The 132,643-nt window shown below is 40.7% G+C and overlaps 1 protein-coding gene across 1 annotated transcript; it reads left to right on the top strand.

Annotated features, from left to right (window-relative positions):
* Positions 1-6,468: 6,468 nt before the first annotated feature.
* On the top strand, positions 6,469-105,456 carry LOC307251537 (complement C3-like; the record flags this gene model as incomplete). The annotated part of the gene is made up of 39 exons (XM_080028905.1): positions 6,469-6,545; positions 9,893-10,097; positions 10,247-10,409; positions 15,290-15,377; positions 24,096-24,198; positions 24,551-24,671; positions 44,013-44,128; positions 45,068-45,214; positions 45,816-45,821; positions 46,909-47,100; positions 47,939-48,094; positions 49,749-49,878; positions 50,520-50,588; positions 54,536-54,733; positions 61,661-61,778; positions 61,891-61,979; positions 62,076-62,215; positions 62,587-62,799; positions 63,773-63,836; positions 63,941-64,030; positions 64,119-64,325; positions 64,623-64,698; positions 64,842-65,001; positions 65,128-65,223; positions 70,410-70,560; positions 77,712-77,797; positions 78,182-78,259; positions 78,386-78,541; positions 83,622-83,684; positions 83,833-83,914; positions 84,250-84,298; positions 84,682-84,772; positions 84,901-84,990; positions 85,081-85,183; positions 99,229-99,321; positions 103,198-103,290; positions 103,518-103,601; positions 104,960-105,098; positions 105,315-105,456. The coding sequence occupies 39 exons, from the start codon at positions 6,469-6,471 to the stop codon at positions 105,454-105,456; spliced, it is 4,524 nt and encodes a 1,507-aa protein (XP_079885031.1).
* Positions 105,457-132,643: the final 27,187 nt, after the last annotated feature.

Genomic DNA, 132,643 nt, shown 5'->3' on the forward strand with positions numbered 1-132,643 from the left:
GGCTTTGGTCACCCCCTGGCTCCCTCACCCACTACCTGCTTCCCCACACCATATATAAATAAACCTTTTTTATATAAAACCTACTTCGTCTCTGTCTGCTCTTGGGTCCAGCATCGTAACCTTAACAGAACGATCTGGCCAAGATGGACCCAGCGGACATCGGAAACATTCGTGGAGCTCTCGCCGCCCAAGGCACTCAGGTGGCGGAGCACAGCCAAGCTCTCCGGGACGCTATGGAGGCTTTTAAGAATCTCGCTACCCGAGTCACTCAGATGGGTGACCAATTGGACTTACTGGTACCTCCCACCACAGCGCCTCCACTACCAGCGGCACCCCCGCCTGCTCTCACTTCCCCGTTACACCTGCCACGAGCTCGTGAGCCATTTATTCCGGCGCCAGAGCGCTATGCTGGGGACATGGGTACGTGCAGAGACTTTTTGATTCAGTGTTTTTTAGTGTTCAGTCAGCAGCCTCTCACCTATCCCACAGAAAAGGCTAAGATCGCTTACATTATGGGGTCACTTAAGGGTAATGCACTAGCGTGGGCTTCAGCATTATGGGACAGTGATTCCCCAGCTAATGACAAGTTTGACCTTTTTGTAGCAGAGATGAGGAAAGTGTTTGACCATCCAGTAGAGGGAGGGGACGCCGCCAAGCGGCTTATTTCCTTACGTCAGGGCTCCCGCAGTGTAGCTGAGTTCTCCGTTAAGTTCAGGACCTATGCAGCCAGGTCAGGCTGGAACGACAAGTCACTACGTGGGCTTTTTCTTTCCGGTCTCAGTGAGACAATCAAGGATGAGCTGGCTACTAGGGAGGAAGCTGACACTCTCGATGAAATAATTTCCCTCTCTATCCGGCTGGATAATCGCCTACGCGAGCGGCGTAGGGAGAAGGCGGGCAGCTCCGTGCCTCCGGGTTTCGCTGCTTCCTGTTCCCCACTCTTTCCTAAGCCTACCCTCTCTGCCCCCGTGACGCATGGTGTCACTGAAGAGGAGCCCATGCAGCTGGGCCGCACACGTCTCACCCAGGCAGAGCGGCTTCATCGGATTAGGACCGGAGTGTGTCTGTACTGTGCGCTGCCCGGGCATCTCATCTCCACCTGTCCATCACTGCCAAAAGACAGGGCTCGGCAGTGAGGCTCGGGGCCCTGCTGAGCCACGCCCCCTCCGTCCCCGATTCTCACTGTTCTCGCTCACTGCTGGATGCCACTCTCCTGTCCCTCGGGCATTCCTTTCCTGTGTCAGCTCTGGTGGATTCTGGAGCGGATGAGAACTTCATTGATGCGGGCTTCGCGTCTCAGGTTGGCATTAAATTGGAACAATTACCCTCTCCCTTAAATGCTAACGCCTTAGACGGCCGTCACCTGGCCCTTATTACCCACCGTACTAAGCCCCTTGAGTTAATTGTTTCTGGTAATCACCACGAGATACTGCAGTTTCATGTCATCCTGTCTCCCCTCACTCCCCTGGTGCTGGGGTACCCCTGGCTCAAGCTTCACAATCCCCAATTTGACTGGTCTTCTGGCAAGGTGGTGAGTTGGAGCACGTTTTGTCATTCCACCTGCTTACAGTCTGCCCTGTCTCCGGCAGTGGGAGATGTTCCCTTGCCCAAGGAACCTCCCGACCTCTCCTTGGTTCCCCAAATTTATCATGACCTGGGAGAGGTATTTAGTAAGTGTCGTGCGCTCACCCTGCCTCCTCATCGCCCCTATGACTGTGCCATTGATCTCCTCCCCGGCGCTCCTTTGCCCAGTAGTCGCCTTTTCAACTTGTCCCGTCCTGAGAGGGAGGCCATGGAGAAGTACATTAAAGATTCTCTTTCGGCTGGTCTCATGAGACCCTCCTCTTCTCCTGTTGGTGCAGGTTTCTTTTTTGTGGCCAAAAAGGACAAGTCACTTCGCCCATGCATTGATTTCAGGGGTCTTAATAACATTACAGTGAAGAACAAGTATGCGTTGCCCCTCATCAGTTCCGCATTCGAGCCACTGCAGGGCGCCACAGTCTTCTCCAAATTGGACCTACGTAATGCCTATCATCTGGTGCGCATCCGTGAAGGCGATGAGTGGAAGACGGCCTTTAACACCCCCCCTCGGCCATTTTGAGTATCTCGTCATGCCTTTCGGCCTAACTAATGCCCCTGCTGTGTTCCAGAACCTGGTTAACGACGTCCTCCGGGACTTTCTCAACCGCTCAGTTTTTGTCTATTTAGACGACATCCTGATTTTTTCCCGCAATCAGAAGGAACACGTCCAGCATGTCCGACAAGTTCTTCAACGGCTGTTGGAGAACAAGCTATATGTGAAGGCCGAGAAGTGTGAGTTCAGCGTCGCCTCTGTTTCCTTCCTGGGGTTCATCATTGAGAGCGGGAAAGTGGGGACCTGCCCCGAGAAAGTCATTGCAGTGACTGACTGGCCCATCCCCGATTCCCGCAAGAAACTGCAGCAGTTTCTGGGGTTTGCCAATTTTTACCGGAGGTTCATCCGTGACTACAGCAGGGTGGCAGCCCCTCTCACTCATCTCACCTCCCCTGCCCGCCCTTTTGCCTGGACGCCTGAAGCGGAGGCTGCCTTCTCTAGGCTTAAGGAGCTTTTTTCGTCTGCCCCCATTCTCATCCAACCGGATCCCTCCAGGCAGTTCATTGTGGAGGTTGATGCATCTGACACTGGGGTGGGGGCGGTCCTGTCCCAGCGCTCGGCCTCTGATGAGAAGATTCACCCCTGCGCTTTTTTCTCTCGCCGGCTGGTTCCTGCTGAGCGGAATTATGATGTGGGTAACAGAGAGCTGCTGGCGGTGAAACTGGCATTGGAGGAATGGAGGCACTGGCTTGAGGGGTCAGAACAGTTCTTGGTATGGACTGACCACAAGAATTTGTCTTACATCCAGACAGCCAAGCGATTGAATTCCCGCCAAGCCCGGTGGTCCCTATTTTTTGGGCGTTTCAATTTCTCCCTCACCTACCGGCCCGGTTCCCGTAACGTCAAACCAGACGCCCTCTCCCGCCAGTTTGGCACTGTGGACACACCGGGTCCCCCTGACACCATCCTCTCTCCTTCCTGTCTCAGGGTGGCTGCTGTTACCTGGGAGATAGAGTCCCTCATCCGGGAGGCCCAAATCACTGAACCAGACCCGGGCAACGGCCCTCCTAACCGCCTCTTTGTCCCCAGTTCGGTGCGCTCCCAGGTTCTGGTGTGGGGTCACACATCGCGTTTTGCCTGTCACCCTGCCGTGGGTCGCACCCCGTCACTCCTCAAGAGGTACTTTTGGTGGCCAGCGATGGACGCTGACACCCGGGCTTTCGTGCTGGCCTGCACGGTGTGTGCTCGGGCCAAGTCCTCCCATCAACCCCCTGCTGGTCTGCTTCGCCCGCTTCCTGTTCCTGGTCGGCCCTGGTCTCACATTGGCCTGGATTTCGTCACTGGTCTTCCCCCCTCTAATGGCCATACAGTCATCCTCACAGTTGTGGATAGGTTCTCTAAGGCGGTTCATTTCATTGCCCTCCCAAAGCTCCCCTCTGCCTCCGAGACTGCCCAGCTGCTCGTACAGCATGTGTTCCGCCTCCACGGGATTCCCGCGGACCTCGTCTCCGACCGCGGACCCCAATTCATCTCCCAGGTGTGGAAAGCCTTCTGCCGTGCGCTGGGGGCCTCTGTCAGCCTGTCATCAGGGTACCAGCCGCAGACTAATGGGCAGGCGGAGAGAGCGAATCAGGACCTTGGAACCGCGCTGCGTTGTGTGGCTGCCCGCAACCCCTCTGCCTGGAGCGACCATCTCTCTTGGATCGAGTATGCCCACAACTCCATGTCCTGTGCAGCCACCGGCATGTCCCCGTTTGAATGTTCCCTGGGGTACCAACCGCCCTTGTTTCCTGCTCAGGAGGACGACATCTCCGTTCCCTCAGTACAGCACCATCTCCGCCGCTGCCGCAGGGTGTGGAAGGGCGCGCGCACCGCTCTGCTGCGCTCCGCTGAGCAGAACCGGCGCACGGCGGATCGCCACCGGGCTCCCGCTCCTGCCTATCGGGTGGGTCAGCAGGTGTGGTTGTCCTCCAAAGACCTGCCCTTACAGACGGGCTCTAAGAAGTTAACCCCTCGTTTTGTGGGGCCCTTCCCTATTGTCTCTGTCATCAACCCCTCTGCGGTCACACTCAAGCTGCCCTCAGCCATGCACGTCCACCCAACCTTCCATGTCTCTCGTTTAAAGCCAGTCTCCACCAGCCCTCTCTCCCCCCCGGCCGTTGCCCCCCCTCCTCCCCGGGTGATTGACAACCACCCAGCTTACACCGTCCGGCGGTTGATGGACATTCGGCGTCGGGGCAGAGGGCATCAGTACCTCGTGGATTGGGAGGGTTACGGTCCTGAGGAAAGGAGCTGGGTTTCGCGGGGTCTCATTCTCGACCCCTCCCTCATCCGGGATTTCCATCTGGCTCATCCAGAGAAGCCTAGGCCGCCTGGAGGCGTCCATTGAGGGGAGGGTACTGTTGTGGTCACAGCAGCCCGCTGTGTTTTCCTCGTCTGTATCTGCCACTACCCCTGTCTGTCTCACTTCGCACCTGGTCCTCATCTGCAATCACGCTCACCTGGTCTTCACCTCCAATCAACTCCCCTTCATAACCCGTGGATTCCTTGCTGTTGGCGCCAGATCGTCCTATGCGCTACCGTGGTAACTCAGTGTTTCCCCTACCATTATACAGGCCTGGCGGGCCCGCCAGGCCAACGGGACCCCCCGCCAGGCCAACAGCTGCCCAAAAAAAAAAGTAAAAAAAAAGTAAAAAAAAAAAAAAAAAAAAAAAATTAGTATTCTTTTTTTTTTTTTTTTTGTCTCCGCTACGCCGCGCGATGCACGTGTGCATTCGGAGCGCACATGTCAAACAGGGAAACTGACGAGAAAGAACCTTCCTTTATAGGTCCATGGCATAGGCTACACTGGAGATATTTAGGACTCAGTAACAGGGAGTTGAACAGGAAAAAGTGATGAGCAAAACTTAGAAAGTTAAAGTTGCTACGTCGCCATGGCAACCAATCTGTATCAACAGCTGAGACAGCGCAGCAAGTTATCTTGAAAACAGCAGGCTATAGTAGCCCTACAAGCTTTATTTTTTGGTATTTTCAATGCTACTTTATTTTTATGTTTTAAATTGAGAACTAGGCTACATGAAATATAATGGGTCAGAATACAAAATGTTGCTTATTTGGCTTGTGTCTCCAAATTATTCCATAAAATTATTTTAGGCAGGACATATGACAGCTGTTTACAGAGCAAAAAAAATAAAATCAGATTTGGCTTCTCAAAGTGCACCAGTTTGATGCATTTAACTTTAAAAAGGTAAAGGTTTTCTTCCGCAGGGGCATGCCCCAAGACCCCACTAGAAGGTCCATTCTCCCCCAGCAGTCTCAAAAAATCCTGAGGGAAACACAAAATGTACAAACGTACCGAATGTGAAGGCATAACCCTATGCCCTGATTTGTAGCGGGCTGTCAAAAGAGGCTCATCCATAATACAGTTAGTTTTGGTCAATTTCTACTACAAATTTGGTACGCACGCCGCGCACATACTCTTTATCAGCTTTTACCACCGGGCCTAAAAACAATTCTAGGGGAAACATTACGTACCTGGCTCCAGTTTACTGTTCCCTCGCTCTCGCTTACTCATCTCTTGTTTCCTGTTGCCTGTAGCTGTTGACCACAACCTAACTTTTGTTTTTCCTCTGCCTGCAGTATCCGGATCACTCTCTCCAGCTTCCCGGCTTTGGTCACCCCCTGGCTCCCTCACCCACTACCTGCTTCCCCACACCATATATAAATAAACCTTTTTTATATAAAACCTACTTCGTCTCTGTCTGCTCTTGGGTCCAGCATCGTAACCTTAACAAAATTGATTGTGATATTGTGTCTTTGAACTCAATTTAAATGGATGGAATGCCAGTGGGGTGCAAGTTATAAAACACTCATGGTTTAAAAAAAGTTACGTACATTTCACCTCTTGGGCTCTGTAGATTTTAATATATTTGCAGCATCATTTCCAAAATTACATTCCATTAAGCCATAGACTGCTCTAAAATTCTTCCCAAAAATGAAAATGATTTATTTAATGAAACATTAAAATGACAGGATTAAGTTACTTGAATCTGATTGTCATTAGAGGAAATTCTCTGCCAACTAAACTCCAACATGTCTCGCCAGAATTACTCAAACTGACTTTCACCCGAAAAATGTGTGTTTGTGCACGGTCAATATGCTTGATTTTCGGACAAAGTTCATCAGAATGAAACAGTTTCTCAACCACTGCTGGGAAATGATGAAGATGTGTCTGTGTGTTGTGTACATAAGTATATAGATAGACACATTGGGGGTGGGGATGGGAGCAGATAAATGCTCTGAAGTGAATAGGAGCAGCAGGGGGATGGAGGACAGTGTATAAAAGCACACAGCAGAGCAAGAGCCCACAATAACTGTGGAGCAGGATCAGGAGAATGCGTAGGACTGTGCTGTGGCTGTTGGCCTCTCTGGCCACTGCCTCCCTGATTTCTCTGGCTAATGGAAGTCCACTGTAAGTAGACCAGCCTTACTTTTACAATTGATTCCACTGAGCTGAAATTCATTTAAGGAAACACATGTAAACTACTACTACAGTCTGTCAACTCTTGACATTCAAATGCTTTTGGCTAAACTGTAATGGGAGCTTGTCTTACATAATGGGAAGCTGTAGTCCAGTAACAGTTTGTGTCTCAAAAGTCAAGGTACTGTGGTCCTTCAAATTATGCCAGTTAATTAACTTACATTTGGTTCTGAGATGGCACAGTGATGCATTACGCCGTACACGCCAAGCAGTCTAACGTCAAGCTAAAATGTTGTATTGATCCATTCCTGGATCTCAATCAAGATAATCAATGGATCACTCATTGAATGCAAAGTCCATGCTTGAGCTTATCTTTATCTGAGAACGTAGGTAGTGGTTCTTAACCAAGAGATTAAAGGGATAATTAAAGGGGGGGGGGGCCTGTTTCCAAAAATATTCAGGATTTTCTGTTGTTTTTTTTTTTTTCATGTGAAATACCGTACTTTTCGGCCTACAAGCCGCGACTTTTTCCCCGTTTTTCGACCCTGTTATTACACAGCACAGTATATATTCTGTAGCTACTGGGGATGGGCGTTAGTAATCGAGTAGGCTACTCGAGTACTCCTCGTTTCAAATGATCTCGATTGGTGGATGAGGAAAATCGTTTTTTGTTTTTTTTAGTGTTTGTAGCCTTTAGGCGGGCCGCCCCTATTTTAAAATGTTATATACGTGTACAAAACGGCACAAAACGGATATAAAGTTTAACAAAATTAAATATTTTGATCCAAGTTAAATAAACTAAGCGTTGTGTCAAACAGAAACCGCAAATAACTGCCACCTCCGTGCAGCGCAGCCAGTGTGTGGTCTCCACAGCACCGCGGAGCTGAATGCGGTGCTGGAAAACTTGGAAAGACACGTAAAGAAGCCAGGCTGACTTCGGGCACATTCGAGCAAACGACATTTAAGAAGCCTTTATTATGGAATATAGGATTGAGATTCAAAAGCCGACGGTGTAACGTTCCGTTAACGAGGAATTAGTCGCGGTAATTAGTCACGGACAGGAGTGAGCATTAGCCTACTAGCCTTGGATATACTAGCCTACTACTTCTACTGCTTTGGTGAGTTATTTAGCCTATCTATGTGTTTAAATTGTAGGACAATAATTTTATTGTATTTGCTGCCCTTCTTATTTTAAATGCCTATTTTGAATGTTAGCCAACTACAGCCCATGCTTTTTTTCTCTCTCTCTTTTTACCGCAGACCTACTCGATCGGTTTAAATTGTGGCCCGCTTATTTAATTACTTTCAGTTAGGAAAATGTGTTTTAAACTTGTGGAAAATTAATCCTTAATATCATATGGCAACTGTGACTGTTTGACATAAGCATTGAGCGCTTTATTGCGGTCAACCGTTATTCTGTAGACAGATGCGTTGCGTCCTAAAAATCGAAAAAAGTTTAACGAGGAATCGATTGTTCCTCGAGGAATGCAAGCGATCACACGAGTAGCGAAAACACTCGTGCCCATCCCTAATGGCTACTATTGCACAAAATGGTAACACTTACGTACGTTATGCAAATATGCAACTTGTTTGTTGAAATGTGGGAGCTTCCTCAAGCAGCCATCTCTTTCCCGACAATCCCCTCTGTGCACGAACTCTTACATATGGTAATTAAACATTATAACACCTGAGGCTTATTGTCCAGTGCGGCATATAGTACGGAAAGTACGGTACATGACATTTTCCCTTCTACTGACTATCATTCAAATGATCAAGATTTAGTGGAAAGAGCTGAAGGGTTGAGCCCAATACCTTTGACATTCGGTTACGAGCACATTCCTTTTTTTTTTTTTTTAACCTTTATTTATACAGGTAAATCCCATTGAGACCAAAGACTCTTTTGCAAGGGAGACCTGTTTTCCTTTCCCACGTTACCATTCACACAGACATTCATACACCGATAGCAGGTTAACTATCGACACTCACACGAGGCAAGGTGGGTGAAGTGTCTTGCCCAAGGACACAACAACTATGACACAGGTGGCAGGGCGGGGATCGAACCTCCAACCCAGGGGTGTCAAACTCATTTTGGTTCGAGGGCCACATACAGCCTCTCTGATCTCAAGTGGGCCGGACCAGTAAAATAATGGCAACATAACGTACATATGTCAACTCCAAATCTCTAGCTTTGTTTTTCAGTAATATGCTTTATCACTCAGCCTACATTTGTAACCTACATTATCATGGATCACAAGGGATCTCTGTACCCCCAGGAAATGTCTTAGTAAAGGTTGCTGCTGGCCATGGGAATAGCAAAAATTTTGGGGGTATTTTGCTCAAAGATGCCAATATACGCACTAATGAAATAAACAACTGTTTATTTGAATACACAAATACAACAGGCACTGACCTTACAGTTGTCCAATTTTGTTTACTTTATGTACAGGGACACATTTTGTGCAAACATGCAGACAGTACAAAATACAATTAAATAAAAGTGCAACTTCTACTGTTTTGATTTATTTTTAAATACAGATGTTTTGGAATTCGTTTTTCCCAATTTAAAACATAAAAATAAAGCAGCATGGAAAATTAGGAAATAAATCTTGTAGGCCTACACTAGCATGCTCCTGCTCGTTTCGCGCGTGCAGAGCCGCGGACACATCGCGCTTGCTAGTACATTAATTGTTCAGCACTAAAAATATATATATATATTTTTTTTTTGGTTTTTACTTTGCCATAAAGCACTGGAGGAAACATTAATAGCGGTGAAGCAAGATTGCCATTTACCATTTCCCACGTTGCTAAAATGTGCTTTTTTAAATTTTGGCTGCCCCCTAGCGACTGGAGTGAGCATTTTGGTTATTTCTTTAAAAATTCATATCTCCTCACAGGAATGGGCTAGAGACTTACTTTTTTTTTTGAAATGCTCATAAATGTGTGCTCTACAAGTCGCGGGCCAGATTAAATCATCTTGCGGGCCGGATCCGGCCCGCGGGCCGTATGTTTGACACCACTGCTCCAACCCTTTGATCATCAGCCGACCCGCTCTACCAACTGAGCCACAGTCGCTTTTGATTTTAAGGGGTCACATGCAAAAAAGTTTGGGAACCACTTCTCCAAAAGACCAACTCATAAATCCTTAATACGAAAAGGCAAAACACACATCAGTATGTAATCTCTATAAACAGTGACAAGCCCCCACTTTAATATTTGTGCTTTATATTATATATAATAAAATAATAAGGTTTTTAAGTGCATTTTGCTCCTCATGTAGTCCTTTCTGCACTGTGACTACAGAATATTCCCTTTCTCTCTCTTTCTCCACTGCTGTGCAGGAAGGTGATGTCTGCCCCCAACTTGTTGCGTGTAGGAACAGCAGAAACCATCTTTGTGGAGTGTCAAGACTGCACAGGAGAAGTTGAAATTCGTGTTGAAATCAATGTGATGAACCATCCAACTAAAGCCAGAACGCTACTTAATGCTCCCACATATGTGACCCTCACTGAGGCAAACAACTTTCAAGAGTTTGGACAAATAACGGTAAATTAAAAACTGTTACTGTATGTTGCTGTTACATTGCTTCATTTTCTTTCATGACCACAAACAAGATTTACAGAATCTGGAAATAGACATTTAAATACCCTGTCCAGTTCCTCATGCATTGCTCTTCTTTCTTTATACTGGTTCAGATCCCCCCCGGACAATTCAGTAAGGATCCTAGCGTAAAACAGTTTGTGTACCTGCAAGCTAAGTTTCCTGATGCAGTTCTGGAGAAAGTGGTCTTAGTGTCCTTCCAGTCTGGGTACATCTTCATCCAGACTGACAAAACCCTATACACCCCCGACAGCACAGGTGAGTTAAATTCTACCTCAGTGCTGAAAAACACACCTACCTCTGTGAGTATGCTACATATTATCATAGAAAATACATGTTTGACTAGAGGATTTATCAGTTTTCAAATTTCAAAATTGTACAGTATATTACATTTAAGTTAAATCTTTTGACATGAAAAAGATAAGTCACATAATACTTTCCTTCAGCAGCTAAATTAACCCTTTTCTCTGTCAGTTAATTTTAGGATTTTTGCTCTGACGCCCCGTATGAAGCCTGTAGAGAGGGATGATCCTACCCAAACTGATTCTTCTATTACCATTGAGATTGTGGTATTGTATTTCATCTTTTATAAGCACAATTTAATGCATTATTACTATTAGATATTCTGCTTAAACTGTGAGGACAGACATCTTGATGAATTGATCACAGATTCTAAACAGTAGATCATTTCTTGACAAATTATTAAAATAACACGTCCACTGACTGAACCTTGTCTCTTTGTTAGGTTTTGTGTCTACATCTAGTAAGGTTTTGTGTCTATATCTAGTAACACATGTCCTACCACCACTTAAAGTGAAAATAAATGCATACTCCCCTCTAGTGGTTGAGCTGGACCTTGAAGCAGCCTTTCCCAGGGGAAGACAGACAATGTATGCAATAGCTAAAAAAAGAAAAACAATCTATACTGTACATTGGCCAGGATTGATTGCAGACAAAATACATTTTTAAACACAGGAAAATATACCATGCATTTACTACACTAATTTTTAAACTTGTTCTGCTCACTGTTAATGGCTGTTCAATACTGTTTACTTTTAGACCCCTGATGGCATCATTTTACAAAAACCTACTGTGAATATAAAAGGGATCCACTCTGGAAATTTTCAACTGGGGGAAATTGTTAGGTGAGTATTTTATTTAAATTTAAATTAACTTTCCACCATACATTGTATTTCCAAAGGCCTACATTTTGTTACAAAGCGATTCATTGACATTAAAAGGTGGATAACGGGGGAATTTAACTCAAAACATTAATATCTCAAATGATTTAAGTTAATGCAAAGTATATTAATTTTATATATTCTATTAAACAACTAACATATCCTGGTATACATTGCATAAAGTGTGCCACTCTGAATCTTTAGTACACAAACCAGACTGACACTTTTCAATTGTGCAAATACAACTGATAAATTCATGAATACATACAGCATAAGTAGTAGTAGTAGCAATAGTTGTTCAGTACTCATAAGATAATCATAAACATATCACCGTGTAAACATTCAACAGTTAAAAGTGATTTAAAAAGCTTAGCTGAAGCAACAGTGTATATGCCTATAGCACCTATTCCTGTTAAGCACATCTGAACAGGAAAGGAGAGGAAGAGTCGTGTGAGTGTAATGCTATATGCTAACGCTATAAGAGAAGTTCAATGGTCCAGCGGACTAATATTTCCTTTCGGCTATCTTCTACTTGGCCGGAACACTGATTCCTGGGTTCTTAAACCCCTTACGCGCCCCACACACATCCTGCGTCTACCTCTGGAGCGCGTCGCCTTACCTTACTGCTGCGTCTCTCGGACTTTTCTCGGGCACACATGCAACGTCTCAGCAGCTGCTGCAGCGCTGCTTCTAAAAGCCCTATCTTTCTACATAGAGTTTTCATCGATAATTCCCATCAAAAATGAAGTTCTTTCATGTCATCTATGATGCATATGATTTATATTGAGTCTGGACAGTAATCCGTGCGCCCCATTGCCATTTTTTTTCTTTTTTTTTGCCATATGTTCGCTTGTTGGAAGTTTTATTTTGAAGGGGACACACCAGGAAATGGTTAAACTACAGCGAAAGCTGCCAGTATGAAGTCAATATGACTCAGCAGAGTATTTCAAAAATCACTTTACTGATTTATACGGGAGAGAGAGAGGGGGGTGTGGTCGGGGAAGAAGAAGGCCGTAGACACAGAGCAACGGAAAACTGTTGCGCTCATCATGATCTTTTTTATTTCACTATATTGGATCTCTATATGTGTCATTTATCCAAAAATGAAATGCCAGAACTAATTGAAAATTAGGTTTTAAATCCCTCGGATTTTGATTGCACAATTAAATCGTGAAATAAAGGGATTATTCGCGTATACGACTGAGGGATGTTTTATTTTGAAATAAACACACCGGGTAAACGTGTAACTAGAGTGAATGCTGCTGGTATGACTGTCAGCAGAGTATTTCTCTATCAGTTAAAGCACAGAGACGCGAGAGAGACGCGCTGCTCTCAGAAAAAAAATAGGCGAGCCTCCTGAGGTGAAGGGGAGCGTCGCTGCAGACGTGCCTCCGACGCGCCTCAGCAGTGCGTCTGAGGTTGGATGTGTGCTCGCTCTACGTTGATTTCACGGTCTGTGACAAAAAGTCAGACGCAGACGCGAGGTAGACGCGCAGTAGAGGTAGGATGTGTGTGGGGGCCGTTAGTCTCAATAACACCAGTGGGCTCACAGTATATTTAGTAAAATCAGTTTTTGGTCCTTGTTTCTCTAAGCTTAAGCTTTTTCCACCCAGCAGCATTTTTGATCTATGATTTAAAGGTTCAGTAAGCGGAATGGTCAGTTTAGCTAACTTCCTGTCACTGGCTGCAGTTAGCAGATCCCCTCCCTCGTCACCACATTAATGCACTGCGGTCTTCAAGAAGCGAGTTATCTAGCACCATCTCAGATAAATAAGAGTGATAAAACATGATAAAAACCATCAAAACAGACATTGGGAAGGATTTTTACCTGCTCCACCATTGTAGGCGCATAAACATTCCCCCATCTGTCGCTATGCGCGTGCACCGGCAGTGAGACGGGTGCCGGTTTGTAGCGTTCTCTCTTCTGATTGGATATCAGATTCGGGATCCCGAAACGTTTATTTGCAGATTACATGCAGCGCAGGTGACTGAGAGATCGGCTTTATGAAACGTGCACACTATCACAATTTAGATGTTGGAAGTCAATTATGACCCAGCAAAGAAATTGTATTTACCCTGGGTTGCACAAACTTGGCATGAACAAACTGTTGGAATGGACTGATAATAATTCTCTTTAGATCAACACAAAGAAGACAGAAGGGATTGTTTTTGGCTCACCATCTGACTCTCATAAAGTTTCTCTTGTGAAAAAACATCAAGCAGGTATCTTCGTTACAATACTTTGGAGTAAAGATAGACCATCAGTCAGAGCCGGCCCAAGCCTTCAGGGGGCCCTAAGCGAAATATGATTAGGGGGCCCCTCTCCAATGTTAGCGCTGCTGAAACTATAGATCTTTGTTAAATATCATTCACACAACCAGTGTTTTCCGCTAGTGCCTCCACTGTGCAGCTGTGCGAAAATATTAGACAGCCGAGATTCAGACCCTCCTAGGGTGGTCCGGGGGTATGGCCCCCCGGGAGATTTTTTTAACCTTTTTAAAGTGAAATGCATGAATCTGGTGCACTTTGAGAGGTAAATTAAGAGGCTAAATCTGAGAAATTTTGTGTGAACAAATAATTTGGAGACACTGGGTCAGATGAATTAGAAGCTATTGAAGAAGGACGACACATGGATTTTCCATAAAAATATTAATATAAAATAAAATATTATGGAGCTCTTTTTCTTTTACGGGACATATTTCTCTGTAAAATAATGAATGCATTTAAATGCAGTGAGAGGAACGAAGCAGAAGAACTCTGTTGTCCAGCTACTGTATCTTTTTATCCACAGACGAGGCTGAAATAGGCTATAGACTATACACAGTGCATGGGCAACTGAGGGCAGCCCCATTTCCAATTGTTTTTAAATAAACTCAATACACACTGTGCATGGATGTGAACGTGACATGATCAGATAATTTTGGATCCCAGATGAACTGATTACATTTTTTGGCTATTAATTATCTAGACCAAGACATTGTATTCCTTTTATTGTATGATAACTCACATTTGCATAATATGATGTTAATATCAAACACTTTTTTTTTTTTTTAGGGGGCCCCCCCTGGCGGTCGGGGGCCCTAAGCGACCGCTTAGTTCGCTTATGCCTCGGGCCGGCTCTGCCATCAGTTATCATGATATGGCCACACTGACAAGATTTGCAATAAGACAAAACAAAGAATCTGGTTTCTCCGCCGACTTAGATCTTTCGGAGCAAGTAGGCAATTCCTTTGATTATTTTTTAACGCTGTGATAATGAGTGTTTTAAAGGACTCTCACACTACATGGCACAAGAGTTTGTCTGCTACTTCAAAGTCAAAAATGCTCCACAAATGGAAAATATGCACATGAATAGTAGCTCAACCGCTTCAGAAATGGAATAAATCATCATAAAACATACTAAAAATGGCCAACAAACTTTTTTCTGACCCCAACCATGTTCTGAACACAGTACAATTTGTTACCATCAAACAAGAGATATAGGGTCCCAAAATAGAATAAGGTTAGACCGAAGCACTGTTATGGTGCACCATTCAATCCTCAAAATGAATATGGCGCTTGGTCCAAGATTAAATTAATGGGCCTTAAATGCTGTCTTGAAATTGGAAAGTTGTGTGTGTGTGTGTGTGTGTGTGTGTGTGTGTGTGTGTGTGTGTGTGTGTGTGTGTGTGTGTGTGTGTGTGTGTGTGTGTGTGTGTGTGTGTGTGTGTGTGTGTGTGTGTGTGTGTGTGTGTGTGTGTGTGTGTGTGTGTGTGTGTGTGTGTGTGTGTGTGTAGTCCCGGATTTTGGAAGGTGGTAGCAAAGTTCCAGAGCAGCCCACAGCATAACTTTTCTGCAGAATTTCAGGTCAAAGAATATGGTAAGTCTGTCATTACCTGAACTGTTATTTAAAACCTAAAATCACTATCACTGACTTTTTCTGATTGAACATACAAACAATACCATCAAATGTTTCAGTGCTGCCAAGTTTTGAGGTGAAGCTGACGTCTGAGAGCCCCTTCTTTCACGTGGACAGTGAAGAGCTCACCATCAACATCAAAGCCACGTATGTGAATGTTTTTGTTTTGTGGCTTTAATCGAATCAAATCAAATCTGTTATGCTGCCCAAAATCACAAATAGCCTTTTGCCTCAGTGGGCTACACAGTCTGTACACAATATATGACACCCTCTACCCTTAGACCCTAAGCTCGACAGGAATAACTCCCTGCAAAAAACCCTTTAACGGGGGAAAACATTTTTAGAAACCTCAGGGAGAGTGACTGAGTAAGGGATCCCTCCCGTTTAGAGGCAGTTTGATTGGCAGATTGACTGAAGGAGAAAGTACCCCAAAAAATATATTTAAGTAGATTTTCTTTTTGTAATTAGTATTTTATTGAGTTTTTATACACCACTGTTACAATGTAATCAAAATTGTAATCAACATTACAATCGACATCTTACTATTTATCCCTTAGTGATGTTACACTTTTAAAAAATAAAATAAAGATCAAGCCAAACGAGGTAATGGAAATCAGGTAGAAATAGTTAAATAAAAGATAAAATTAAAAATTAAATTAAATTAAATTAAAAATTAAATTAAATATATATATACACAAACGGATCAGTTACAGTAAGCACCACAATCTCATCTGGTAGCAATATACTGCACGCACTTTCCCCATTTCGCCACATATTGTTCAGTCCTGTCATTGATGTTGAAAGAGATTTTTTCGTAGGATGCCACTTTTGCCAACTCCATGCTCCACTCCTGGAAAGAGGGCTCACCTGGGTTCTTCCACTTTCTCATGATAATTTGTTTTCCAACCATTATACTGGTCTGAATAAAGTCCGCTGCTCCATAGTTGGATGTTATTTGTGGGTCATTTAAAACATAAAGCCTAGGGCAGAACTCCAAGGTAGTCCGAGTAATGTTTTCAATGCGATCATGAATCTTTAGCCAGTAGTTCAGAATCATGGGACATTCCCAGAGCAGATGAAGAAGAGTCCCTTCTGAGCTGCAGCACTATCAGCAGTCTGCATTATCCCTCAGCTTCAGCCTGAACAGTCAGCTTGGAGTCCAAGCCACAGCTGCCCAGGGCACCACCGGTATGACTGTGTGTGAACGAATTGAACCAGGAACCCTGTAAAGCGTCTTTGAGTGCCTAGGCAATAAAGCGCTATATAAAACCTATCAATTATTATTATTATTATAAAAGCGGTTAAGAATCGTAAACTGGATTAATCTAATTTTAATGTCTCTTGACACCCTCTTGATGTTTTCACTAATACGATCCCACTCTTTATGTGTAACATCAATGTTCAAATCTGCCGACCAAGTTAACATTGTTGCATAAGATATGGTAACAGTCTGTTGGAATAACATTGTATAAAATATGGAAGCCTCATGCCCCAAACCCATTATTTGGGGCATGAGGGAGAAGGTTTGACTGTTCAGGTTCTATTCCTCTCCCTATGACAGTAAGTAACAAGTGACGCATTTGCAAGTACTTCCAGAAATGATTTCTGGGCAGATTGTATTCACCAGCCAACATCTCAAATGACTTTATATTGTCCCTCTCATATAGGTTTGCTAGTGTAATAATAATTCCTTTTTCTACCCAATCTTTCCATAAAAGAGAATGTTTATTAATACGCAACTTTGGGTTATTCCAAATACAAGATTCAGAATTAAGATAGACATTGATATTAAAAGCTTTAGACAACTTCTTCCACACATTAAAGAGGTTGGATATGATTGGGTGAGATTTTAATTTGGAGGGTATAGTGCTAGACAGAGCATTTATAGGGGCAAGTGGGGAAAACAATCTCTGTTCAATCTCAAACCAGGGAGGGGCTCTCTCAGGTGGCAGTGTCCACTGATCTATATGTCTCAGACAGAAGGCATAATGATACAGGGCTAGCTTGGCGAGGCCCATGCCACCCTTATTGATTGGAACCTGAAGCCTTTCTAACTTTATCCTTGCACGTTTACCATTCCATAAAAACTTTTTGCAAATTTGGTCAAACCTTTTAAAGTACTTCTGGGGTATTGCAATAGGAAGACATTGAAGCAAATAATTCAACCTTGGGATACAGTTCATCTTCAGGACGTTGACCTTTCCCCATAATAATAAGAAAAGTGGTGACCATCTATCTGTATCTAATGACATTTTAAAAAGTGGGTCCAAATTTTTTTTCGATTATTTTATCAATTTGACGAGGGAAGAGAATACCAAGATATTTTATGCTTTCAGTAGGCCACTGAAATAGCCCCGCCTGAAATAAAGTTTTTGGGCAGTATGAGGTCAGTGGAAGGGCCTCTGACTTAGTCCAGTGGACTTTATACCCTGATATTTTGGAGAATGACTCAATAACGTCCAATAATGCTGGGACAGATCTGGCTGGGTCCGAGGTAAGCCAAAAAATGTTGTCCGCGTAAAGCAGAAGCTTATGTGTACACACATTTATTTTAACCCCCTGAATATTCTGATTCTTCCGAATATCTGCCGCAAGAGGCTCAAGAGCTAGACAAAACAGCCCTGGCGATAATGCAGGTGTGAAATAAGAGGAAATCAGACCATTTGTTCTCAAAATGTTCTCTGTGGGTCTTTGTAAAGAATATCTATCCATCTGAGGAATGTTTGACCAAATCCAAAAGCTTTAAGAGTATTTTCTAAAGCACATTTCGGACACAAGGCCACAAGTATGAAACATATACCTCCACTCCAGCCTATCAAACGCTTTCTCAGCGTCAAGTGAGATAGCTGCTGTTGGATCGTTGGAGTCCCGCACCGACCACATAAAACGTCTCACATTATCAGAGGAATTTCTTTGTCTAATAAAGCCCACTTGGTCCGGATGGATAAGTGACCTAAGTGTTTTATCCAATCTATTTGCAAGTATTTTAGATAAAAGTCTACAATCAAATTGGACGATAGCTTTTACAATCAGTCGGGTCCTTTTCTTTTTTAAGTATAAATGTGATAATTGCCTGGTTTAAGGAGGGAGGTAATTTGCCAAATTCAAATGCTTCTGTATGCATGTTTTCAAATAATGGTAATAGATCTTCTGCGTAACATTTAAAGAATTCTGCCGTAAACCCGTCTTGGCCTGGGGATTTACCTGCTGGTAGGGCCTTAATTGCATTAAGTATCTCCTGGGAACTAATAGGTGAATCCAAGTCTTCCTGTTGTGAGCTACTCAGCTTCGGAAGATTTAATTTATCCAAAAATTACATTATCTCTTCGTCCGTGGCAGTGCTTTCATATGTATAAAGATTTATATAAAATCTCTTGAATGCATAATTTATTTCCCTAGATTTAGTTGCCAGGCTTCCTTCCCCAGTCGTCACTGCTGTTACAGAAGATTTGGACTCTTTTTGTTTAATGTACCTGGCCAAAAATTTCCCTGCCTTGTCCCCCGATTCAAAAATAGTCTGCCTGGACCTAAACAAAAGATATTCAGTTTTTTTGGATATTAATATATTATATTCATATTTAAGGTGAGTCAATTCTTTTAAAATAGATTCAGATATATTCCTTTTCAATTTAGCTTCAGTGTTCTTAATTCTCTTTTCTAGATCTATGAGTTTAGCAGCATTGACCTTCTTCTTATGAGAACAATATTGAATAATAAATCCCCTTAGAAAGGCCTTCATGGCCTCCCAGGCCACTATGGCAGAGGGAGATGTGGGGACATTGGTCTCCAAATACAGCCTAAACTGGGCTCGAAGATCTTCCTAAATAGATTTTTTTTTAAAGAGGACCTATGATACTTTTCGACTTTTATGACCTATAAACGTTGTTATAATGATTTATAGTCATGTTTAACCATACTAGAATATCAAATAATTACGTACATGCATTTCGACGTATTCCCTGCTGACCGTCTGGGGTGGCTATGCAGAGCACTAAAAACTATGGCAGCCGGTCGAGCCGAACTTGTTCAAATTTCCGGGTTTTCTCTGTCACGCTCGGGTCGTTTCTGTCATGTTTCCATGTACGGTAATGCTGCCGCTCAGGCAAGCTCCGGCTGCATGCCCCCACCTTTCTGGAAATTTCCTGAAATTTCCCGCTACTGGAAGGACGGTAACCAATCACAACGGAGTGGGGTTTGCAGCAGGGGGGGGAGGGGCGGAGAAGCTCAAAGCAGTGTGTAGAGAGAGACTGCTGTGCTGGCTAGGGTAAGAGGAAGAGTGTCCCGAAAATCTACATAGTTTTTTGTGATGTGATTCGTGTCAGGTTACTCTATAGCAGTTTTTAACAAGAAATTTAGACCAGAAAAGTAGTATAATAGGATCTCTTTAAAGTAAACTCAATATATTAAAGTGTGTTTATGAGCAATGTGAGCTGTGTTAAATTGAAACAATTAAGTTATACTTAAGCACCGCTTCAACATAATTTAAGTGTATTTCTTACCTCATTTGCATACCAAAATAGTACAACTTATTTTGTACTTAAGTATACTATTTAGGGGGCGCCCTTAGCTCAGTTGGTAGGGCATCTATTACATACTATTGAACCTATACTACAATATACTTCAGTAAAGGGTTTTATTAATTAAAAGTATACTAATAGTTTACTATTAGCATTTTACAAATATACTTCAGTAAAGGCTTTTTATTCATCAATAGCATACTATAGTATTTATACAGGTATGTCCCATTTTTCAAGGGAGATCTGAGGGGTATACTACGAAGCAAACTCAACAGAGCCCGGCTCTCTTTTCTCTTTCCCTATGACAATGCCACGTTATGTGGCTTGTAGCCTACGATGTGAAACATAATTTTTACTGTTTTTTGCTGCTGGACGTGCGGCTCGCGAGAAGAATAGGCTCAAGCTGACACTCAGCTGATTTAGCTGTGTATCAGCTGGGTGTCAGTTCGGCGCAGTTCAGCTCCAAACTGACACGGGGATAGTATTGACGGTTCCGTACATGGGAAGCAAAATAAAAAAACACACTAATTGCGCAGCGTAAACCTGTTGGCACTGTGCCGGAGACGCTCCCCTCTCCTTCATCTGATCGCTGAACACATTCAGCATTTTTACGCGCCCTCTTGATCAAATGCTATATATTGTTCTGTGCTCCCAGTCAAACCACAACTTATCGTCCTAACAATGGGGACTACAACACTTTACCATAATGTAAAGCTGACGGCGATTTATTAAAAAAAAAAAAAAAGGCACAATGCTTCCTGCATTTGGGTCGGATCGAGTCCGGCCAAATTCACACCACAAACGAACTGCAGCAGAGTTTGTTTGGAAGCACACCGAGACCACCTCTTCAGCTGGGTCTCGGAGCGCTTGTTTGGTCCGCCCCCGAGTGGGATTGCTGTATTCACACCTGCCTGAAAGATGCGCACCGAAGGCAGAAGTGCACCTGAGTTTGTTTCAACCGAACTAAACACGGCAGGTGTGAATACACCCTAACACTCTACCCACTTCACGACAGCCGCTGAATAGTTTTCACTGATAAATATAGTACCGTATACATTTAGCATTCTGTCATTACATTAAAAAATAAATAAATACAATTGACATATTTTTAATACCCTCATAGCATTATAAAATGTGGCCTATGTTAATGTTATACATGTAAATGGTGCAATAAAATGTGCAGTACTCTTACATATTTTCAGATAATTCCTTTTATTGCACAGGTTTTGTTATATAAATAGAGAAAATAAAAATTATCCTTTTAGGAGGAATACTTTTAATCAGGGGTTAGCAGAGTTAAAAACCACAATACGGAATTAAAAGGTACCAACATTTATTACAATAAAAAAAATCCTAAAAGAGCAATTGTGTAGCTGAAATGTATAATACAAAATTATAAAAAAAAATTGTTTACTATGCCCTATCTGGTTGCAAAGAGAGGGTGTATATCAGGAGGTGTGAATCATGTAGAAAAATGTGTACTTTTCTTAATATAAAAAAAAGTGAATCTTTGGGGGGTAAAACATTCATTGGTGAGTTATCCTTATATTATGGTTACATTTTAGGAATGTATATGATTGCACTCTTATGAAACTAGCTATAAATGCTTTTTCTCAATTTCAATGTTTTTATTCTCAAGATATTTCGTGATAAAATTATAATACTTAAGGTAACTTTAACACAAAATACACTCAAACATAACACACTTTTTATAATTATACTCAAGCACATTAGAAATACACTGAAACATAGCACACTGTTTATACCTATACTTAAATGCAATTTAAGTGAAGCAAACATTAAAGTATACTTTTTAAAACTATATTTATACAACACTTAAATATACTAATAAAAATCATACTTTAACTGTACTTTAGAATAGTGCATTGAAGCACATATGAACACACAGCAAAAGTGGTGAAGAATTTAGGGGACAAACACATTAACGTTTTACAGTGGCCCAGCCAGAGTCCTGACTTGAATCCAATTGAGAATCTGTGAAGGGATCTAAAGATCAGGGTGATGGCAGTGAGACCCTCCAAACTGAAAGAGTTGAAGCTCATTGCTAAAGATGAATGGGCAAAAATACTAGTGGAGACATGCAAAAAGCTGGTCAGCAATGATAGGAAGCGTTTGATTGCTGTAATAGCCAATAAGGGCTTTTTCTATTAATTATTGAGAAGGGTATGCATAAGTTTGGACATGCCACTTTTTGTTCAAATGTAAATATAAGCTGAAAAATATTTATTTCCACAATGATGCCTCTTGAACATCATCTTATTATCTTCTGGGAGAAGCCTGTGTCATTTACAATCAAGAAAAAACGTGCTGGTTGATTAAAAGTAACTTTAAAGAGATCCTATTATACTACTTTTCTGGTCTTAATTTCTTGTTAAAAACTGCTATAGAGCAACCTGACACGAATCACATCACAAAAAACTATGTAGATTTTCGGGAAGCTCTTTCTCTTATTTTGGCGATCCAGCAGGCCCTGTAAACACTTTGCTTCTGCCATCTCCGCCCCCTCCCCCCCCCTTCCTGCAAACCCAACTCCGTTGTGATTGGTTACCTTGCGAAGGGAAGTCGGGCTGGTAGGAACCTGTAGGCCTACTTTGATAAAATATAGTGAAAAAATTCTAAATGTCTAGTCTGCAAAGAAACAGCCCAGGCGGGACGCGAACTCGGGTCTATTGTTTCATCAACTAACTCCCTACCGGCTGAGCTAAGCGAGCACTGAGATAATAATGTCACCCCTGCTATATATAGCAACCTGGGAGCTTGCCTGAGTAGCAGGCTGCAGCATTACCATATATGGAAACATGACAGAAACGATCCCAGCGTGACACACACATCCCGGAAATTTGGACAAGTTCGGCTCGACCGGCTGCCATAGTTTTTAGTTCTCTGCACAGCCACCCCAGACGGTCAGCAGGGAATACGTCGAAATGCATGTTACCCAGGGGGCAAAGTGATTTTATGGACATGGAGCGTTGTAAAAGGTTGTTCACCTAAAATGACATCTAGGACCTTCCACGATCACAACCTGGTTGGACTACCTTGTCAACAAGCTGCTGGAAAGCTACAGCGGGCCGACATAGCAAATCAGAACCACTGTTTAAGTGAATGGGGGTGAATGGGGATGGGCTAATGGGGAATTTTTTTAACTTATAGATATCATTATGAAACTTTGCCAGTTGATTACTGACATTAAAACAAAAACTTTTTGTATTACAGTATTTTCGAAATTTTTTAAATAAATATGAAAAATCATCAATATCTTACTAATGATGCGTAAATTTGCATATCTGCAAAGCCCCAAAATCTAGATGTTGGAAGAAAACAAAGTCAATTTGTTTTTAAATTTTGAAAACAAAACAAGTGTCCAACTGCCTCAAGCCTTTCCTAATCACAGTTCAAATTTGATCAATAACCCATAGAAAATACATTTTTTACAGTTACATTTCATGTGCTATGGACCAAAAGTGTCCTTTTGGAGTCTCCAGCTGGTATTTTAGGAAACGGCTAGACATTCCCTTGGAAAAAACTGTGTAAAAAATTCATTTTTTATGGGTTATTGATCAAATTTGAACTGTGTTTAGGAAAAGCTTCAGGCAGTTGGACACTTGTTTTGTTTTCAAAATTTAAAAACAAATTGACTCTGCTTTTGTCCAACATCTAGATTTTGGGGCTTTGCAGATATGCAAATGTATGCATCATTAGTAAGATATTGATGATTTTTCATATTTATTCAAACTTTTTGGAAAATACTGTAATACAAAAAGTTGTTGTTTTAATGTCAGTAATCAACTTTAAAAAAATTCCCTATTATCCCATCCCCATTCACTTAAACAGTGAATGGGGCTTTTCTGTAGCTTTCCAGCAGCTAGTTGACCAGGTTGTCCACCCAGGTTGGGATCCTGGAAGGTCCTGGATATAATTTCTGGTGAACAACCTTTTACAACGCTCCATGTCTGTTTTTCCAAAAAAAGGGGTTTTGCCCCCTAGGTATGTACGTAATTACTTGATACTCTAGTATGTTTAAACATGACTATAAATCATTATAACAACGTTTATAGGTCATAAAAGTCGAAAAGTATCATAGGTCCTCTTTAAGTCAAAATTTGCCAGGGGTATAATTTCGGCATGACTGTACTTAATACACTTTAGATATACTTTAAGAATAAAAAAATATGCTATACTTTCACTTGGGCAATGGGAGAAAATAGAGGTTGTGTTGGGGTTCTTGCAGTTATTTTAATTTTTTGTTGTTACATTTGGACCATCCAGTTTTTAATTGTACTGTTTACTTCACTGTGGGCTTAAACATGTCTTTTTGTTGTGCTGGTAGATATCTGTTTGGTAAGGAGGTGAATGGGGTTGCCTACGTGGTGTTTGGGGTCAATCAAGAGGGCCAAACGAGGAGCTTTCCAAGTTCTCTTCAGAGGATTCATGTAAGCACATACTCAAACCTTTGATGCATGTCAGTCTGTCTGTCAGTTTTCCAGTTGATTGGTGATTTTGTCTTATACATTTTGCATTTAATAGCCTCTACTTAACCAGTGTTACTGAAACCAAATTATTTTCTAGAATTCACTAGTTTTCAGATGGCAGCCGTTAATTTAACTAAGTTGTATGATTCCTATCCTACAGTTATTAAGTATTTACGATGTTCCAAAGAAAGGCAACCTTATGCAAGAATTTAAACTTTTTATGTAACTCCAACTGTTCACCGACTTACTGTATTACTGTACCACATTAGTCTACTGTATTTCAAGATGCATTTTTTGTATCATGTCACATTAGATTAACGAAGGTAATGGAGTGGTCACACTGAGGAAAGAGCACATCAACCAGACCTTCCCAAACATCAATATCCTGGTGGGGAGTTCCATATACGTAGCTGTCAGTGTTCTGACAGAGAGTGGTAAGTCACAAAAAAGTAAATTGGTAAAAGATATTAGTATGGCTTCATTATTTTTGCAGAACTATAGACATATGTCAGTTGAGAGTTGTGTAACTACAGTATATCTCAATCCTTGTTTGATTTGATAAATGTGCCAAACAATATCTAAATGTGTAGCGAGATTTTTAATGGGTACAGGAATCTGCATATTTATATTAAGAGTGTAGTGGTTACAGGTCATTCATATTAATTTTGCTTTTAGAAATTATCTGAAACAATACAACTTTAATCATTATTAAAGTTCTCGTAAAGGGGCACCACTGGACCCATTTAGGTGTTTGAAGAAATTTGGTTTGAGCCCAGTTTGTTTGAGACTGAGGTGCACCAATTCAGTGCCTTCATTCAAAGGATGCTGGCCAAGGGTGTCGTCACGACTCACATAGTGAGGTTTTGACCTCTTTATGCATCCATCATCTCGATCTCAGCGTCTGTCTGGAATGGTGGAGGACACTAGGTGTACAGTGGCCCTTGGTGGGACAGTTTAGGAACATAGTTTGATAATTTAGTGATGGTCATATGAAATCAGTATGTTGGTGTTAGTGTAGTGTAGGCAGGGTTATATATGTTGATATGGTGGCCTGCTACCTAACTAGGGTGAACCTACTGATGTGGGTCTTAACCCCCTTTGGAGGGGAGACATTGTTTGGATGTCAAACGGCACTTAGAAGGGGGCTTGGTAACTAAACATATGAGTACATTAGTTTCTTGTACTTTGGGAAACCAATCCTATAGCCTCACTTTCAAAATAACACAGTAACTTAATTACACCTGACACGTTCACAGACCAACATAATGACACACACACTTACAAGCCAGCACACACACTTCTTTTCAACCCTGCACTGAGTTGACCAACTCAGAGTGGAGGGTTGATGAGCAACTCTGGGTTATCGGTTTCAGAACAGCTGATCAGCACCGTTAGGTAAATCAACTCAGAGTCTGCTCCCTCTGGTTTGAGCGTGTGCATAAAAGCCATCGTCAATGGATCGCTGATAACATGATTCACCATGGAAACAGGAGACACAAATGCTCGATCATCCCACTTTTCCACTTCTAAAAAAAAAGAAAAAAAAAATCTCCACGTCTCTACTCCTCCGTCTAGAGTTAGAAATATAACTGAATGAACAATAGGCCTGTATGATACAAAGAATAATTAACAGGGATATTATTTCATAACTCTGATCTAATCACCTCTGCAATTCAGAAAAAAATGGGCAAGATGGGTATGAGAAGCAATAGCCTATTTAAAAAAGTTACACATAAAGTCATACATTTAAAGAGGCTCGTCTGAGACTTTGGGAAGACATAAGTGAACACAAATGAACAGTAAAGATCGCTTGCAGCTGCAGCGTTACATTTCAGCCAGACAGAAATCTGCTCAGCGGCACAGATGTTAGAAAACCCCTGTTAGTTAAAAAAAGAATAAAATACAACACAAATAGGCTAATTAATCTGAATGTAGGATAGTCATGCTGTTTGAGGTGGCCGCTTGTATGAACGACACAAGGGCTGAGAGTACTGATCATATAGATGACTGATCAAACGCAAAATCAGGAGATTTCTATGGAGGGATTTTGCTTTAAACTGTACAGGGACATGCTTCATTCAGTCGGAGCTGCAGCGTAAAGTGACGCGTAAAGTGACGCAAATGTAACACATGCTTCATTCAGTCGGAGCTGCAGCGTAAAGTGACGCGTAAAGTGACGCAAATGTAACACCTTCTTGGTTTAGCAGATTTAAATTTCAATGTAAGACAATATTCTGGGCCAGATTGTTAGGTTCGATTTAGGGCTGTACGGTATGGTCTAAAATGTATATCACGGTATTATTATTATTTAATTTTTTTAAGATTTTATTTTGGCATTTTTCAAGCTTTATTTGACAGTACAGAGTTGAAATGGGGAGACAGAGAGAGAGGGGGATGACCTGCAGTAAAGTCCACAGGTCGGACTCGAACCTGTGACCACTGCAACGAAGGCCGGAGCCAATATGGTACACGCTCTATGCGCTACGCCACCGGAGCGCCCCGTATCACGGTATTATTTGAAGCATAGACGGTAACGGTATTATATCACGGTATATTCATTAATCTTTTAGCTATTACTGTAAGGCAAGGCAAGGCAAGTTTATTTATATAGCACAATTCAGACACAAGGCCATTCAAAGTGCTTTACAGGGGCAAGATTAAAATACACAATATACGAATGAATAAAACATTTAAAAGCGAATGAATAACATTTAAAAATTACAGGTTAAAATGGAAACAGAAAAGTCTTCAGACTTGATTTAAAAGAACTGAGAGTTGCAGCAGACCTCAAGTTCTCTGGGAGTCTGTTCCAGTGTTTTGGTGCATACAAACTAAACGCTGCTTCTCCTTGTTTAGTCCTAACTCTGGGGACTGTAAGTAGACCTGTCCCAGACGACCTAAGGGCTCTGGACGGCTCATAACGTATCAGCAGATCGGTAATATATTTTGGCCCTAGACTATTTAGGGCTTTATAAACTAACATTAATATTTTGAAATCAATTCTTTGAGTGACAGGAAGCCAGTGTAAAGACCTCAGAACTGGGGTGATGTGATCCACTTTTTTGGTCCTGGTGAGTACTCGAGCAGCAGCGTTCTGAATTAGCTGAAGCTGTCAGATAGATTTTTTTGGAAGCCCTGCAAGGACACTGTTACAGTAGCCAAGTCTACTAAAGATAAATGAATGGACAAGTTTTTCTAAATCTTGCTGAGACATAAGCCCTTTAATTCTTGATATGTTTTTAAGGTGGTAATAGGCTGATTTATTAATTGATTTAATGTGTTTTTTGAAATTCAAGCCTGAGTCTATGACAAGATTTCTGGCTTGGTGTGTGGTTTCTAGCATAACAGATTTAAGCTCTGCACTGACTTTTAATTGTTCATCTTTGGCACCAAAGACAATTACTTCAGTTTTGTCGTTGTTTAATTGAAGAAAATTTTGGCACATCCAATCATTGATTTGTTCAATGCACTTACTTAGTGTTTGAATTGGACTATAGTCACCTGGTGATATGGTTATGTAAATTTGTGTGTCGTCTGCATAATTGTGGTCGCATAATTTGTTCTTATTCATAATCTGAACTAGTGGGAGCATGTAGATGTTAAACAGAAGAGGCCCAAGAATGGAACCTTGGGGAACCCCACATTCAATATTTGTTCGCTCGGATGTGAAATTGCCTATTGACACATAGTATTCTCTGTCCTTAAAGTAGGATTCAAACCAGCTTAGCACAGTTCCAGAAAGTCCAACCCAGTTTGCAAGGCGATCTAGTAATATGTTGAGGTCAACTGTGTCGAAAGCAGCACTGAGATCAAGTAAAACTAAGACAGAACTTTTGCCACTGTCTGTGTTTAAGTGGATGTCATTGAGGACCTTAACCAGAGCGGTCTCAGTGCTGTGGTGTTGTCGAAAACCTGACTGGAAGACATCAAAGCAGTTATTCATTGCTAAGTAGTTATTTAGCTGTTGATAAACAACTTTTTCAATGATTTTGCTTAGAAAAGGAAGGTTAGATATGGGCCTATAATTGTTCATGAGTGATGTATCTAAATTGTTCTTTTTTAGGAGTGGCTTAATGACTGCTGTTTTCAGGGCCTGTGGGAATACACCGGTGCGAAGGGAAATGTTTACAATTTGTAGAACATCTGAGGCCATACAGTTAAAAACGGTTTTAAAGAAGCCTGTGGGCACAATGTCAAGGCAACAGGAAGAGGAGTTCAGGTGTTGTATAATGTCCTCCAGGTTTTTGTGATTGATCAGATAAAATTCTGTCATTTTATTTGCATTGATTTTAAGTGGGCACAGGGAAAACACATATGTTGAACTTGGTATTGATGCGGTGACCGCTTGTCTAATTTTGTCAATTTTGTCTGTGAAAAAGGAGGCAAATTCATTGCAGGCTCTTGTGGAAAGATGCTCAGATGCTACTGGCACAGGAGGGTTTGTTAATCTGTCGACAGTAGCAAATAGGGCACGTGCATTGTTGTTGTTTTTGGTAATGATGTCAGAAAAGAAAGGCCTATACTCTTGTATTAATAGGACATCTATTGCTCATAAAATAAATACAATTTATATTAACAAGTAGAGCACAGTAATACAACATAGAATAAATTATCCAAATTGTTGAAGATGTTTTTGGTAATCAAAAACCAAAAAGTGTTACACTTGCCCCCCAGTCTCCCCTACAGATGGATTTAAACAACATTCATTGTGCAATCTGCAATGCTCTGCTCTGTGGATGGGTAGGGGAGGGGTTCAATATGTTTGTATATGTAAAGCACTCTATACTGACTTTTTGTGTATGAAGTTACTCTATATAGTAAGTTTGATTTGACTATGACTCACTGGGAATGCTGATGATGCTCTGGTGGCTGCCTTTTCTTTTACAATCGATTTCTGATTCTATCATCTCTTAACTTTCATTTCAGTTTAAACTCCTTGTGTGGTGTTTATTTTTTATAAAAACTGACATGAAAACCACGCGCGCACAGAACAGTTTCCGCGAGTGGACAAACTTCATCGCGAGGACGCATTTCTCACCGAGCTGTGAGTGAGGAGCGCAGCCTGACCCTCTCTAGTCACGTGCAAGTGTTCAACACTCGCTCACGTTTGTAGTTTGACAGACTGATCGCTCTTTATGTCATGACTGGATGAAGCTTTTCCCCTCGCGGATGCTGTTCTGTGTACACCGCGAGGAGCATTTGGCTGTGAGTGACGAGAACGAGCCCGACCGTCTTGAGGCGCGCGTAAATAAGTGTTCAACACTCGCTCACGGTCGCAGTATGAAAAACTGATCGCTCTTTATGTGAGACTTTTTTTGAATGGCAATGCAATGCATTTCTGTAGAAAAGGCCCCAAAGTTTATAGGTGTTTGTTATTTTCTTATAGTGTTTTAAGATGTGAGTTGTTCAGTGCGGATGACATTATAACGGCCAGTTAGCGGCCGTGACGTCAGTCAGCCGGGGCGCCTGTTTAGTGAAGTCCTTTTCTTTCTCCCTCAGTTGTGTGAGCGTGCAAGTTGCCGTAGTAAACTATCATTACACGGTTGTAACTTGCTTTCCCTGAGTTTGTTTTGCATCGCCTGTGTGAGTATGTAGGCTACGTGGATTTTCCCGATCGCTGTAATAGCTGAAGTTATGCACGTTATTAAACGGCCGGGATTCGCCGGTCAACAGCTGTTTAATGTCTCATCACAAGTGTATTGCTATTGTTCTTTCCCCGGGATCTGTATGCTGCTGTGCATGTTAAAGAAGGTTATAAGCAGCGGATAAATCCTTACTCCTTGTCTCATGCTTCATATTCTGACATTTTGGGCGGTGTTTCGTTGGTGTTTTGGCCGACACTTCTGAAGTAAAACTAGTGATATTAGCCGCACGGTAACTACATCCACCAGTTTCCTCTACTACAATTTATTTTTGTGAATGACACGGGATCTAGCAGCATTGTCATGGATGTATTGGGCACGTGCTGGCTGACGACGCAGTGGCTGCCTGCATTCATTGTGTGGTAGCGCTCATCACTGCTTTCTAACTGCTATACGGTGACAAGGTAGAGTCAAAATCCATATCATAGTGCAACTTCATACCGGTTTACCTTCTATACCGTTTATACCGTACACCCCTAGTTCGACTACTAGAGCAGGATGGATGATTAATGAGACAACACTAACTCTAAAGGTATTGATTCCACTTGTGGCCAATTTAAATTTCGTAAATTCACTAGAAATAATCTGGAATCTTTCAAAACAGCCATCAGGTATGTCTCCTGGGATGAGGTTCTTGGGCTAAATGATGTTGTTGCAGCATACCACCTATTCATAGTACTTATTAATTCTGCTCTAGAATCATCTTTTCCCTTGATCAGCCCTAAATCTAAAACTAATTATTCTAAAGGGAGACCTTGGATTACTGAAGATCTGAAGAAACGCTCCCGTAAAAAAAATAAACTCTATAGGAAAGCTATTACGAACTCCACCCCTTCTAGCATAGAAATGTATAAGAAATATAAAAACAAATTTATAGCTGATATAAGGAAAGCAAAAAAAAAATTATTATGCAGTAAAATTCACTCAAGCTTCAAACGATATCAAGTCAACCTGGAACCTCATTAATCATTTGTTGAATCACAAGAAATCAGAAGTAACTGCACCTGTAGAGATGCGTGGGAAAGAGAGAATTCTCTCAAACCCTAACGAAATAGCTGATGGCTTTAATAATTTTTTTGTTAATGTTGGCTGTGATCTGGCATCAAGTATCTTGGGTACAAATGAGAACCCTTGTAACTTGATTAAGGGGCAATATCCTCCTCTCAATACCTTTGTACCTCCAACTACACAGGAGGTCCATAATATCATCATGGAATTAAAGAATTCAGCCCCAGGTCATGATGGCATAAAGAACATTTTGTTAAAAGAAACCACTGATCATTTAATTCAACCGCTGACCCATATTCTTTCTTTATCACTCCAATCTGGAATTATTCCCCTCCATCTTAAAATTGCTAAAGTTATCCCTATTTTCAAAACAGGTGCTACTGATGATTTCGGGAACTATAGACCTATATCAATCCTGCCTTGCATCTCTAAATTATTGGAGAAATTAGTTTATGCAAGAATATCCAAGCACTTAACTGATAATAGGATCCTATATGCTCACCAGTATGGATTTCGTAAAAAACATTCAACAGAGCATGCATTACTCCAGATAACTAATATAATTTCAACAGCTATGGACAATGGTGAGTTTGCCATTGGGATATTTTTGGATTTAAGTAAAGCGTTCGATACGGTTAACCACAGTATTCTGATAAGCAAATTAAATAGATATGGAGTGGAGGATATTGCCCTGAACTGGTTTAAGAATTACTTAACTAACAGAGAACAGTATGTGTCGCTTAATGGCTATTCTTCTACCAAGTCCAGAATTATACATGGGGTGCCACAGGGCTCAATACTGGGCCCTTTATTATTTTTGATCTATATAAACGATTTAGCCATGTCTTGCAAACATCTTTTTCCTGTATTATTTGCTGATGACACTAATCTCATAGCAACTCATATTGATTTTAATTATTTGATTGACTGTGTGAATGATGAATTATGCTCTATTGCCAAATGGTTTCAAATTAATAAATTAACACTTAATGTGAAGAAATGTAACTTTGTGATCTTTTGCAACATAAACAAGTCTTACCCCAAAGAACAAGCAAAAGTACTTATTAACGGATCAGAAATTATACAAGTAAAGGCTACTAAATTTTTGGGAATTCTAGTTGACGAAAGACTTAATTGGTCAAATCACATAGACCTGGTTTGCAAAAGGTCCACAAAGATGATGGGCATATTAAGGAAAGTTTGTCCTTTAATTCATCCTTCTGCCCATTTAACTTTATATTATAGTTTTTTGTTTCCTTTCCTGAACTACTGTAATCTGGTCTGGGCAGCATCATATCCCAACCATCTCAAAAAATTATGTATTATTCAGAAGCGATTTTTAAGATTCATCTCACATTCAAACAGATATGCTCCGTCAGCACCACTTTTTATTCATTTTTATATATTTCCAATTCACAAATTGAATATCTATCTCATATGTTTATTCATTCACAAGTTTATTTACAGAAACCAAGATCTCCCGGAAAGCTTTCAGACTTTGTTTACTTATTCATTTAACATACATTCACATCGCACTAGACAGAGCACCAATAACAACTTATCTTTACCCTTTTCCCGCACATCACATCATCAATTTAGTATATATTATAGAGGCCCGGCTTTATGGAATGCTTTACCTCCCCTTTTAAGATCCATATCATCCCACTCACTCTCTAAAAAGCAGCTTAAAAAACATCTTATCTTTTTGTGAATCTTCTAATAACCTCCTGTCTTCTCCTTTGTTTTTTTCTTTTTCTTTTTCTTTCTAATTTTTTCATTATCTTTGACATGTATTTATCACATTTTTTTTTTCCATCTATTTTTGATTATTTTGAGTATTTATGTACCTTGTCTCCTTAATTTCTAGAGTTTATTTGTTAGCCTGAATATGATTTCATTGTGATTATTGATAGGGGTGGAACTCTGTACAAGCCCATTGGGCTTCGTTCCCTCCTTGCACCATTAATTGTTAATGTGTGCTAAATAAATAAACTAAATAAACTAAACTAAACTAAGTTTAGTTTTATGATGTATTATTGAAAGATTTATCTATAACAGTAGAGATCTTCACTTTTAACATAGATCTTTCTGACACAATAGAAAAACACATAAAAACTAATAGATCACATAACCTTGGGCCCAAGTAAAAAGAAAGGATAAAGAAAATGTACCCCGGGGTATTTGAACTCAGACCGTATGGTGTTAATCACACCAATAAGTTATGAAAGTTCCGTATAGAATTCTCGTTGCACGGTATGCAGAAGAGTAGTGGCGTGCGAATCCTACCACTAGTGCAGTGCATTAGATAACTCACAGTCCAAAGAATTTCAACTCAATTTTCATCACAGTGGATCCTGGGGCCTATCCGAAAACTTTTTTTTGCATAGGAAATTTCCTTTCCTATCGAGATGAACCGGAAGTACTCGGCGGATAGGTGATCCGAATTCTCCAAATGCTTAGGAAAGGCATAGGAAAGGAGCCTCGATTCATCCTTTAACCCTCCTTTAGCATAGGTTACTCCTGACCAACCTATGCTAAAGGAAAGGAGATAGTGGTATCCCATAATCCTTTACGGCGGCAAGATTTAAAGCAACAGGCCACCGCCGGAGTTTACCGACTCTACACGAATACGAACGAGAGGTAAAACAGAAGAGAGGAGAAGAGAGGAAGATTTAACTCGGCTAAAACAAAATACCCCCCCCCCCCCCACACACACACACACACACAGGCTAAAGATAATAAAGAACTCATAAAAGACCAACATCATAATAGTTATTTTCGTAGCACATAATTTACACCATAAGAAAATAAAATACCAACTTCACATTTAATGAAGTTACTGGGGGCAGTTCATTTCAACATCAACACAAGTGTAGCCTCTTTTTATTCCACATGTGAATTGGGATATATGGGAGTGATTCTCACTCTGTTGGCGACAACCTGATTAAAATCAATATGAAAAGAACGCATGGATCAAACGAGCGCTTGTTGTGGTCAATTTTCGGAGAATAGGCTATAGTGTAGTTTCACGCTAGTGATTCACGTCAGCAATACTCGCCGTCGCGCAATGACGTCGGTTAGGAAAAGTGGAGTCGAATTCATTTGAAACAGTGCTGTCCTTTCCTATGTTCGATAGGAAGCACCTTTCATCTCTCCTTAACCCCGATGACGTTTAGGGGTTAAGGCATAGGAAAGGAGGCTTATAGGTTAGGACAGGGGTTCTCAACCTTCAGCAAGCTGGGCCCCCCCAAAGCTGGGTCATTGCAGTTGGGCCCCCCTACCGACCCTGACAACCCCCCCCCCCCCCACACACACACACACACACACACCACCCTACACAGATAGATAGATAGATAGATAGATAGATAGATAGATAGATAGATAGATAGATAGATAGATAGATAGATAGATAGATAGATAGATAGATAGATAGATAATCTATTATTGTTATTATCACAAGGGCTAGGCCAGTGGCGCACCTTTGAGTTGAACATTGGGTTTAGGGTTGGGGTCCGGAAATTTCTTATATTTTAACGTTAAATTCTGGTGCACTTTAAAAGCTAATTATGAGATTGTATCAATGAGACACTGAGGAAATGTTTTTTTTTTAAATCTCCTTAGAAGAGAAGAAAATAGTAGCCTAAATAGAACATACACAGAATAAATTCTACAATAGGTATACCTGTTATGAAAAAGCTTCACAAAACAAAGTCTATGATCAATGGGAAACACTGCAGTCTGACAACCCAGTTCAGAGAATGTTTCAACTATTGAGTCTTGGATTTGGAAAGTGGCCAGATTTAGCTCAAAATGCTACCTGCGATTAATGTGCTGTGCAGCCTGAACGCGGAGTTGTGTGTGTCTCAGTGGCGATTCCAGGAAATTTTTACTGGGGGTGGCCAAGGTGGGCCACAGAGCTAGAGTGGGGTGGCCATCGCACCCCTGAATGAATAGCATGTGATATGCTATACAACCAATTCAAAGATGATTTATAATCCCAAATGCCCAAATCATGTTAGTATCCATTGTAATGTTTGTCAGAAAACTAAACCCCTGAAGGGGGGTCTGGGGGCATCCCCCCCAGAAGATTTTTTTGTGTTTTTAACATGTAATCTAAGCATTCTGGTGCATTCTGTCGAAGATAATAAAGGAAAAAGTCAATATTTATTTCAGTTCAGATGAATAGTAAAATTAGCAAGACAACATAACTTGCTAGCAGCCAGATGCCTAACAACTGGACAGAGGGACGGATGACCACTAGCTTTTGACCAAATATCTTGCTAAAAAAATAAACATTTATTCATGAAATTCTGCCCTAAGAACATGTTACACTTGCTAACTACAAACTTAAATTTTTTTATTCAGATTTCAAAAATCTGCTGGGACACGTGCCCATACACATGCATGGGTGGCACGCATGTCACAAGCACACTTATGCTGTTTTCAAGACATTTGCTGACCAGAGACCAGTTCTAGTGGCCACAGTCCTACCATTAATTCAGTACTTGAAAATTGCAAACTGATCTCATATCAGTGGATTGGAGTGTTTGTGTGATGAACTTGGCAACTACCTATCAAAAAAAGTTAAGAAAGAAAAAAAATACATATCATCTCTGAACTAGGCTACATATCAGGAAAAAAAAAAAAATTACAAAAAAAAAAAAAAAAAATTAAGATTTTTTTTTTTTTTTTTTTTTCATCCCCCTCGCGCCCCCCCGGTAGAGTGTCCGCGCCCCCCCGGGGGGGCGCGCCCCACCGGTTGAGAACCACTGGGTTAGGAGATTGGACTTTTCGGATAGGCCCCTGGTTCAGTAGTAGCTCGCCATCTTTGGACTGGATGTGGAATTCGAACCTCAAAAGAAAACCTAACCTGTATAACACAGCCAGAATAATATTCAAAAACCTGCATTCAATTGTCCTCATTATTCATGTTGCATGTATCACTTTACCAGTGCAAACATTCATTAGTTCATAAAAAGAAAATATTGACGAGGTATTTCTCTTACCAAAGGAAAAACACACTGCGGCTCTCCCGCAGCATCAAAATGGTGTCCGCGTGGCGGCACAAAACAACTAAAGAAGGCAAAAGGCATTTATCAGGTATTCTGATAAAATTCAGCAAACAGAACAGGTGCTTGTTCTAGTTCGGAGCTTAAACGTGTGTGTTTCTCTCCGTCTCATCTCTCTTTGTGTGCAACTCACAGAACTCTCATGTAAACACTACTCGTGCTTTACAGAGTTCAGAGTTCGCACTTTCAGTTTCAAAATAAAAGGCACTTATATTAAAAATCAAGTTAACCTTTTCATACACTTATAACAAAAAGAGTTCTCTTAGTACAGCATTTTAAATAAGTATAGCTTTCAATAGCCCTACAATAAATGCTTTAGTAACCATTGACAGGGTTACACAAACTCAGAGTCAGTTCCCTCAAATCACCAATCCAGCAGGTTAAGGCGAAGACACACCGGGCCGAAAATCGGGCGTCGGACATCGTCTGAGAGTCTGGAGGGGGCGGGGACATGAGTCGGTTTGGTGTGTTCGGTGACGTTGTCCATCAAAGATGTCGTCAGCCTTCTTTTCAGCCTATTCAACATGTTCAATCGGCGTCTGCCAGTCTTTCAGCCGGAGCAATCTGATTGGTGGAGAGCTAGCTCTGCCACGGCAGCAGAGCATATATTAGTTTAACTTTGGTCAAACATGATTTAGGATAGAATCGGCACACAGCATTAGATTTTCCGTGCATGACGTTTTCAAATGTTTTCAGAAATAGTCGAGGTAGTTTGGGTGAGGAGCAGCCACAGGTGTGTGTGTGTGTGTGTGTTTGTGTGTGTACTGTGTATGTCTGCAGTAACTATGCACACTCTCTGTTATAATGACAGCCTGCGTTATGATACCAGCCTACTTAATGTCATCCCGCGCAAGCGCAAAACGTACGGCAAGTCGGTAGTTGGCTTGGTGTGTTCTTTGCAGTTTTTTGACCGTGTCGGGAGAATGGAGCTGACTGAATCGTCCAACTCCATTTTCTGGTGACGATTGGCAGTCGGCCCGTTGTGTCTTCGCCTTAAGACTCACAGCGTTTGTTGCCGCAGTAACGGACTCAGAGTTGCGCTGAACCTGCTTCCTGAAACGGAAAACCCAGAGTTTACACTAACTCAGAGCGAACATACTCTGAGTTGCCTCAAAACCTGCTTCCTGAAATAGGCCCCTGTACTATTAACACCATTTATTTGTTAATTTTCTTTCATTTATTTATTTTCTTACTATCTAATCCAATGTTTTGATCAGAATTTAAAAATAACTAGAACTGCAAGCAGTTTTGACCGGGGGCCAAGCCTCCGACGCGACTCGGGACCCGGGCGTCGCAGACCGCGCCGCCGGCTGCTCACTTCACAGAATCCGGGGATGTAAAGTTTTTGAATGTGGGATGTTCGGTTTGGGAGTTACAGACCAAAAAGCAAAAAAGTTGCATAGAAATAGGCTCAATTGGATGACGAGATATATACTTTTTGTGTTTTTGGCGCCCCCTTATGGCGAAAGTTTCCAATTTTTTTATTGAACGCAATTGAGGGTAGCACCAACATATGTCTACAATTTTGACTTGATCCGATGTATAGTTTTGGACTTATGAATATTTACGTACAAGGAAGTAACAGTTAGCTAATTTTCAAATATTCAAAGCGCTACCGTTTCGTCATCGAAGGTCATATCAAAATTCTTTTGAATAACTTTTTTCCGTGTGGGTCGGTAGATGTTCTGTGCAAACTTTGGTGTCAATTGTCGAAAAATTGTGGGAGGAGTAGCGAAAAATCAGTTTTGCAGTTTTCGCGATTTTGCGCAAAATCTATATATACGGAAATGGGCGTGGCCTATGCCAAAAGATGCAGCTGACTCCAGTGAATCTGTGGATATAAAGTTTTTGACTGTGGGACGTTCGGTGTGGGAGTTATGACCCCAAACGCGTTTTCCTTCGTTGTAGCGCCACCTAGTGGCCGGCATGTCTGAATTTTTTTGTATGCTGAGAATTCACGGATCTGGATCTAGTCATGCAATTGGCATGTCTGCACCCTTTACGGTTTGGGCTGTGGACGCAGTTCTAGCGGCGACAAATAAGAATAATAATCCTTACAAAAACAATAGGGTTCCCTGCCCCGCAGGGCTTGGGAACCGCGTTGCTTTGCATACAGCGGTCCCAGCCTGCTCGGGCTTGGCCCCCTAATAAACTATTACCATGAATACAAAATGACTTTATTATTAATACAAGTTGTAGCCTAGTAGTAGTAGGCCTAGAAAGTAGAATTAGTAGTAGTGGGGGAGAACGCGGTTCTATGTCACACTGGTTGGTTGTCACAATCGTTATATCTTGGAACCAGAAGGTGCTGTCTGTGAGATTTTGGTATGTAAATATCCAGAATTGGGATAAGAGGTCACCTACATAGTCTTCCTTGGAGTTAGACTGCTGAATTTGAGGTGAGAGGACTGTTTGTGTTTTTCATGTCAAATTGGAAATATTTAGCTCCTCAGTATTTTTCTTCTAGGCTTTTACACAATGGGTTTATAACAAACCACTTGTTACTAGGGCCCGACCGATATGGATTTTTGAGTGCCGATGCCGATTATTTTCAGATAAAAATTACGATAACGATTAAATCGGCCGATTATATATTTTTTTAAATCCCCAAAATATGTATTTTTTGAACCCTTAAATATATATGAATACTTGTTACTGTCGATAGGTGTACAGGAACTTTTTATTTATTGAAATATGCATTATCTAAAAAAAAAAAAGTGTTACAAATATGTCTTAAGTGACATGACGCATTTTTTAATTCAGACATTAAGCATTTTATGTAACTGCACCCAACCCTCTGGTACTCCCTCCCTCCAAACATCAGCATCTCAGACTAAGTAAACTCATTCAAAAGTCAACTCAAAACTCACCTCTTTAAGAAAGCATAATTACACCTGACTCCATTCCAAACCTTATCTTTAATTTATCTGTATTTTGTTTTCTTTTTCTATAAGTATGATTTTCTATATGTATGATGTAAAGTGTCTTTGAATGACCTCCAATAAAGCACTATATAAATTCTATCAATTACTATTAACAGTCAAAAGATGACCAATGACTCTGCTATTGGTGTCTGCAGAGGGAACTGTCAAGAGTGAATTAATCCAATGTATTACAACACACCTGCTGCTGCTGTTATGGAGGGTTAGGATTAACAAGATAGCTGGGCCAAGGGAAGACTGAGGGAAGAAAAACCTCATTCATTATATTATAATAGCGATTTTATAATGATAGAATGCCGGTTCCGTATGGGTGAAGTATTCCTTTAATACAATCTACAGTTTTGGATTTATGAGCATTTAAGTACAAGTTAGCCAATGCGCAAATATTCAAAGTGCTACCATTTCGTCATCGATGGTCGTAGCAAAATTCTTTTAAATATATATATTTTTTCAAGTGCATCTAGATGTTCTGTGCAAAGTTTGGTGTCAATTGTGCAAAAAATGTGGGAGCTGAAATGTAAAGTCAGTTTTGCAGTTTTTGCATAAAATCTTTAACGGCTTAAATGGGCGTGGCCTATGCTAAAAGATGCAGCAGACTTCAGTGAATATGTGGATATAACGTTTTTGAATGTGGGATGTTTGGTTGGGGAGGTATGAGCAAAAAGAGATTGTCAGGCTCTCCACTGTAAAGACACTTTTTTGAATTTCCCGCCAAAAAAAACAGAAATTTTCTTAAAAGTGAAGTAAGCGATTTATTTATGTTAATATAAGTATTAAATCTCTCTTTATTCATACAGTGATCACTTATATAGTGTGCGCGTTTCATAAAGCCGATCTCTCAGTCACTCGCTCTGCATGTAATCGGCAAATAAACTTTTTGGGGATCCCGAAACTGGTATCCAATCAGAACGCTACAAACCGGCACCCGTCTCACTGACAGTGCACTCGCAGAGCGACAGATTGGTGAATGTGTAGGCGCCTACAATGGCGGAGCAGATAAAAATCCTTCCCAATGTCTGTTTTGATGGTTTTTACCATGTTTTATCACACTTATGGATCTGAGATGATGCTAGATAACTCACTGCTTGAAAACCGCTGTGCATTAATGTGGTAACGTAGGGACGACAGAGGGGACTGTTAACTGCAGTAACTGACAGGAAGTTAGCCAAACTGACCATTCCGCTTACTTCACCTTTAATAAGCCACATTAATATTTCTCGGCCATATTTTTTATATAGACTCAGATATGCCCCATGATGGTCTCCCTTGAGTTTTAAGCATAGATAGTAAATAATATGGATGTAGCATCCGGGCTGACCTCAGTTATTCACACGGCATCCAATAATCCTGGTTTGTGCGCGTCGCCATTTTGTGAGGGGGAGGGAGATAGCTGACGTATACCTCCGAGGCAAAGTGAGGGACAACGGGCGGAGAGCTGTCACTCAAGAGATCGCGCCAATACATTTTAACCTCCAAAAGAATAAAAACTAGCGTGGTCCAAAAAAATTCACCCCCCTCAGTGTTGTCATGGAGATATGACCTAAACATACAGACGAAAATGGTTTTGTGGCCCAGGCTGTAAATAGGTTTAATAATGCTGTGAAAACGGCATGTTTAACATTGGAGTCAATGAGAGATGGCTGTTGTGTACACTGGATGCTGGTAAAAATCGCTGAGGTTGGGGCTTGGTTTTAAGTGGCCAGTTACGAGATATAAACTTTTCTTGTTTATGGCGCCCCCTTATGGACTTGATATGATTTATAGTTTTGAATTTATGAATATTTACGTACAAGGTAGTACAAGTTAGCTAATTTTCATATATTCAAAGCACTGCTTTGTCATGGAAAGTCATAGCAAAATTATGTTAAACAATTTTTTTTCGTGTGCATCTGTAGATGATCTGTGCAAAGTTTGGTGTCAATTGTGCAAACATTGTGGGAGCTGAAATGAAAAGTCAGTTTTTGCGAAAAATCTATATCTACGCAAATGGCCTTGGCCTATGCCAAAATATGACTCAAGTGAATCTGTGGTTATAAAGTTTTTGACTGTGGGATGATCGGTGTAGGAGTTATAACCCTAAACGCGTTTTCCTTTGTGTAGCGAGTGGCCGACATGTCTGAATTTTGTTGTCTGCATACACGGCCAATGTCATGCAAGTGGCATGTCCCTACCCTTTACGGTTTGGGCTGTGGACACACTTTTAGCGTACCAAAAATAATAATAAGGAGGAAAATAATAATCCTTACAAAAACAATAGGGTTCCCTTAATAAAACTATTATTATTAATAACGTGTTCGTTTCTTAAGAGGAAGTAAAAGATGCAAAAATGCTTGAGGAGTCAGACGAAAAAGTTCAATGTTATTTAATGAATAAAATGATGATCAGCAAGGTACAGGTTATGCAGGTTCAAGCGGACAAAAGACAGCCAAAAAAGTGAGTTTTCTCCTCAGATCAACAACATTTTACAAGTTCAGATATTCATTTGATTGGTTTATTTAGTCACATGTTTATCAGAAATTTTCCAATCGTCTTTCGTCTTCCGGAGTGATGAATCTGCTCTATGGGAGAAAAACGCCTACGTGCCGAAGTCCTTGGTGCAATAATGTGTCTTATCTGCTGCTAACTGGTGATGTGAGTTTTACAGAGACCCATTGTTGGAAAAACGGATACATCGTTAGCCTCTAGCGTTATCATATCGAAATTTATCAAGGGGTTTTTTGTTGCAAACTTATCCCTCACTCCCTTCCTTTCCCACGAGCCTGGAGTGAGAGAATATTGAGAGAAGTTTTAGTCACCAGTTTAAGAATATATCGATTATTCTATTTGATTATACATGAGTAAATGCAAATTAATTAGGGGGGTATATAATCATCATTAATTAGAAATTAAAATCCTGACACCCTGCCCAGCAGGGCTTCAGAACCGCATTGCTCTGCAAAACGTGGTCCCAGCTCCTGCTCCGGCTTGGCCCCCTTATAACACAAAAACACACCCAAAAACAAACAAAACACCAAAACAATAACAAACAAACAAATTGTGATTATCATTTCATCATTCTCCTAGCCTTAAAATAGTCAGTTTTTATCGTACTCCTTTGTTGTTCCCTTCTATTTGCAATCATTTCTTCTAGCTTGAAATGATGTTTTAAAGAGGAAATAAATAAAAGGCAATGTCAATCATTATTTTTTTCAAATCAAAAACAAATCTCTTGCCAAATTAAATATATTAAACAGTATTCAAAACAATAGGGCATCCTCTTTTTAAAACACCAATTATAGTTTGAGGGCACATGGTTAACACAATTGAATGTGATGCTAGCCATCTTTTTATATTCAAACCAAAAATTGCCTGGTATGTTTCATCTTCCTCTTGGCATTACTCCATAGATTCTCTATGGGGTTCAGGTCAGCAGTTGTCTGGCAAACTCAGCACAGTAATACCATGGTCAGCCAACCAGTTATAAGTGGTTCCAGTGCCAACACTGTGGGCAGATGCGAAGTCTTACTGGAAAAAGGAAATCAGCATCCCCATAAAGCTTGTCAGCAGACAGAACAATGAAGTGCTCTAAAATCTCCTGGTAGACGGCTGTGTGCTTTGGACTTGTTACAGTAAAACACAGTGGACCAACACATGGTACCCCCAATCTTCACTAGTAACTGGTTGGCTGACCCCAGTATTACTGTGCTTGACATTGTCAAGAGGAATTTGAGACACACCAGACCAAACAATGCAGACGAGCTGAAGGCCTCTATCAAAGTAACCTGGGCTTCCATAACACCCCAGCAGTGTCACAGGCTGATCACCTCCATACCATGCTGCATTAATGCAATAATTCATGCAACATAAGATCTCCGGCCAAGTATTGAGTGGATGAATGAACATACTTGGCCATTTGGAATATTCACAAGTTATCACAAGTTATTCTGTGATTCTGGATTTTGTAAACTGGAATCTGCAAAATTAAAGAAAGAAATGTCTGAAATATATCACTTTATATCTAATGAATCTAGAATATATGAAACTTTAACTTGTTGAATTGAATTACAGGAAAGAAATTAGCTTTTCTATGATATTCTAATATATGAGATGCCCCTGTAATTCTATTACTTCAACAAGAAGTCTTATGCTATCCCCAATAAATCTAACCTCAATAAAAACATTTTGTTGAATAACTGTTTCAATTATGGAGGCAATACATTCAGATAATATTCTATTATCCCAACAGTGAGGTCTCCAGTTTTTAAATTTAATTGGATCTGTGTATTTACCATTTGCCTATTGTTTTAGAAGAACAGAGATCACTCCCTCCTGATGAGTTCCAGTCATTTTACCAATATCATATGCATTGCATATGCAATTAAAGCATGCTAGGATGGGATGTTTTATACACCAAATTGATCACAAAGCATCGGGGGAATGAGATACATATGTCCGTAAAAGATTAGTAGGATAGCTTTAAAAACATGGCTGCCATTGACCAAAACGATAATGCAGGGGCGGGGCTTAGCAGCTTATTGGCCATAACTCATTGACCATAGGTCCTATCTTTAAAAAACTTGCCGAATATGTGCAGAACAGGTGTGGTAGCATGTCCCCAAAGGCTTTTCGAGCCTAACCCATAGAGGGCGCCACAAATGCTAAAACCATAGCTCAAAAATGCAATGTTTGAGAGGCCACACACTCGCCCCTGTCTCTGATTGACTTGTAATTTCTTACACATGTGCACCACAATGAAACCTCTTGGACCATAGGGGTCAGACATGATTTTTTTTCACGTATTTTGCATGAACTGAAATCCGATCAGTGGGGCTGGGGGGCATGCACTTAAAATCTCCGCGGGACTTTGGATTTAATTTACAAATCTCACAACACTTGCAAATATGAATACAGGTTTGGATATTGTCTCACATTTACAAATCTTTTCAATCTCAAATCACACACACAGAGATTGAGATTCAGTTAAACAACTCTCCACTCACATTTATAGATCTCCTGCAATAATGGCCACATACTGTTTAACAGTACATATTTTCTGTATCAGTAAATTAAGAAGAGAGTGAAGATTGAGAAAAAATATCATTGTTATCACGTTGCATTTATGAATCATCTAACAGGCAGTGAAATGGTGGAAGCAACGTTGAAAGGTATCCAGATTGTCACGTCACCTTACACCATCCACTTCAAGAAAACACCCAGATATTACAAACCAGGGATGTCCTTTGACGTTGTGGTAAAGTAATTATTTACATTAACATACAGTTAATTGTCAGTAAAGTATATCTTTATTTCTTACAAAAGATAAGTAATAGAAAAAAACATTTCAGTACAGTCACTCTTTGAATAAAACTGGTGACAGAAGATCCTCAAAAATCGGAGTCACATGCTGTTTTAAGCCCAGTTCAGACCAAAGATTCGCCTTGCAACGAGACGCAACTGCAACTGCTCGCAACGAGCTGGCCTGGACGTTCTACAACTGGACCTTGCGATTTGACATGTTGAATCTTCTGCGACTCCTTGCAACGGCTTGCAACGCGCTGAGGGTAAAGGTGATGGACTGGCCAAGCATGTCTCCAGACCTAAACCCCATTGAGCATCTTTGGGGCATCCTCAAACGGAAGATGGAGGAGCGCAAGGTCTCTAATATCCACCAGCTCCGTGATGTCGTCATGAATGAGTGGAAGATGATTCCAGTGGGAACCTGTGAAGCTCTGGTGAACTCCATGCCCAAGAGGGTTAAGGCAGTGCTGGAAAATAATGGTGGCCACACAAAATATTGACACTTTGGGCCCAATTTGGACATTTTCACTTAGTCGTGTACTCACTTTTGTTGCCATCAGTTTAGACATTAATGGCTGTGTGTCGAGTTATTGAGGCAACAGTGCATTTACACAGTTATACAAGCTGTACACTGACTACTTTACATTGTATCAAAGTGTCATTTCTTCAGTGTTGTCCCATAAAAAGATATAATGAAATATTTGAAGAAATGTGAGGGGTGTACTCACTTTTGTGAGATACTGTACTCTACAGTATAGGTCATAGTACTTAGTGGATAGTTAGGGCACTTTTCATAAAGACATCATAAATAGCATTAGTTTGACACAAAAAGTTTGTGTTTTAAAAGGACAGATGGTTTCATATTGTTCAGCTTTTTTGTTTCTGATGGCAGGTTGAGGTTTTGAATCCTGATGACACTCCTGCACAAGGTGTTGCAGTGTTGATCGATCCAGGTCAGGTGAAGGGCCAAACTGGAGCCAATGGCATGGCCAGGCTGACTATTAATACAGACGCACGGACCAACAGTCTGACACTCAATGTAAGTCTCTTACATGTTATACCATTTTTGTATTAAAGCCCGTTTGCTAAAACTTCATAAATCAGGATTTGATTCCTCGGTGCCGATGATAGCCGAAGGCATAATGTTTTCGGGTTGTCAGTTCTTCCGTTCCTGCGTACTTACTTCCCTGCCTTTCTAGTGAGTTCAATATCGCATGAAAGATTTGAGGTATTTTCTTCAAATCTTAAACTGTCTACTCTAACCCCGGAATTCCACTGGCTGCGTGTGCAGTGTCCTACGGTTTTGCTCCGTGCGCCCACGTCCGTCAACACCGCTCAGTTTTCAAAGCAGGCACGGCCAGCGCCGCCGAACAGCTGGAGTCGCGAGACTGAGGAGTTACTGTGGTAATTAAAAGTGATAGGCGATCGCGCCTGATAATATGATTCTGTATGTGGTATTTACACAACAACAAACGCATGGAAGGTTATTGTTCCCATCCGAACGAGTAAAAGAACAGTGGACATGCCTTATTTTGAAAATGAACCGAAGGTTTTTTGTTTCGTCGGCGTCTGTGTTCCTGTCTCTCTTGATGTGTTCTGTGCTGAATTGATGCGGTAAGCTTTTTGTCTCACACTTGTAGTCAAGGGTGAGTTGATTAGTTATGGATGTCAAATGTTACAGCGACCTATTATATTATAGCTTCTAAGGAGCTGTACCTTCTTTTAACATGACTGTACCTTCACCGTTCAGAAGTTGTATGCCTCGCGGCGACATAATTAGTTTTTTTTATTGCAAACACGTTAGCCATACCATAATTTGTCTTTATATTAATATTTAATTGTTTGTGTGTCTTAAACTGTAGGCAAGGACCAATGCGCCTGGTATTTCACAGGCATCAGCAACCATGGAAGCTACGCCATATGCCACCCAAAGCAAAAACTACATCCATATAGGTGAGTAACATCCGGAAATAGCATCAGATGGTAAACAGGTGGTGATGGGGATGACATTGGAAAGTATGGTCCACGCATTCAATTAATCCCAACTTGATTGCCATAACTCCATCCTACATGGCTCACACCAACAAAAACCCGAATGATTTGAAAATAATACTCATCAGTTATCACCTTAAAAGCCCTGAACAATTTAGCCCCTCCCTACCACTCTGACCTCCTCCACTGCCACTTCATTCAGCCAATGAGGATCAAGCTGCACACCTGCAGGGCAACAGAGCCTTTGCTGCAACCGCCCCCTCCCTCTGGAATCCCCTCCCCAGCCACATCCGCAATGCCAACACTCTTTCAACCTTCAAGACAGCACCTTTTCACTCTTGCTTTTAATCTTCACAAATTATTGCTTGTTCTGTTCTGTTTTGTTTTGTTTTGTTTGATACAGCTGCTTGTAAAAGCGTATTTGAGTATCTGGAAAATCACCATATAAATCCGATGTATTTATTCTTTATTTTGTGCCATGCAATAGATCAGACAGTGTCTAACACTAATGGCAGCATGTCATCTTTGCAGGGGTGGATGCACCTCGGCTGGAAATAGGAGAAAACCTTAAAATAAACCTCAACATAAAAGGAAGTGAGCAGGGAAATGAACTCACATACCTGGTGAGAAATATTTTTCACCTGTGCATGTGTGCAGATGAATACCTCTTATGATGTGTCCCATGACAGGTGTAGTGTACTCATCTTATTTAAGAACTGATGAGTAAATTTGTGTCCCCAGATCATGAGCAGAGGTCAGCTGGTGGACAAATTCCGTTTCAAGAGAGGAAGTCACTCACTGATTGCCCAAACAGTTCTCATTACCAAAGACATGCTGCCATCATTCCGCATCATAGCCTACTACCATACAAATGATAATGAAGTTGTATCAGACTCTGTTTGGGTGGATGTAGAGGACTCTTGCATGGGCTCGGTGAGACAAACCACAGCTTAAAGGTGCTGTAAGCGTAATAGTTATTTTAGCTAACTTCCTGTCAGTTACTGCAGTTAGCAGTCCCCTCGCTCCTCCCTACGTCACCACCCACAAGCAGCGAGTTATCTAGCATCATCTCAGATCCATAAGTGTGATAAAACATGATAAAAACCATCAAAACAGACATTGGGAAGGATTTTTACCTGCTCCGCCATTGTAGGCGCATAAACATTCACCCATCTGTCGCTCTGGCGTGCACCGGCAGTGCGACCATGAGTGAGATGGGTGTCTGTTTGTAGCGTTCTCTCTTGTGATTGGATATTAATTTTGGGATCCCCCGAAAAGTTTATTTGCCGATTACATGCAGAGCAGCTGACTGAGAAATCGGCTTTATGAAACGCGCACATTATGTAAGTGATCACTGTATGAATAAAGAGCAATTTGGACATCCAGACCCACATTTAGGAAGATATAGGGTCTGGCCACGATTGCTAAATGTGGGTCTGGATGTCCAGGCTAAGTGATGGGTGCATCAGGGTAAGAAGAGAGGTGGATGAAGTGATGCTCCCATTATGTCTAGTGCCTACTGTACAGACATGGGTGGCAGTGTGCATTAGGATCTAGTGTTGCTTCAGTTGGTCAGGTCTAGGTTCTAAGCAACCCTAATGTACCAAAATGTGTTTTTCAAAATGTGCTACGGAGAATGGGTGCCGTAATCAAAGCTAAAGATGGTCGGACAGTGTATATTTCAATTAGTTTTTTATTTTCTTATCTATGAAATGGTGTCAACAAATTAAAAGCTGCACATATCATGCGTTGCTCTTCCTTCCTCCTTTAGTTGAAGTTGGAAGAAATGTCGAATGGTCGATCCTATGGGCCTCGCGATAGCTTCACTTTGAGGGTCACTGGAGACCCAGGGGCCACAGTGGGACTGGTGGCAGTTGACAAAGGCGTCTACGTCCTAAACAACAAGCACCGCCTCACACAGAAGAAGGCAATTTCTTTGGATCATATTTTTTTCTCAAAAATTAGAAAAGGGGTTTAATTGAAAAGGCTGGAAACTGGAAAGTGTTTTCAAATGCTGAAAAGTTAGCTTGTGGAAATAAATGCTAACTTTTAAGTTTAAAGTCTAGTGTTAGCCTGTCTTTAATCAACAATCAGGTATACATTTTTCCTGCAGAAAAAACATACTCTGCGTTACAATACTCACTCTTCTAAGCTATTTTACCTGCCTGAAAAATATTTAGAATTGCCCAAAAATGCATTATGCCAAAAAATATTCTAATGTACAGGACAAAAAGCATGCCGGTTTGGGTAACGCTTTATACTAAGGTTCTTGTAGTAAGCCTTAGTTAATAGGTAATAAGGACCTTATTAGATGCTTATTAACATTAATTTGCGTTAATAAGACTATATACAAGTGTTAATAATAACATAATAAACATGTTGACAGTGTGATTATAAGACTTTTATAAGCACTTACAAGAAACCTCTTAACTATTTATTGATTGCTTAATAGCATTAATAAAAGTCTTATGAGTTTCTGATAGCTGTTAATAAAAGCATTACAAACCAATTCATTGAGTCTTACTAACTTGCCTATTATGTCATTGTTAAACCTTTACTAAGCATTGTTTGTTGCTTTATGAAGGTAAACACATCTTTATTAATCAATTATTAGCAGTTAACTATGCTTTATGAACATTGCTTATTAAGGTTAATAAGGCCTTTATTAAACAGGTAATAATGCATTTTGAAGGTACTTCAACTAGAAAAACATTAAAGCTAATCAAATACCTTCACCGCTCTAACATTGTATATGTCGTTTTTCTAATTCTCATTGTATCCACCTTGACAAGATATAGTACTTACTTAGTAACTGTTAAAAAGGACTTATTACCTTAATAAGCAATGTTCATAGAGCACAGTTAACTGCTAATAATTGATTAATAAAGATGTGTTTACCTTCATAAAGCAACAAACAATGCTTAGTAAAGGTTTAACAATGACATAATAGGCAAGTTAGTAAGACTCAATAAATAGGTTTGTAATGCTTTTATTAACAGCTATCAGAAACTCATAAGACTTTTATTAATGCTATTAAGCAATCAATAAATAGTTAAGAAGTGTCTTATAAGTGCTTATAAAAGTCTTATATTCACACTGTCAACATGTTTATTATGTTATTGTTAACACTTATATATAGTCTTATTAACACAAATTAATGTTAATAAGCATCTAATAAGGTCCTTATTACCTATTAACTAAGGCTTACTACAATAACCTTTGCATACTGCAACATGAGAGGAGATGAGTGTAGGACATTGGCTTGCATGTTGCATTATGCAAACCAGCATGCTTTATGTCTGTTCGGTCCCACAATCCTCTGTGCAACTGAAAGATAAATAAGCAAGAGCGTTAAGTTGAAGGTGAAATGTTATAATTAAATTGTATACCACAATTGTATGCGTATTTCATGCTAAATACACACCTTTTTAAGGGTAGTTGCAGGATTTAGTATAGTAAACAGAAAAATTGTGTAAAACACAGGGAAAAGTGAGTAAATGTTTGTAAATGCCATACCAGAACTGTCATGTGAGTCTTGCCTGTTTGTATGTCTGTTAATGAATGACTTCCACCCTGCTCAGGTTTGGGACATTGTAGAAAAACTCGACACAGGCTGCACTCCAGGTGGAGGGGAGAATGGTATGGGTGTGTTCTACGATGCTGGGCTGTTGTTTCAGTCCAACACAGCTTCTGGGACTCTCGAAAGAATAGGTGAGACTACTTCAATCTTCTGTCTCATTTTTTTCCCTCATCCAAATAATCAAGTTCCTTCAAAATGTCCTATGTTGGGAGCAATCCAAAATTGGGCAACAGGTGCGATTAAAGGTTAAGTGGCGGCAGGAAGAACTAGGAGATAAGGTGTCCATGATTAGGGGTTTTCTTGTTTTTCATCAATTTAGGTGTAAGCCATCTACTGGACTGTAGAAAAGCTGCCTTCTTTTTTTACCATCATTACTACACAGAGTTCAGTGAACAATCTTTGTCTTGGGGTGCAGTCAGATTCTGAGCACAAGATTTCATAATCTTTAAACTCAAACGATCTGCCAGTTACAATTGAGATAGACAATATGTTTTGGTTGAAGCCAACCTTTGGGGCACTTAACTGTAGGCTTTAACAGTCAGCCATGGTGATTGCTACATGACCTGATCATAGTCTCCTTTGTTTTGTCAAGGGTTTAAACACCCCAACAAATAACAGTATTAGATCCATTTTCTCAGACCCAGACGCTGTCCATATCTCTAACCTTCACAATGATCTTAGGGTTATCACATCAATTATGCCATGCAAAACTTAAGGTGTAAGTCCAAACTTGTTGACTCCGATAAATATCTTGTCTGTGTTTCATTTCCAGAACTGGAATGTCCGGCCCCAAGCAGGAGGAAACGAGCCACCACCATAATGGATGTCACGACTAGCTTATGTAAGAACTACAGCTCCAAACAAACCAATAATAGGAATGTGAATCGAGACCCGGTTCCTCTTCAGAACTGGTGCCGAGTCAACCAATTCCTTGGAATCGTCAGCATACATCAGGTCGGCAATACGTCATCTAGTCCGAACTCTCATGGCCACGCCCCCTTTGGGGGGAAAACAATAGCGCTTACAGCATAGACAGAGACAGCGCGATCATTCAAAATAAGCCGTTATAGCTCAAATCCGCAATGTCCAGAACTGTTGAGTGGTTTACAAAGTAAAAAACAAACATCATGGTTTTATTCCTTTGCCATGCCCCCAAACATTCCCCTAAAGAAGGGCTTAATGACAGCAGGAAGCTACCGGCTTCCCCTGTGCTCTGCATTCAGTGGGAGTTTGCTATCGTAAAGAGCCGTTAGGACCGTTGTTAGACGGCTAACAACGGTCAGGCATAGTGCTATAATATTAACATAGTAAGCATTATTACAGACAACTACCGTAAATGTAGCCCGTGGAATTAGATGCCACACAGGACACAATGAATTTGGGGTTTTTGTAGCATTAATTTATTGTAGAACACAGTATTTAAATTATTGTGACAGAGTGTAATGATTCAATTTAAAATACTTTATGTAACGGTTGGGTCTGGAGGACACAGGCGCGGAGACAGTATAAGTAAAAGAAGATTTATTTTAGGAGAAACCAGCAGGGTGTTAGGACCGTGATCCGGGGAGGGAAACTGGCTGGCATGGGGGTCCAGGGGAAGAGCAATGGGGCAAGTCTAGGGGGCTGAGTGAGAGCAGGCTAGAGCAGGCAGGCAGAGGGGTCCGGGGGGTAGTGCTGGTGAGCGAGGGCTGGAGCTGGTGGCTGGAGTCAGGCCGGGAGAACTGTGGCAGAGAAAACAGGGGTTAGCCAGGAAAAAGTGCAAAAAAGCGGAGCTGTAAACAGGTGAGCTAGAGAGAGAACTGACTGTGTGGAAACAGAAGCTACAATCTGGCAGTGTCTGGAAGGTAGGCCCGGGTATATGTAGAGCAGTTGATGATGATTGAAGGCAGCTGTGAATGTTGGTAATTGACTCCAGCACACCTGGCTCCACCCCTACAATTAGCTCAGCACAAAGACAAGGGTAAAAGGGAAAACACACACAAGGCCAAGGGGCCCAAGCGGGATCATGACACTTTATTTATTCTTACAGTGCTCAACAGTTGCACTTCAATTTAACTCTAGGAAACCGAATCATAAAAGAAATTAATAAAGTAAATACCAATATAGAAAAATACTTCAATAGAAAAATACAGTTAAAGACTAGCCTATAAAATACTAGCCTATAAAATACGGCAGTGGCATGACTGTAAACAGGGAATGTAAAATTACATGTTACATACACATTTCGCCACTATAAACATTAACAGGTCATTTAATAATGTAAACAGTAAATGACTCATTATACATATTATACACATTGGCTTATAACACTTACATTTCAGCAACTTGAACTAAGACAAGCCCTTCCCGAAGTTTCCAGCGGACTTATTTCCCCCGAGTCGTTATCTCTAAAAGATAGACACTGTTAAGCGACACTGCGATTCACAAACACACCGCGTGGTGCCATACATCTCATTGCAAGCGAACGCCCACGTTGGCGACTGGCGCCGAAAATCCCCAGACATCCTAAACAAACACGGCCATCCAACACAAATACTCACTGGTATCGCTATAAAACTGTTCCATACAGCAACAACCGGCAGCATATGTCCATAAGCCACTCTATAAACGCAAACAATGGAGATATACCTCGTCTTCACGGAAAAGACCAACGCTGTCCAGAGGTAAACAACGGAAGAAGGGACCAGGATGCATCGGGCGCAGCACTATATAGTAAGACTCAATACTGCCACCCTGTGACCAGACGGCCACACTACCCGTTGCAAACCACCCGCAATCCCATTCCCAAGTACTGCAACTGAAAGTGTTATATTCATAAAGATATTAACTGTACCACTCGGTTACATAAACTTAACATTACAATTATTTCAGGTGTAATCATCTTACCTAGAGACTCAGTGAGGTAAAAATATATATCAGGGCATGATATCTCTGGCCAATGGGTCGGATCATTGCACCAGCTTGATGATGAGAGACTAAAAAGACATTGTTTTAGATTGATCAAATTAATCGTTTATAAGTGTCTTTAACGTTATCCAGCTGGCAGAATTGTTGTAAAGGATCTTGACATTGTGTCTGTCGGTCAAATTTAAACTTATGTACCTCCGATCCTTTTCTGTTTGTGCTGTTTTAGACCGCAATTTGCATTATAGTCAATGGGATGATCGCCTTTTTTACGCCCAAAGGGGGCGTGGCCGTGTCAGAACGTCGATTGCTGACCTGATGTATGCCTGCTTAACGATTCCCTTATCGGTTCCGCTTGTTGCAAATGCCTCATGACTTCACACTCTCGCGTTGTTTTCGTTCAGAACGCAGAAAACATGGCTTCAAGACAGAATCTCTCTAAATGTTGGTTGTATTTCACTTGAAAGGACGACAATACGGCCACTTACAACATTTGTAAAGTTTCCATTTCGTCAAATGACACGCACACAAGCACGAGCACAAGCAAGCAAGCAGACGGCGATCCTGGCGGTTAAACGTTTAAATGTCCGCTGCCTTACTAGTCGACACCAGAATTGCCCATTGGATTTGAACATAAAATGTGTGAGAATTAATGCGTGTGTAGGCCTAGGTTTGGGCTAATAAAAGAGGGAGAGAGATAAAAAGGTGAGAGCAGCATAAAGCAAAGCAGTTGGTTTGTTTCTCTGCCCATACAAAAAGCACTGACTTGGATTACTTGATGCGATCGATGTGCTAAAACCATCCAGCACATGTGTCTGATGACGGGCAGTTAAATTAATAATAAACAGCGCGCTGCACATTAGAACGGCATGTACATTAAAGATCTCGTATCCGTCCTGAGAGGGCAAACATGATAATTTTTCTGCTCAAAATTTTTTTGATTTGCCAATGTTGATAGTTATGGTCTTATCTTTACAGAAGACTTCTTTGTATTTTTTTTAGGTCAGTTAAATTTTGTTTCAAGTTGAATGCAAATCAGCACTGTTAATATTCCAAAAGGCACAAGCTCTTCCTTGACTGTTTTCAGTCTGTGTTTTTAGTTTTTATGTCACATAGCCTAATGGCATTTGGGCTTAAAAAGCCAAACATAAATTTTTTTATCTGAAAAAGATTGAATAATATTATTAATACAAGAGTCTTCGCCTCTAGTCAGTGGAAAGTGAATAGTGACATAGATAGTACATACAGGAGGAGTGGGGAAGAATTATGCCAGATGTTTTTTGACGAACGAAACATTTGAGTGTGTCTTCATCACTTGTGGTGTGCACTTTGTGGCATGAGGGCAAGTTTGGTGGATTGGTCAATGAGGGAGTTGTAAAGGATCTCTAGAGCTGCAAGGTTTGTTATGTTTTGGAGTTATTTATTAATTAAAAAGGTGCTGTAAATGTAAAACAGCAATGTTGTCCGTCAGTCCTACTTGGTGGTCTCCCACAAACACTCTCACACTTGTTGCTGGTTTGTCTCTGCTGAAGTCAGTGTACAGCCAGCCGTGTCCCAACACACTGTGGGGCAGGAACACACCACTCTCTTGTTCTCCTGTCCTGCAGAAGACACAGGGTCAAAGTGGGGGTAGATGGATTTGTTTTCCTATTCACGAGTAGGAACTCCAACTTTAAACAGCATTTCAGTCGGATTTTCCTAGGAGTTCGGGGGCAAAAAAGTCTTCCTAGTTGTCTGGAACGCAGAATATGGCCATGTAATAATTCATTTCTAATGCCTTTCTTATATTTGAAAAAATGCTATTTCCTTTTGCTGCATTCTGTTCACCCATTCTCTTGCACTATACCTTCTCACCTCTGTCTTTCCTCCATAACTGTTTTCCAGTGAGTAAATATGAAGTCAAACTGCAACGTGACTGTTGTTCAGATGGCATGAAGGAGATCCCTGTTTCATACACCTGTGAGAGGCGCAGTGAATACATCGTGGATGGTCCAACCTGTGTTGAAGCCTTCAACTACTGCTGCAACGAGATGAAAAAGATGCGAGCTGACAGGAGGGAGGAAAGCCTTCAACTGGCTCGCTGTAAGAGACGGGGAAAGACGTTGGGATAGGGGTGGAATGCATGGTTATCAATTTGTATACAGATAGTTAGATAACAGTAACTGCCTCCCATAGAGAAATTGGGTAACGCTTTATATTACGGTTCTTGGTATAAGCCTTAGTTAATAGGTAATAAGGACCTTATAAGATGCTTATTAACATCAGTTTGTGTTAATAAGACTATATATAAGTGTTAATAATAACATAATAAACATGTTGACAGTGTGATTATAAGACGTTTATAAGCACTTATGAGAAACTTCTTAACTATTTATTGATTGCTTAATAGCATTAATAAAAGTCTTATGAGTTTCTGATAGCTGTTAATAAAAGTATTACAATCCTATTTATTGAGTCTTACTAACTTGCCTATTATGTCATTGTTAAACCTTTACTAAGGATTGTTTGTTGCTTTATGAAGGTGAACACACCTTTATTATTTGTTTATTAGCAGTTAACTATGTTCTAAGAACGATGCTTATTAAGGTTAATAAGTCCTTTATTAAACAGGTAATAATGCATTTCTATGCTCTAAGAACAATGCTTATTAAGGCCAATAAGTCCTTTACCCTTAGGGCCTGTTATAATATTAGGCACACTTGTACCGCTAAGGTCCGTAAAATGGACATTTCCTTGAGGTAGCTATAAAAAATATTATACATTATTTTTTTTCTACTTTTTTTTTGCCAATTCTTTTCCCCTACATCTGCCCTAACTATTGATATAAAATATTCATGAATTTTAAAAGATGTTAACCCTTTAAATGCCAGGTTTTGGTCATGATGCCATCGTATTTTAGATGAAAAAAACTGAAAAACTGAAATATTTTCAATATACTACATGCAAACTAATTTTTTTTGTGTTGAATTATTAGGCCTGTGATGTGTCAATGATGAGCAGCAAAACTGATTTTCAGGCATTATTATTTTTTGTGCAGTGTCAAATACTCACACTCGTACCGCTAAGGTCCGTAAAATGGACATTTCCTTGAGGTAGCTATAAAAAATATTATACATTAATTTTTTTCTACTTTTTTTTTGCCAATTCTTTTCCCCTACATCTGCCCTAACTATTAATATAAAATATTCATGAATTTTAAAAGATGTTAACCCTTTAAATGCCAGGTTTTGGTCATGATGCCATCGTATTTTAGATGAAAAAAACTGAAAAACTGAAATATTTTCAATATACTACATGCAAACTAATTTTTTTTGTGTTGAATTATTAGGCCTGTGATGTGTCAATGATGAGCAGCAAAACTGATTTTCAGGCATTATTATTTTTTGTGCAGTGTCAAATACTCACACTCGTACCGCTAAGGTCCGTAAAATGGACATTTCCTTGAGGTAGCTATAAAAAATATTATACATTATTTTTTTTCTACTTTTTTTTTGCCAATTCTTTTCCCCCACATCTGCCCTAACTATTAATATAAAATATTCATGAATTTTAAAAGATGTTAACCCTTTAAATGCCAGGTTTTGGTCATGATGCCATCGTATTTTAGATGAAAAAAACTGAAAAACTGAAATATTTTCAATATACTACATGCAAACTAATTTTTTTTGTGTTGAATTATTAGGCCTGTGATGTGTCAATGATGAGCAGCAAAACTGATTTTCAGGCATTATTATTTTTTGTGCAGTGTCAAATACTCACACTCGTACCGCTAAGGTCCGTAAAATGGACATTTCATTGAGGTAGCTATAAAAAATGTTATACAATCTTTTTTTTTACTTTTTTTTGCCAATTCTTTTCCCCTACATCTGCCCTAACTATTAATATAAAATAGTCATGAATTTTAAAAGATGTTAACCCTTTAATTGCCAGGTTTTGGTCATGATGACATCGTATTTTGGAGGAAAAAACTGAAAATGTTTATTATTTTCAATATACTACATGCAAACTAATTTGTTTTGTATTGAATTATTAGGCCTGGGATATGTCAATGCTGAGCAGCAACACAGATATTTGGGCATTATTATTTTTTGTACAGTGTAATAAACTGACACTCACACCGCTAAGGTACGTAAAATGGACTTTTGAAAAAGGTAGCTATAAAAAATAATATACATCGATATTTTTCCAACTTTTTTAGGCTTGAATTTTAAACCAACATCAGTACTAATCATAAATTGAATTTTTGTGTTAGGAAAAGAACCTCACCTGCAGTCCATGCACATTTTCCACTCTTTTTGTTATTATCCAGAAGTGAACAGTGAACAGTGAACGGGCCAAGAACAGTGTAACAGGGACATCATTGGCTAAATAAAGTTGTGTGTATGAGAGAGACTGTGTGTGTGTGTGTGTGTGTGTGTGTGTGTGTGTGTGTGTGTGTGTGTGTGTGTATCCCCATGACCTAGACATTATGAGCAAAAGGCTAGTGGTTTTCAAGTGGCACTGTTTTCATTCACTCTGTTCCATGTGTAGTTTTTCATGCAGAGGTTCAAAATCCCTCTAAAGATGACTTTGTATAAATGCACAGCACACACACCTACCTGAGGTCCATACACACAAGCATGTGCAGTACACTGCTTCAAATAAGTTAAAACATGGGCCATCTTCAATCACATCAAAGGTGCAGCCGTCAGAGACACATAACAAGTCGTTGAGCTGTTTACACAGCTGCCATTGAAACCAGAGTTTATACAAAGCAAACTGTGGAACTAGTTATTTCTTACCTGGCAATATGGAGGGAGCCTTTACACAAGAAGTACATAAAGCTTTGGAAACAGTGATGGAGTCTGATTCTGATAGTGAGTAATAGGAATCTGACACAGACAATGGTTGCGTTCCGAATCGCATACTTTCTACTATATAGTATGTAGAAAAAAGATTTAGGATGTCCCGATTCTTATGGCCAGATTTAGGATGGTTAGAAGTACCCGGATGTCCTACTTCATGCGGCCAAGATTGTTAGTGTTGAAAACTGCATCCTATTTGGGCTATTCTGACCCACAATCCAGTGCGCACGTGAAGTGACGTCACATCGACGAAGCCTCCATATGAAAACAAACGGGGATGCGACGGATATAAAAGCAAGAGGCAAGATCAAGGTCCAATGTTATGATGAAATAAGAGAGTAAAGTATGTCCCAATAGTATGCCTACTGCATCCTAACTAGATTATTTTTATCGTCGGATGTAGTATGTAGAATAGAAAAAAGAAAGAGTATGAGATTCGGAACGCAACCACTGTGTCTGAAACCTCCATTAACGCGTAACAGGTGGGTCCCTGTACCATTCCAGTGGCTGCAGGAGTATATCTCTGTGTATGGGTGTTGGTGGGGCCAACTGAATTCTCCACTACTGAAAGTCAGAGGAAACATCCCAGCTCTGGAGGAGGATTCAGGGTAAATGAAAACAGTGCCACTTGAAAACCACTAGCCTTTTGCTCATAATGTCATAGGTCATGGATACACACACACACACACACACACACACACACACACACACACACACACACACACACACACACACACACACACACACACACACACACACCCACACACACACACACACTCCTCAGGGTTAAAGCTAAAGGGAGAGGAAGGGGGGATTGTGACAGTGCTATCTAGTGGAAATAGCCTGTTTTTTCTCCATATGCCAAATATGGTCATAATGACGTAACATGGTGGAGAGTAGTAAAAATGATCAATTCCAAGGTAGAAGCCCAGATTGACACCCAGATATAAAAAAATGCATCAATTATGCTTTGATGGCAGTGTGTTGAAAAAATGGTGTTTGAATGGGTGTTAATGGACGTTTTATGGACCTTAGCAGTCTGAATGTAACTCTTGTTTGTATACAGTGTATTTTAGCCTTACTGTAGGAGCTGAGCTGGAAATAACATTATCATATAAAAATACACTTCCTTACCAGTTTTCATGCCATATGCATGAACACAGCCAAAATTATCCAAAAAAAGAAAAATGAAATGTCCGTAAAATGGACCAACGGGCCCTAAGGGTTAAACAGGTAATAATGCATTTTGAAGGTACCTGATCTAAAGCGAGAACAATGCTTATTAAGGCCAATAAGTCCTTTATTAAACAGGTAATAATGCATTTTGAAGGTACCTGATCTAAAGCGAGAACAATGCTTATTAAGGCCAATAAGTCCTTTATTAAACAAGTAATAATGCATTTTGAAGGTACTGGATCTAAAGCGAGAACAATGCTTATTAAGGTTAATACGTCCTTTATTAAACAGGTAATAATGCATTTTGAAGGTACTGGATCTAAAGCGAGAACAATGCTTATTAAGGTTAATACGTCCTTTATTAAACAGGTAATAATGCATTTTGAAGGTACTGGATCTAAAGCGAGAACAATGCTTATTAAGGTTAATAAATCCTTTAACATACACTTTTTAACAGTTAATAAGTACTATATCTTGTCAAGGTGGATACAATGTGAATTAAAAAAAACTACATGTAAATACAATGTTACAGAGGTGAAGCACAAAAACTTACTTTTAAAGAAAAAAAAACACTTAACAACTGTGCAATTGTAAACATGTTTGTTTGTTTGTTTCCCAGAACTTTCATGAACAACATTTTACTAAATGTAAAAAAATAAATACCTTTGTAAAATAAAAATGCTGCCTGACATCAATTCAAGTGTCCAATGATTAAGACTATTAATTTAAAATATTAAATGAATAAGAACAACAAAACAATTAAACGAGTAGAGCAAAAAAAACTTCCATCAAACAATAATAAAAAAAAAACTCTGTTGTAGGTAAAACAATATAAAACGACGTGGGGTTGTATGAGTTGCTTTTGCATATTGAATCTGTAACCTTATGGAGATGGCAATCCTCACTAGAGGAATTTGGGCGAGACGTTGCTGTATCAGAAGTCAGCATTATACTGTTGCAGATAGGACAAGCAGAAAACCACATACAACTGTATAGATGCTAACCCAGTGGTTCTCAAACTTGTTTTGTCATTCCCCACTTTGGAGGTGGGAATATTTTCAAGTCCCACCGTTCCCCGATTGTGTCAACAAAATAGTAAGAAAATTGGTCAGTCTTAAAAGTTTAAAATGTATTGAAATAAAATCAAGTAATACAATTCAAAAATAGATCATTCAAAAAAAAAAAGCCTTCTTCTGCTGCCCCCCTCTGCAACAGTATAATGCTGACTTCTGTTATACTTCCTCTTCCTCTTCCCATCGTCTGAGGAGGAGTCAGAGGAGTCAGACGACAACGGACTTGAGCCCCAGGGGAAGGTTGAGTCAGGCTGGTCTTTCTTGTTACTGTATAAAGACAACACAAAGAAACATTGATCACAATTAGACAGATAGCAGACAGGTTATACTAAGCATTTAAGCGATTTGGACATGGAATCTGCAAAAAGGGGTGCAGTATCAAAGTAAATTTAGTCTGTAATGGTGACAATTGTTGGAAAAAAGTAAATATTTTCTTTCATTCAGATAGTTGTCCCTTCAAGAAATCTCTCTCCGTTGTCAGGTCTTTTATTTTTACATCCTGGCATTCTAATTTATACCTGGCCAGCTCATGTTTATATTTCTGTAGACCCAGTTTGGCAGTTAGGACAATTTGGGCAGCATCTGGGTCAGCACAGAAATAACCATTCAGGATTATTTTGAATCTGTATCATGGACTAGACCGATTTTGGAGCATTACTTGGCCCCTTCCTGACAAGCTAGCATGACACAACTGTTAATAGATACGTTTGGTTGCAGTTTTTATGATAGTGTAAGCTAAACGTTAGCTCAAAAAAGAAGCTCACCAAAGCTTCTGAAAGAAAGTAATGTAAGCTAGGCAAACAACTAGCAAGCTAGAACCAGCTAACGTTACTATAGCATTACATTCTTAAACTTACCAGAAGAGTCATCCTCCAGTTCGGACCTCACCCTCTTATTTTTCAGAGACCTGGTTTGGGGTGCTGACGACTCCGACATGTTCTCCTTACTTTCGTGAAACACTATGTCAAGCATGGCCGTCAAGCTGGCGTCAAGCCATCAGCGACTTGCATACACGGAACTTCTGGTTTTACAACTACCTTCAAAATAAAAGCCCTTTAAGGATCTGATTTCAGGCACAAAACCGATCATACGAGTCATATTCATCATAGATTGTGAAAAATATACAACCTTCTCGGGGCATCTCATTTTAACACTCACTCAACATGTGTGCGCACACATAGAGGTGAAAGAATCACTTCAGAGCAAAAACAAATATATTATGCACTCATTATGCTAGATGCCAAAAGACAACATTTTGGAAAGAGGGATGAAAATCAGTGACTTTAGCCAACTAAGATATGGCGCTGCAAACCAAACTCAGAAAACTCATTTTTGAAGGTACTTCAACAAGAAAAACATTAAAGCTAATCAAATACCTTCACCGCTCTAACATTGTATTTACATGTCGTTTTCTAATTCCCATTGTATCCTCCTTGACAAGATATAGTACTTATTAACTGTTATTAAGTGTTTAATAAAGGACTTAATAAGCATTGTTCATAGAGCATAGTTAACTGTTATTAATTGATTAATAAAGATGTGGTTACCTTCATAAAGCAACAAACAATGCTTAGTAAAGGTTTAACAATGACATAATAGGCAAGTTAGTAAGACTCAATAAATAGGATTGTAATGCTTTTATTAACAGCTATCAGAAACTCATTAGACTTTTATTAATGATATTAAGCGATCAATTAATAGTTAAGAAGTTTCTTATAAGTGCTTATAAAAGTCTTATAATCACACTGTCAACATGTTTATTATGTTATTATTAACACTTATATATAGTCTTATTAACACAAATTAATGTTAATAAGCATCTAATAAGGTCCTTATTACCTATTTACTAAGGCTTATAACAAGAACCTTAATATAAAGCGTTACCAGAAATTGTTACCTTTTTAATTACATTTTAGCTGAAGACGAGGACAATCGTCTTGAAGGCAATAAAATTACGACTCGCACCAAGTTCCCTGAAAGTTGGCTGTGGAATGATATCACACTGCCTCCTTGCCCTAAGAACAAACTTCACTGGTGAGTCAACAGAAACTATACCGGCAAATAATTGATGCCTTCATTAATGAAATTATTAAGATTTAAAGTTTCCCCTTACTTTTTAATGTGTAAACATTTTTCTTTGTTTCAGTGACACCACATATTTTGATAAAAAGGATGTCATGCAAGACTCAATCACGACCTGGCAGTTCACAGGCATCAGTCTGTCAAGAACTCACGGTGAGGATTCAGTGACTACCCTTAAACATCTTCCATTCATTACACCTTTGTTCTTTGTTTTATTCCTGGTACTTAATCATCCCTTTCATCTTTAAGGAATCTGTGTCAGCAAACCATTAGAGGTAATTGTCCAGAAGCCATTCTTCATTGATCTCAGGCTGCCCTACTCTGCTGTCCGTGGAGAGCAGATAGAAGTTAAAGCGATCCTCCACAACTACAGCCCTGGAGAAGCCACTGTAAGTCTGCGGTAATCTGCTGTTGTGTTTCAGGGCAGAGGCAGTGAGACCACGATATTTTTATCAAGAGTTCATATACAAAAGACCAAAAACAACTGTAAATCGGACCGACATACAACCTGTGGCGATACAGGCAATTAATTACAGTAAATGTATGTATCAATTATTTAATTAGTGTAATAGAAGCTGATATGGTCAGCCCCAGAAAAACAATGTAAAGCTTTTAATTTCTTCAAATTAGGCATGTATCATTGTTAACTAAAATAAAACTAAGGATTATATTATCCACTGTTTGGGGGTCTTTATCTGGATCTTAATCAACCACACATACCTTAGTATGGTTCTCTGTCTTTTCTTGTCTGTTTTTTAAGGTGCGCGTAGATCTGATTGAGGAGAAGAATGTGTGCAGTGCAGCTTCTAAACGTGGAAAGTATCGACAGGACGTCCATGTTGGGGCCCAGACTACGCGATCTGTAACCTTTATTATTATTCCCATGAAGGAGGGGGAATACAACATTGAGGTCAAAGCCTCTCTTAAAGAGTATTATTTAAACGATGGAGTCCGAAAGAAGCTGCTGGTGGTGGTAAGAGAACACACTCCATGTTTTCAGAGATTTTGTATATCAGAACTGTTTGTGTATTGCTGAAAAATGTTTAAGCTGCAAGAAAAAGGGTACTGCTGCTTTACATTTCATCTCTGAGCCTGCAACGATATGGTGGGAATGTATGTTTTAGTATGTTTAGTTTATGTGAATAGGACTCAGGCACAAAACACAGAAGTTGAGAGAAGGACCAAGCTTGTTAAGCTTGGGAGACAGGGCTGAGGGGCAAGCAGGCAGGCAGATGACTGGCAGGATCACTGAACAGAGCACTGAGAGAAACAGGTTCAAATAGTAACTTTCTAGAGAACAATCAAAATACTGAGTAGCCTAATCTTGGTACAGCTTAACGCAGGAACAACAATCTAGCTGTCAGTGACTGAGGAGCCGCAGTAGAAAAGCAGGAGATGATGATGAGGATGATGGAACACAGGTGTAGAGGTAGGCTGAAGCACCTACCAGAACAGGCGCACACACACATATACACACACACCGCGTGGCAGGATGTGTGTGTGTATGTGTTTGTCTATGATGTGACATCGCTGATAGTTGTAAGTACAAATGTGACTTAGTTAGGTTAGGTTAGAGTAAATCATTATTAACTGGGCAAATATAAGTCCTCAGTTAAAGTTCTGGGAGGTGGTTTATGTGATAACCATGTAGTTAAGTTTAGAGTACAATTGTGATCATGATTTTAAGGAAAACAACATTGAATGTCTGTTTGGAACAAACACAAAATTATTGATCACCCATGTTAGAGTCAGTATTAGAGAAACAGAAATCTTGTAGATTTAACTTTGACAGAAAAGGACTTAAAAAAAACTGTAAATAACTAAGGAAAAACAATCAAAGTTATAACAATAAAAAAACAAGCAAACCATATTGTATTGTGTTACCTTCTTACAACATATTGTTGTTTCATATGTTTTCCTTCTGTATAACTTTTTGTTTTTCCCAGCCTCGAGGTGTATTGATAAAATATCATCAGCATATAACTCTGGACCCCACTTCGAAAGGTGTAGGTGAGTTTACCAATGAAGTGGTTACATCATCATCATTTAATAAAACCATATATTTAATCTTTTGCTTACTGATCTCCCAACGTATCCACTGTTTATCCTGTTAGATGGTAAACAACTTGAAATTCTGAACAGTCAAATCCCTAAAAAAGATTTGGCTCCAAATACACCTACCCACACACAGATCTATGTGACAGGTGAGATATTATTTTTGGACCTGTTATAAAGTGGCTGCACAATGAACTATTCCTTGGTGTAAATTGGTGAGAATGTGTGGTTGTGTAGGCAGAGAACAAGTTGCTGCACTTGTGGAGAACGCCATCAGTGGAAAGTCGATGGGTACTCTGATCCGACAGCCCGGTGGTTGTGGAGAGCAGAACATGGCTCGCATGACCCTGCCTGTCATTGCAACAACATACTTGGACAAAACCAATCAGTGGGAAACTGTGGGCTTTCAGAAACGTGACGAAGCACTACAACACATCAATACCGGTAGGCACACACAGATGTATTTAAAAGCACAGATACCAAAAACTGATAACCCTTTGTGAAGAATCTTAAAGTTTCTGAGTTTCAGAAATGTGCCCTAGAGATCCAAGCTATGGATATTAAGAATAGATGTCTGAGTGTTGTCAGAAAGATATGCCAAAAACACAAAACTAGATAGCAGTTATAAAGTTTGTTTTACACCTGACATTCCACACTCCTTGAAATGACATGAAATAAACAATATTCAGTAGAAAATGAAATGGCAGGCAGTCAATTGTTGGTTGTTTTGTTTGTGCCCAGGCTACCAAAATGAGCTTGCCTACCGTAAAGATGATGGGTCATTTGCTGTGTTTGCCAATAAACCCGGCAGCACCTGGTGAGGCATCCAAACATCCATGAATTACTCATACATTTTTTTTTGAACATCCTCCTCTAATTTAGATTCTGACTGTGAAGATGGGTGCATATCAAGTGCATATAATAAACTAGCCTATTACACCCTCTCCTATCTTCTTTAAGGCTAACAGCCTATGTTGCTAAGGTGTTTGCCATGGCCTACAACCTGGTGCAGTTGCAAGAAAACGTCATCTGTGGCGCCATCAACTTTCTGATTCTCAAAGGACAGCAACCTGACGGCTTGTTTATAGAAGTTGGATATGTGTACAGTACAGTTATGCGTGTATGTGCACTGATTTCAGTAACACCATTTTCTAAACACAGTGGTAAATTAAAACCATAAAAGAAACACTTTGTGTGTGTGTGTGTGTGTGTGTGTGTGTGTGTGTGTGTGTGTGTGTGTGTGTAGGGTGGTGTACTGGGCCAAGATTCAGATGCCTCTATGACAGCCTTCTGCCTTATTGCTATGCAGGAGTCACGCACAATATGTAATGCCATTGTACCTGTAAGTACCCCACCTCTTTACATTTTCTAGTTTTCCTTCTCTTCTTTAATTTCTTTATTTACCTACACACCAGCAATGGGAAACAAAGCTTTCTGAAGCTATGAAAACCTATGAAGCTACTGACCATTTGCTCCTTGACCCTCCCTTCTTATTAGCCTTTGTGTGTGACGCTTTCACGCGGGGGCCAATCGGCGTTGATATTGACACTGCCGTCAGGATGTTTAGGGGCACTTTACACGACAACACGAAACGGTGCAAACGTGGAAAAATTCCCGCGGTTGCACTATATCATTTACAGGAAAACGGCAAACGCAGGCATGAAACCGCAGGTTTTTGAGATCACCTCCCAGGGAGGATTTTTTGGAAAACTTAACGGTTTTGGTTTCCTGTAAACACCGAAACCATTTCCCCTGATAATGCTGACGTCACGGCTCCACCCTCACACATGCGTAGTCTATAACATTTGCTGTCAAAATACCCACAACACAAGCGAGTTATAAAGTTAGAAGACAACATGAACGGTGTCTCCACGGCACCATCACTGTGATCAGTGGAGAGTGACGTGCAGCGCTAAAATATAGGCTAACACTCGCCAATTTAGTCCAAGCGTTTACCGCAGTAAGTTATTGAGACCACCCGCCACTTTGGCTGGGGAAAGATTTGTGCTCTGCCTGTTTTTCTAGCTAAATAAACGTGTGTCACTTCTATATGCCAGGGACACGGCTCTCTCTACATTAAAAACACTATCAGCGTGCAGCGGTTAAGCTAGCGGCTACTGTTCAACAAAAGGAGCATTAAGGCTACGGCTTCAAAGTAAAGGCTGTTACATACTCCGCGAGAAGAAAGAACAAAGTTCTCGGTGACAGAGAAGAAAATGACGTAATTTTCTTCTCTCAGCTCTTGTTTAGCTGTTCTCGCAGCTTGTTCTCGACACATCACCCGGGCCGAACTTTCATCTCGCAGCTTGTCCGAGAACTATTGTGTGATTGGTCAGTCTGAAGTCAATGAGGAAAGCGAAGTGAAATCAGCTGGCGCTACTGAGTCAATTACCATGGTAACAATGCGCCGCGGTGAGGAGTTCGGCAGTTGAGTTCTCGTGAAGTATGTAATGTCAGACCAGAAAGAACTTCTCGCAGCTCTGTCACCGAGAACTTTGTTCTTTCTTCTCGCGGAGTATGTAACAGCCTTTAAAGCATTTCACTGGCTAAACATTAATAGCATTTCACTGGACACACGTGAGTTGACTTTTATTTTGAAGTACGCCTAACAGGAAGGTATCCGCTCACGAAGCCCCTTCACTATCAGCAAGTCTTCTGTTTTTACGAGTTCAATGCGGTGAAATAAGAGGACAGAAAGCTTGTCTTTTACAATATTTGTAACCCCAAGCTTACACCAACCGCTTTATGAACGTTAGTGGCATTAATTTTCGGTTACAGTAAGGTTTTATGCATCAAAATGTACCGGAAGAGCTATCTACTAGGCTGTGTCACCGCTGACTATTGGCTTGGCACTGCTGCTACAGCGATTTCGGCCCGTTTCCTCTGAAAACTTATGTACGGGTGAAGATGTCAGATAAATTGTGTCTGAACGGGTTTTTTTTTAAACCAAAAACTGGAAAACTGTCACGTTTTCACAGTGTAAAGTGCCCCTTAAGCTCAGAACAGCGGCTCCGATCTAGCCGAGCTCCATCCAGCTAACAGCTATTTTAACAGGAGTTTCCTTCTTGTTCAGCCAACAGACTCGTCTAAACATTCATCCGGGCTTTTTACAAAGCAGCATTATGGTGTAATTTCAGTGTAAAAATAACCCAGTTCTTACCGTGAAATATCTGTCTTCTCCTGAAGAAGACGGTGATATTCACGGAGCCTTTATCGATCCGAATTCCATTCAGGGAACAAGCATTTTAACAGGCCAAGGGGCCCAAGCGGGATCATGACAGATGTATGGGCTTTATGTCTTTTATTTTGGTTATTGTTATTTTACCTTCATTGTTTACCTACTGAATGCACTATGTACAGCACTTTGGACAGTGCAAACTGTCATAAATGTGCTTTTATAAATACATTTTACTTACTTACTTACTTACTTACTTACTTACTTACTTATAACTCACCTAGGCCCTTTGGCACAAATCACCCCAATCCCAGAAATTTGGATAATAAGCATGATGCAGCAATTTAGGGCTGACATCATGCTAACTGTATAGACTCAAAATTTAGCATACCAAAGCACTAAAACATGTGTCAAATGTTTTCAAACTTGTCTATAAGTGTTCAGACACAATAATCAAAAAACCTTGATCATGGAAATTTTACTTTGAAAGGCAAAACACAGTTTTTTGAGCTTAAATGTGCTTATATCTTATTCCTTGTGTCTCCCTTCTTTACAAGATGAATCAAATGGATGGCTCTTCTTAAATATGTAGTCACATTTCCAATTTCTTCCACGGTTTTCTAGAAACAAGGGTTGGCACAACTTCCAAAATGCACAACTTAGGCCACTCTCCCCTAATACAAATACAAGTTTATTAAATACAATTGTTTTATTTATTTTATCTTGATTTTTTGTTATCGGGTCTGGCAGGGTACACAGCAAAATCCAAAGTGTTAATTTAACTCTCATAGAGTAAAATGTAACACTTTCTTGGTGTTTATATAGGCTAAAGCTCACCAAGTTGGAGTTAAAGTAACACTTTTGAAAGTGTTAATATTTTAACTCTTTAATAGTGTTAAATATTTAACACTGACAGTGTTGTTTTTTAACACTTTAAGGTGTATTTTTAACACTATATGGTGTTACTCACTAACACTACGAGTGTTAAATATCTAACACTATTTAAGAGTTAAAATATTAACACTTTCAAAAGTGTTACTTTAACTCCAGTTTGGTGAGCTTTATATAAACACCAAGAAAGTGTTACATTTGACACTGAGAGTTAAATCAACACCAAGGATTCATTTAAACCAAGTTTGACATTTCTTTTAACTCAACTGTAAGAAAAACCCCATTGCTACAGGATACATCTACTGTGTTTACATTTGGAGAAATATGTTCACAAGTATTAGAAACAGGGCCGGCGGTAGCCAGGGGCCAGGGTGGGCCGTGCCCACCCAAATGTGGGCTGTGCCCACCCAACCAAAAAAAAAAATGTTTTTATTTTTTTTTTAGGTGGAAGTCCAGACCCACTATCGGACGAACCTGTTCATTCGCTGTCCAAGAAAATGTCAAATAAAATTCAGACAATTAATTAATATTGAAGAATATACCTTTACCATGCATTGCTTCTAATTGTATTATTGGGTGGGCAGGACAGCCTGCCTCCAAGTTACCCACCCGCTTATAGTGGTCACTGGTCAGCAGAGCCGGCCCGAGGTATAAGCGAAATGAGCGGTTGCTTAGGGTCCCGAGGGGGGCCGGGGCCGGGTCCCCCCCCCCCTTTTTTTTTTTAGTTTGTGTGTTTGATATCAACATCATATTATGTAACTGTAAATCATCATACAATAAAAGGAATACAATGTTTTGGTAGATAGTTATTAGCTTAATAATTGAATCAGTTCATCTGGGAGGTATTCCGAGGTTAACTGATCACGTCACGTTCAAGTCCATGGCATGCACAGTGTGTATTGAGTTTATTTAAAAACATTTGGAAATGGGGCTGCCCTCAGTTGCCCATGCACTGTGTATAGTATATAGCCTATTTCAGCCTCGTCTGTGGAAAAAAAGATAACTGGTCAACAGAGTTCTGCTTCGTTCCTCTCACTGCATTTAAATGAATTAATTATATTACAGAAAAATATGTCCCGTAAAAGAAAAAGAGCACCAAGCCCATCCCAGAGGACCCTGCATAATATTTTATTTCAAATTTATATTTCTATGGAAAATCCATGTGTCTTCCTTCAATAGCTTATAATTCATCCGACCCAGTGTCTCCAAATTATTTGTTCACACAAAATTCCTCAGATTTAGCCTCTTAATTTCCCTCTCAAAGAACACCAGATTCATGCATTTCACTTTAAAAAGGTAAAAAAAAATCTCCCGGGGGGGCATACTCCCGGACACCCCTAAGAGGGTCGGGATTCACACTGACTAAAGTGAAAACCTCACAGCTCCCGATGCCGTGACGGTGCGGAGAAGGACCGGACAGGCAGCTGGTGGAATCCTGCCTTGAGCCTCTAGGACAGGGGTGTCCAATCTACGGCCGCTTTTTATTGGCCCGGGGCCGATTTTAAAAATATAATGTAATATGGCCCTTTTTTTTGCATTTCTTAGTTAACCCACTAATGTAGGGGTGTCAAAAACTGATTGAATGGCCCGTGGCACTTTTAAAAAATATAATGTAATATGGCCCTTTTAATTTTTAAATAATATAAATGTACTCATTATATTACAGAGAAATGTGTCGCATAAAAGAAAAAGAGCAACAAGCCCATCCCAGAGGACCCTGCATAATATTTGATTTTAAATTAATATTAGTATGGAAAATCTATGTGTCCTTCTCCAATAGCTTCTAATTCATCTGATACAGTGTCTCCATTTTTTTTTTTCATACAAAATTATTCAGATTTAGCCTCTTAATTTCCCTCTCAAAGTGCACCAGATTCATGCATTTCACTTGAAAAACGTTAAAAAAATCACCCCCCCCCCCCCCCCCCCCCAGGAGGGTCGGGATCTCGGCTGGCTACTATTTTCACCCACCTGGACATTGGACGCAAGAGCAGAAAACACTGGGTGTATCATTGGCATTTAACAAGAGGGGAAATGTGTCTGCTTAATATGCAAGGAAAGTGTTTCCGTGAAGAAGGATTACAATTTACGAAGACACTATTGGCGCTTTTCCACTGCATGGTATCAGCTCAACTCGACTCAACTCGACTCAACTCGCATTTTTGGCATTTCCACCGCGAAGACATGGTACCTGGTATCTGCAGCGGCTGCTTTTTTTGGTATCGCCTTGCAAGGGTTTTCATATCCTTGGACTATTAATTTAATTTTGGGACTTCATAGGTTTATGTGGCCGATGTAGCACATATTTTGTTTATTGTGCGAAATGTACGTGTGATCCTTTACAAATAGACAAAGACAAACAGCACCTTTTGTAATCTAATCGTAATCTATAATTTCCTGAAACCCCTCATCAATGCTAGCTTTCTCCACTCATTCTCCTTCCTTTCTCCCCTTTTGTCCAGAGTTTGCAAGGAAGTGTTGACAAAGCAGTGGCCTACCTGGAGAGGCGTCGGCCCAGCCTCACCAACCGATATGCTGTTGCCATCACATCATACGCCCTGGCCAATGAAAAAAAACTGAACCTGACGTTCCTCTTGAGTTCTGCTTCCCCAGGTGTCATCACACAGCATTAATCATTAACTGATATTCAGATTCTAGATAGATAGATAGATAGATAGATAGATAGATAGATAGATAGATAGATAGATAGATACTTTATCCACCCCCTTGGTGAAATTCGAGTATCCAGTTGCTCACACATACATTTAAAAACATAATAATTCAATATAATAAATACAAGAGACACAAGAGTTAAACATTTGGATAATAGCAGTATATTGTAACTACTGGTGCGAACACACTGCACTCGAAGCCCGCAACGCCAGTGACTCGCCGCTTGATCACCACCGGCACACGGCTTTCTATATTAATGCAGTTAAGTTACTTCTTGTGCAAACAGAACATTTCCTGTACAACTTCATATTAAAAGCATGTTACTAGCCAAACGCAAGTTGACCTTTATTTTGAAGCAGATAAGAACAGGAAGTTAGCGCTCCACATGCCTGTAGCTTGCAGGGCACCAGTAAAAATCAGCGACTTCCGTGTTATCACAGTTTTACTCGGTGAAATGAAAATAGAGGACAGATAGCTTGTCATTTGCAATACTTATACAGTCATGAAAAAGTTTGGGAACCCCTCTCAGCCGGCATTATAATTGACTCTGCTTTCACACAAAAAAGATATAAGTGGTATGTCTTTCATTTACCAGGAACAGCTAAGTACTGGGATGTTTTCCAAACAAAGATTTTTTGAAAAGCAGTATTTAGTTTTATGAAATTAAATAAAATGTGAAAAACTGGCTGTGCAAAAATATGGGAACCCTTGTGGTTTTGCTGATTTTAATGCATGTAACAGCATGTAAAACTGAGGAGTTTAAACACAAAATTGGTTGGATTATGTTGTTAAGCCTTGAACCTCATTTAAAGGTCTGTTTAATCATGTGAAAAGGTATTTTAGGTGCCTAAATGCAAGTTGCACTTTTCTTTGACTCTCTGCAGAAGTGAGACAGAATGGGATCATCAAAACAGCTCCCAAAAGATCTTAAAAACAAAGATTATTCATTGTCATGGTTTAGGGGAAGGCTACAAGAAGCTTTCCCAAAGGTTTCAATTGTCAATTTCTACTGTAAGGAATGTTGTCAGGGAATGGAAGGACACAGGCACAGTTGCAGTTAAACCCAGGTCTAGCAGACCAAGAAAAGTACAAGAGCGGCATATGCGGCGGATTGTGAGAATGGTTGCACACAACCCACAGATCACCTCCAAAGACCTGCAAGAACATCTGGCTGCAGATTGTGTATCTGTACATGGTTCAACAATTCAGTGCAATTTGCACCAAATATCTGTATGGACGGGTGATGAGAAGGAAGCCCTTTCTGCGCCCACGCCACAGATACAGTTGCTTGGAGTATGCTAAAGCTCATTTAGACAAGCCAGATTCATATTGGAAGAAAATGCTTTGGACCGATGAGACAAAAAATAAGTTATTTGGTCATTATAAAAAGTGCTTTACGTGGCGAAAGGAGAAAACTGCATACCAAGTAAAACACCTGCTACCTACTTTCAAATTTGGTGGAGGTTCAATCATGCTGTGGCCACTTCAGGGACTGGGGCCCTGGTTAAAGTGGATAGTCGGATGAATTCAACCCAGTTTCAACAGATCATTCAGGATAATGTTCAATCATCAGTCACAAAGTTGAAGTTGCGCAGGGGTTGGATATTCCAACAAGACAATGACCCTTAACACAGTTCAAATTCCTGCAGAGGGAAAAGTACAATGTTCTGATATGGCCGTCGCAGTCCAATGACTTGAATATCATCGACAATCTATAGGATGATTTGAAGCAGGCTTTCCATGCTCGGCAGCCATCACATTTAACTGAACTGGATCGCTTTAGTATGTAAGAATGTTAAAAATACCTACATCCAGGATCCAGACACTCATCACAGGCAGGGCTGCCTTTACCTGCCACTAGGCCCCGGGGCTGAGAGGTTTCGTAGGCCCCCCGGGCACCGGTCTTACAATACAGATGCGTTAAAGCCATGTTTGTCTACACCACAATATCTCTATTGATGAAATACAAATACTCTTAAGGTAACATGTACTTAAACCCCTTCCTGGTCTAATTACTTTTAATAACCAAACACATGGTTGGCTACAGTGTTTTTCCAAATTATTGAGGAGACCGCGGTGGGGACCCAGGACCTTCTAGGGGGGTCCGGGGGCATGCCCCCCCGGAAGAAAAAATGTAACCTTTTAAAGTAAAATGCATCAATCTGGTGCACTTTGAGAAGAAAACTAAGGCTAAATCAACTGTGTCCTATGTGAGCTATTTTCTGGAATCATTTGGAGACACAGAAATACCAAAAAGCAGAAAAAAAAATATACAGGTTTAAAAAAATCCAGTCAGTCAGCATTCCATTTTTTTTTTAAATAATCCCTTATCCCAAAGCTACTTCTCTCTTTGAAATCTTTGTTTTGTTTTTAATGGCTCAACTCAATATAGGCTCTTGATCTGCGTTGCCCCGAACAATGTTAATTAAACAAAAATGTACTGGTGAATGATAGGCCCCTTGATCTTCATAGGCCAAAAATAATGTGATTTTTTTTTTCCTTTTTCTTTACTGGTTCATGATGGGCCCCTGATCTCCGTTAGCCCCCCCTACGAAGATTAGGGGCCTATCATGAGCCAGTCAATAATTTATTGTTTTAAATGACAATGTTCGGGGCCTTCTTAGATCAGGGGCCTATATTGACACAGTAAAAAAAAAAAAAAAAAAATTTTTTTTTTTTTTTTTTTTTTTTGGAGAGGCCCCTGATCTTCGTAGGCCCTGGGGCTTCAGCCCAGGTAAGCCCGTGCATAAAGGCGGCCCTGATCACAGGCTACCAGAGGCGTCTAGAGGCTGTTATTTTTGCAAAAGGAGGCTCAACTAAGTACTGATGACATTTTTCTTTTGGGGTGCCCAAATTTATGCACCAGTCAAATTTTGTTATGATGCTTATTGCATATTCTCTATTATTCCAATAAACAAAATGACACTGCTGAATTGCTTCTGTTTCCCTAAGGTAGCCTATGTCATATATGAAAAGGAATTTGCTTCTTTGAAATCCCAGCTAATGATGAACAAAAATCCCCAAAATTAGAAGGGGGTCCCAAACTTTTTCATATGACTGTAACTGCGCTCACACTAAAACCTTTAGTTGCAGCTGCCAGTGATGCATTTTCTACGTATTTCCGCTCAGACGGGGTGGCAGTTGAGTAGGCGGGCCCTAATGTGGACAAGAGTCGCATAGCTGTTTCCACTACTGTTTGAATGCGGACACCTCCGAATGTGGTTTTTGTGATCCGATCTCAAATCGTCTTCAATGCGTCCTGAGAGTGTTTCCACCTGTAGTTAGAGCTATCCACATGTGATCCGATGGCAAAAATCAGATGTTAATGCCAAGTGGAAACAGGGTCTTCAATCCAAAGTTATTGTTGCCGGGGATGCACCACATCCTAAAATATACATACATAATTAAGTTGAAAACCTTACTGTCAAGGCCTCACTTTAAAGTCACTTTGAGTAAAAAGTGGCAAAGCTCCCCCCACTCTCCCCTATAAGCCTTTGATTGATATCCAGAATTTTTTTGCGGAGACACATTCCTGTTCGACGCTTTTATTGGACTGAACAAGGATATCTGCTTCCGGGCTCGTATGAATTCCATTTTGTTTTACTGACCCGTCCACAGCCAGCCAAAACAATTTAAATACCAGGCTTGGCCACTGAGCACTGCTGGATTAAGGAAGAAGGCACTGCTCCTGGGGGCCTGGCAGGTACCCACTGTGTAACCAACGGCAGTCGCAGCACAAATAGCATTGAAACAGCATGAAGACACACCCCGCTCACAAATACACACAAATTAACAACAAATTCAGCAACATACTAAACACATTAACACCAGCAGTGTGTGCTCAGCGGCAAAAATAAAGGCAGACATCAGCCTACCTGAAAGTGAAAGTGCGCGGTCTGGCGGAGGACAACACCGGTGCTTCGCTGTACTATATTGGAATTCCACACGGACACTGTCGTCAAGTTCTTGTTCGGTAATACTTTACAATAAGGTACACAATATTGTAGTAGTTACTGGGGAGTTGAAGAGTAGTTATTAGTAGTAGTTATTTCCCAGTAACTACTCTTCAACTCCCCAGCAACTACTCCTCAACTTCCCAGTAACTACTACAATGTTGTGTACCTTATTGTTAAGTGTTACCTCGGGTTCATATTATCCTCCGGAACAGCACACAGCTGGGTGAGTTTCACTATGCTAACTGGCGCTAACTTGGCTAAAGTACAACCGACAGCTTAACAGAGGCAAAAAACGCATATTCACAGAATGTATCAGGAAGCCCAATGTCTTCACTCTTCCCACGTCTACCTCGTCTTGCAGACCACCAGGCAATCTCAACGCTGATTGTCTATCGCAGCGCGTAAACGCTTAAAAGTTAAATATTTTTAATTTCTGCGTTGGACGCACCGCGCAAGGCGCTTATTAGTGTTGTTTTTGGCGGCCTGTTTTCATTTTAGTTTTAGTTAAGTCTTTGTGTCAAACTTTAATTTTAGTTTTTATTAGTCTTAGTCACATTTAAACTCTTTTTAGTCTAGTCAAGTTTCTGTAGACTAAAAGTCTGAGCATTTTAGTCTTCTCTTAGTCAAAATTATCTGTGACTATTTTCGTCTGGTCTTAGTCAACAAAAACTGATGACGTTTAAGTCTAGTTTTAGTCAATGACATACAAAGTCGACGTACGTATATACGTCGACTTTGTATGTAATCTTGACGCGCGTCAGTGTGCAATGTGTTCGTACCTTAAGGCAGCACAGATATTGGACACAGCCCTGTTCTGATTGTGGGGTGAGGGATTAAGAGGTGTTAAAAAGCTGAATTACTGTGGGGACAAAGGATCTCCTGAATAGGGTTGCTGAAAATTCATGGAAATTCACCTTTTTAAATCCCGGGATAAAAGAGCCACCTCCCGGGAAGTGCCTTTTTAATACTTTATTTTGTACCCACGTACTCGGCCGAGTGGTTTATTTGGCACGTTAGAGCCTCATATGCGCAGGGCAGACTGGATGCAAGCTCTAGAACAGGGGTGCCCACACCTTTTCAGCTTGTGAGCTACTTTTAAAATTACCAAGTCAAGAAGATCTACCTACTATAAAAATGGAAAACATATTTTATTTAAACATATATCAATCATTCTTTATATGTACAATATAAGTTGGTGTACCTTGCATAACTGCATGAACCCATATTGCCAGGCCTGCCTCAACCTGCCATTTCTTTTGTTTTGATTAATAGATAAATCATTTTAAGGTAATACAGTATTTCTCATGGGAATTGGGAGACTGTGGTGGGGTCTCAGGCCCTTCTAGGGGGGAAATTTGAAAAAAAAAAAAGTTAAATGTATCCTCGCATTTTGAGAGGAAAACTAATGCTAAATCAGCTGCATCCTATGTGAGCTATTTAGCACTATTTTCTGGAATAATTTGGAGACAGAATAACCAAAAAGGCAGAAAGAAAAAATGTAAGTTTTTTTTCTATTACAGCTTAGCTCAATATAGGCCCCTGATCTGTGTAGCCACGAACAATGTAATTTAAAAAATAACAAAAATGTACTTAAGCATGATAGGCCCCTGATCTCTGTATGCCCCCCTCTACAAAGGTTAGGGGCCTATAATGGGCCAGTCATTTGTTAATTTTTTTAAATAACGTTGTTCGGGGCCTTCAAAGATTAGGAGCCTATATTGAGCCAAAATGCGATCTACCCACAATGCCTTAGCGATCGACGTAATGGGCACCCCCCTGCTCTAGAAGAACTAAGGTCATTAGAAGAAAAGTCATCTAAGGGCCTTTTCAGACAGGAGGCGTTCCTGTCTGTGAAATCGCATAGACCGGCGGAGATAGGAGGCTCCGTGCGCTAACCATGGAAACAACTTTAGTTCAACCGTGTATCGCTGCTGTTAAATATAATACTCATATTGTCAACATTTGTTTAGTTAATAAGTGGATTAGTTATTCAGTTTCGTTTGGTTTAAATGTCTACTTTGTGGATTAAGTCTAGGTTTAACTTTAGCGTTTGGTGGAACTGGGCGAACAGCGATGCTCCAGCTGTTTCATCTCATTAGATTTCTATTCATGTACGCTACAAGAGCAGCAAAGAACAGGCTGTTTTATGTTCATACATTATTGACTTTAATACAGAGGCATGGTGAATATCACTATCTCATGGAGGAGAGAAAAGTCTAACACTTTTCAGCTGTGCCAGGCAGCCAGCGTGTGTGTGTGTTTTAAAGGAGAGGCGTGATAGTTTAGCGGTAATACGACCGCTTGTCGCTCCGTCTGTAGAATGGATGTCATTGAAAATGTATTACCAGACACGTCAATCGCCTCCCAGGGGTTGACACTAACGGTTGCCCGCTTACCCGGGGCAAGTGAAAATAATGTTCGGGCAAGTTGAGATTGCTTTTTGGTTTTCCGAACGAGCAAGTGGATTTGAGAGGGGTTGTCAGTAGTCTAGGCTATTTATTCATGTGTTTTAGAGTCTGCAAAACATTTTTTTTCCGCTAACACAAAATGGATCGGCTATATTTGCAATTGAGCAGCATCACGCTCTCTCTCTCACACTCTCTCTCTCACACACACACACAACAGCCTGTGTGCACTCAGTTTTGCTGTCTATGTTCCGAAAGCCGGCTCTATTAGGCTACGGAACTGGTTCCGCTATATTCAAAACCCAGAAATCAATAACGTTTGAGCTTATCGATACCGCTATGAAGTCCAGTAGGTCACATGATGTAACTTTAAGTATCGAGTAGAGTCGGGTCATCTTCAACTAATTAGGCCTACTTCAGCGTATAATTCCATCACTGGTCCACATCATAGACTGTAAAAGGGTTCTACCTTCGACTGTCTTGAGGAAACTCCTTCAACCCGCTTCAACTCCTTCTACCCCTCAAAAAAGAGAAAAAAAACTTTGTCCGCTGAGCCGCGGCAAAACAAGTCAAAAACAAAAAAATACTTTTATCTAATTAAACCTTCTTTTAAATTTTTTACTGATACTATTTATATTTTTTACCCTTTTCACACCATGAAGAACTACTTTTTAACCCATTACATACACAATAGTAATAAAAGGTGTTTTTTTGTGTGTGTCTTCCTCAGAAATGTCCCACTGGCTTGTACCTGGTAGTGATTCTTACACATTGGAGGCCACAGCTTATGCTCTTCTCGCTCTGGTCAAAGTTGAGGTGAGCACACCCTCCTTATTTGTGTTTCATCAGAATGTAATGCTATAACAATATGTTTATCACTCCATATTTTACTTTACATATTTTTATCTTTTACATTTTTATCAATTATTTATTTTTGTCACTTTCTCCCATTCTTGAAACTGTTCATAAATGATTAATTAAATGTTTGTGTTGTGGATGATACATGTTGAATAGAATGAATAAAAACATGGCTCTTAATCAACCACATCACAACATGTGTTAATCAGATCACTTGATCATTTATTAATCGATAAATCATATAAAAGCTCTATAGTGGGTTTGGGAAACTGTCACAGAATCAGATTTCCAATGTCAACTAGAGACAATGTTTAACCGTCTGCATGTCTTCTGCTAATGAAGGCCTTTCAAGAAGCCAAAGGTGTGGTCAGATGGCTCAACCAACAGAAGTCGGTGGACGGAGGCTATGGATCTACTCAGGTAACACAGACCCCTTTTTCCATCTAAATACAGTAATGAACCTTTATCTTTTTTAGCTGTTTTTTGGAGCAGTTGTGTTTTTTTCCATCTTAATTTAATATGAAAAGGCCTAATTCTTCTTTCCAGACTACTATAATGGTGTATCAGGCTGTAGCAGAGTACTGGGCCAACGCTAAAGAACCAGAGTATAATCTGAATGTGGACATCAAGTGGCTAAGCAGGTCTAAGCCTGATAAATTCAACTTCAACAGGGACAATCAGTTTGCCAGTAGGACATCTAAAGTGAGATCACACAAACTGAACACCCACATACACATGCACAAACACACGATTATTTTAATAATCCCTTACCCCGAAGCTCCTTCTCTCTTTGAAGTCTTTGTTTATTTTTTTTAATGGCTAAATATAGGCCCCTGATCTTCGTAGCCCCGAACAATGTTATTTAAAAAATAACAAATATGTACTGGCACATGATAGGCCCATGATCTCCATACGCCCTCTCCATTATTATTACACACTTTTAATCGACGAGGAGCATTTATAGACGATCATGGCAGCACTTAGTGTCTACCTGTGCATGCCATTGATTCTTTTGACAACTTGGTAGTAATCCCAGCATCAGTCCTGATTTTTCCTGTAAATTTCCTATGCTGAGCGGTGTGTGTATGTACAGTCAAGCCCGAAATTATTCATACCCCTGGCAAATTTTTACTTAAAGTTACTTTTATCCAACCAGCAAGTTTTTTCTTGATGGGAAATGACACAGGCTTCTCCCAGAAGATAATAAGATAATGTACAAGAGGCATCATTGTGGAAAACTTTTTTTTCAGCTTCTATTTACATTTGAACAAAAAGTGGCATGTCCAAAATTATTCATACCCTTCTCAATAATTAATAGAAAAAGCCTTTATTGGCTATTACAGCAATCAAACGCTTCCTATCATTGCTGACCAGCTTTTTGCATGTCTCCACTAGTATTTTTGCCCATTCATCTTTAGCAATGAGCTTCAACTCTTTCAGTTTGGAGGGTCTCACTGCCATCACCCTGATCTTTAGCTCCCTCCACAGATTCTCAATTGGATTCAAGTCAGGACTCTGGCTGGGCCACTGTAAAACGTTAATGTGTTTGTCCGCTAACCCTTTCTTCACCACTTTTGCTGTGTGTTTTGGGTCGTTGTCCTGCTTAAATGTCCACTAGTGCCCAAGGCCGAGTTTCTCTGCAGACTGCCTGATGTTGCTGAGAATCTTGATGTATTGCTCTTTTTTCATGATGCCGTTTACTGTGATTAGGTTCCCTGGTCCATTGACTTAAAAACACCCCCCGAAGCATTAGGTTCCCACCACCATGTTTGACAGTGGGGATCGTGTACTTAGGGTTGAAGGCTTCTCCTTTTTTATGCCAAATAGTTTCATCTGACCATAAAACAGAAGACCAGAAGTCTTCTTCTTTGTCCAGATGAGCATTTGCAAAGGCCAAGCGGGCTTCTGTGTGCCTTATCTGGAGAAGTGGCATCCTCCTTGGTCTGCGTCCAAGGAACCCAGCAGTGTGCAGTGTTTGTTGGATTGTCTGGCATGAGACGTTGCCTCCAGCAGAGCCAAGACTAACCAGGATGGCCTTGGTGATGATCCTGGGATTATTGTTCACCTCTCTCACTATCATTCTCGCCAGTACAGGAGTAACTTTTGGCTTCCGACCACGTCCTCATAGGTTTCCCACCATGCGAAACCTCTTGTATTTTTTAATAATTACGACTACGACTCAAAACACAAAGCAAAAGTGGTGAAGAAATGGTCAGGGGACAAACGCATTAACGTTTTACAGTGGCCCAGCCAGAGTCCTGACTTTAATCCAATTGAGAATCTGTGAAGGGAGCTAAAGATCAGAGTGATGGCAGTGAGACCCTCCAAACTGAAAGAGTTGGAGCTCATTGCTAAAGATGAATGGGCAAAAATACCAGCGGAGACATGCAAAAAGCTGGTCAACAATTATAGGAAGCGTTTGATTCCTGTATTAGCAAATAAAGGTGTTTCTATTGTAGGGGTGAGTGGCCTAAGTTGTGCATTTTGGAAGTTGTGCCACCCCTTGTTTCTAGAAAACCGTGGAAGAAATTGGAAATGTGACCACATATTTAAGAAGAGCCATCCATTTGACTCATCCTGTAAAGAAGGGAGACACAAGGAATAAGATATAAGCACATTTAAGCTCAAAACACTGTTTTGCCTTTCAAAGTAAAATTTCCATGATCAAGGTTTTTTGGTTATTGTGTCTGAACAATTATAGACAAGTTTGAAAACATTTGACACATGTTTTAGTGCTTTGGTATGCTACATTTTGAGTCTATACTGTTAGCACGATGTCAGCCCTAAATTGCTGCATCATGCTTATTATCCAAATTTCTGGGATTGGGGTGATTTGTGCCAAAGGGCCTGGGTGAGTTATAAGTAAGTAAGTAAGTAAGTAAGTAACATTTATTTATAAAAGCACATTTATGACAGTTTGCACTGTCCAAAGTGCTGTACATAGTGCATTCAGTAGGTAAAAAATGAAGGTAAAATAACAATAACCAAAATAAAAGACGTAAAGCCCATACATCCACATAAACACAGATAGTAGTGCAGAGGTAAGATAGTTAGTGGGGAGGAAACACCAGGGTGTACATATGGGTTTTGAGTAGTGGTGGGCCGTTATCGGCGTTAACGTGCTGCGTTAACGCTAGACTCTTATCGGCGATAAAAAAAAAATATCGCCGTTAATCTCTTATTCCACCTCCTGTTCGGCTCAGGGGAGATGGTTCCCTCCAGGGCCGATGGCTGTTCGCTGTCGGGGTGAACCTCCTTCCGTGCGTTCTCTGGTCGGGTAATAATAGCCGGGGGCCGTTGTTGACACTTGAGGAGCCTTTATTGCAGGAGCGAAGCTTCTCTCACACACCCGCCGCTCTCTCTCTCCATCACTTGCCCACGACACACACCACCTGCGCACACGCATCTCACGGTGCGTGAGATGCCCTATTCCCAAAAAGGGCTACGCCACTCTTACAACACTATTCTCAAAGTTGGGTTGCGAATTTTAGCGCGGATGTAGGGCCCTATGATTTCCGCGATAACGAAAACACGGACGGAATCACGGAATTGGGCAATAAAAACGGAATCTACTGTTTAACACGGAATGTCACGGAATTCGCCATTATTTTGGTGAAATTCAATTTCCAAGGCAAAGGGAAACAACACGGTTGAAATTAAAGCAGAACTAGGGAGGAATTTTGGTTTGGCGACATCTAAAGAACAAACTACTGCCGTGAAAAGTAGAGCCTGGCTGCAGGATCGCTAATGTAACACACAGCGCCAAACCCCCTTCACAAATCTGTCTAACTCTGACATGTACATAACTTAATTTATTGTTAATAATATGGTCTGTTTATAAATTCGGCATATGATTAAAGCATCTAAAAGCACGTAATCATGTTAAACGTTTACTGTTTTTAAGTTATTAATGCCACTCGCTCCCGCAGATACACAGCACAGGGAGGTCTTATATTCAGCCATTGCTAAAGGGAGTGTTGTATTATGGAACGGCCGCTGTGGTACGAAATTCCAGTCTCAACAATGTTTCCTACACGCAATTATAACTCTAGCGTCCACAGCCCGTTGTTTTCATGTAGTGTAACTTGTGTAATGTGTTACATTATTCAGCTGTTGCCGTGATGTCGGCTAACGCTGATGCTAATGATAACTAGCTCTCCGTCGCACAATAGACTGTAGGTTGGTGTTGCAGCCAGCTGTTAGGTGAAGCGCTGTCCCACAGGTAAAAGCCATGGACCTATAAAGCCTGTCCAATATTCACTCTAGTCCAGCTTCTTGAAAAGTTTATAAGGACTTTATTATTTATGTAAAAATAATATTTAATGTTTCACTTGAAGCACAAAATTAATGGCTTTATTTTCTGTTATAGCCTATACCCAACAAATTTGTTTTTTTGTTTTTTTTTAAGCACAAAAAACAGTGCAATGTTGTGATTTTTAGCCTTATATCTGATTAAATTGTTAGAATATTATTTGTTCGCAATAATTAGACACTCGTTCTGATGACGAAATTAGTGTTAATTGTAAAAAAACGGAAGTCATGAGATTAAAACGGAAAAAACGGAATTTGTTGAACATTATTTATTTTCATCACCAATTATCATAGTAGAACAGCTTCCTCAAGCAGTTTGTGATGCATGTTGGAAACAGGAGATGAGCCCCTGGTCTGATGCGCCACCTGGCTTGAGAAACACTTTCTCAAAGACTTACTTTGAGTCATTATTTAGGGAGCACACACATATTATGAATGAATTCAAATGAGCCATTTTAATCTAGATTAATCTAGATTAATTCCAAAATTCAATGAGATTAATCTAGATTAAAATAATTAATCTATGCCCACCTCTAGTTTTGAGCCTTGATTTAAAGGCAGAAATGTAGGGGAATCACATTTGTCAGGTGGCAGTTGGTTCCACAAGCACGGAGCAACTAATGCAAAGTACATTTCTGAGAGTTGTGCCAGTGACATGGCTGTATACGCTGGTCACCAAAAGAAAGTGATTGTCTACAGTAGCTCAGAAGAGAGTGACATCTCAATTCCACTTAACGACACCACTGATGAGAGTTCAGATGGCCAGAAAGATGATGATGGTGACTTTGTCATTGTGAGCTTTGCAGGTAAAACCATTAGATCTGCTAGGCCTTGTTTAAGAAAATTGTCCTTCAATATTTGTCAACTATTTACTTTATTTACTTTAAATACACCTTAAATAAGTGATTGTCTAATGGATTTGTCTTGCATTACAGTTTATGAGATATATATCAATGGCACAATTCACCCCATGGTATTCTCTCCAACCGCTCAATTTACACCACACCGGGGGCAAGTTGTGCATCAAGACAACTTTTTTTCCGAAAGCTATATTTCTTCAACAGTTTATTCCAGATCCAAAGTTTTTATTGCCAGGGATGCACAACACCCTGAAATATATGTACATATTTGAGTTGGAGACTTTACTGTCAAGGCCTTACTTTAAAGTCACTTTGAGTGAAAAGTTGCACAACTTAGGCCACTCTCCCCTACTATTGAGAAGGGTATGAATAATTTCGGAATTTTTTTTGTTCAAATGTAAATAAAAGCTGACATTTTTTTTTTTCAACAATGATGCCTCTTGAACATCGTCTTATTATCTTCTGTGAGAAGCCTGTGTCATTTCCAATCAATAAAAAACTTGCTGGTTGAATAAAAGTAACTTTGAGTCAAAATTTGCAAGGGGTATGAATAATTTTGGGCATGACTGTATGTGTGTGTGTGTGTGTGTGTGTATAATACATTTCTACAGATAAACGATATAAACCAGAACGTAACAGTGAATGCCACAGGCACAGGTGAAGCAACAGTCACGGTAAGTAAAATTTTTTTATTTTGAGATTTATCATCCCCTGTTGTGTCTGTTTTGAATTACAGAAGTCTTTTCTTTACCTTGTGTTCAATATGGATGACTGTTTGCATTGCTAATGACATATTAAGATGCACCTTTCATCCTGTGGCAGATGGTGTCGCTGTATTATACTCTGCCTACTAAAAAAGCTAGTGACTGTCAGAGGTTTAACCTGTCAGTGCAGCTCCTTGAAGGTAATCATTTTTTGTCATTTCATCTGTTTGTTCTGACTTGACATTTGAGCTTGTCTGCTTGTCTTTTGTTCCTTTCGTCTATCCGTCTTTCTGCCAATTTTATTTCCTTTTGTAAGAAACACAAATATTAAAAATGCTCATTTAATGTTTTGCTAACGTGTGCAGCTCCTCTCAGGTAATTGTTCTAAATATTTTGTAATTTTGTAATTTCTTTTTTCTTTTTGACTTGTTAATTTATCTGCTACAAGCTGTCAATCCATCTTCTTGCAAAGTATTTTTCCTTTTGTGAAAGACACAAATATTCAAAATGCTCCAAAAATATTTGTCCCCTGCAGAGAAAATGGATGAAAATGAGAAGATATACAAGCTGAAAATAGAGGTTTTGTAAGTACAATCAAAAAGTCTTACTGGTGGCTTTATAAAGAACATTTTCTGGCAAGCTATGGCGTCTAAATTAGCTCACTTCTTCACCCTCCTGTTTAAGTAACTCTTATAATTTTCAATGGTCCATGCTCTCCCTACCTGATAACCTTGTTATACATCTTAATTTCACACCCATTTGGCATCAGAAAAATACAATGGTGCAAACTTTTCCTTCACGTTATTTTGAAAAAGCTTTCTTGAGCTGCCCATTCCCGCAAGTTTAAATAGTTTTTGAATCACCTAAAATCCTAAAGGATATTCGATTTTACATTCCATACGGCTTTACTTTTTTTCCTGTCCTCTCAATGCTGTTATTTCTTATATTCTGTACACTTTCTTTCCAGGTTTATGAATAAAGACAATGATGCTTTGATGTCAATCTTGGATATTGGTTTGCTAACTGGCTTTGAGGTTAATAAAGTCGACCTGAACGCAGTAAGACCTTGCACAGATACACACATATCCACTTACAGTTTACATGTCAGTGTTTGTAGTTGGGAGAAACTATAATCAGTTTTATGGTGTAATTGTGTAATGATGTGTGTTCGTGCGTGTGTGTGTAGTTGTCCACAGGACGTGCACGCCCCATCTCAAGATTTGAAATGAACTCAGCCCTATCAGAAAGAGGCTCTCTCATCATCTACCTTGACAAAGTAAAACTTTCTTCCCTCCATCCCCTTTTCTCCCTGCCTTGTTCTGTATTCATGTATCTCTTTCTCACATTTGATTTCCATTCTCCAAAGGTTTCTCACACTCGACCAGAGGAGATCACTTTCAGGATCCATCAGAAGATGAAAGTGGGCGTCTTACAACCAGCTGCTGTTTCTGTCTATGAATACAATGAGCGTAAGTCTCAAAGACACTAAGGGCCAAATCCACTAAAGGATTGAGTGTATTTTGCAGCTGCTAAACCTGTTCGCAGTAACCATAGTTTAGATATTATGCCTGACAACGCCACCTCCAATTTGAGGGCAGAAGAAACCTATTTACTTCAATTATGAGTGTATCGCTTGCCGATGTGTCTTCACTTAACATGAACAATGACTTGAGGCATGAATTGGTGCAAAAATATATTCTTATTTATTGAACATGTTGACTAGGTTAGAACTAGCCTGGCACCGCCCGCCTACTAGATCCGTTCAATTTTCATTTCCCTTCAATAGTCAGTCTGGGTCTGCGGTATAATCGCGGGTTTTCTCCACCAGATTTCTGCCTGTCCAATCAGTGAACAGAGGGAGTGGCTGAGTTTCAGTTGTAGTCAGAAGGCGGCACATGACATACGTCACGGCCAAACGTTATGCGATTGGTTGGCAGACCCAGAGTGACACTGGGCAGATCCAATAGTTTTAAACTTCAACAGACACCCACCTTCAAGTGAGTGAGCTTTGTCAATTGAGCAATTCCAGACCGTCTGTACAAATGAAATGAAGTACGATGGCCTGGTAGGACCAGGCTAGGTTAGAACCATCTAAAAAGAGGAATGCAATAGTAGCAATCTCTGAATACAGCTTACTCTCCTTATGGTATAACAAAGGTCTGGTGCGCACGTGCACACTGTCTAGCCACTGTGGATGACAAAAGCAACAAAAGCCAACACCAAACAAAAAGGCAAAAGCATGCACTGTCTACTAAATACTTAATACAAAAAGTAAAAAATTAAAATGTGCATTTAGCAATACATAAAGTGTCAAACCGTGCAGTCCCACCACAGAAAGCCTAGAGAATGTGTCGCCATGGGCCCAGCCTTCTACAGAGATCCCTGAAAATGTTAAAGGAGAGTCTCCCGCTCCCGCGTGCATGCCGTAGTCAGGTGCGGCGCGGTCTCGTGCGCAGAACCGCACACACACACACACACAGAGCAGCTGATAGAGAAAGCTTTGAGACACGTGCAGATTTATTTACCGCAAATCGCGGCCTTTCACACAGTTATGACCATGCATATTAATGAAGCATTAGGTAATGGAAAGTTAATGAGTATGTACTGAGAGACTCTGATTCAAGCGCTAATGATTAGTTACTGGTTAACGGACCGGGAGATACTGTATTAATGAAGCATTAGGTAATGGTTAGGTAAATATGAGTTAATAAAGTAGTTTTTCCCCCTTAGATGTCACAGTTAGTGAATAAAATGTCAGGCCAGACATAGGATGATCATCTTTTTTTAATGATATTCACTAGAGCTGTCGCGATTACCGCAGAAGTGAAATACTGCAATATTTACAAGCCAACCGCAGTGCATGCTCGGTCACTGCAACAACCGCACGAAAATTAAGAGGCTAAATCTGAGGAATTTTGTGTGAACAAATAATTTGGAGACGCTGGGTCATGATGAATAAGAAGCTATTGAAGAAATATAATAATATGGAGGATCCTCTGGGTTGGGCTTGGTGCTCTTTTTCTTTTACGGGACATATTTCTCTGTATTATAAGGAATGCATTTAAATGCAGTGAGAGGAACTCTGTTGTCCAGCTATCTTTTTTTTTACAGAGGGCAGCCCCATTTTCAAATATTTTTAGATAAACTCAATACACACTGTGCATGGATGTATATAGGTATATTCTCCCAGCCATAGGGTTTTCTGGAGAGTTGCAGGCAGAGGCCAGGTTGGGGAATATCTGGTCAATAAGCTGGGGCAAAGCCCTAACCAGTAGTTCATTAGTTATCTTCACTTTATTTTTCCCCACATCTTTGTGTGTTTCCTCCTGGCCCTCACCGATCTTGAGCAGATACTGTGAGAATTCAATCTCAGTTAGATCTGTCCTCATGTTCTGTTCCAATGTGTATGTCTGCATCTTCTCACTGAGGGGAGACATCTGAATGCAGGCAGTGACAATCTGAGCTCTGCCGCCTCTTTTCACGACAGGAGGAGTCTGGCGGGCATCGCCGCCCAGACACACAACCTTACCTCCCCATGGTTTTGCACTTGACATCAGATCCCTTATTGTCCTCTCCACTGCCTCCACAACATGCCTGTGTACAGAGAAGATTTCGTCCCAGATTATCAGTTTTGCAGATTGGATGAGCTTGGCCAGGTGACTCTGGGCCTTGATGTTGCACACCGAGTCTTCAAAAATCCAGGGGGATCTTGAATCTCGATTGTGCAGTTTTCCCACCGTCAAGGTTCTGTGCTGCCAGGGCAGTGCTTGCCACGCACAACACAATACCTCCTGCAGATCTGATTTTTGAACTGAGGGCTTTGAAGAGAAAAGTTTTACCATAGCCACCAGGACAGTTCAGGATGAACTGCTTATGTGTGACTTCTCCTGGTGCAGCATTGTCTGCTGGGCTGAATTGAGCAGAGTCATCAGCTCTGTTGCCATGTTGGCCTGTTGCACAGTATAGTAGGTCTCCTCCCTGAACAATCTGCCCTCTGTGTCCTCTGCAGTAGGTACAGAGGGCTTTGGCATCCCCAGGATCTGGGTCAGACTGCCGCCCATCTTGTCCAGCTCCTCTTAGACCACAGCACCATCCTCTTAATTTTTTCCAGATTAATATCAGCCTTGTTGCAGTGGTTGTGAATGGATTCTTGGTGTAAAAAATCTTCTCCCATGTTTTGCAGAAATTTCAGTTTGGAGGTCTCCTCCAAACTGAAGATCCACTCTGAGTCATCCTCCAGGAGTCCCATTCTCAGACAGACCTTGCGATAGGTTTCACAGGGCTCTCCGTTGTACTGCAGCAGGTCATTGAATGAGGTTGCTCCTCTCCTGTGGTTGAGGAGCAGTCTTAAATAAAACCTCTCACCTCCACCCTAGTTGGGAGATACGCTGCTGATCCTGCCAATCATTATCGGGGTAACTGTGTTGCTGGGCTGCACTTTCTGAATGTTCCAGGAATTGTTGCTCTTGTTCCAGGTGTAGAACTCAGGGATGTCCTTGTATAGCAGCTTTCTGGCGTGTGGGTCCTTAGCATTTAGCTTGAAGTAGGCAGTTAGTGTGGTGTCTTTTGCCCTGCTCGGCGTTTCCATCTCTGAACACAACGTTCTGTTGGCCTTTGAGGTGGATTGCAAGCTGCATCACAGAGGGAACCCTTTCCTGAATGGGGTACTCCATGATCCTCCAGTGGGGTCGTAGGGGTCGATGGTGCGGGCGTTGATGAATTTGAAGATTTCGTTGTTGTCTTCCTTCCCCCCAACAGTTCCCACATCCACACCCTTGTGCATGTACTTATACGGGTACTTGATGGTGGCGAAGCTGCCCACATACTCAAGGATGATGTAGGGGTTGTGTGGGACCACCCAACTGAGATAAACATGGAAAGAAATCTTAATGCAATGTTACAGTAAATGGCAAATTATAATTTGGATAGTGAGCAATGTGACTGTTGGAGTTGATATCGACGTGATAGCAAGTTGTTGGGCAATAAGCGTGATTGTAAACATATGCATTGGATGGATGTGGCATTTCCTACCTGTTGTCGAATTTGAAGCCATTCTTCTCGAAGACACGGCCATTAAAAGGCCTGGTGTAAATGGGGTAGCCTTGGCCATTGTGAGGAAGAACTGTTTGCTGGACAAAGTCTTCGGGGTAGTGCTTGCTGCAGACTCCGTTTACCATACAGGGAGCGGTAGGGAAGGCTATGCCACAGGGTCCTTCAAAGAAAATGGAGGCATTCATTTGTCTGTAAGATGCTGGTATGCAGATATGTTTGTATACATGTGTAGGTATTAGTAAAGGTCCGTGTATATATTATTATTTTGTATTAAGGGCTGAGTCCAACGTGACAGAAAGTTCAATTCCACTCGTATTTTCGTTTTACTGTATTCCAGCTGGAGTGCAGAATCTAAAATACCATCCGACTTTTCCTTTCTTGTTTATTGGTACAAAACGAAAAACGAATTTGACAGAACAAGGGAATGGGTGAACGGAGGGTTTTGTTACTTTGTATTAAGAGCTTAGTCCCAAGTGACAGAAAGGAGAATAACAGTCCGAATTATCTTTTCTTGTTTATTGGTACAAAACCAAAAACGAATATGACTGAAACAAGGAAACGGGAGAACGGAGCTATTTTCTGTCCGATTTCCCTTTGTTGGATTCAGACATGAAAACAAATAAACGTAGCCTTTATAATAGGATCATAGCATACACTGACCCATATAGCCTATGCCTTATTGAGCACAATCTGTAAAATGTATAGCCTACATGTTCGAATAAAATAATAGGCCACATATTTTATTATTTTATTTAAGAACACGTTCTCACTCCCAACCACCCAACATTTCTCCCCAACTCGTCCTCATTGACGAATGGTCAGTGTCCCTTTGAGTCACTTTTTGACAAGTAATGTCAATTACTGGTCAAACTTACGACGTGCAATAATATAGCCTACCTCTATAGCCAGTACTTTGGCAAGGCATGTGCCAAGTGTGCCACCGCACAGGCATGGACGGATTAATATGCCCACGGCCCCTGGATACAAACCAGCCATGGACCCCTACCAACATGCAATCACACACATTATAATGCAGCCGAGAGAGAGAGAGAGGTTCTAAAATACAATTTTATACAATCTCTCTGGTGCCGCGCAAGAGAAACAGACTCTTTGCGCCTGAGCCTACACTCAAAGCCCCGTCTGAGCGAAGCAGCGCGTTGCCCGGTGAAACGCTGTGTTGGTGTCGTTCACTGTGAGACCTCGCGAGCCGCTGTGCAGAAAAACTATGTGGTTTAAGACTAAATGATCACTGGGGATTCCTGCACGTTGACAATGTAGAGGGGACAGGCTTCGCGATCCGATTGCATGTCCCGAGCCCTGGATATACGGAGACATGCCCCCAATCTCACTGCCGACTGTAAAGTGAAACAACCGCCCTCGCTCAGTTAGTTTCAGTCTACAGCCGACACAGTTAATATAATCACCACCTAAGCATGGACATCGTTTAAAAAAAGCGATCTCATTCTTATTATCATTAGGGCTTTGATGCAATCTATAAAATCTGAACATTACGGAGGCAGTGATGGTGCGTAATGGACGGCGCAGTTGGCAAGCTCTCCACAGCAGAAAAGCCACTGTTAATCGATCGCTTTGTCGATTCATGCCTCTGACTCATCGCAATATAATGAGTCGAGGCTTTTAATTCAATGCTGGGGATGTTGAGCTCTTTGGCGATTTCCCGTGCCTTTTTATAGCCTATAGTCTAAGCCCACCGCGTTCTCTCTCCCAGCGGCCAGCGCAAAAATGCACGTCCCAGCCGCTTCAGAGCGCACAACCAGTGTTCCACCCGAAAAAAAAGAAAATAAACAAGGTGGACACAGGCCCAAGCTGAATGACCGCTCTGGTAACGGCATTCCCTTACTGGACGCCGAATATTAGACCCCAAATATAAGACGACCCGACTTTTTACGACCTAGGCCTACTTGTAGGGGAAACCCCCAGCCTTAAATTAAAACCATCACCGCTGCATGTATTGGTGCAGTTTGTATTTATCATTGTAGCGAGTTGCGAGACAATTGCAGGCTGAGCTTTTTTTTCAGCACCCCCTGCTGAGAATATGTTCACGCGGCTATGTGCGCGTCTGTTTTATGTTGGCGAGCCTGAGTAAGTAGCCTATATTTTAGAGAAGTTTCACATCAGGCCAGCCTATTATGTAGCTTAGTGATGTGCCGAGTCCTTTTATTTATTTATTTTTGCCTCGCAACCGGCCGAGAGTCAAACAGAAAAGTTGCCAGCGTGTCTGTTTCTCCCCAGCGCACAGCAAATGAGAAATATATTTAGGCTATTATTGTTATTATAAAATGTCACTCAAGAGAGATGATAAACAAACATAATGGACAATTATCATATCACAAGATGATAATGCAGATTCTTTGGAACAACTAAAAAAGGCAAAAGTTGATGATGATGTGAACAACTTGTTTGTGCTTTAAAGTCACCAGAACGCAATAAACAAGTCTTTGAGGCTCCTGGGGGAGGACCCCCAGACCCCCGTTATTGTACAGACCTTAAATAAACGTGCCACACCGAGTTTTAATGAAACACACGCAGAATCTCTTTTCTGGCTATACGTTATAGTGCGGCACCCCCACATATTGGCCAAGCCCCTCCTTCGCCCCGGTGGCGTTGTGCATGATGCTAAAGGCAAACCATCCCATTCTGGGACTGCGACCAGATCGACTTGTGCGTGGAAAGAAAGACAAATCTTTCCTCTCGTCTGGTTAAGAGACAGGAGTCCGCGATGATGGCCAATACAGCGGTATACCAGGTCCAGGATGATTGCAACCTGGCTGTATAACGCTATGATTGTCGCAGCCGTTAAAATAAGGCTATTGATTTTCTGTTTACAAAGATGTCTGAATTGTTTATTGTTTATGAAAATAGAAATTTTTAATTGAAATTATATTGATGATAATGATATTATATAGGCTAGTACTGTTTATGCCTAGACTGCTTTGTTTTTTGTGGGCGGGCTTTCCGCACCGACCAGGTATTTAGCCAGGTGTGTGTTTGTCATGATGAAAACTAAATGTCAAGGGAAAGAGGCGGTGGTTTAAATAAGTATTTCGACCGCTTATTAAGTTCACTCGTTGCTTACAATGGTTTATTCGTTTCTCAGTATATTTTACTTTATTTACAAGACAGTTTTGTTCTTTTTTGAGTTGTAAAATAAAGGCACTAATTTTTTGAAGTTGCGAGTGCTTGGAGATTATTGGAAGCGATTCGAGCTGACCTCGCCTTCTGTACCACGGCTGTACCCAAACAAAGAACAGCCTAGACGATGATACTGCCATACTTCAGAATGTAGCCTATAACAGGTTTCAAAATGTGAAAATAAAGTGACAGCTGCGCTAACTTGATCAGGTAGCCTAAGGTCAATATTTTTACAGTTGTGAATGATGATGCTGTATTATTTTACTTGAAGGCTATTGCACCCAGGTTACCCGCGCGCAAAAGTAAAGCTGCGTGCGTGTGTCCTTGATTAATGCGCGTGCACGTCAATGAGCAGGGCCTCGCACCCCCCTGCCACGGACCTGTCTATAGCCTACTCATAACGTCTATAATCCACCAGCCGAGACCGCAGGGACGACCACACCACAGCTGGTCGCCCCAATGGCTTTTTTTCCATGGGAAATTATGAATTTTATCTATAGCAATGGCAAGACCACAGGTCTGTTTTTATGATATTGCTAGCGAGAAATATGCATCTTAGGCTATGATCGCCCGATCAGCGTTGGGTCAATCAACTCTGAGCGTGTTCACTCTGGGTTGAGCGCGTGCGTAAAAGCCATAGTCAATGGATCGCTGATAACATGTTTCACCATGTAAACAAGAGAAACAAATGCTTGATCCTAAAACACTCCTGTTAATAAAAAAAAGAACGATATATGCCTAGGTTTATTAATCTGAATGTAGAGCATGTTCACGATGTGTAAGGTGGCCGCCTATACGACAAGAGGGCTGAGAACTACTGATCAGATCAATGATCGATCAAACGTAAAATCATCAGGAAATGATAAAAACATCCCGGTGTAGATTTCTATGGAGTGATTTTGCTTTAAACTGCACAGGGACGCGTTGTGACAGACAGCGACTCTTTCTTCAGTTGGAGCTGCAGCGTAAAGTGAAAACAAATTCAAAGAAGGTCTAACCATCTATCCAGCAGGTTATACTCACGGCGTATGTTGCGGCTTTGGCGAGGTGTTCACCCCTGCTGCTATGGACGCTATCAAAGCAAAACGTGACGTTAAAAAATAAATAAATCAGGAACACATCATGAATAGGAAATGAACAATCTTCCGACCTTTTATTATATGTCCAACCATGCATTTTATTTAGGTTGATTATAGCCTATTTAGGCTTATTATGTGCTGCTTTCTGAGTTCCCTACTTTCTTATTGCAAGCATTGATCACAATCTGAAGATAAATGTATCAGTTTTCGATCCTTTTATAAAGGTTACTTTTACGCTGGAAATACAGAAGTAGGAAGCTCAGTGGTACAACTGACGGAGCGCTGCAACCAATCAGGAGAAGTCCGCCCACAGACGGAAAAGCCAATGAGGCTCGTTTATTTGTTTTACTGTCAGAATTGAATGTAGGAAATAAAACCTCTCCGTTTTCCCGTTTCCTTGTTTCTGTCATATTCGTTTTTGGTTTTGTACCAATGAACAAGAAAGGAAAATTCGGATGGAATTTTCCTTTCTGCATTCCAGCTGGAAAACGGTAAAACAAAATTACGAGCGGTATATTCCTTTCTGTCACTTTGGACTCAGCCCTTAGTACAAAATAATAATATATACACGGACCGTGAAGTATGCAGAATGAGTGAGTGCAACTTTACCAAACAAATAAATATTAGGTATGTATGATTTTGTTAGAGGATATGACCCATTGTAGTCATGAAGTCAGAAATAGTCACTCACCATGCAACATCATAGCGGTGACACAGCGGAACAATTCAGGGTCCTTGTCAGGGTCGGGCAGCTGGGCGGAGATTATCTTGTCCACGTCATCCATCTGAATGGTCTTATGCAGGCGGAGCAACATATGGCAATGCTTGAGACCCCGGAGCTGGCCCTCTATGGTGTGAACCCTGGCCCTGCCTTTTCCAAGTACACCACCTTTGATGTCAGAGATGAGCTCTGTCAGCAAGCGATGGAATATCCGGTTCACCACATCAGGTCTGTCTGCAGCCGTCATCCCTGGGAACTGCAGGTTTTTCTCCACAGCTGGTAACTTTGGATTCATAGTCATAGTCAGGAATAGATCGAACTTTCCCTCCTTCTGTGCGATGGCAAGGGCATCCAAATAGTGTTTGTACATGTAGCGGGGGGAGCCGGTGAAGGAGGAAGGGAGGACAATCATCTGACCAACCTTCTACAGCTCTGTCCTTGTGTTGTCTGCTCTGGCATGAGCTAGAGCATCTTGCAACCCGCTGTACTGCTCTGCCCTCAACGTGTCCTGGTTGTGTTTCCGATACTTCAGTCTGGCCCCTTCAATTTTGCAATACTGGTCGCATATGTACTCCTGGCCTAGTCTCTTTGCTCTGTGCAGTGTGTTGAAAAGTCCATCTCTGACCTGCACATGAAAGGGTACAATAAGCGAAGGTTAATACAGTAAAATATATTAGGTGAATTTGTGGGTTTATACAATTTTTTGTGATGGTGTATTTATTGGAAAGGTCCTTTACTACAGGAGAAAAGAGAGAAAAATGTGTGAGTTTTGCTAATCCCACAAACACTTAAATTTACCTGCATGTGGAACCTGTAGAACTTCAGTAGTGTGACATGGGAGTGAGAGCCAGAGGTTTTGTAGAAGGTGTCTAGGCAGAAGCCCCCCTCTCCCTCTGTCAGGATCAGTGGGTAGGCACAGGGGTCGTACATCTGGTGCAGCTCGTTGATGTTGACGATATCCCGCTTTTGTGGATGATGGATTTTGCTCCTGTACAAAACCACATCCCTTGGCTGAGTGTAGTCGCCAGGGGCGATGATGCACACATCAGACACTGCTGGATTGTGAACCCTTTTCCTTGCTGCAGCTGAGCCTTTTTCCTTGAAAACCATTTTTAAATCCTGGCCGGGATTTGCTTTGAAAATGTCAGCACCCGCTTTAAACTGCTGCACATTGTAGTTGGATTTTTTAAGCTTGCGCTGCAGTATCTTCAGAGTCTGCACTGAGATCTTTTCATCATACCTGTTCTTCTTGGCATCATCTAGCCGGTTTTCCAATTCGTGTTCCCCATCATATACGTATATTTGTGCATACTTGGGCTTCTGATTTACATCAGGGAAGAGAACACTCGGGATACGGTGGTACATCTGGCCAGACATTTTGAAGGGGGCTGGGCCACGCCCCCGGAAGTCAATCATTCTCCCGTCTTTGATGAGCTTAGAGGCCATAGACACCATCCCATTGTAGCTCCTGATATTCGATAGGAACTGACGGGAGTCCCTGCTGTCAGTGGTGTAGAGATCCTGCAAGTCTGGGCTGGGGTCAGCGAAGGGAGTGAGCTTGATGTTTCTGTAGGGGCAGCACTTGAAGGTCTTCCCCAACTGCGCTATCTTGGCCAACTCCCAGGGGAACATCCTTGCTTTGCAATTCACACAGATCTCTGTCATGTCTGAATTGTCCTTGACCAAGTCTGGCTCACTCCAGGCTTTCCGGTACATAAGTGCTGCCTTTGTTGTCCTTGCATCACTATGGGCTAATCTATCCGTGTCCATTTGGTGTTGTGTTTTCTGCCTTTTTCTGCCTGAATTGTGCCTTCTTTGTATTTTGGCTTCTTGAGATTTGTGTAGGTGGGTTTGATCCGGCTCAAGGGTGCAACTGTGTCCTATTGGCAGCTTGTGTCCTTCTGTGGGCCGACCACATTTTTGGCATCTTCTAACAGGTGATGGGGTTGTGTCCTGTGCAGAACAAATGGTTACCTTTATTATTACTGTCAATGGCAGACTTCCTTGACTTGCTAGGCAGCTGTGTGTGTGTGTGTGTGTGTGTGTGTGTGTGTGTGTGTGTGTGTGTGTGTGTGTGTGTGTGTGTGTGTGTGTGTGTGTGTGTGTGTGTGTGTGTGTGTGTGTGTGTGTGTGTGTGTGTGTGTGTGTGTGTGTGTGTGAGAGAGTGCTACCTACCAAGTCAGGGAGATCCAGTACAGACACCACCATAGGCACGTCTTGTTCTTGGGTCCCCTTCCTTAACCTGCAGTCCAAATTGTGCCTTCTTTGTTTTTTGGCTTTTTTGTTTTTTTGTAGAAGGTGTGGATCTGGCTCAAGGGTGCAAGCATTTCCTCTTGGCAGCTTGTGTCCCTTTAAGGGCCTTCCACAATTTTGGCAGCTCCTAGCAGGTGATGGGTTCTTGTCCTATGCATAACACATTTTTGCGGTTATTATTACTTTGATTTGCGATGGGAGCATGTTCTTTTGTGATAATGATATTTAAACTTGTTCAATGTCTGTGTCATAGGAGGCACTTTCCACTATTGTTAATGAAAGGGGAAAACATCAAATAACCAGGGCAGCAGTTGGAAAGAAGATCAGCTCCAAGTGTGGTTATGTGTTCTGCAGCATTTATGTAAGTGGCTGGGAACAGCAATGAGCTGTGTAGTAGTCAGAATTAGAAAGAAAGAGATGGTGTGTGAGAGGGAGCGTCACTGTTTAGACACAATTTAGGCAAAGTAAAGCAATGTTATGGTATGGTGAGAGCCCATAAGGTATCAATGACTCATAATGTCATTGTAAAAAATGGAAGTAACCCCATAGTGATAATGTAGAAACCCTGGTCAATATTGTAACAAATGCTGAGTGGATAATGTTATAACATTTTGCACATAATGTTCCATCTTATTACATTGTGGTTCACCTATTACATTATGAAGTAAGCAAAATATTTTTTTCTAATAGTGTAATTGATTTATTACATTATAAACCAAATTAATGTATGTATTAAAGGGGTAATTGTACAATGTTAAGTGTAGTATGTATTAAAAGTCATGGCTCAAAGTGTGCATACAGAAAAACACATTGGTTTTAGGTCATTCTTCTGGTCGAAAACAAAAATGTTATTCTGTTTCACGGTTGTCACATGTAACTTTCAATGTTTAGGAATGTAAGCTATCTTTTACAGTGTGCACAAACATTACATTTTACTATCCATCTGTGCTGGTGAATTGTTAATTGTTTTCATTAAGACAGTAATCTGATATTTTGTCACAATATTTAGTGAGGCCTCAGTTCAAATATGTGCGACACAGGCATTTGTGTATGACAACTTTCAGCAGAGAATTTCAGGAAAAGCTATATTGAAAAGTGCTTTTAATGCATACAGCACTTGTTTAATCCATACCTGATTTAAATGTAAGGAAAGCAGTACACTATTAGGAGAATAATCTTTTGCTTGCTTTGTAATGTAAATAGTGAGCCAAAATGTAATTGGTGGATGCACCCAAATTACAGGGATTTTCTGTGCATTTCTGTTGTTAGGAAGACCTTATGACTTATGTATGAGAGATTCAGAGAGTATCAGAGATGTGATGTAGGCATTGTCTGCATGTATTCAGAGCACAGGCCTCATTAAACATTTAACCCTGTTAAAAAAACATGCAGACTTACCTCCTAAATACTACTTTGGGAAGCAGCAAAACAACTGTGGATTAGTTGAAAAGTCAAATGAAATCAGTTTTTCTTACTATAGCCATATCAGCCATTTGCCTCAGCAGGCATCACAGTCCGTAAACAACAATATGACAGACACCCCCTGCCCCTATACCCTTAGCTCATCTGAGGAAAAACTCCCAGCAAAATAGATGTCACTTGTACAGAACGAAAATAATTATAACAGACAGCTGCTTCTGAAACTGAAAAATAGTGTGCATTTACAGAAGCAAAATGTAAATAAATAGCAACAATGGGCAAAGCGTGGGCAACCGTGGCTCAGGTGGTTAAGCGGGTTGGCCAATGATCCAAGGGTTGGCGGTTCGATCCCCGCTCTGCCACCAGAGTCATGGTTGTTGTGTCCTTGGGCAAGACACTTCACCCACCTTGCCTCGTGTGAATGTGTATGATTGCTGTATGTTTGAGGTGGTGGTCGGAGGGGGCGGGGTTCAAAGCAGTATAGCTGTAGGCCAGGAGTGAGACAGAAGTAATAGGCTACAAACGACCGACGCTCTAGGAGGAGAGTCATTTAAAATATAGAAGTTTCAATGACAAATCACTGACTTTAAAAAAATAAACATTCCTGGCCAGCGGGTGAGTGTGACTTTCCGTCTTTAAAAAATTAAACAGTTCTGGGGAGCGGGGAGTGTGGGGGAGGGGGCATATAGCCTAACTACAACGCGACTACAACAGGATAGAACAAATATGTCCGAGGAGAGTCATTTTAAAATAAATAAAAAGTTTAGCAGCAAAGTGTAGCCTATAGCCAGCTCTTACCTGAGAGAGTGCAGCGGCTGGGCCGTTATCTATGCCTGATTTTGCATATTCTTTCAGGCAAACATACGAAATGGACAGCATGTGTTATTTGACACGGAATCTTCAGTAAGCAAACGCTTGTAGATCAGCTTGAAGGTTTTCCGCCTGGGAAGAGATTCCTTAGGGCGCACTCACACGAGGCTATCTGTTCCATGCCCTAGCACGTTTGCCCCCTAAAGTCTAAATCGTATGGCTAGTGTGAGCACGCCATCCGTACTCCAGCCACACCTCGGCCACAGCACGCTTGGGAGATGTGTGCCCGGGCACGGTACAGATGCTAATAAGATGACAAGCGCGAATGCAAGTGCACAAGCAAGGGCACAGACGGCGTTCCTGACTTGAATTTATTAGGGATGCAGTCGGTTAAACGCCCGCTGCATTACTAGTCGGCACAAAAATTGCCCATCACTTGGACTTGAACATAAATGTGTGAGAATTAACGTGTGTGGGTAGGCCTAGCTTTGGGCTAATAAAAGAGGGAGAGAGAAAAAAAGGTGAGTAGCATAAAGCAGTTTTTACTCATGTTTCGTCCAATGTTTTTATTATTTTTCCTCCCGTCAGCTGTTATAATACTGCTTTTATGCAATCGTGCTTGAGTACGGAACAGGGCAACTTTGCCAAGTGGGAGTGCGCCCTTACTAAAATGCAATGGAGGGAAAACTGTGCTCAGCTGCCATAGTTTGTGGGCGTCTTAGGGCTGCCATATAATTGGTGCAAATAATTTTTGTGGATAAGGTTAAGCGGGGCAGATTGCCCATGCTGTTTCTCCGTAAATCATGGAACAATTAGCTTTCAAAATCCATTATTAGTGGATATGGCCCTAAGAAACATACTGTATGCTACCTCCATGAGCTTCAACATTTTTCTTTGCTGCCAATAGATGTAAGTTGAGACTTTGGATAAGCAAATATTACTAAATTTTATTTTCTGATGTGCTGCATTCAGCATTATTTCTTGAGATTTAATTTTTTTTTTTAAATGTCTTTGTTACTTGTAGCAGGAACACCCTGTGTGAAGTTCTACCACCCACAGAGGAGAGCTGGGGAGTTACTGCAGCTCTGTGGTGCCAATGGGGAATGCACATGTGCTGAAGGTAAACAGGATATGATACTGAATATAAACAACTTTCTGTAAACATACATTTTTTAACATCTAAAGTTCTTGAATGAATACCTTAACACAACACTAACACTGCTACATACAGGTGAAACTCAAAAAATTTGAATATCGTACATTTATTTCAGTAATTCAACTTTAAAGGTGAAAATAATATATTATACAGGCTCATTACATGCAAAGTGAGATATGTGAAGCGTTTATTTGTTATAATTGTGATTATTATGGCTTACAGCTTATAAGAACCCCAAATTCAAAATCTCAGAAAATTAGAATATTACATAAAATCAATAAAAAAAGGTTTTTAAATACAGAAATGTCGACCCTCTAGATAGGTGCTGGGAAAGTTTTGTATGTGCTTCATTTAGCGGAGAATATCTCAACTGATATAGACTAATATGACCCCAGTGAACAACGTGGGATGTGTGACAAAATCTCTATCCGGGGCGAAAGTCCTGAAAATGACCACAACAGGTTACACTAGTATCACACTGCGTGGTGAATGGGACTTTTTTTTCCTTTATAGATATCCTCATACTTTTTTACCAGATTAATCTTCATATTAAAATAAATACTTTTTGTATTACACTTTGTCTAAAAAATTAAATAAAATATGCAAATGAGGCAATATCTCATTAAATATGCATAGCTACATATAAACCCTTTAGTAGAATTCCTGGATACGATTTGTATGCACTTCATTTAGCGAAGAATATCTCAACTGTTATAGACTAATATGACCCCAGTGAACAACATGGGATGTGTGCCAAAATCTCTACCCGGGACGAAAGTCCTGAAAATGACCACAACAGGTTACACTAGACTATAGGGGTGTAACGGTACATGTATTTGTACCGTACCGTGACGGTACAGGCACGTATTTGGTGTTACAGAGGTGGACCGCGGTCCGTTTGTGGCGTACATAGCGTTATATGGCGAATGTACAGGCTTGTTTTGCTGTGTGGAACTTAAAACTTGTCGTCGGAGTTCCCCCCGGACCATTTAGCCTCCGGCTCGGCTCGCACGTGCGCAGTAGCAGCCAGCGTCGCGATTGAGAGTCTCTTATCTCCATGGTGAGCATGAGGGTCAGGCAGTGTTGCTAACTTAGCAACTTTGTCGCTATATTTAGCGACTTTTCAGACCCCTCTGGCGACTCTTTTTTCAAAAAAAGCGACCAGCGACCAATCTAGCCGCTTCTTCTGGTGTTATTGGTGACTTTTGGAGACCCTGGCTGTCGCTAAAGCATGTATCGCTCTTAACTTCTAAACGAGCAGCGGGTGACTCCGCGGCCACTCCCCCCGTCCCAGAGCACTGACAGGCGGCCGAGTTCTCACGCAGCAGTCAGAGCAAGAGATAAACAGCTCTCCACTCTAGTGTTCCGTTTGCATCACTATTAGCAGTTATAGTAACCCTCGTTTACAGTCTATCAGTAGTGCAAATAAAGATGTTATACAGTGCTATCGAACAGAGAGCGAACTGCATGACGAAAGTCAACAGGAAACCGGAGCTTGCAGGCGCCCCCCTGCTATTCAAATCCCGTTTGAGAGATAACTTAAGATTCCAGGTGAATTATGAAAACAGTGATAGACGTTTGGAACAATGTCGGCAGAAGGGGCATTGTTTCACTGCGATCGCCTATGCGGCAACACGTCGAACATGCATACGCATTTTAGAAGGCAACATCCAGGTATTACGCTACTATCACCGTTACTGTGAAGAAAAAAGGAGCTGTGCAAACCCAGGCAGTCATTTCTCTTTTATAATGAACATACATAAGCTGTCATTTAATTAATGCTGCAATTTTTATATTGATAAGAGAACAGCTTAACCCATTGATGACGGCTGCTGTGCGATGCCACATTGTATCTCCTGCCTGATGCTGTGTAACGCAGCATTGTTACTTTATCTAATTTTCATGGCGTGCACAACCTTGAATGCACCGTCACTGGTTCAAATACACATGAGGTGGGTTTTGTTGATTTTTTAAGACCACTTGACCACCCAAAAGTTGTGTAGTTTGCCGAAAATCACGCCAATTAAAAATAAATAAATAAATAATAATAATAAAAAAAATACGGGGCGATAGTGTATTACAGAACAGTTTGTGGCGTTCGGAGCGCATGATCTAGGTCTACTATAGGCTACTGACGAAAATCACACAACACATTGCATCTATTTATTAACAATATTTATGAATTTAGGCTATATTTTGCTGCTCCAACTCAAATTCAGCCCAGCCAGGCGATAGTTAAGTTTCAGTTTCGTTTTCATCTCCGTGGTATACAGCCGTTTGGACCAGCTGATCGGCTCCCGTGTACTGGGAAGTCGGATTTATGGTGCCAGTGATAACTGAACTAAATGATAAAATAAAGCGATCTTCTCCTTCCTATATCTGTCTATCTTTATCCCTCCACTGCACACTCAGTCACTGCTATCCATGCTAAAAGGAAGCAGGATTATAACCTTGTTTAGCACATTATTTTTAAATATTTTATATTATTTATTTATTTATTTTCTCCCCCATCTAATTTTGACGATTTTTAGAAAAATGTGTTGGTCTGTAAGCGCTAAGGGAGCATGTTTAAATAAAACCTGTGAACCTTAACTTTTAAATGTATTTTATTTCATGTTTCTATGTGCTACGCAGGCTTAGATATTAAGGTTTTGGTAGACTTGACAATTCGTACTATTTTTTCAGAAAACCCTCAGGCATTAAGGACATGCATCCTAGATTGCAATAGTCATCAATGGGTTAAGAGAGCTGCATCAATATTTTCTTTTTTTAAAGTCAAAAAGACCCATTAATAGCCTACTGTATATTTTTTCATTGCAATTTTAGTTTATACTGCACCTACACTAGTATTTAATAAGTATTTTATTTATTGGAGAATTGCAGCAGTATTTTTATATTTGTTATGCATTTTATTTGTATGTTACATACTGTCAGCTATAGTTACTGACAGCTAAAACGGTTAATTCTCCCTTAACTATGAACCGTACCGTACTGTACCGTACCGTGACTTCAAAACCGAGGTACGTACCGAACCGTGACTTTAGTGTACCGTTACACCCCTACTAGACTAGTATCACACGTGGTGTCATATTAGTCTATAACACTGGGGTCATATTAGTCTATAACAGTTGAGATAATCTTTGCTAAATTAAGTGCATACAAATCGTATCCAGGACCTATAGGGTTTATATAGGCTACGCATATTGAATGAGATATTGCCTCATTTGCATATTTTATTAAATTTTTTAGACAAAGTGTAATACAAAAAGTATTTCTCTTAATATGAAGATTAATCTGGTATAAAAGTATGAGGATATCTATAAAGGAAAAAAAAGTCCCATTCACCACGTAGTGTGATACTAGTGTAACCTGTTGTGGTCATTTTCAGGACTTTCGCCCCGGATAGAGATTTTGTCACACATCCCACATTGTTCACTGGGGTCATATTAGTCTATAACAGTTGAGATATTCTCCGCTAAATGAAGCGCATACAACACTTTCCCAGCACCTCCACTAAGAGGAAAAGTAAATTGAAAATAACCAGGATTACTCTCTCAGACGTTAGAATATAATATTCTCAAGCTGAGCAGTATTCCTAGTGGTAAAGTAATTATTGTACAGTATACCACCAGTAAAGGGCCCATCTGTGATGGGATTCGGTTAACAGTAAAATAGCAGCTGTCAGACCTACAGAATAACTCAATAACATAATTAAATTGTGACTTGCATACTGTACAGATGCACTCACCCGTCAACTCATTCACACACAAAATTCAACATTTGCTTATTTAATCAGGTCATCATGTGTTTGTTTACTTTGTGCTGGATGTGTATTTCTAGAGGAATGCAGCATGCAGAAGAAGGGCGAAATCAGCAACAATCAGCGCACAGACAAGGCCTGTGAGACTACAGAGACCAGCAGAATAGATTTTGGTAAGAGTTAATGTAAAAAGACTGCATTTATATATCGTTTTTATAATTAATAAAAGTATATATGTATAGAATACAGTGTGTGTGTGTGTGTGTGTGTGTGTGTGTGTGTGTGTGTGTGTGTGTGTGTGTGTGTGTGTGTGTGTGTGTGTGTGTGTGTGTGAATCAGAGAGAGAGTAAGTAAGCAAGGGATATAAAGGGCTAACAAACTGCTACTTTTCTGTCTTCAGTGTACAAAGTGAGACTGGACAATTTTGAAGATATATCGTTCACTGACATCTACACTATGATGGTACAGAAAACCATCAAAGAAGGTGGGTATTAATCTTTGAACTACCTAACAAGAACCCCTGATGATGATTTCCCCAAAATAGTTTATTATGTGCATTAAAGGTGGCTTAACCATTTTCTCCTCTATCTGAAATTAGCCATCATGTTATCAATCCTTTCCTCTAACTCTCTGCAAGAATGTTAGTAGCTGCATTTACTAAATTGTTTATTTAAGCAGTGTTTCCCCCAGGAAATGTCTTAGTCAAGGTGGTCACTGCCCAGGAATACAGGAGGCGCGTCGAACATTTTAGGGGTATTTTGCTCAAAGTAAATAAATAAACAGCTGTTTATTTGAATACAAAAATACAGTTGTGCAATTTTGTTTGCTATTTGCAGGTACAAATGTTGTGCAAACATACAGACAGTACAAAATACAATTAAAGAAAACTTCTTCCGTTTTGGTGCAATAATATGCAGACACACTAAATACAAATAATGAACCATATACTTAACATGTGTATGCACATCAAAGTGCAAATTCAAGTTTTTGAAGTTCCTTGGATGAGGGGCTGTTGTGCGATTATTGTGGACAATGTGATGCGATAGCCTATAATTCATTAATGGTTATTATTAGCCCACTTGCTTGATTTCTTTTTAAATACAGAGGTAGTTGGTCGTTTTGGAACATGTATTTCCCAATTTAAAAAATAAAGCAGCATTAAAATTCTGAAGATAAATATCGTAGGCCTACACTAGCATGCTCTTTGAAAAATAACTCAATAATAGTTGAAATAATAAATGCAATGTTTTTCCCCGTAAAATGACTAAATACATTTCTCCAAAGGTCAAAGATAGTAACAGTGTGGCTCTTCTGTCATGCATTCTTCAAACTTTTCTCTGCGATGTCTGAACTGACAGTTTGTGTTGCCACGGTGATGTGGTCTTAAACTGTTCTAGCTTTGCACAGCAAAGCTAGAACACTTTCTGTTCAGCTAAATAAGGCGGCCGCCTTAGCCAAGCACTAGGAAAAACACTGTTAAGTATCATGATTCTACTTCAAGCATGTGAGCAAATGGGGTCATCCCTATGTTCCCACAGCCCTATGGTCCCACAACCACTTTCCTGAAAAAGGCGATTAGGTTCAGGCATCACAGTTGGGTGATTAGGGTTAGGTGACAGCGAGAGGTTAGAATAGGAGTGAGACCCCCCCCCCCCCCCCCCCCCAAACACACACACACACACACACACACACACACACACACACACAGACTTTTCTCTATTATATACTGTAGTTAGATCACTTAGAAATGTGGGAACATAGACACACTCCCGAGAAAACAACAGTCATTTTTTGCAATGCACATTTAGGCATGCATTTAATCCTAAAATACTGTTTCTACAGGAAGTTATGATGTCAGTCCTAAGGATAAACCACGCCCGTTCCTCAGCTATCAACACTGCAGAGAGTCTTTAGGGTTGGACGTAGGCAAAACCTACCTTGTCATGGGCACATCCAAAGATATTCGCAGAGATGATCAATTGTAAGTTTGTTCTTTGTGTGAATGTGCATGTGTGTAGTGAGTCCACCCCCAATAACAATTGTGTTTGCCTATATTGTGCTATAGTTAATCTACTACTGTTGATACTTATAATAGTTACCCAATTAACCTTTTTTTTCGAGTTTTTGCTTTTTTATGTCATGTTCTCACATGTCACCGATATCTGGCCACATAAAGACTTCACTTTGCTGTCCTCAGGTATCAGTATGTACTCGGTGAGAAAACCTGGATTGAGTACTGGCCCACAGATGCTGAGTGTCAAACTGCAGAATACAGACCTACCTGTTTGGGCATGGAGGAGTTGGTCGATCAGTTTGAGATGTTCGGATGTGAACAATAATGAAACTAGACGTAATAAAATGTCCTTTTCAAAATGGTTTTTATTTCTCATTTTTTTGTTTAATGTAAACTTTTACTGCTATAAGATATAAAGGATGCAAACGTTACAGAGTGAAACTGTATTGGTTATGGTATAAGGATCTTCAAGTCATTATGTGTTTGACAGGTAAATATTACTTTCTAGTTAAAGTATAATAAACATAATACATTTAACTTGAAGAACAATCTTAACACAATGTTTTCTTAATGTTGAGCATGGTGGAGTGATGTAGGCTATAGACCCCTTATCAGTCTACGTCACACAGCGTCACTCCCCGCTCTACTGCGCATGTCAGCCGCAGAAAGAGACGAGAGCGACACGAGCCACAATCATGTCTTGTTGTGCTGTTGGATGCACAAACCGTTTATTTTTTGTTAGAATGGTGATAAAGCTAGAAATGCCCAAATGCACCGCTGTATAATTACATAAATGAGTTGTGAAATGTTTACAATAAGGACAGTGACCGGAGACGAGGCTATAGCAATGGAAAGCAATGGAGGCTTATTTACAATGACCCAGGCGTTATACATCTCCGTCCTCTTCCCTTGTGTTTGACTCTATGGTTTGACTAGGCAGTAGGGGTTTGCACGTGTACACGTGTAGCCGGTAAGTAGGCTAAATCATACCATTTAGGAAAAATCAATAAACGAAAACCGAGTGGGGTCGACATGTGCTAGCCTACTGTAGGCTACTAAAGCAGATAACACAACACATTATTGTGTTTGGTTACAATATTTATTAATTTAACCCTCCTGTTATGTTCATTTGTCAGGAACAGCAATGGTGTTCCGGGTCAATTTGACCCGGTGCATGTTTAAATCTCCAAAAGATGTCCTAAACCAAGAAAAATCCTAACAGGCAGTGTGAACATGTCATTACCAACTCCATTACTAACTATTCTATCAATATTTAGTGCAATGTGGTGTTCCATACTTCTAACAGGTAATGGTTCAATAAGGATAATTCACTCGTTTTTCATTAAAAAAATACATGTTCAAACTTTTTTTGTAATGTTTCACCACTTTATTACTTTTGAAACACTGGAGAAAATGTGAAAAGTCTCCAGAGACATTGTGGCTTGAAATATAGCCCTGCCTGTCTCTGCATCCCACAGACTGGCTGTCGATTCATCCTTTGACCCCAGCCAGGATGAGGAGCCCCAAATACGCATCTAAATGTGTTTTGTTCAGCTCCTTCCACTTTTCCCCAAAAACACACCTCCCTTCTAGATTAGTCATTTCCAGAATGATTTTCTGTATTGAATCTGGTATGACCAGCTCAAAAGCTGAATTGATGTCAGTCACACGAGTCAGTGCCATCCTAGTGGGCCCTGGCACTGTCTTTAAGGTGAAACTCTAAAAATGTAAATATCGTGCAAAAGTTCATTTATTTCAGTAATTTGACTCAAAAGGTGAAAGTAATATATATTATATAGACCCATTACATGAAAAGTGAGATATTCAAAGCCTTTATTTGTTATAATTTAGATTATTATGGTTTACACAGCTTATGAAAACCCCAAATGTAAAATCTCAGAAAATTTGAATATTACATGAAATCAATAAAAAAAAGGGATTTTTAATACAGAAATATCAGCCCTCTATAAAGTATAATCATGCATGTGTACTCAGCACTTGGTTTGGGTCCATTTTGCATGACTTATTGCCTCAATTCCAATACATTTTCCATGATATTCTAATTATATGAGTTTCACCTGTATGCTTTCTGCAGACAGGTTTGCCTGACGCATATTTGGGGATGAATTTCACCATTTCTTGACATGAATGTCTTGCTTGGAGGAATAGGAATAGCAATTCCCTCATCTGTTTCAAATTCAGAATCATTAGAATCAGAATTTAGACACATCCTCCTCTATTTCACTGTCATGATCAATGATGACTTCCAGAGCCTCCTGGACTGTCATCCTTTTGCTTCTGCTTCTCATTTTGTAAAGGTCTGCCTGACAGAGTTTCATACAGAAAAAGTTTCATACAGAAAAAATACTTTTAACTATTTTTCCTAGATCTTCAAACTTTGAAACGGGTCAATTTGACCCGGACCATAACAAGAGGGTTAACTATTTAACTGCTCCACCATAAGTTTCACTTTCCTTCTCATCTCCGTCGCAAAAAGCTGGTCTGATCAGCTGGTCGGCTCGTGAGCCCTTTTTTAAGATATTTTTTGGACATTTTTATGCTTTATTTGACAGTGCAGAGAGACAGAGGTGAAATGGGGCAGAGAGGGGAGTGACATGCAGAGAACGACCGCGGGCGGGAATCGAACCCGGGTCTGCTGCTGGGCCCGGCCCGGGTTCGATTCCGGGGGCGCCCAACTGAGCAATTCCCGGGGGCGCCCAACTGAGCTAAGGGCGCCCCCGGGAATTGCTACTTTTGAAAACACAAGATTATATGTCAACTCTGACCAATGGCTGCCAAGAAAGGACACTAGAGCAGGTACTCTCCTTTAAGATTATTTCTCAGGTCAGTTTTTGTATTTGAAATAAAACTTGCACAACCATTCTGAAAGACAGCAGGATAGGTCACCAATCCAGTGCAGTTTGAGTCATGACATGGTAGGCATTACTGACTGTAGTGTAACAATGATCCAGAATATTATCCTCCATGGTCGGCCATTTAGTAAATTGTCTGTATTTAGGGAGTTCATGACTGAGGTTGCCTTTGTTAAAGGTTGCGGAGGACAATAACTAAGGAGTCAGAGTTTGTCACTATTCAGTATCTGATTGGCGAGCATGAGTCCTGTAGGTTTGTCTGTGTTGGCATGTAAACACCAACCAGAATGTACGAAAATGCAAATAAAAAAAACAAAACAATGCGCAGCAAAACTCAGAGGCAGCCATCTGCAGCGCCATCTTGGAGAAACCTCTCTGTAGCTGTATCCCATTACAGAGACCACATCCTTGGACGGACACGGTCTACGCGGTCTATGAAGGCTATAGCCCGTGAAGGCCGATTCGAAGACCGAACGAGAGTTGTTAAACAAAACGGTCTACGCAGGTCTCCGTTTATGAGCATTTTTTTTTGCGTAAAAAGCCGTTACCTTGCCTGACGACTCGCCGCTCCTGTGCTGCCTAGCAACCCTGATTGCTGCCAACGGAAACAGCCTTGTCAATGGAGGAAAAAAGAAAAAGAAGTTGCCTACCAGACGAAAAGAAAAAAAAGTACAAGAAAAAAAGAAAGGAAGATAAAAGTTAAGAAGATGGAGCAACACGTTGCTGTTTTGTTATTTTTTATTTTATTTTATGCCATCTCTGGAAAAAAACGCAATGAATCTTGGGATATGTTGGGCCGAGAAGGATCCATCTGTTGCAGCCTTCAAAACCGTGAAACGAAGGCTGCATTTCTCGGCCGCATATGAAGGAGCCTTGCAAATCGTTGCAAATGGAACAAGCCTTTGCGCGCCGCTATGACGCAATCGGTCTTCAAATGCAGCCTACGTAGGCTGTAACCCCTGAATTGAGATCCAGCTTGTATGTTTCTCTTTGTAGGCCTCTTCATCACCATACAGTATCTCTCAAGTCAATACTCAGTTTGTAATCAAAATATTAACAGTGTAGGGGAGAACGGGGGAATCTGAGGCATCGGGTAATGTGAGCCACCCCCTGTATCTAGGCAACGGAAAACATTTGTGGTCATGTGAGATATATGTTTTCAAGCCCCTCTCATTTCCCCATGGCCCTGAAAGAGAGGACCTCATGGTGCTGTGATAAGCATGTTTTTTTCACCAAAATAGGTACTTTGCATGTAAAAGTAAATGTTCTTGCTGTCAACTTAATCAACTGTTGTGCCAAAGCAAATGTATTCACGTAGAAAAACGTCTATCATATGTGTTGATGAACTACCAACATATAAAAGCCATGTGATGATATTAGCTAAAGATTAGCCTAAGAGAGGTAGTTTTTTCTCAAATTGTGGTGGTGGGGGAAAGTGAGCCAAATGCTGTGGCCATGAGGCCCAAGTTAAGTTTAGTCTTAAACATATTTTAATGTCATACACATTGCCAAAGAAATACACCAGGAAGACGACCTGGGGCAACCACACAGAAAGAGCACCTTCTCATCTTTCCCTGTAACCTTCAGGGCTGGAATGTAGAGTAGGCCTAGTTGTAGAGTATGTCAGGCTGATGTTATAATCCAGTTGGGTCTTCTCCTGTGTTCTGAGTCCCAGGCTGTTCTCGCTGGTTCTGATTTTCCTATGCTTTGACCCCCAGACACAAGCTGGCTCTAAGGTTCCTGTGTTCTGACCCCCAGACTGTGTTCTAATCTAACTGGTTCTATCTTTCATTTGAATCTTATTAAAACCTTTTGAATTATAATATGTTGTATTTGATTTTGTTCAGAGTTACTTTCAAGTGTTTAGAAAATTTGCTTTGCTTAATTGACCAAACCCCATCATTCTTTTACTAGTCCGACATTAGTTCTGGAATGTGTGGCTAGCTTTCAGGATTCTTACTGTTACAATATGTGTTGTTATGGTAGTTTCAGAGTGGAAAAAGTAAGTGGATCAGTTTACCCCACAGCTGGGGTAAAGTGAGCCACATGCCAACTTTTTTAAAACAATCATATTTTCACTGCCCTTTGTCTTGAAAAAATTCTTCTAATGCCCATTTCTAGGAAACATCCTGAATTAATGGGAAATATGTAAATGTGAGTGATAAATCATTTTAGCTTGCTTAAAGGCCTACTTCACCGGTTTGAATATGAAGGTGTATTGAATTCTGAGATCCTATGTAGTATAAATGTGCAAAAAAAATTAAAATCGGTTCATCCTAGCCTGAGAAAAGGCAGAAAGAGTGTTTTTTTAACCCTATATTTCTCTTTCTCGTGACATCACAGAAAGAGAAATATAGGGTTAAAAAAAAACTTACTTTGTAAATATTACTGTGATGTCACAGTAAAAGACATCACAGTAATATTTACAAAGTAAGTTTTTTTTTAACCCTATATTTCTCTTTCTGTGATGTCACGAGAAAGAGAAATATAGGGTTAAAAAAAACACTCTTTCTGCCTTTTCTCAGGCTAGGATGAACCGATTTAAAAAAATTCGCACATTTATACTACATAGGATCTCAGAATTCAATACACCTTCATATTCAAACCGGTGAAGTAGGCCTTTAAGAGGGGAGCAAATGTAAAAAGTGTCTCAGATTACCCCGTTCTCCCCTACATTCATTTGTTTTTTTATTTTAAATGATTTACTCTACCTACCTTAAAACCCAAAGCTTACTAAGCAAATTTGAATCAATAAAATAAACTTTGTTCATGTTTGTGTTTTTTTGTAGTTAATTATTTATAGAAAGAAGAAAACAGTCAAAAGTATTAAAATGTCACGTTTCCCTTGTTTAACACTGTAATGTAACACAATGTAAAGTGTAAATTAATCATTTATCCGTCAGAAAATTATATTTCAGTACAATTAATGCACCCTGGTGGCATAGAGTAGGAGGTAAATTGCCGGCCATAAACTGCAACATCCTTGGTTTGCATCTGGCCCAAGAAACCAAAAAAAGGTAGCGCATATTTAAATGAAATTATTTAAATGGGATCCGTCTTTAAATCCATCATTCTACTGACATTTAAAAGATTTGAATATATTTGCAACATCCATTCAAATCATATAATCCATTGAGCCATAGACTGATCTTAATACTTCCAAAGATATACTGTATCAAATTCATTACATAAATAGAAAAAACACTTAAATTACACAATAAACTTACCTGAATCAGGTTGTCATTAAAAGCAATTACCTGCTACTGAAACTCCAAAATGCCAGAATTACTCAACCTAACTTTCACTCGATACAAGTTGTTTGTTTGTGCGTGTTCAACATGTTTGATTTTGTGTAAGTATACTGATTCAGCAGGCTCACAGTTAAAAAGAAAATGACACTCTAATCTACAGCAGCAAAAGACAGAAATAAAGAATGCAAACATGTTAGAAAACATCCAAAATTAATGGTTGTTTTGTGAATTGGTGGCATCATGATGGTCTAAAGTGTACCTTACAGTGCATGTGTGTAATAGGCCTTACTTGTGTTTTTCTAAGGACAATTACCTAAATATCTTATCATGGCTCTATTCTATGTTTTATAGAGCATTATTTTATTTTATTAGGATCCCCATTAGCTGATGCAGAAACATCAGCTACTCTTCCTGGGGTCCACACAAAACATATACAAAGAAGAAAAACATATAAAATATATTAGTCTAGATGGACGAATAGGTCCATGCGCATAGGGTGGCTTTTTTTTTGCAACCTGTTTTTTTCTAATCCTTGAAGTGTCTATTTTAAGATTCTGCCAGGTAACAGGCTGAACTAAGGGGTTTTTTGGTTTATTTTTAACAGTTTATTACACATTTGCCAATTTCAAAAATGAAAACAGCAAAATTAAAGAAAGCATAACTTTTGAAGAAAAAAACATACAGAGGCAAATTAACACATTTTTCCATATGATTCTGACTCAGGGAATTCAGTAAAATAGTTATTTTTAACATTCAAGTACATTTTCCCTGTTTTTCTGGACAAAAACAGTGAAAAACAGCAAAAAAAATGTATTACATCTATATTTTATTTTTTATTATTAAATAAACTAATAAATGTAGTAAAAATGTAACTGTTTAGCAGTACCTAACTATTAAACTAACTAACTAACCTAGAATTTTGATAAGAACTACATATTCCTACTCCCTACAGTCCAGGGAATAGGTATATGTGGTTCAAATTTAGAGTCTTGGGCCTGCCATATAGTCCAGCAGATAGGTGCAATATATGAAGGAATTGTGCTTTTGATGATACAAATATGAGCTTTGGCACACTGTTAGAGCATGCCTCAAGGAAGATTTTTGGCTATAGGGCCATCACCAATTTTTCCTATGGCACCGCCGACAGTTGTTATTTTACATGTAGCTTAGGTTCTAGACCACCTAGGATCTTGTTTCTGGTGGCTAATACTACATTTTTAAGGATGAGGAAGACAGTGGCACTATTTAAAACATGCTGGAAACTACTGAAGTACATGTACATGGCATTCAGGGAACAAAATTATGGTAAAACCATCGAATATTAGCGGAATTTTACATATTTTCCAGTATCAGGCAAGGTAAGTCGCGAGCAGAAACCTTTACTCACATAAAGTTTTAGGTAACACCCCAAATACATTTGCATAAAAATAAAAAATGGACCTAATCCTACTTTTACAAGAATGAGGAATGTGGAGGTTCTATGGACAATATGCTAATAACTACATACGAACATACACTCACCGGCCACTTTATTAGGTACACCTGTTAAATTGCTTATAAAAACAAAAAGCTAATCTTCCAATCACATGGCTGCAACTCAATGCATTTAGGCATGTAGACGTGGTCAAGACAACGTGCTGAAGTTCTAAATGAGCATCAGAATGGTGAAGAATGGTGAAACTTGTAGCTTCAGTTTCCTGTTTTTAGCTGACAGGAGTGGCACCTGGTGGGGTCTTCTGCTGCTGTAGCCCATCTGCTTCAAGGTTGGTCGTGTTTTGCGTTCAGAGATGGTATTCTGCATACCCTGGTTGTAATGTGTGGTTATTTGAGTTCCTGTTACCTTTCTATCATCTCGAACCAGTATGCCCATCCTCCACTGACCTCTGACTTCAACAAGGCATTTTCGCCTAAATATAATGCCGCTCACTGGATATTTTTTCTTTTTCGGGCCATTCGCTGTAAGCCCTAGAGATGGTTGTGCATGAAAATCCCAGTAGATCAGCAGTTTTTTAAATACTCAGACCAGCCCTTCTGGCACCATCAACATTGCCATGTTCAAAGTCACTTAAACCCCCTCTCTTCCCCATTCCGATGCTTGGTTTTAACTTCAATAAGTTGTCCTGTCCATGTCTACATGCCTAAATGCATTGAGTTTCTGCCATGTGATTGGCTGATAAATTATATGTGTCAACAAGAAAATGAACCGCCGTACCTAATAAAGTGGCCGGTGAGTGTATATCTGGCATACAAGGAATTCAATAACTATACAGTAATTGACAGATTTATAATTATTTTTGAAAAAACAGCCCACGTCAGTGGCAGAGGGCATTGCGCTGTCCACTGCACCCCTTTGTGAATCCACAGCAGAGGAGTTCACAACAGGCCTGTATCGATCTTGGTAGTGCGGCCCAGTGAGGTTCCCATCCACCTGTGGCCTTCTTGGACTTGCCTGATGCAGTTACCTATGCTCTCCCATGTGACTTTAGTGACATCTGACAAATATTTCTGGTGGGTTCAGCGTATGGTGGAGTGGTGGTGCTAGAACTAGTACATTGTCCTCAAGTAGCATAGTGCATTGAGGGATCATGGCCAAACTATTCAAGGTGGTGGATCCTAATGAGCAAGAAAGATCAGAATGCCTGGCCAATAACCTGGAACAAATGTTTTCCGTTTCAGGAAGACATAAATGATATGCTGAAATGTCCATCTAATTTTGCATGTGGCACAAACCCCTACTTGACAAACTTTGTAGACCTCTTTGCCCAAGAGGCCAAGTACCAAACTCAGTGTCTTATCTATCTGTACAATAGAGTGAGATCCAAGAAAGCAAAACAATATAACAGACAATGTTAACCATGGCATTACATTCACTGCACTTGTCTCCTATATTGAGGTGTACATGGATAATCCCCTGTAGCACCAATGTGCAGGGTAACCAATTAGTGTTTTTGCCTCAACCAGCCCCTCACCCTCTCACGTACAACAGTTTGGAAAGCCAGATGGAGATTTCCAACAAATGTAGGCCTACCATCAGGCACAGCCAAGACCGGGAGACACCATTGCCCATCTACCTGAGCATCATGATCCATACGAGGACCTGCAAACCATCCCTTGTGGACACCCTTTTTGACCTGGTACTGTGTGCAATTCATATGATCCGGTGCTAGACATCTCCACAGAACTTGTAAATGTGGAGCTTGCCAGCAATTCAAGGTGAAAATAACTTAATTGTGATGCTTGCTGGATTTCACATTGAGATGTCAGCACTAAAGGTAATTGGCGACCTCTTGGAGGGTAGCTGGATGACAGAAGCACATGTACAAGTTGGAGTTGCTACTGCTGGGACAATAGATCCCTTTCTGAAAGCCTCCATAGTGACACGTACCTGACATGCTCATCAGGTCAGAGCCAGCATCCTATATCTGGAGGAGGGAAACAATCATACATCCCCGGAAGACAGGTGCACTGAAAGAGATGTGATGGACCAGTTTCACTTCTGGTCCATCACCCTGCAGCTGGAAATAGTTGATGAACTACTGTATGTTTGATCAATAAGAGAGGCCAACTCCCTACTCAATATTGATGCCCTGACCAAGATTGTGCCTTAGTTAATTGCTTTGGGACACAACCACTCTGCCAGATGGATAACAGTCTATTTGCTTGATATGATTACACTGAAAGATACTCATCCAGATGTCAATGGGCAGTTTCTGAAAGGAAACTTTTCCGTGAAGAAGATGCCATGCAGCTTCTCAGCCAATGCCATTGACTAGGCTCACAAGCAGAGTATTGCCTCTGTGAAAGGTGCCGGTAGTATTGTAGGCCTGATGGAGAGAGTTTTAGGCCTACACTAAAACGAGAAAGGAGACAGCTGGCACCATGAGCAGACCACACATGCACTGATGCCGTTTGCACGCAATGTTAAAGCACTAACTGGTGCCATAACAGACACGGTCAACCAGCCTATCTAACCTCCCTCTATTCGGCCAATCTCCAGTCTGAGAGGAGTCCAGGTCCCAACTAGCCTGGAAATCCAGACCTGCCGCTGGCAAATTAAATTTGCTGCGCCTGTTGGTCTGGACACTCTCCATTGAAGCTCATTAAATATGTCAAGAAATCCTGAGCTACCAATCAAATCATTCTTTCAGATATGGGCGGGCCAGAGCCCTATGTATGGTGCTCTGGGGCGCACGTAATCTGATACCGACAGTGCTGTGCATGCGCCACCGAAGCCGTGATAGTAAACATCAGAGATGGCTGTGGATATGTTGTTTGAGTTTGAGACGGCTTTGGACTAAACCCTTTACAATTTGGAAGACGGCACTCAAATCTTTCATTAGCAAGTAAGAGGAATTTTCTATTTTGCCGACCGACCGCGGCAAAAGTTTAATTTAACAGTTAATCCCGTTGTTCCCTAAACGAACAGGGCTTAATAAGTCACCTTGTTCATTGCACTGATTGGTTGTAGTGCTATCCAATTGCGTACAGTGACATTTGAAATGCACGAGTAGGAGCCGCACCTTGGGTTGGGAAGGTCTATAAGTGACGGAAGTCTGGATGAGTTCTATGAGCATGAAAACCAGGCATATCCACGGATTTCTTCTCGAAAAACATATCCAACCCCACAGTACAGGTCATCATCCATGGAGGGGCTGCTCTTGTTAACATGCTTAATTACAGAAAGTGTTCTCACCATACCGCATGTCTCAGCGGTAGCATGTCAGCAGAGTGGATGAATGAATGAATATTTCCCTAGTCTTGAGGCCAGAACATACAGCAAGAGAGGGAAGCACGTCTGTAAACGCGATGAGGCATCCAGTGCCATTCTTGAAAACTGGCCAAAGTGTTGCACTGAACTGTTCTCCTTCCTGGCAACTGGTGTGATAGCCCTCAACACTGAAAAACACCTTACTGCACCTAGGAGATGATGTGAAGGAAGGGTATACCAAGGTGTCAATACATACAGTTGAGATGGATTTGCCATTACTGGCAGTGACAGCAGCCAAATCCCTCAACATGAATGAGTTGTGTGTTTCCTTTGGAGCTGGGAAAACTTTTCGATATTTAGAAGCTCAGGACATGGTGATGGCACTAGGTCCAGATCGATGTGTAGCCTTACTAGTGTTCAAAGCATTTACTGGTTGTGACACCATCATATTTTAGTGGCAGGGAGTAGAAGACAAGGTGGGATACATGGAGAACTTTAATGACATCAAGAGACCCTTCTGTGTCTTGGCTGACTCCTAGACAACTGGATGGAGCCTCTTGATTTTTGTTATTGCTGTATGACTGCATTAGCAGCCAGTAATCAGGCACACGAGCAGCTCTTCACCCATAAAGGTACAACGCAAGCAGCACTGATTCAACACAGAAAGAGGGCTGCCAGTGCCTACCAAGCTAGCCAAAGCTTGGGAGTGATGATGGTTGCAGCCCCTGATCTCCCATCACCAGTTGACTGGGAGTGGAAGTGGAAGGCCACAGGTGGATGGGAACTTCACTGGGCCGCACTACCAGGATCGATACAGGCCTGTTGTGAACTCCTCTGCTGTGGATTCACAAAGGGGTGCAGTGGACAGCGCAATGCCCTCTGCCACTGACGTGGGCTGTTTTTTCAAAAATAATTATAAATCTGTCAATTACTGTAAAGTTATTCAATTCCTTGTATGCCAGATACATGCTTTTATGTAGTTATTAGCACATTGTCCATAGAACCTCTGCATTCCTCATTCTTTAAAAGTAGGATTAGGTCCATTTTTTATTTTTATGCAAATGTATTTGGGGTGTTACCTAAAACTTTATGTGAGTAAAGGTTTCTGCTCGCGACTTACCTTGCCTGATACTGGAAAATATGTAAAATTCCGCTAATATTCGATGGTTTTACCATAATTTTGTTCCCTGAATGCCATGTACATGTACTTCAGTAGTTTCCAGCATGTTTTAAATAGTGCCACTGTCTTCCTCATCCTTAAAAATGTAGGATTAGCCACCAGAAACAAGATCCTAGGTGGTCTAGAACCTAAGCTACATGTAAAATAACAACCGTCGGTGGCCATTTTTAAAATGGCCGCCACTGGTGCCAAAGGAAAAATTGGTGGTGGCCCTATAGCCAAAAATCTTCCTTAAGGCATGCTCTAACAGTGTGCCAAAGCTCATATTTGTATCATCAAAAGCACAATTCCTTCATATATTGCACCTATCTGCTGGACTATATGGCAGGCCCAAGACTCTAAATTTGAACCACATATACCTATTCCCTGGACTGTAGGGAGTAGGAATATGTAGTTCTTATCGAAATTCTAGGTTAGTTAGTTAGTTTAATAGTTAGGTACTGCTAAACAGTTAAATTTTTACTACATTTATTAGTTTATTTAATAATAAAAAATAAAATATAGATGTAATAAACATTTTTTTGCTGTTTTTCGCTGTTTTTGTCCAGAAAAACAGGGAAAATGTACTTGAATGTTAAAAATAACTATTTTACTGAATTCTCTGAGTCAGAATTATATGGAAAAATGTGTTAAATTTGCCTCTGTATGTTTTTTTCTTCAAAAGTTATGCTTTCTTTAATTTTGCTGTTTTCATTTTCGAAATTGGTAAATGTGTAATAAACTGTTACAAATAAACCAAAAAACCCCTTAGTTCAGCCTGTTACCTGGCAGAATCTTAAAATAGACACTTCAAGGATTAGAAAAAAACAGGTTGCAAAAAAAAAGCCACCCTATGCGCATGGACCTATTCGTCCATCTAGACCAGGGGTGTCCAAACTTTTTTCACTGAGGGCCACATACAGAAAAATCTACGAAGGGCCGGGCCACTTTGCAAAAATAACACATTTATCAGGACATGTAGCTGCTCTGATGTTTAGTTTCATAGTGTCTTCGTAAATTGTAATCCTTCTTCACGGCAACACTTTCCTTGTACATTAAACAGACACATTCCCCCTCTTGTTTATATGCCAATGATACACCCAGTGTTTTCTGCCTTTGCGTCCCATGTCCAGCAGGATGAAAATAGTATCCAGCCGAGGTCCCGACCCTCCTAGGGGGTCCGGGGGTATGCCCCCCGGGAGATTTTTTAAAGTTTTTAAAGTGAAATGCATGAATCTGGTGCACTTTGAGAGGGAAATTAAGGGTGTATTCACACTGGGAAGGTCCGCTAGTTCACTTGCTTTGGTCCAGACCAAATAGAGTTTAGATTTTTTTCTTTTGGTGTGGTCCACTTTCATATTGCCCCTTTTGCAAGTGAACCAGCATTACGAAGCAAAACCACACGTGATCTGAGGTCATTCATTCATTGGACAGACATTCTGGGGTGGAGAGAAGCAGGAAGCACGAAGTGAAAACTGCGAAATATATAACTGATACGATATGGGGTTAAAAATAATAAATAAATAGGCCTACATCTAGCCTATAAATAAAATAAAAAAAACTAAAATTATTGTTGTTTCATATGGTTATAATATGTAGGCCTGTGTCAATGATGTGGCTTGTAGCCTACGATGTGAAACATAATATGTACTGCATTTTTGCTGCTGGACGCGCGGCTCGCGAGGAAATAGGCTCATGCTGACACACAGCTGATATAGCCGTGTGTCAGCTTTGTGTGAGTTCGGCGCAGCTCTGCTCCAAACTGACACGGGGATAGTATTGACGGTCCCGTAACATGGGAAGCAAAATAAAAACACGCACTTCATACAAAGCGCAGCGTGAACCTGTTGGCACTGTGCGGGAGACGCTCCCCTCTCCTTCATCTGATCGCTGAACACATCAGCATGTTTACGCGTCCTGTCTATCAAATTTAATATATTTGCTCGGGCTCCCGGTCAAACCACAACTAATCTTCCCAACAACGGCAACACTTTCCCATAATGTGAAGCTGACGGTGATTTATTAAAAAAGAAAAGGCACAGTGCTTCCTGCAATTGGGTCGGATCGAGTCCGGACAAATTCACACCACAAACGAACTGCAGCAGAGTGCGTATGGAAGCGCATCGAGACCACCTCTTCAGCTGGGTCTCGGATCGTTTGTTTGGTCCGCCCCCGAGTGCGATTGCTGTATTCACACATGTCTGAAAGATGCGCACCGAAGGTGGAAGTGCACCTGAGTTCGTTTCAACCGGACTAAACACGGCATGTGTGAATACACCCTAAGAGGCTAAATCTGAAGAATTTTGTATGAAAAAAAAATGGAGACACTGTGTCAGATGAATTAGAAGCTATTGGAGAAGGACACATAGATTTTCCATAATAATATTCATTTAAAATAAAATATTATGCAGGGTCCTCTGGGATGGGCTTGTTGCTCTTTTTCTTTTATGGGACATATTCCTCTGTAATATAATGAGTGCATTTAAATTATTTAAAAATTAAAAGCGCCATATTACAATATATTTTTAAAATGTGCCACGGGCCAATCAATCATTGTTTGACACCCCTGCACTAGTGGATTAACTGAGAAATGCAAAAAAATAAAAAATAAATAATTTTTTTTTCAAAGGGCCATATTACATTATATTTTTAAAATCGGCCGCGGGCCAATAAAAAGCGGGCCGCGGGCCGCCGCGGGCCGTAGTTTGGACACCCCTGATCTAGACTATAAAGAAGAACAATCACAAAACATATAGGAACAAAACCATCAATACACAAAAAAAAAAAAAAACAACATTTAAAAATTTAAAAATAGCAGGTCTCTCATCTCTAATGCGGACAGCAATTAGGTGTTGTTTCACATGTTTTTTGAACCCAGTTTTACTCTGGTTTTTAGAGATATGCCTTGGGAGGGAGTTCCATTCAACCATAGCTCTATACAACACTATAAGTTGTTTTGCATTTGTTTTGGCTTGTGGAATAGTTTAGTTTCCACTGGTGGCATGTCTAGTGGGGTATGTGTGTGCATTAGAGCTGAGTGTGAGTTGCCTATACAAACAATCAGGGGTTTTCAGTACATTATTATTTTTCACAAATGAGAGAAGGGATGCTTTTAACCTCTCATCTACTTTTAGCCAGAGGAGTTGGTCATGCATGTTGTTTATATCAGCTCTCATTGTGCACTGAAGGGCAAGGCGAGCTGCTCTCTTCTGAACCCGTTGTAGCTTCCCTAGATTTGTTTTTGTGGTACCTGACCAGACCACCGGGCAGTAATCTAAGTGTGATAACACTAAGGTTTGCAGGACCTGTTTGGTCAGATGTGGTGTTAATAAAGAAGAGCATCTCTTGACGACAGATATGTTTCTCCCCATTTTTTGCACCATTAAATCTATATGTCTTGACCAGTTCAGTTTACTATCTAAAGTTACACCAAGAAGCTTTGTTTCTTGTACTTGCTCAATATCAGCATTGTTCAGTACCAGATTCAGCTGAGATTTAGAGATTAGTGAGTGTTTTGATCCAAATACAATGCTCTTAGTCTTAGGGTGTATTCACACATGCTGTGTTTAGTTCGGTTGAAACGAACTCAGATGCACTTCTGCCTTTGGTGCGCATCTTTCAGACAGGTGTGAAAACAGCAATCGCACTCGGGGGCGGACCAAACAAACGCTCCGAGACCCGGCTGAAGAGGTAGTCTCGGTGCGTTTCCAAACGCACTCTGCTGCAGTTCGTTTGTGGTGTGAATTTGTCCGGACTCGATCCGACCCAAATGCAGGAGGCACTGTGCCTTTTCTTTCTTTTCTTTTTTAATAAATAGCCTGCCGCTTCACATTATGGGAAAGTGTTGTTGTCGCCATTGTTAGGACGATAAATTGTGGTTTGACCGGGAGCCCAGAACAATATATTACATTTGATCGAGAGGACGTGTAAAAATGCTGAATGTGTTCAGCGATCAGATGAAGGAGAGGGGAGCGTCTCTCGCACAGTGCCAACAGGTTCACGCTGCGCAAAAAGTGTGTGTTTTATATTTTGCTTCCCATGTAGGCCTACGGGACCGTCAATAGGCCTACTATCCCCGTGTCAGTTTGGAGCTGAACTGCGCCGACCCAGCTGATACACAGCTTAATCAGCTGTGTGTCAGCTTGAGCCTATTCTTCTCGTGTGACGCGCGTCCAGCACCAAAAATACAGTAAAAATTATGTTTCACATTTTAGGCTACAAGCCACATAACGTGGCATTGACATAGGGCTACATATTATAACCATATGAAACAACAATAATTTGATGTTTTTCCTCTTTATTTATAGGTTACATGTAGGCCATTTCATTATTTTTAACCCCATATTATATCAATGATATATATTTCGCAGTTTTTACTTCGTTCTTCCTGCTTCTCTCCACCCCAGAATGTCTGTCCAATGAATGAATGACCTCAGATCACGTGTGGTTTTGCTTCGTAATGCTGGTTCACTTGCAAAAGGGGCAATATGAAAGTGGACCACACCAAACAAAAAAAATCTAAACTCTATTTGGTCTGGACCAAAGCAAGTGAACTAGCGGACTTTCCCAGTGTGAATACACCCTTAGATATGTTCAGGACAAGTTTGTTATCAGTGATCCAGTTAAATACTGTCTGCAACTCTTTGCTGAGAGCCGAGGTAATTTCTTTAACTGTTCGAGCAGACGTGTAGATTGTCTTATCATCTGCGTACATAGACACACAGGCTTCCTTACAAGCAAGTGGGAGATCACCAAGTGAAGAACCCTGCGTAATCCCACACTGTATCTGTCTTGTATTTGAGAGGCTTCCATTAAAGGAAACCCTCTGTGTTCTGTTAGTTAGGTAGCTTTCTATCCATGCTGAGGCAGATTGAGTAAAGCCATAACACTTAAATTTACTTAATAGTAAGTCATGATCAATGACATCAAAGGCAGCACTGAAGTCTAACAGGACTGCTCCTACAATATTCTGTTGATCAATGTCTTTTAGCCAATCATCGGTCATTTGAGTGAGCGCTGTGCAGGTTGAGTGTCCTTCCCTATAAGCGTGCTGATAGTTGCTAGTCAATTTGTTCATAGAGAAATAGTTTTGTATCTGGCCAAATACAATTCTCTCCAACAGTTTGCTTATAACAGGTAACAGGCTGATTGGTCTGCTGTTAGAGCCAGTAAAGGCAGCACGAGCATTTTTAGGTAAAGGTATTACCTTAGCCTCTTTCCAGGTTTGTGGGCACATATTGCTGTCTAGACTGATATTGAAGATGTGACATATGGGAGTGGCAATCTGATCCGCTACCATCCTCAACAGCTTTCCATCCAGGTTGTCAATACCAGGTGGTTTCTCACTATTGATAGATAATAATAGTTTTTCTACTTCCTCTATAGCCACTTTACAGAACTCAAAAGAACAGTTCTTATCTTTCATTATTTTGTCTTTTATACATGAATACGAATACAATGGTTCAGAGTGTGGTGTTGGCATTTCCTGCCTGAGTTTGCAAACTTTGTCCATAAAATGATTGTTAAAGTAATTTGCAATATCTGTGGGTTTAGTTATGAAGGACCCTTCAACTTCTATGAAAGAGTGGAGTTACCCTTTCTGACAATGATATTATTTAAAGATCTCCTATTATAGGGGAGAGTGGCCTAAGTTGTGCAACTTTTCACTCAAAGTGACTTTAAAGTAAGGCCTTGACAGTAAAGTCTCTAACTCAAATATGTACATATATTTCAGGGTGTTGTGCATCCTTGGCAATAAAAACTTTGGATCTGGAATAAACTGTTGAAGAAATATAGCTTTTGGAAAAAAGTTGTCTTGTTGCACAACTTGCCCCCTTGTGTGGTGTAAGTTGTGCGGTTGGAGAGAATACCATGGGGTAAATTGTGCCATTGCTATATATCTCATAAACTGTAATGCAAGACAAATCCATCAGACAATCACTTATTTAAGGTGTATTTAAAGTAAATAAAGTAAATAGTTGACAAAGATTGACGGACAATTTTCTTAAACAAGGCCTAGCAGATCTAATGGTTTTACCTGCAAAGCTCACAATGACAAAGTCACCATCATAATCTTACTGGCCATCTGAACTCTCATCAGTGGTGTCGTTAAGTGGAATTGAGATGTCACTCTCTTCTGAGCTACTGTAGACAATCACTTTCTTTTGGTGACCAGCGTATACAGCCATGCCACTGGCACAACTCTCAGAAATGTACTTTGCACTAGTTGCTCCGTGCTTGTGGAACCAACTGCCACCTGACAAATGTGATTCCCTCTACATTTCTGCCTTTAAAGGCTCAAAACCCATATGTACACCCTGGTGTTTCCTCCCCATTAACTATCTTACCTCTGCACTACTATCTGTGTTTATGTGGATGTATGGGCTTTACGTCTTTTATTTTGGTTATTGTTATTTTACCTTCATTGTTTACCTACTGAATGCACTATGTACAGCACTTTGGACAGTGCAAAATGTCATAAATGTGCTTTTATAAATACATTTTACTTACTTACTTACTTACTTACTTACTTATAACTCACCTAGGCCCTTTGGCACAAATCACCCCAATCCCAGAAATTGTTGTTTTCTGGGAAAAAAAACCCTTGTTTTTACACCCCCTGTAAAAACAAGGGGTGGCACAACTTCCAAAATGCACAACTTAGGCCACTCTCCCCTACTACTTTTCTGGTCTTCATTTCTTGTTACAAACTGCTATAGAGCAACCTGACACGAATCACATCACAAAAAACCATGTAGATTTTCGGGAAACTCTTCCTCTCATCTGAGCGAGCACAGCAGTCTGCTCCACACTCAGCTTTGTGCTTCTCCGCCCCCTGCCCCCCTCCTGCAAACCCCACTCCGTTGTGATTGGTTACCTTCCTTCCGGAACAATTTCAGCAGCGCGCGGGGAGATTTGAGAGCAGGAAGGTGGGGGCATGGCCGGAGCTTGCCTGAGCAGCATTACCATACATGGAAACATCCGCTTTCGTGACGACAAGAATATCCGGAAATTCTGAACCGATTTGAACACATTTCTCGACCGGCTGCCCTAGTGTTTAGTGCTCTGCACAGCCACCCCAGACGGTCAGCAGGGAATACGTCTAAATGCATGTACGTCATTATTTGATAAGCTAGTATGGTTAAACATGACTATAAATCATTATAACAACGTTTATAGGTCATAAAAGTCAAAAAGTATCATAGGTCCTCTTTAAGGTGCTCCATAGCTTTTTTTGTCATATCATTAATCCTTGATTCAAAATACAATTTATTTTTATTTTTGTTCAGTTTAGTGACATAGTTCCTCAGTTTACAGTATATTTGCCAATCAGATGTGCAGCCAGACCCGTTTGCCACTGCATTTGCCTCACCTCAAAAAAACCTTTTACTCGAAAAAAAACATCAGCTGGAGAGGACGCTGGCGCTGTCTGTTCGCCGCTTTTCCAAGCAAATTTTGGGCCAATTTTGGCCAATTTTATTTTTAAAGTGATTTTCTTGTGGGCCTTGATCTGTTCTTGGTTCCCTACATACTGCATCAGCAACGAGGAGCAAGCTTGTGGACACACCTTTGGTTGCTCCGGTTTTGTTGTGGAGGAGCCGTGTAGCTCACACTATTTGGCGTCCCTAGCAACGGCTAAAAACAAGTAGCCCCTGACATTTTCCTAATTGCTGCTGGCGTTTTTTTCCGGTGATCCTGGTGAGGAATATGGGAATATGCCCCGGTCAACCTGCAGGCTGTCTCTACTATCTCTACTGTCTCTTGGATTTTTCTGCACTGCCTCCCGGCTCTTCTCCAGCTGCTTCGGGTCCGTACCTAGCTGCTAACAGGCTACCATCACTATGGCTGGTTCGATGTTGAAGTACTCCGCCTCACAGCTGCTGAAGTACAACAACCACTCCATCCCACCCTGTATTTCCACCATTAAGCAGCTAGGATTATTGCACAGACCCCGATATGTCCACAGAGGCTCAGGGAGAAACTTTGTTTGTGGTCAGCTTGCCGGCTTCGTCCCATCCGTCTGGTCCGCTGGGACGGCTGAGGGCAAAGGACACAGCGTCGCGAGATCCCCGCACTCCCGGCTGGATAGATTACATGGAGTGGATTATAACCTGCGCGGAGTGGATTTTAAGGCTCTGCGACCTGTACAGAGAATAACCCCACAGTCACTGGTCAAATTTGAACTTTTCAACACTCAATCCATTAATAATAAATCCAGCTTGATTGAAGAACATATAAGGGAAAAAGGACTTGACTTCATGTGCCTAACAGAAACCTGGCACCAGCCAGAGGTTTACTCTGCCCTAAATGAAGCCTGTCCCCCAGGCTACTGCTACTTGGAGGCAGCCCGCAGAACTGGTCGCGGTGGTGGCCTAGCTGTCATCCACAAACAGGACCTGGAGTTGTCCCTCATGCCGCTGCCTACAACTTCCTCCTGTGAGTGTCTCGCATTCACATGTAAGCCCCCCCATCCCATGACTGTTCTCCTCATATATAGGCCCCCAAAACCCAACTCTGCTTTCATCCCGGAAATGTCTGATCTCCTCACAACACTCTGTACTACCTCTGCCAATACCATCATCCTGGGTGATTTAAATATTCATGTTGACACTCCCTCATGCCAGCCCGCTGCTGACTCCCTCAACCTACAACAACATGTTGTTGTCCCCACACACTCCAGAGGACACACACTTGACTTGGTCATCTCTAACTCCGCCCCCATCAGCAACCTACAGGTTTATGATCTCGGCGTCTCGGATCACAAAGCTGTGTCAATGGAGCTCCCTTTTCTTTCCCCCCACACCAAACCAAAGCGGCAGATCCACTTCAGGAATTTGAAAAATATCAACATGGACGCACTGGCCCTGGACCTTCAACATCTCTCCTCTGGCTCAACTGACTCCCTCTCTATTGCTGACTCAGTGGACTTATACAACCAGTCCCTGAGCAGTCTCCTGGATCTCCACGCCCCCTTAACATCGAGGTCAGTCTCCTTCTCGCGCTCCGCACCCTGGTACACCAGTGAGCTACGTACAATGAAGGCGGCTGGGCGTGTCCTTGAGCGGCGCCTCAAGGCCTCCGGTCTGACTGTCTACAAACAGGCATACAGGGAACACAGGAGGGCATATGCTGATGCCCTGAAGAATGCACGGTCCAGGTTCTATTCCACAATCATTAACAATAGCCCGGGTAACTCCAAACAACTCTTTTCAACAATAAATCACCTTCTTAAACCCCCTTCACCATCCCAATCTGAGGCCACTGAGGAGAGGTGCAACATGCACATCAACTTTTTTAAACAAAAAGTAAATAACATCCGCTCAAAACTCTCCTCCACTGCTGTCCTGCCCCTTCCAACTGCTGACCCACCGATTGACTCTGTCCAGACCCTTTGCTCCTTCTCCAGCATCACACAGGAAGAGGTGGAGGACGTCATCAGGAAAATGAAGCCATCCACCTGTGCACTAGACCCCTTCCCTACAGCTCTGCTGAAGGCCAACATCTCTGCCGTCTCTCCGCTCATCACCAAAATTATAAACCACTCCCTCCTCGCCGGCCATATCCCATCTGCGTTAAAAACTGCTGTCATCAGACCAACATTAAAAAAACCTACCCTTGATCCAGAAGTCCTCTCCAACTACAGGCCCATCTCAAATCTCCCATTTCTGTCAAAAGTTCTGGAAAAAACAGTTGCAGCACAACTTCAGGATCACCTCACACAACATCACCTGTTTGAAAAATTCCAGTCTGGTTTCCGCCATGGCCACAGTACAGAAACAGCCTTGGTAAGGGTCACAAATGACCTCCTGATGGCAGCAGACACCGGCTCCCCATCTCTCCTCATCCTCCTGGACTTAACAGCTGCTTTTGATACGGTTGACCACAATATTCTCCTCCACCGCTTGCAATACACCATTGGACTATCAGGAAACGTACAACACTGGTTCACCTCGTACCTCACTGACAGAACTGAGCACGTCGCCCTGGGCAAAGCAAAATCTCACACCAACAACGTCACCTGCGGTGTCCCCCAGGGCTCGGTGTTGGGCCCCACCCTTTTCTCACTGTACATGCTCCCCCTGGGCAGTGTCATTAGCAGGCATGGGTTATCATACCACTGCTATGCTGATGACACACAGCTCTACATCAGGACAACCCCCACTTCTTCTGCCCCTCTGCCAACATCCACACTGACCACCTGCCTGGAGGAGATAGAGGCGTGGATGAAGCTCAACTTCCTACAACTAAACAGCTCCAAAACAGAAGCCATCCTTGTTGGCACGCCACATCAGCTCCGCTCCCCAACCATCACCAATATCACCTTCTCTGGCCAAAACATCCCCCTTTCCACATCTGTCACCAACCTTGGTGTTAAAATGGACCCTCAACTCAATTTTGACACCCACATCAAACACCTCTGTAAGACAGCATTCTACCACCTCAAGAACATTGCCAAACTCCGTCAAACACTCACCCTGGCAGATGCAGAAAAGCTCGTCCATGCCTTTGTTTCCTCAAGGTTGGACTACTGCAATGCACTCCTCATCGGGATCCCTGGCAAGAGCATCCAGAGGCTCCAGTACATTCAGAACAGTGCTGCCAGGATCCTGATGAGGGTGCGCAAGCACGACCACATCACCCCCATCCTGAAATCACTGCACTGGCTCCCTGTCTCACTCAGAATTGAGTACAAGGTCTCCCTCCTCACCCACCAGTGCCTTCACGGACATGCCCCCCTTTACCTTCAGGAACTCCTCACCCCCCCGACAACCTCACGTACACTCCGTTCAGGATCCACTCACACCCTCCAAACCCGACATACAAAGCTGTGCACCATGGGTGATCGGGCCTTTTCTGCTGCAGCCCCTAGACTATGGAACGCTCTCCCTGACCAACTGAGGGCCCCACAGACTACAGCTCTTTTTAAACGGAACCTCAAAACTCCTCTCTTTAAAAGAGCATTTGGCTAAACTTTCTTTGAGGTTCCCCCCTTTTTAAGCACTTTGAGATTCTTGAATATAAAGTGCATTATAAATAAAATGTATTATTATTATTATTATTACCTCTTTGAACCATGCATTCTTTTAATTCATCATCAACCCAAGGAGCCCTATTGGCTCTCACAGTCAGCTTCCTGACAGGTGCATGCTTATCCATGATTGGAACCAACAGTTCAGTAAATGTAAAGTGCAGTATCTGGGTCTCTTTATTTACTTACATTAGACCAACAGATATTTCTAACTTCCTCTACATAGGAATCATGACAGAAACCTTTGTACGATCTTTTATGTACAATTTTTGGTCCAGCTTTTGGAACTTTAGTCGTCCTGGATATGCCCACTAAGTTGTGATCACTAAAGCCAATTGGAGCAGATACAGCTTTAGAGCAGAGTTCAGCAGCATTGGTGTAAATGTGATCAATGCATGTGGATGATACAGTTCCTGTTTTGGTAGTATACACCCTGGTAGATTGAACCAGGTTACAGGCACTGTTTATAGTAAGTGCAGTATATTTTCTTGGTCCTTTACTCAGAAAGCCGGCGTTGGTTGATGGAAGAAGACACAGTTGAATGCAGATGAGGAGGTCTCAGGAACAATTCTTTTATTTAAGCAACAAAACTCATCCTGCAGTCAAAACGAAGCCAATAAGAATTTAAAGTGTTTGTAGCCAAACAACTAATATAGGTACCTACACAAAACCCAAAGCTATGAAAAGTTCCTTAGTTTGAGACCCGACTTTTTCCAGAATTGTGGCCGGTTTTAACCGCCACTCTAAGTGAGCTGATTGGTTCTTTAGGACAGTACGCCCTGCTCCTCCTAACACCTAATTGGTGTACCCTAACTAGCTCCACCCTAATGGTCAGAGGGCAACCTCTGGCCCCCAGAGGACATCCTGAATTTAGTCATCACCTAGAGTCGATATGTCACGTTGGCCAAGAAGTCTGATTCAGCAACTTTTAAGACAATGCTGATGATGATGATGATGATCAGGGTCAATAAACTACTGTTAACTCTTAGCCAGACTGTCTTTGATCAACTCACAAGACAGTCACCTTTGTGTGAAATTTGAATGATCTACAGGTCAGCCTTGAGGGTTTCCTCACTCAGGCAGCTGACATCCCTGACATTGCCCCCTGCCAGATGAGGCATTGTCTTTGTCCTGCTCTGTAACAGTATAGGCCTTAATATACAATGTATAGTATCATAACACACTACAGTAATCTTAAAATGTGTCATAACAAAATACACTACATAAGCATCTTATTTTTCAGAGGACAACTTGGTGCAAGAAAATTTATATTTAGGTCTCCCAGGACATATATTTCTCTATTTTCATCGCATGCTCGCTCAAACATTTCACACAAATTATCAAGATACTGACTGTTAGAGCTTGGTGGTCTATAACAGCAGCCCAGCTGCAACCAATATTTTGTAAATGTTGGACCAATACTGGCTGAAAAAATACCTGTTCCTGTGAGATCTGATGACAGGATTAATGATCTCATAGACATTAATCCAAAATCAATGTTTCTAACAGCAGTGGAAGAGAGTGAAATTATAGAGATTGTCAATAAATGCAAAAATAAAACTTCTACTGACTATAGTGACATTGATATGAGAATAGTCAAAGAGGTAATTCACGGAATTTCGAAGCCATTAACGCACATCTGTAATTTATCATTTAAAACTGGTAAATTCCCAAGAAAAATGAAAATTGCAAAAGTCATACCGCTGTACAAAACTGGAGACAAACACCACTTCACAAACTACAGGCCTATTTCACTGCTTCCTCAATTCTCAAAAATCTTAGAAAAAGTATTTGCTGCTAGACTTAATAAATTCATCAATAAACACAATTTACTAACTGACAGCCAATACGGCTTCAGACCCAACCGATCCACTTCATTAGCAGTCATTGAGCTAATTGAAAAGATTACAAATTCCCTGGACCAAAAGAAATATGCAGCTGGTGTTTTTATTGATCTCAAAAAAGCATTTGATACTATAAATCATGATATATTAATTAATAAATTAGAACGGTATGGTATCAGGGGGGTTGTATTAAACTGGCTGAGGAGCTATCTACAGAACAGGCAACAGTTTGTGAAGATGGGTGAATACGTGTCAGCTTGTTTGGACATTGCTTGTGGGGTCCCCCAGGGGTCAGTGTTAGGGCCAATTCTTTTTATTCTCTACATAAATGACATATGTAAAACATCAAATATTTTACAATTTGTGTTATTTGCAGATGACACAAATATTTTTTGTACGGGAGAGGACTTGCAGCAGCTTCTGGAGTCAATTACATCTGAAATGAGCAAATTAAAAAGGTGGTTTGACAATAATAAATTATCATTGAATTTAAGCAAAACAAAGATCATGTTGTTTGGAAATTGTAATTTAAATAGTGATGTAAATGTCAAGATAGATGGTGTTAATATTGAAAGAGTGTATGTAAATAAATTCCTGGGTGTGACAATAGATCACAAGCTATGCTGGAAACCTCACATAAAACATGTTAAATCTAAACTGTCACGAAGCATCTCAGTCCTGGGTAAAGCAAAGCATATATTGGATCACAAATCATTGCATACTCTTTACTGCTCAATGATCTTACCTTATTTAAATTACTGTGTGGAGGTCTGGGGGACCACTTACAAAAGCTCACTGCAACCACTAGTCACACTTCAAAAACGAGCCATAAGAATAATCAATAAAGCTGGATATTATGATCACACCAACCTCCTCTTTTCATATTCCCGTATCATAAAGTTCAATGACCTGGTTGAATATCAAGTTGCACAAATCATGTTCAAAGCTAGAAATAATCTCCTACCAGGTAACATACAAAAACTTTTCTTTGACCGAGAGGGGGGTTACAATTTGAGGCAACAGTTAAACTTTAAGACACTGGCGGTACGCACGACTTTAAAATGTCATTGCATCTCAATTGGGGGTGTGAAACTGTGGAATGGGATGAGCACGGAGCTAAAGCAATGTCCAGACATGATCCAGTTTAAAAAAAGGTTCAAAGCAATGATTTTCATAAGGTACAGGGATGAGGGTGTGAAGTAAGAGGGTAATTATAATTATATGGATATATATATATATATACTGATTGTATATAGATATGTATGTATATATGAATATATTGATTGTTTATAAATATAAATATAGATAGGGGAAGGTGGGGTGATTTGTGCAACTTTTTACTCAAAGTGATTTTAAAGTGAGGCCTTGACAGTTATGTCTCCAACTCAAATATGTACATATATTTCAGGATGTTGTGCATCCCTGGCAATAAAAACTTTGGATCTGGAATAAACTGTTTAAGAAATATAGCTTTCGGAAAAAAAGTTGTCTTGTCGCACAAATCACCCCACGTAGTGGGGTGATTTGTGCGTCATTGTGTCACAATGACAAAGTCACCATCATCATCTTTCTGGCCATCTGAACTCTCATCAGTGGTGTCGTTAAGTGGAGTTGAGATGTCACTCTCTTCTGAGCTACTGTAGACAATCACTTTCTTTTGGTGACCAGCGTATACAGCCATGCCACTGGCACAACTCTCAGAAATGTACTTTGCACTAGTTGCTCCGTGCTTGTGGAACCAACTGCCACCTGACAAATGTGATTCCCCCTACATTTCTGCCTTTAAATCAAGGCTCAAAACCCATATGTACACCCTGGCTTTTCCTCCCCATTAACTATCTTACCTCTGCACTACTATCTGTGTTTATGTGGATGTATGGGCTTTACGTCTTTTATTTTGGTTATTGTTATTGTACCTTCATTGTTTACCTACTGAATGCACTATGTACAGCACTTTGGACAGTGCAAACTGTCATAAATGTGCTTTTCTAAATACATTTTACTTACTTACTTACTTACTTATAACTCACCCAGGCCCTTGCGCACAAATCACCCCATCCCCAGAATTTTGGATAATAGGCATGATGCAGCAATTTAGGGTTGACATTGTGCTAACTATATAGACTCAAAGTGTAGCATACCAAAGCACTAAAACATGTGTCAAATGTTTTCAAACGTGTCTATAATTGTTCAGACACAATAATCAAAAAACCTTGATCATGGAAATTTTACTTTGAAAGGCAAAACACAGTTTTTTGAGCTTAAATGTGCTTATATCTTATTCCTTGTGTCTCCCTTCTTTACAGGATGAGTCAAATGGATGGCTCTTCTTAAATATGTGGTCACATTTCCAATTTCTTCCACGGTTTTCTAGAAACAAGGGGTTTTGCAACTTCCAAAACGCACAAATCACCCCACCTTCCCCTATATGCATTATATAAATATATAAAATATAAAAAATTTATAGTATATTAAGTTGTATGTAATTGGCAAATATAGTATCGCCAATAGTACAGAGAATATAGATAAGAGAAGCGAATATAATTGTTGTTTTTGTTTTATTTTATTTTATTTTTTATTTTTATTTTTATTTTTTATTTTTTTATTTAATAAATATTTTGATTTTTAATTTTTTTTAAGGAAAGGGG

Source organism: Ammodytes marinus (assembly GCF_949987685.1).
Source record: "Ammodytes marinus genome assembly, chromosome: 6".
NCBI lineage: Eukaryota > Metazoa > Chordata > Actinopteri > Uranoscopiformes > Ammodytidae > Ammodytes > Ammodytes marinus.